Source organism: Pezoporus wallicus, unplaced genomic scaffold, assembly GCF_028554395.1.
Source record: "Pezoporus wallicus isolate ANWC-B61680 ecotype Strahan unplaced genomic scaffold, APGP_CSIRO_Pwel_v1 contig_6846, whole genome shotgun sequence".
Taxonomy (NCBI): Eukaryota; Metazoa; Chordata; class Aves; order Psittaciformes; family Psittacidae; genus Pezoporus; species Pezoporus wallicus.
In genome coordinates this window covers 1,807,059-1,951,237 of record NW_026636461.1, presented here as the reverse complement: position 1 = coordinate 1,951,237, position 144,179 = coordinate 1,807,059, and the positions used below count along the sequence as shown (strand labels likewise).

General features: G+C 39.3%; 2 protein-coding genes across 2 annotated transcripts; both read left to right on the top strand.

Annotated features, from left to right (window-relative positions):
• Positions 1–36,409: 36,409 nt before the first annotated feature.
• ARGLU1 (arginine and glutamate rich 1) lies at positions 36,410–45,365 on the top strand. The gene is made up of 4 exons (XM_057400344.1): positions 36,410–37,023; positions 41,245–41,470; positions 43,828–43,911; positions 45,165–45,365. Exons 1-4 carry the CDS (start codon positions 36,668–36,670, stop codon positions 45,327–45,329), a joined length of 831 nt encoding a protein of 276 aa, XP_057256327.1. The 5' UTR covers positions 36,410–36,667; the 3' UTR covers positions 45,330–45,365.
• An 8,482-nt stretch (positions 45,366–53,847) lies between these two features.
• Positions 53,848–96,451, top strand: EFNB2 (ephrin B2). Its single transcript, XM_057400343.1, has 5 exons — positions 53,848–54,254; positions 75,806–76,089; positions 92,675–92,767; positions 93,524–93,637; positions 95,242–96,451. The coding sequence occupies exons 1-5, from the start codon at positions 54,127–54,129 to the stop codon at positions 95,622–95,624; spliced, it is 1,002 nt and encodes a 333-aa protein (XP_057256326.1). The 5' UTR covers positions 53,848–54,126; the 3' UTR covers positions 95,625–96,451.
• The last annotated feature ends 47,728 nt before the right edge of the window (positions 96,452–144,179 follow it).

Below are 144,179 nucleotides of genomic sequence, written 5' to 3'. Positions count from 1 at the left end.
TGCAAACGCACACTGCCAACTCATGTTCATTTTCTCATCAACCAACACCCCCAAGTCCTTCTCCACAGGGCTGCTCTGAATCTCTTCTCTGCCCAGGCTGTAGCTGGGCCTGCAATTGCACCAACCCAGGTGTACGACCTTGCACTTATTATGGTTAAACTTCATAAGGTTGGCATCAGCCCACCTCACAAGTGTGTCAAGGTCCCTCTGGATGGCATTCCTTCCCTCCAGCATATCAACCGAACCACACAGCTTGGTGTCATCGGTAAACTTGCTGAGGGCGCACTCAGTCCCATTGTCCATGTCACCGATAAAGATGTTGAACAAGATCGGCCCCAACACTATAAACATTTCCACCTGAATATATGCAGAGGAAAACATTAAATGAAAAGGACTGGAATGAAGCTGAAGTAAACTTACAAAGCCAGCTGCATTAACAATGGAAAGCTTCTTTTTTCTTTTTCTTTTTTCTTTTAATTTCCTCTTCTCTGGCAATAAGGTTCCAGAGAAACCAGCTTCACAGAAAATGAGCAAGTGAAGAAGCGCCTAGTGACTAGACCTACGCTGGAAATAATAAGGACTGCCCAGATGGGATCTAATGCCATTTTGAGGCTGACTTCACAGAGGAAATGAACCCTTTGATTAATATTTGACTTAGTCTGTTTCCTTGTCTTCAGTGACATTTTTTAGTCTGAGAGAGTAAAATCCAGATTGTTGTGACAATTGTGAGAACAAATTAGTCAGTATTTATAAATCACTTAGAAGAAAAAGTGCTGCGGCTGATAATAATGAAATTGGATGAAATCAGCAAAACATGTTGTATGGGAAACCAGTTGTTTCTTCTTTCATCTCAAAAGTTGGAAACACAGAACTACAGTGATCTGCTGGTGATGCAGGCTCTAGTATTCCAGTCTAGTCTGTGGGAGTCCATCCTCCTACCTGAGTAGTGACATAATTTTATCTTCACAGTTCTGCAGGAACATGAAGACAACTGATTCGTTTGCACAAAATGTCAGCACTTTCGCTCACAGACATCGAAGCTGTCCAAGAAATAACTCTGTATGATTTGGTCTTCAAAAACTACATCAGATGACTCCTGGCTTCTTAAATATATAGCTTACACCTCAGCTAACCCCTATTTCTTTGAAAATACCGGCACTTGATTGTGTAGAACTGAGGGTAAAAAACTACTGGGGAAGAGAAGCCTCAGGGATCAGCTTCTCCTGGAGCCAGGCAGCCATTCCTGCACACATGCACATAAACACACAGAGCCCATACTTCTCACAGCAGAGTGGTATTCTGTTTGCATTTTATTTTGTTTTGTTTTATAAGTTAAACTGAGGTTTGCAGGCACAAAATCACAATACCTCTTTCTTAGCTGCATGATGAATAAGGGCCACTGTTTGTATGTTTGGTCTTGAATGACAAAACATTGGTAATAAAATATTTCAGAATAAATACTGGAAAGCAAGGATACGTTTTTGGTTTTAAACATCTGTTTTAAAGTGATATGAGGGAGTGAAATTAAATTTAATAATCTCTCTTCCTTCCTCTGCTTTTGAAATTGTAAGACAATGCTGTGGGACATGTGTTTCAGATCTAGTGTGGTATTTTCAGATGTAGACAATTCATTATTCGTGGTTCTCCTTTTCTGCATAAACCATGATTTTTCTAAGTACAAAATTGTCTGCTAAATTGTCCCCAGGTTACACAACACAAAACAGCATTTGTGCATAATAAAGCATTACGTCCACCTGTTATAGACAGTGTTTATTCTGCACATTTTGTTTTCTCTGTTGGATTGTGGCCAGTGAACCCAACAGTCTTTTTGAAAGCAAAGGATCTTACATGTCAAATGGTCCAATTTATTTTATACAAGTCTGATCAACTGTCAACCCTTTTTCAAGGGAGTAGAAGGGAGGTTCCTCCATGCTTTTTAATGGGTACTTTTCCAGTAAAAATTTCATTTTTTATATCTTTGCCATATCCTAACTCACACAGATGTGTGCTTCAGTCAGGCCACAGGGTGTGACGCAATTTAGACACTCAGCTACAAGACTTCTGCACCCACATTACACGCACTTGAAAATGCTCATCCGTTGTGCCAGCAACCTGCTTTACACATTTTCTGGACAACTCTGATTGTACCTCTGCCATCTTTATGCCTGTATCTGTATGCCTTAGGGCATCACCCTTTCTAGGACTAGTAGATCAACCTAATCATAAGGAGAACTTTACCGCACAGAAGCTGAATCTTTTGACTGACTGTTCATTTAAATCAGTCAGTTGAGTACAAAGCAGCAAGTGACATTAACTTTTTTTCTCTCCCATGCAGGACAGAACTGTGCTTAATTAGGCATTTAAGAGAGACTTAACTTCCACAGTTCTCACCACACATGTTATTTTCAAGCAGCTCAATGATCTGAAGCACCAATTAGTTTCAATTCACACCTACTATCCTCCTTTAGTTCACTGCTAATTCAAAGTCCAAATTCCTTTCCTTCTCAAAAAATGGTAATTTTCCCTTTTTGTAAGTGTTTCATCTGAAATTCTGAAAACTACAGTGCCAAAAGCCATTACTTAGAACTTCATACAGAGGCCTTACACCATTTGCCAAGTTTTCTATTTTCATGTTTTTATGCTCAGTATATACTCTTGCTTTCCCTCAATTAGTGAATGTATTGATTCAACTCCCTTAAAACAGCTCTCCAAAATTCTTCTTCCTAAACCAGTTACAGATTTTTACAAGACACCATCATGATACCATCAAAGGGAACTAAGATGACTCTAGTCTAATAAAATATTGCAAATAAACATGCAGTAGAAGTTAAAGCAGAAAGATTGAAACATCAGGTCTTCCCTTTTCTCACACATCATAATACATTCTGCAGTAAGATCAGAAAAACACTCCATGCTTAATATGAAAAAAACAGAAGCCTTCAAAACCTACATTAGTTAAGGATGTCTATTAAAAATAAATAAACAAAGTCCATTATTTGTCAGTTAATTTTCAGATCACTCATATTCACCAGTCAATAGCCTAAACGGTGAGGAATACTCTTAGCCAGGTTTTTACCATATATGCTTAACAGCCCATAAAATCAGTGGTATCTACAGCTCTGGGGGTATATCCTATGGTACTCCCTTATTTGTTCCAAATGTTACTGTTAATTAATAACTGGAAGAAATGGAGAGTATATCTTACTCCTTAAATATGGTTTATGCCTGAATGTCTGTTCTGCAACTTAAACCAGGTCACATTTAGAAGAATCAGAAAAAACAATCAAGTATCAACATAAACACTTAAAAAATGCATTTGTACTATATCCCAGTATTTTTTCCTTTTGAAAACTAATGCTTGTAAATTCTGATGACTGATTACCTTAATTGTCTTTTTCTAACAGTTTACTTGATATAATAGTAAAATTATTCAGCTGCTCCTTAGTTTGTGAATGCTTATTTTGAATTTTGTGAGAAAAGTAAGAGGTGGGATGACAATTCAAATCTCTGCTGCTGAGATGACAGTACAGAACTACCTATCACTAGCAAATAACTTTCTTTCTGTATACAGTACAAAGTTACTTACCTGCTGCTGTTCTTTCATACACATGGCCTATACAAATAAATATGTTGCATATACTGCTTCCTGCTACTGCAAAACAAAAAAAATCAGTTAATGTTTTCAGTTAAGCTGCCAATGTCATTCAAAACCTGTTGGAGTGCTTTCTCAGGAAAGCCCACCATGAAATCTCTACACATTTTCATGTCTACCTGACAAGTTTTACATGTGATTCTTTATTATGGCAACAGACTGTGTAAAAAAAATATTGTGTTTGCATTTATAAAAAATCCACAGGTTTTTGTCCAAAAAGTAGAGAGACAGTTCTACACTTGATGATGGGATTTTCAGAAAAATATGACATGAATCTGCTGGTTTGGCTGAAAATCTGGAACTACCTCTGATATGAACTCTAGGCATGTCTTATTCTGGCACAAATATAAACCTCAGTTTATATATACTCATGCTATATGCAACTGCCAAACAAAATATCTCCAAGCTCAGTCTTGTAAGTTCCCTGCACACTTGCAGTCAAATGTACATATGAAAATAACTCAAAGGAAAAATCAAATTTTCCCTCCTATCAGCAGCTGAGAGACACAGCATATGTACAAGGGTCAAAATTTGCAGTTAATTGTGTTAGGCACACAAATAACCTCAACACCAAATGAAATCTAAAGCCAGACCAGAATACATCTGAGATGGACTATCCACTAGAGACATTATTTATATTCATACTCATTTTCCAAAATGGAAAGGCTAGACAGTGCAGAGTAACAACAAAACATTCAAGTCCCAAAACACTGTTAAACAAAACAGCCCTTCTCTGTGTGTAAATTTGCGCAGACACTCCACAGCATCTGAAGACATCAAAACAAAGCAAAGTCTTACAAACAAATGAAATTAATAAACTTCATATTAGTAAAAGGGCAGTGAAAAAGGATTAACAAAAACCAAGCAAAGCACACCTGTAATTCATAATCATGTCTCCAAACCAACAAGGAATATAACTGCTCTTGTTTTGCCAAGGGTTAATTTTGGATATCTCAACAGCACATTCTCTAGAGGTTTTTTTTTTTCCAGATTGCAGTTAAATCTGGCCTATCACCAGGGATTCAGCCTCTCGAAGTTGAGGATGTTCAACCTCTAAACAGTCACAAATGCTTGGCTTTTCATTTACAGTTCCTATCAAATATAGAAACATCTTTCATATGTTTAGTTTTTACACAGATTTCAGTACTCCTCAAACTTATTTTAAACCATTTCATAGCCATCCTTCCTGCCTGTTAAACACATCAAGTGCTTCAGTGCCAGCTGGTGTCAGAAAAGAAAGTCTAAAAACAAAAAACATACTGCTGGCTGCCTTCTATCCTTGCTGGCACCCACTGCTTGAAGACAGATTAAAACACTACTTGTAGCTCTTCCAGCTTTCCTCAGACACCAGAACTTTATTGTGGGAGAGGCAATTAACAATGCCGCTCTTCAGCAAGGGGCATTTTCTGAGTGGCTTTCCTCAGTTCTTTTATGACCTTCTAACCTGACCCGCTTTTATTTCCAAAACAGCTTTCTATGGAGCTATATATACTTTTTTTTTAAAAGGCAACTGACAGGGAAATGCAAGGTGGCTCCAGTGGACTTTTTTTTTTTTTTTTTAAGTCTATTCTGGTATAACCAGAAAACAGAGGGGGGGGGGGGGGGGGGGGGGAAGAAAATTTCTGTTATAGTGTGTGCATTCAAAACTTCTAAGAGATTTATGCATTCAATTCAGTAATGTCTTCACCTTCCCTTCCAGCTCCCCCACACTCTATTACTTCACAAAGACCAGGCTACAACCAACTTACTTCCCTGTATGCTCACCACAAGCATTGGAAGAGATGCTAAACTGCACCACTGCACCACATGAGACAGTCATACAACTCAATGTGCACAAGAGTATTATGATATTCAGAGAAAAAAGAGAGATTATATAAATATTTTCAAACATGCCTGAATTAAGCCCACTGTAAGCAGTTAGCAAAAGAGATAATGAGGCAATATCTCATTTACTTCACACACTGGCCTTGCTTCTTTTATTTAAGCCATGATTTCTTACAGTGTGACAATTTCCCGATAGACAGGAGGTTTTATATATACAAACATTTAGAAAACACTCAGATTTGCAGTTTCACTAGGTTTAATCAGATCCATTTTGTGGAGCACCTTTATATGAAAACTATGCATTTTTAAATAAATTCCTACAGGACTGGACTGGTGTCCTGGGTTCAGCAGTAGCAGTCATTTTTCTCCTCCTTGGTAGCTGGTTCAGTGCAGTGTTTCGACTTTCAGCCTGGGAACAGAGCTGATAACAATGATGTTTTGGTTTGGCCAAGGACTTTGTGAGCCTCATGCTCTGCCAGGGAGGAGGGGAAGCCAGGAGGAAGCAGAGACAGGACACCTGACCCAAACTGACCAAAGAGGTATTCCATACCACAGCACGTCATGCCCAGGAGGTAACTGGGAGTTAGCCGGAAGGGCTGGGAGACTGCAGGGTTGGAGGAGGCATCGGTCAGAGCTTGGTTGGGCTGGGGGGGGGGAGGGGAGTTATCGGTCAGCTGGTGGTGAGGTGTTGTATTCTCTTCCCTTGTTATTTCCTTTATCATTGTTATTATTGGTGGTAGCAGTAGTGATTTGTGTTATACCTTAGTTACTAAACTGTTCTTATCTCAACCCGTGGGAGTTGAATTCTTTTCGAGGGGGAGGGCAAGAAGAGAGGGGGGAAGTGAGTGAGGGGCTCTGCCTGGTTTTAAACCACGACAACTGATAAGCAGTAGCTGTATGAGGATTTTAGTAAAGTAATTATTTTTCAGTCATTATTTTCATAATAGAATTTTACTATTTTTAAAAAATTATGTATAAGAGAATACCACTCTCCTGCCATTAAAAATTTGAAAAATGCCTGCAATGCTAATCTAATTAGAAGAAGAAGGTCTGATTCAGTTAAGTGTTAATAAAATCTGTGGAAAAATATAAACAGATTAGAAATTACTATATGTGAGAATCCTAATTTTACCTTCTAGTAGTAAAATTGAAATATCTGCATCTAATGTAGTAATTATTTTTAATACAAGTAATGTGTACTTTTCTTCCAGTAAAATCTGTACTATCAGAATTAAAACATTTTCATCTCTATTGCTGTTACTTTAAAGCAATACCTTATATTTTTCAACAAATACACTGCAAATAAGTGTATAAGTAAGTATATAAACAACATTGATAAAAATAGATGGAGCTGAATAAAAACACTGGTTCATGTAGCTCTGGTGTTCATGACTACTACTTTTATGAGACACAGAAATATTTTTTACCTATAAAGAAAAGTTTTAAACAAAAATTCAACCCAAAGCTTTATTAAAACTTTAAATCCAATGTGTTTGATTATTATTCATTGTTGGAACAAAAAGAAAAAATAGTAAAAACTTCCACTTGCTATGCCCATTCCAGCAGACAATTTACGAACCAAACTAATAACTACTTTGCAAGCAATAAATTTTGAACTTACATAATAATAGCTGTTTTGGCACTGGTAGGACTACAGTTGCTTCCGATCTCAGAATTTCTGGATGGAGCAGAATACTTCTACACTTTGTGGCTCCGTTCCATCTAAAGGCAGCTGACTCTAAATAAACTATCCAAATTAGCAGAGTTAATACAATTGTATTATGGAGATATCCAGCCAGGCTGACTTATCTTTCACAGAAATCAGTCCCAGTATTTCTATAGCCCAGTTTACTGCACTTTGTAGACAAAACCAAGAGTGAGGTCCAAGTGCGACGCATCTAAAGCAAAATATAGGCCAAAGCCAAGGCAAAGGAATTGGTGCAAAACAGCAATTTCATATTGAGCTGCCACCTAACTCAAGATAGCTAAACTTATCTGTGCAAGAAAGAGCATTCTCAAGTCCCTTCAGACTATTTTGCAGCAAAAATCCTGAATTTCAGAGTATCAGAAATAAAACCAAGAAGGATGGATCTATGACCTGGAAGTGAAAGCAGGTGGGCAGGACAAGGCATTTCTGCTGCTCAGCCACTGCTGCAGGGAATCTTCAAAGAATCCTATAGTACCAGCTACAGTATAAAAAGTCATTAGAAACCTACAAACTTAAGAAAATATGGTGCAAATTCTTTTCTGCTACTTCCAGTACTCATACATGGACAACATCTCTTAGCATTGGCTTCTGAACTCTGTCTGGATCGCAGGTTAATAAAGGGGCCTATCTACAGCCCAGAACCAGGCAGTAGAGGAGAAAGGTTTTTTAAATATACCACTGTACTGTTTTCTAAATAGTAGCTCTGTAAGCCCTTTGCAAAGCCATTGCAGGTGCAAACAACTGACCTGAGAAGAACTCCAAACTCCAAAGTCCACTTACATTCTCCAAGGTGGTCTTTTATGTAGATGATGATTCTTCCTCTTCCTTCCTGCTCCCACTTCCTAGTTGCCAGAGATGGAAACATTACTCCATAAGCACAGTTATCTCCCTAAGGCACTTGGATTTCCCTGCACATTGTATAAGAATACTAGGTGTTCAGTTCTGGCCCACCACATACCTGGCCACCCAAAATGGAAGAGTTTCAGTGCCTAATTTGTATGTGCCTCCATACTGAACCTAGACCTGCCAGTAGCTATATTGCATACATGGTTATATGTAGTTGCAGCCAACTTCACAATCTTGCTGCATCTAAAAGAAACACTATAAATGTGCCACACACTGTGAAAATCAACCCGAATGCCAATCTCAATCTGGTCATGTAAGCAAAGATTAGAGTGCCTATTTCCGAGCCAGTTTAAATCAAGCAAAAAAGTGCTCCATAGTTACAGAATAAGATAAGACCGGTCCTGCAAATACAGTTCAGGAGTTTAAACACACATTGTTCTAAGTTCCAAAACCCATTATTATCAAGTCTAAAAAATTAAAAAATAAGTATTTCAAACTGTTACTCAGATCAAGAATGCTCAAGTAAGTATACCTCAATGAAAGTGCCACTGTGAAATTTTTTGTTGGCATAGCATTTCATAAAACCTATCTCAAAGTACATAAAGCAAAGAAATTCCAAATTAGAAATGATGCATTGCTTCCCTGCCCCCCCCCCCTTTCAAGTAATCCTTTCAAAACTTAGAAAATGAAAGCATACCTTATTGCAATAGCTGCTCATAATTACTTGTATTTGCTGTTGCTAAAAATACCCAGGTTTGACAGAAGAACTTGGACAGAATCTCAGATGCTGCTGTATTTTGATCGAATCTTAAGGAAAATAAAGATATTTCATCCCAAAATATTCAAGCAATTTACTAATATGACGTATAAGTGATTAATTATGGCCCTGGTATCACTGGCTACACCAGTAAAAATGGCAATTCAACAAATCAAACCCTTGTGAGACTAGTCCAAAAACCCTTATGAATTTTTTTTTTTTGAGAGATGTTCAAAACCCAAAGTGTTAATCTACAACAGTAGATTTTATAATTTGATACAAAATCCATACGTGTACACAAATACAGGTTGACGCTTAGCAAAATCACTTTTTCAACAGTAAATATCTGTAACAGATGCAAAATACCTGGCTATTTTTTACAGCACTTGTGTAAAATTATTAACTCTTTTTTTTTGGCTTGGCAATTGCTATTATTTTGTGAGAATTAAGAAAATGTCTCTCTTCAATACAATTTAATATTTTGCCATCAGTTTTAAATGGCAGTGTTCCCCTTTTGCAGAAGATTTTAGGTAAGGTTCTAGAAAAATATATTTAATTTTACAACGAACTGCAAAGTTTCAGCTTCTTGGAGACTGTTCATGTATAGATTATATATAAAAATAACATAACCCATCCAGATTTCAAAACAAAACAAAGCCAGTCAACTTCTGTGAACCAGGCTAATGACATAGGTCTGGGAATTTTTTGTCCCTGTTTCTAGGCACTGCATGTTGCCAATGAGAATCAGTTTATGCCAATCTTAATCTGGCCATGGGAAAGAAATAGCCAAAGATATATAGCCAGAACTGTTTACAAGATAAACAAAAAGTTTACTGCTTCCCACATACTAGGGAAACAGTTGGATTACACATCAGCATCTGGTTGCTCCAGACAATACTACCAGGAAGTTAATGAAATTGGAACAAGGAAATTACTATGACTCAGCACTCCATAAAAAAAGTGTAATTTATCATCAGTAAAAAAACAATGGGAGCTTTGCTGATAAATTAACAAAAGAAAATATAAAGGCTGTACTGCTGTAAAACAAGCAATCTTTTTTTTTTTTTTTTTTTCCTGGATAAATTAGTTCTGTTCCAAAAGCTGACGTCACCTAAAATTAGAAAAATGGCAACCCCGCTAATGGTGAGAAATGATGATCTTTTTGGATTACAAGTAAGATGTAAGACAAGATGTTTATCTCAAGTTTTAAGGTACTCATGACATCATCTTCAAATGAAAACTCAATTAATTTTTCTAAACCCCTTTATTCTAAAGGGGTTTTATTCCACTAATACTAGGAAAACAGAATACTACTTGTGGCATTTAGGAGTCTCTTCCTCTCACAAAAGTCAAAGTAAGTGCTTCTGTTTAAAGACTTCCCAGGAATCAAACTTGGCCTGTTAATTTGGTAACCAGTCAGGTGGAATATTCTGAAACCCTCAAATCTGGCTGCCTGAAATGTCTCCACTGGGCAGCCTCCACTCAGTCCACATAGTCTGTGGAGTGCTACAAGATGTCTCGTATGACAATTTCTAAGAAACTCTTTTCTTCAAAGCCAAAAAAATTCTGTTTCAGGAATGTAGTTTTTGTTCTTTTTGGTCATTTCCATGGTAGATTTATTCATGAAAAAGGTCTCAGTTATGGCACTAAAATTGAGTAAACTATTTCCACTTCAGGCTCTTGGAGTATCTTGTGACCACCATGGTCAGTACACCCTGAGGGTCAGTACTTACCCACTAGTCCTCACGCAGCAACGTTTTCCTAGGCTGGTCTCATCCCCATGCCACCATCCATGTGCCAGCAACCTAGCATACCCATGACCTACACAAAATTTCCTGTTCGACTCATAACAGTAACTGCCAGCACTTCTCAACAAAAGGAGGAAACTTCAGCCATGGTCTCGGCTCCTTATTCATAAAGCACATTTGTTCATGTACCAACACAGAAGAGCAAGCAGGCAGCAAGAAACCAACCTATAGGCTCAGCCTTCTCTCACTTGCAAATTCAGCTTGCCTAAAACCCACCTAAAGAGGATTGTTGTACGCAGTGTGCTTTCTCTATTTATTTCTTATGAACCTAAGGACACAGATGCCCCATACCTAGCAGGACCCTCCACTGGATCAGTATAAACAGATTACAGCTGCATGCAGAAACATAGCTTTTTACTCTGGAGGGAATAAGGGAGCAAAAAATCCTACTATGTTTGGTTTTCTTCCTGGAGCAAATACAGTGCTATCTTTATTCTTCTCACTGCTGAAGAGCAGGCATTCATTACCAGCCCCCTATCTATGACCTGTAATGTCCTTAGTCATCTTGAAATCATTCAGCAGCAGTAGAGAGTCTCTTCCTCCAAGCAACCTCTACTCTAAACCTAGGCACACCTGAAGTCAGGCCTAAGTTGCTTTACACCAGATTCCAGGAAAGACAAGCAACACTGCCTTCTGTAGAGAACCTCCAAAGATATTTCCTAAATTAATGGTGGTGTAGCACCTACAGTCCCTGGCTCTAAACAGCACAGAATTGCGCTTAAGAAAGACACAAAAGGTGTTTCTCAGGGCTGACCTTCAAATCAAGATGAATGAGACTTCTTTTCCTGATTATCCAGCTATCTAAAGTAAGCAATTTCATGCCACAGGGGAAATTCCGGGGGGAAAATAGCACTCTCAAAACAAAGATCTTGCATACCAGTGTTTGACCTTTACTTACATCCAGCATAGGAAGCAGTTGGGCTGTGGAGAAGACTGCCACAGAGACAGTGTATGGTTTGTCAGAGCTCTTTTCTCAGACAGTTGACAGTATGGAAAGTAAGCTGTTATCAGATCCTTTGGCAAGCCAATGCATTTTACTAATCTGGCAGCAAAATACAGCAGAAGAAAACCTGACTAGCTTCCTGCCAGACTAGTGAAATGAATTGTGTTACTGCAAAAGCTGACACAGGGGAACGGGTGGAACCATATGGCTAGAAACTGGAACAGGGCTACAAAAGAGTAAGGAAAAAGGATTGGGACTTCCAGTTTTCTTGGCAACAATTATATTTGCCACTTACCCACATCCTGGGTAAGTGGCCAGCTCATAGCACAAGGCGGTAAGTACTTTGGAGAATGTGCAGTTGACAGATGGAAAAGAGCAGGGGTATGCAGCAGCATTTCATTGAGCCACTAAAGTTCAGGGGCGAAGCGCTGGACCTCTTGAAGTCAGTGGCACAACTACAACCTTCTCCATCTAGTTAGGCTTGTTACCTGCTTATCTTCTCAGAAACCCATTGCAGTTCTTCAAAAACAACAGCAACTCAGAGGAATACTCATATATTGGTTTAAAAATATATAACTGCAGATAAAGGAAAAAAAAACACCAAAACACAGTAGGATAGAGTGTCTCTATTATTTGAAAGTACAGCTCTCCAGATATATAGTTTCATTATCAAAAATGTTGTTTATTGGTAAACTTTTACCAACATTTTGTCACTCTATAAAATTAGCACCCTGTGACTGTTCCCACTGAAACTGCAAGGATTTCCACTGTATAAAAGGCATGTATAAGTCATTACATTATTTAAGCCACAGATACAAAACTCTCCAGCCTGGAAAATGCAAACAGTAGCATTGTAACAGCCCAGGAACTGTACTAAAAGTTAAACAATGCCTTTGAACATTAAAGATAAGGCACAGAATAGGCTAACAAATTACAGAGCTGATGAAAACAGTAGTGAATTGAAGACTTGAACAAAAAGCATAAAAAGGAAGAACATCTGCAATACTGAACTGCTGGAGGAAACAGAGGACAAATATCCCTGTTTCTCTAGCTGCAGTCCATACCCCCACAATACTTAAAACTGAATGCATCTAGAAGGTACTACAGCCCAGCAGGAAAGTGTACAGGAACCAAGGATAATCATATATGCAATTTTACAACCTCATAGACAAAACATGAATGCTACAGCTATATGGAGGAGAGCAGAACAGTTGGGGTTCTTTTATTCCAAGTAGTCAAAAATACCTGTGAAATATAGGAATCATAATCTTTCAGAGAGAAATATAAAGTATCTTTATTATTGAGAATGCTTTGCTGACAACTCAGCCATTACACATACACTTAACACACTAAAGCTAGGAAGGACAAGAGCACTTATTTAGACTGATTTCATGCATAGATTATTATAAAGCTTTTAAACAGCAACCTTTTCAGCAAATTCGTAACTTCAACTGTAAGACATATTCTAAAAAGACATCCATCATACTGCAAACTCTTCAAGGGATGGAGATATAGTGCTAAATAAAGGAAAACTAGAGAGGGAGCCCCAGCATCAGACCTCATCATCTATGCTACTTTTATTTCAGTCCCTGGCTCTGTTTTTGGCTGCCCCAATTAATTACCTCCAGTACCATACGCCAAAACCATATGTAGTACTACTCAGAGAATAGTTTGCTCCAGTAACCACTCACAAAAGCAAAATAGAGGTGAAAAAGATGAGAAAAGTATGTCAGAAGTAAATTCTTTTTGCCATCAAAAAGAAAGAAAAATTAATACGGCAAACTATTTCAAAATGGCAATTTTAATACAGTAGTTTTTTGTCTTAGATGAATTTGGAGAACTGATTCAAAATTACATGAGCAGGAAAAACTTTTGATTTGAAGGCAATTTGCCAATGGGCAATTACGTGCTGAAGATAGGTAGGAAGTTAGTAAGTACTGAAGAGTCACAAAAGAAAGTGCCGCCAAATGTTCTGTACTACATAAAGCCATCTTAAATCCTGATTAAAGCCAAAAGGATATGTTCTCCTTATTAAAGGAAAAGAAAATAGACTAAAATGAAAGGAACAAAGAAGCCTCATAATGATACTATTAAGATCTATTTGTGAGACACTTAAAAAGGACATAATAAAAAGAAATGTCGTGTTGTAACTAAAATGTTAATGGATGGGTAGAGCCCAAAACACAAGAGTGAAACAAATGTTAGGCCCATTAAAATAAAGAAGACCTTCTCCTGTACTGCTAGATAAGGAAGTCCCCAGTTTATATTTATTCAGATGATGTTAAAGTAAAATGAAATCTAGTGAAGGATGCTGCAAGTCCTACATCTCAACCCTGCATACTGTACACTCTGAAGCCTAAAACACTGATTGGAAAGTCTAAGACTCTGACTTCCAAGTTAGTTCATTTGGTTAATGCAGGATTTGTTCATTGTAGGAGAGGATCAGGTGTGAGATCATCTTAGGAACCTGAATGCGTACAAGTCCATGGGACCTGATTAAACCCTTCCATGGTTCCTGAAGGAGCTGGCAGATGAAGTTGCTAAGCCACTGTCCATGATATTTGAAAAATCATGCAGTCAGGTGAAGCTCCCAACGACTGGAAAAAGGAATATATAACCCCCATTTTCAAGAAGGGGAAAATGGATGACTCAGAGAACTACAGACCAGTCAGTCTCACCTCTGTGCCTGGCAAAATCTTGGAGCAGATTCTCCTGGAAGGCACGCTAAGGCACATGAAAATCAACAAGGTGCTTGGTGACAGCCAGCATGGCTTCACTGAGGGGAAATCCCGCCTGACCAATTTGGTGGCCTTCTATGTTGGGTTACGGAACTCATGGATAAGGGTAGAGAAGCTGACGTCATCTACCAAGACTTGTGCAAGGCTTTTGACACTGTTCCATATGATACCCATGTCTCTAAACTGGAGACATAAATTTGATGAATGGACCACTCACTGGACAAAGAATTAGCTGGATGTCACATGTACAGAGTTGCAGTCAACAGCTCAAGGTCCAGCTGGAGACCAGTAATGACTGGTGTCCCTCAGGGGTCAGTGCTGGGACCAATCCTGTTCAACATCTTTGCCAGCAACAGTGACAGTGGGATTGAGTGCGCCCTCACAAGTTTGCCGATGACACCAAGCTGTGTGGTTCGGTTGATAGGCTGGAGGGAAGGAATGCCATCCAGAGGGACTTTGACACACTTGTGAGGTGGGCTGATGCCAACCTCATGAGGTTTAACCATAATAAGTTCAAGGCCCTACACCTGGGTCGGAGCAATCCCCGGCACAGCTACAGGTTGGGCAGAGAAGAGATTCAGAGCAGCCCTGCAGAGAACAACCTGGGGGCGTTGGTTGATGAGAAAAATGAACGTGAGTGTGTGCTTGCAGCCCAGAAAGCCAACCGTATCCTGGGCTGCATCAAAAGGAACTTGACCAGCAGGTCAAAGGAGATGATCCTGCCCCTCTACTCTGCTCTTGTGAGACCTCACCTGGAGTATTGTGTGCAGTTCTGGTGTCCTCAACATATAAACTGTTGAAACAAGTCCAGAGGAGGCCCATGAGGATGATCAGGGGACTTGAGCACCTCCTGTATGAAGACAGGCTGAGAAAGGTGGGGCTGTTCAGCCTGGAAAAGAGAAGGCTGCGTGGAGACCTCATAGCAGCCTTCCAGTATCTGCAGGAGACTTATAAGGATGCTGGGGAGGGACTGTAGTGATAGGACAAAGGGTAATGGGTTCAAACTTAAAGGGGGGAAGTTTAGATTGGATATAAGGAAGAAATTCTTTACTGTTTGGGTGGTGAGGCACTGGAATGGGTTGCCCAGGGAGGTTGTGAATGCTCTATCCCTGGCAGTGTTCAAGACCAGGTTGGACAGAGCCTTGGGTGACACGATCTAGTGCGAGACATCCCTGCTCATGGCAGAGGGGTTAGAACTAAATGATCTTAAGGCACTGGAATGGGCTGCCCAGGGAGGCTGTGAATGCTCCATCCCTGGCAGTGTTCGACGCCACGTTGGAAGAAGCCTTGGGTGGCATGGTTTAGTGTGAGGTGTTCCTGCCCATGGCAGGGGGGTTGGAACTAGATGATCTTAAGGTCCTTTCCAACCCTAACTGTTCTATGACCTTAAGGTCCTTTCCAGACCAAACCATTCAATGATGCCATGTTTAATACAGGGCACATGGTTAATGCTGATTACCATAATGAAATTACTCCATGCAGGATGCTCACATAGATTACTTCAGCAACTCTAGAACATGAATGCCAGTGAGACATTTGACTCATGAGCTTTTTTTAATTTTTTTATTTTTCTTGCAAAGGTTTTAGAGGAATGCAGATTTAAATGAATCTACATACAGTTTAGAAGAAAAGTGCATCAATGTGGATAATTAATCTGTAATTAGATCAATAAGGTAAACAGATGGATAAACCAGGAATGCTGTTATGTGTCCTGTATTACCTGACCAAGCTATTGCTCTTTTATCCTTATTAAGAGATTAGTGATGTAGAAGGCATATAGATACCACAACAGGAAAAAAAGATCACTTTCTCTGATGATGATGATGTGAGACTCTCTGTTATGAATTTATAAAAGGTCTGGCTATGCTTATAAAAGTTTAAGGAACAGTTTGGGATTGTGGTAGGACAATGTGAAGTCTGCCAAATATGAAGTAACAGAAAAGGGCCTCAAGCAGCAGTCTAATTTGCCCAGTGCCATTTGGAGGGGAATTAAATAAAGCAGGGTTGGGGTGGGGGAGGGATCAAACAAAAACACTATTTAAGGATTTGTCATTATCATTCTATCACTCTATTAATGCTAAACCTCTCACCAACAAAATATACTGTGATCTGAGACACTCAGCCTCATAATAATTCAATCTGGTTTAGGTGAACACGTGTATGGGAGAGTGAAAAAAATCTTTGAACATGTATTTACCAAATTCTATTCAGACTCTTAAGAGAGCATATATGTACATGCATAAGCTTTACAAGTGTTTCAAAGATACATAGCTATAAAATATGTTAGGAAGAGGAAAAGGGTGCAAAAAATTGCAGCATCACCTAATTTAATCCAAATGGAGAAAAAACCCCAAACCAGAATGGCTTTGGAGTCCTCATCAGTATGTTACAGCTGACTAACTCTCCTATTCTGTGTACAGCATGCAGAAGTTCCTGTGAAACCTCTGGTAACGTTCTCATGTATCTATCCTGGAGACTAAGTCTCTTCCACAATCAACTACCATTGCCTAAACTCTTCAATTAACTGGGAAGCATTTTCCCTTAACAGGAAAAGGCAATAAATTGAGAAGAATTTTCCCTCCAAATTTAGGATCTCAGAGGCACAGTAGTTTCCACTATTTACTTGCAAAGAATGGAAAATGGCCTGGCAACACTACTCCCTGAGAAAACAAGACTGTAACTGAATTCTGCAAGAACAAAATGTCTCAACCATATAATTCTTCTGTGTTGTCACTGCACTAAAAGATTTTATTCCTAATGCTGCCTACAAGAACAGTGTGAAGAGTGGTATCTCTGAATTCCAGCATATAATCCACTGATGAAAACTGCATCTCCTGGGTGTATGTAACAACCACCTGCTTTTGTATAAAAGGCACAGAAGACTGTAAGGACTCACAAATTATATGTGATTGCATATCTAAATGTAAATGAATTACATAATTACTTTTAGGTCTTTAGAAAGACAGATTTCATCTTCAGAACTTAATGTGTTTGTTAATGTAACAAACCTCAAAGTCCTCTGCAATAAATGGTTTTATGTACAGCAAGAAAGAAATATGAGATACTTCAAATGACAGCCTGAACGCTGCTTTAATACCACAGATAATTTAGTGGTTTCTCTCAGCTTCAGTTACTATTAAGGTCAGCTAAACTTGTGAATCCTTAAAAAGAGACCTATGATCAAATGAAATACAATTCTCTAATAAAACATAAGTTATTGCAAAGCTATATTTTATACAGTAATTCAGCCCAGCAGTTAAAACTCAACTCCCTGAACAATAAAAACAGTTCTGCTGAGCACAGTCCTTCCCGCTTCTAAGCTGATCCTTCCCCCACTGTCTCCTATGTAACTAGGCTAATACAAAAGAGACCAATCAAACAAGATTTTTGTTTACCTTTCACTGAGAAACAGAAAGTGGTGAGCCTGCATATGCTCCTTTGTCCACAGAGAACATACACTAGATTTTGTTTGATACACATTTTGAAAGTTCCTTTTAAGTTTTCACTTCTTAGAGAATGGTTGTGTTGCTAAAGCTTTTGGCCCCTTGCTAACAGCGCGCTTTTTCCTCCTCACCAGAATATGAAGCTTTTGATCTCTTTTATCTTCCGCTTGCTCACAGGCTAAGAACTGCATCTGTGGCAAAGCTTGTCCTCTTAAGAGTCCATTGACTTATTGCTAGAAAACAAGGAAATAGCTTTCTTTTCACTCCAAGTCCCTGTTGAGATAATACAGTCTGAAGGGACACAGCCTGCATGGAGTAATCAGAGCTATTGTTCATCACTGTTTGAAATGCACAGTGAAAATATACCATTGGGGGGAAAAGGAAAATCAAAGAGAGCTTCTACCTAAGAGAAATATACAGACAGCAAACCAAAGTAGGCTTTTCTTAAATATCATCCATCAGATATCACCAGGCTATGCTACAACTTGGACAACAGCACTTACTGAACATAAGCAAACAGAGCATAAAAGCAAATAAATGCATTTAATTTCTGTGCTGCGGGAAAGGCAAGGCATCAGTAGCACTCATCTTTCCGATTTAGAATCACACAGCACAGCCCATCAGACTGTCCTACAGGAAGAGATTAAACCATGTTTTCAGACTAATTTCCTGAGCACTGTTGACTCTCTCATAGCATCCTTACAAGCATACTAAGTCCTGAATTTCATGTTCCAAACATAGTGCCATAAGGGAATAAAGATTTAAAGGTTAGCACAGCAAGAAAGACAACCATAGCAGTATTAAAGAAATGAGCAATCTTGCCTCCATCTCCAGAAATAAATGAAAATCAGTGCAACACAACCACTACCAAATGATTCCTTCACACCTTCCATGAAGAACTGTAAAAAAGGATAACAAAAGACTCTTCTGGTCTTTTATTCCAATTACTAAATATTTCTTGGCAAAAAACCACTTTTCTTTCTGCATAAGGACAGAATCATGACATTGGTTGACTTCATTTTGCTTGCCCAATCTCTTTTCACAGTTCAAGTTAATTAATCAATCACATGGGTATTTGTGATGGGAAAAAAAATAATAAAAAATTACACAGATATTCCATATTTGAACTCGGATTGCCCTTTCACCTCATAAAATTTACAGGGCAATATTTATTATATGTCCTGTGTGAAAATTTTCTTACACAGCCTTGCCTCTAGAGATACGTAATTTTGAGCAAAATCCCTCAGAGCAGTCCCACATTCAGTTTAACTTTGGTGGCTTCCCCCAGGTACAACTCAAGTGAAATTGTCCATCATGCCATTCCTGCTTTGGACAGTTGTGGATCCATTCACCATGGCAAGAAAACAATAACAAATTCAATTATCACCTGAAGTTTCAAAGATACAGAACAAGGACACTAGACGTTTCCTCTACCAGTTCTGATCATAAATTAAATCAGAGTCAAAACTGATCTAGCCAGGTAGCTAGTGTCATAGATTTCTGCAAGAATATAAGAAATAGTAAAAACCTGTATTGGTAAGAACATTGAAATAAAGCTCTATTCCCTGCAGACTGTTTCCCATGAATAGAATTTAATCCATACTACACCTTCTGCTCTGGCAACAACACTGGATGCGAACTTTTATGGCATTTCTTTGGTTTTGTTAGCTTTTCCAAGATGTGCACTTAAAAATTAGTCAAAAAGTATAAATTAATTGTGTAATGTATAGTTCCGCAAAAGCAAGATCATTTCTTAGCAGTAGTACTGAATACCTCCTTACAATATTTTTGAAGTCAAAAAATACCTTCAGAGTTCAATAATCTTTTCAGCCAGGCTTTCAAGATGTGTATCATTTGGTTTAACAGTTTTGCAGAGTATACTGCAAATGTCTTTAATGTACTTATTTATTGCCTAATTCCCTTCAGATTCTGTTATGTAATGGACAAAAGGCAACATTTTCTATACAGCAAGCCTTACAAAATAACTTAAATACACTTAACTTGTAACATTACAACTCAGAACTTAAATGTTGCAAACCACATACTGTCTGGGCTTGACACAAGGTTCAACCAAGAAAAAAAATTCCCCAATCAAGTAAGAAACAAACAAAAACTTTATCACATAAAGGTTGGGGGGGCTTTTTTCCAAAAGATTTTTTTTTTTCTTGCAGAATCAGTCACAAAAGAGAGACTGCCCTTGAACTTAATAAGGTCTGCAGTGATGCGTTACTACTAGCAAGGAGAACACCACTAATACCAGTGAGAACGACAGCAATGAGAACAAAATTAATGTCACAGTTATATGGTCAATCAAAGAGATGTCCCTGCCTACCAGTTCAGTCTTCACAATTTCATCATGATTCAAAGGACATTTAATATGCTTCTCTTAGAATCTTAGCCCTCCATGTTTGTGAAACTTTTCAAAAGTTTCTGTCTCATGAAACTTCTAAGAAACATTTGAAAAATAAACTCTAATGTGCTCAGGAAAAAAAACAAAACCAACCAACCAAATTTTATATCTGCACTTTTTAAAGTGTTCCCATGATTTCTGTACATTTGAAGAGGGATAGATGTTGTTCAAGGCAGCCATGTGGACACCAAGTCCCCCTTCTCCTTCCCAGGCAAAAGAGAGCTGCCGGGCATAATGGTTCTCATTTACACTGTCATACATTTCCTAGGATAGGACCTAGTGAGGTCTCCATGTCTTCTCATCAGCTATTTGGGGGACTTAGCTGACCACTAAAGTTAGATGAAAATTCCTCCACTTAAATTCTAAATTAAAAATAAAGTCACAGTTAAATCTCCTAAGCTACGCATCAATTATTTAATATTAAAACCAAAAACAAAATGCTCAGAAATATTTGAATTTTAAGAGACATTTTTAGTTGCATTTTAATGCATTACTCATATAGGATATATGCACTAGGATATATCCCAATTAAAAAAATAGTAAAAAAAAAATCTTTGATTCTGAAGCAGGACTATGAAGTCACCATAATTTTGTATTATTACAAAACCAAATTTATTTCAGGAAAAATGCTTCATCATCTTTTTTTGTAACTAGCAGTACAATAGTAGTTACAACATCCAAGACACAGAAGGACTGCCAAGAACCAAGTTCTATATCTTGAGCTTGCCTACTCTGCAATGCTTTATATGCTCCTATTCTTATACAACTTCATAAAAAATCTGTCTGACTCTAATACAGGTTTTTTTTTAAGTTACATGCTTTACAATTGTTATTAAAGGAAATAATTACACAAAATATCCAGTCTCTCCAGTCACGCTGTATTAACATTGTTTTTGCGGGGGCAGAAAGGAGGAGAAGGTGGGGGGGGGAGGACAATGGGACAGGGGTTGAGGAGAGAGGTTTACAAATGAGGGAATTGTCGCACTGGAATAATTCCACCAGGGTTTACCAGTTTAGAGATATTACTGTAAGTTACCCAAGAAAATCTGAACCTCCATGTGGCTTGACGCAAGCAACACACTGCCAGAGCCTCTCCTTCACAGAGCTCTCAGACATATTTGCAGTTCAGCAGGGAAAGATAACAGTGAGTCACCCACAGTCACTGCCCCAAGGAGATGATCCCTTCTTGATGTCAATCACAGTGAAGATTCTCTTAGTCTTTCACTTGCAGTAAAGCTACAATAGCCAAGGGAGGGTTCAGGAATGCTGTTATCACAGAGCTGGAAGAGGTCCTGCTTAAATGATGCTAAATTAGGGCTTAATAGTGATGCTATGAGACAACTGTACTACAAACCCCAAGATTTCACTTAAAGGAAAACTTCATTAAACTTCATAAAAAATTAAGGAGAAAATTCTAGGATTCTAGGATGAGTGGTGTACCCCTCTGCTACTATGAAAAACATATTTTCTGTGCCTGAGTTAGCGAAAACAGCCTCTGTCTTTCCTAAACCCAAGATAGTTGGCTTCATTTTCTACTATGGAAGCCTAATCTAATATACAAGGAAATAACCTAATATACAAGGAAAAAGAAGGCAGCTGGAGGACCAGAAGAGGAAACATGGATGCCCACTGCCACAGAATGGTAAGACAGAAATTCACCTGCAACATCCTACCTGGAGCCGTGCAGGATTACTTGGTCTGGGGGCTGCTTTTGAACTCTCTGTAACAGTGATGAGGATAATAGCAGTAATGCATTTGAAATAGTCAAACCCAGCATCTTAAGTAGTAACACTGGAGCCACCATTAAACTTACAAGTGACTCCCTGATACTAGATCAGAGCAGAACCACCCTGGATTAATGGTAAACTTAGGTCTCTGCAAGAATCTCCTCAGCACGGGCATCCAAAATGCTGTTCTCATAGGCCTTTGTACCTACTGAGCCTATTAACATCAGCTATAAAGAGAGGCACCCAGTCAATCGTGATACCTGCCTTTCTGAGAAAAAGCCTATGGTGAAGTTCCCCAGATTCACAAGGATTCAGGTGGATTTAAAATCCATGTACTCTAAAACAGAGTATCAGACTGCATTTGTTCACTAAATACATGTGCTTTCAAGCATTTTTGTGAAGCGAGATGCTGTATTTCCAAGAACCATTATTATTTCCATCGTAATTTCTGCTACTACTATCACTCATTATTAAAATCCAGCACAGAAATTAGATGGTCAAAGCTCAGGAAAAAGTCTACAGACTTTAAATATGTCATTACAAATACACTTTGTTTCTATAAATAATAATTACTTTAACCCAATGATGAAGTTACTTCTTCATCAATAAAGTTAACATGCTTTTCAGAGAATCATGGATTCAAACATAGGGACAATAAAGGGAAAAGTGCTCATTTCTGTGAATTGTTAACTTCCTGGCAGTTCTGCTCCAACGTTAATGCTGCAGGTGTTGCTTAAGAGTGATTTCATCATACAAAGAACTGTGGCAAGCAATTGGGATACTCCATATTGCTTGTCAAATTTCTTAGGTTTTATATGGAATACAAGTTTTTATATGTTCTACCTTGATATAATACCTTAAAATAATTTTTATCCCATTACAAGTATAAAGCTGTCATACTCAAATACACAGAATTATGGTAATTTTTATTTATGAGGATCTAATCTTGCACCAGTGTTCAGTGACAGAAATCATCCTTTAAAAATACTCCATTTCTCTTGAAATAGAATTTTAAAGAAATTTAGAGAATTAAATCAATTTCTATTACTCTCTTTATAGATCACTGACAGGAGAGTCCCAGGTAGTCCATAACAAGCCTATCTGTTCCTGTGAAATAATATTATGGGCTAAGTAAAACAAGGTGCACAGTAGCTACTTTCAAATGTCAAAAATAAAAAAAAACAAATAAAAACAAATAAAAACCACAGGTTAACAGTGTGTACTGAAAACATTCTTTTTAATGAGCAACTTTTCAATGAAAAACTCTTTTTAATGAATTCCGGCACTGTTACACGAATGTAATAAAGCATTTGAAGCCATATAAAAATTCATTCTCTCACATGAAACTTGAAAAAAAAAAACCCTGACTTGTATCAAAATCTGTAAATCAAATAAAAAATAACTGGACTGAGAATTTACATGCTAAGGTTCCACCTGGAAGGAATTTTTAGGGACCATTACTTTACAAAATACTGAAAATGACAGTTTATAATCAAAATGCTGACTCTGTACTTCACCAGTTCTAGCTAGACACATTAATACTCACACTGTGCAAGAATCTGAGGCTTTCTTTGATAAACTTCGCTTCTGTAACAAAAAATGAATGACCACCTTTCCCAGCTTTTTCAGCTCTGTATAGATATCAGCACAAAAATCCATCTTGCAAGTTTCCCAAGTTCTCAGAATAGCTTTGAAGCAGGAATTATTGTAAGTCATAAGTAAAGATGTAGTATATAAGAAGTGCTAATGAGGCATGAATTACACTTTTTACCTTTTTTTTTTTTTATTGAGACCTTTGAAGAGGTCACCATGGCCAAAATATCATGGTAAAGCTAAGTTTCTCTTTTCAGGGCAAATTGAAGGCATTTGTTTCAGATTATCTATCTGACACAAGATGGAGAAATAGCAATCTAATCAAATCACCCATGGTTGTCATTACAGTTTAGCAAAAAGTATTATCTGACACTCCCAGAAATGAATCAGATTATTTGGGTAATTTCTGTACAGCAGTAGGCCAAGGCCAAATAAGAAATAAAACTTGTGGTTAACAAAAAGTACCTTTACCCTATGCTATTCTTCAGACTTTTTCACTAGGTCCTTTCCACAGGGAATCAAATAACTTATTTGCGATTCATGTATTTCCCTTTTCTGGGAGTGATTCCCAGTATAATAATCTTTGCCAATAGGACCAAATTGTGGTCTTTTTAGAAGCACATTCCAGATTTAGTCCCACGATTCAAGCCACCATCTGGTTTTAAAGGAAAACCCTTCTCTGCGGAAATAGTAACCTGACATGTCTCCAGTCTAGACTAATAATTATGTTAAGGACAGAGTCCATTATCCACATGGAATAGGTGAAGGCTTTGATAAACCAGTAATAACCAATGTGAAACTAGTCACTAAGGATTGTTCTTACTTACTTGCTTTCTTATAAAAGGGAACTTTAGGCTCACTCAAGAATTCTGCTTCCACTGGAACTGACAAGCAGTGCACTTATTTCCATCAAAGGCAAGGGACTGCATTTAGTGTAGTGGCCATAAAACAGGAAATGGAATGTTGTTCAACAAAGGTTGACCTGCTCCTGTAGATTTTTGTCGATGCTGCTTTTGTTCAGAATGGGAAGTAGGGTTCCTCTAATTGTACCATTCCAATTCTTCTCATTGCAGCCTTTTATATATTCAAATGGAGGTATTTATTTAAAATCATTTATGCTTAAAAAAAAATTGCACAAGCAAAACAAGTGTTGAGAACTGGTGACCTCCAGTAAAAAAAAAATGAAATATACAGTCTGCATTCATAGGATAGCAGTTTTCAAATGCAAGTTCCATAGGCCCCGTTTTAGCAGTGGGCTTAAAATAGGCTAACTTTCATTAAGAACATCATGTAAAGAAGATCAAACAGAAAGCAGTCACAGCAACCACACGCCGGACCTGTAGAACTGGGGGATGTGCTCTCCAATGCCATCTACTGGCACCTAAACCCTCAAACGACTTCAAGCATCTTGCATACGAAGTACTCCCTGCAGAGCTTTGAGCACAAATGCAAATAAACACTTATTTAGGCTATTCCTATTTTAGTCGTACTTGCTTATGAATACTGGAGTAGGGCAATCCAAGGGTTTCTTGCAGACTGCTTTAAGAAGGGCATGCTAATGTAATATTTATACAATCATGTTAGCATTCATCTTCAATGTACACAGTTAAACCACCATCCAATCCAACATCCACAAGCATGAGTGCAAATCCTTTTACCAACCTCTGTGAGACTACCTGGAGCTCTTAAAATGGTATTTTCAATTCAAAAGTGTTGATCAAAGTAGCCAGTTAAAGGGAAAACTTTTTATCCCATCTTGAAGCAGGCAAGAAGAAAACAGATTTTCAAGCATACTTTATGGACAAATGAAAATAAACTGCATATAGCACCATTATAAAATATTTGAATTATTTCCTTGCATTTTTCCTTCCACATATCTCAAAGAATCTTAAAGAGACTGAGAAGCCATTTTCCACAAAAAGAAACCAAAAAGAGGAAATTAAAATGTGGTTGGTTTGTTTGTTTTTTTTTTTTTTCCTCCTTACAAGCAAGGCAGTCACTGAAAAGCAAAAGAAAATATTTCAGGAACTCTCACTTCTACATGCTGTTTTTCAGATCACTTTAAAACAGCAGATTTGAACTGATTGCTTTCATACTAATTTAGGAGGTTAACATTTTTAAACAGCTACATGCAAACATCTAAAGAAACATAAATTTACAAAATACTGACGATACCGAACTTTGCAGAGCTGTCAGAAATAAGAACAGTTACTTTCATTTGTAGTATAAATTTCTATCATAAATTAACATTACAAAATGAAGCACAGTTAGTTTTACACACAGTCATACGAAACAGTCCCTGTACAGTGACCACTATCAGTCTTCAGCTGTCAACTTTGTTTCAGGTTTGGCTTTCTTACAGTAAGAAAAATATCTTTAATATTAAAATACCTAAAAAGCTACAGGCATAATAAAAAGTAGTATTATTAGAAAAACCAATTTGCATGGTCTGTATTTTTCACTCCTATGCTGCAACTAAGTTCTAATAGATGATTCTGCTTGTAAGCACCATTCAGTCTTATAATGTTTTTGTAACAAAAAAAAAAAAAAAATAAAGAATTCAAATTGACATTTTTCATCTCTTCTGTTCTCCAAGGTAACTTACTTTAACAGGAAATAAGAATCCTAAAAGACTGATCTCATTTACAGGGCAGCAATGCCTAATGTAGATGCAAAGGAGATAAAATAAAAATTCAAAGATGCAGTAAGAAAGGCAAAGATGATACCAACGCTCTTGAAGATCTGTCCTAATGTTAATAGCTAACATAAGAAACAGACATTGCTTTAACAAAGAAAATAATAATCAGTAAAGATCTAGCTAAACAGCTTTGACTTCCTGCAGACAAAAAGAAGTGTGCTACAGCCCTTATAAAAGGGCAGTAATTGGTGTACTGGGAACATCCAACACCCACCCATTCTCTAGCCAAAACGGACTGAGCTTATGTTACACAACCTAACCCTTACCAACAGCATTAGACTGGACTCTTAGTGGAGTACTGCCTCTCAATCACATTCAGCATGCACTCAGGCTCGAGAAAGTGATACCTGCGATAGCACAGTGTTTCCTATATGACCCCCAGTGAACTGGGAACAAACCATCCCACAACTCAGATATACACTGCTAGCAAAGATAAGATCACTGGGAATTCAGAACAACTGTTTGCACTGTGACAAAGCTGAAGTAAATGGTGCCATTCAGTGAGGTTTACCTCTGAGGAAGTGCAGGTAGGGCTGCAACTGCATCATCAGGCATGGTAACCAACCAGGGCATAGCTTCCTTCTCCCTAACCCTCTCCATTAAGAAACCGTAATGCCTGTTACAACTCGGCCTCAACTGGCTTTGCTAATTTGAACTTAAAACTGCACTGGTTTTTAATAGAGTTTTGCTGCTGCACAAACAATATTTCATTATTCATGTTTTTTTCATAATTATATGGATCACTTGTTGAAATTGCTGAAGTCATGATCTGCAATATCCTTTTTGCAATAGCAAGTTTTGCTCATTTATTTTCTTATATAGTAGGTAAACTTCAAGAAAAAAAAACTGTTATACATGCCCTTGCACTACTAATAGTCCATTACTCTTTCCACCATCACAGAAAGACAGCAAAGAAATTTACTGTCCTGTGATTTGCAAACTCCCTTACTTACCATAAGCTCTGTGGCTGTAAGCACAGCTCTCCTGCAGGCACTGCTCCTCATTTCTAAAGCAGAGAGATAATAGCAACTCCTTGCTTGCTTCACATTAGTTTTGTGAAGTAAAACACAATAAACCCTCAGGAACACTGTGGTCATATGAAGAGTAAAGCAGCAAAGGCGAAAACTCAGGGCGTATTTATTTTGCTGGCAAAGCACTGCTCTCAGGGCACCAAGGCAAACATATCCTTGGTGTAATGACAGGTAGGGCTGCAACTGAGATGCATCTGGCCTGCTGTTTTTAACTGGTACTGTTTCTGTTGCTAGCTTTTCAGGACACTGCAATCAAATAATTATTGTTTCCTTGGTTGCCAACTATTTATCTTTTATTAGTAATACCAACCTTTGTTTATTCTTCTTCCTCCCATGGGAAGTTTCAACACCCCTCCAGAAGGGATGTTGCATGACTCACTTATAATGGGATCACTCCCTTTCTTCCCATGGGAGGCCTTGCTCTTTCCATTTTTATTCCTCCCCTCTGTATTTGTAGACTGGGACACCAAATCAAATCTCTGCTGTGTTCACATTCATGTGATCTGAACAAGATGAACAGATCAGCAGTTCTCACACATTTTCCTAGGAGACGTACAGCTGAAGAGAATTCATCTCAGACACCATTCCATTTAAAGTGTTTTAACATTCATTCTGGCAACATTAGCAACAGACCATATAGAAAAGTAATATTGAAAATGGTTTGTGGTTTTTTTTTTCTTTCCTCAGTGCAGTGAGTGTTTTCTGGGGTTTTGCATCCTTCACTTCCTTGTTTTGCTCTTCAGTTCCTACTTGTTTTCTCGCCATGCTCATTTCGTTCTCACCAATGCATGCATTTTACTACCTATCTCCAGTCTTATTCACAGCTTACTTCTTGGTGTGGTATTGTCCTCTTTAGTTCCCCTTCACATCCCCCACACTTGATCACCCTCTTTCAGGTACATAGTTTATTTTGCCTTCTTGTCACAACCCTTTGTCCTAGAAAATCCTTTTCTTTCACTAGGTCATCATGTACTTCTGTCACTCTCATTTGTAGCCCCCAGCTCTACCACTGGCAGCTCCTGCTGATGACAGATGTCTCACAATGAGCTGCAAGCCTGCACTTGGCTCCAAGCCTGCATTGCAAAACTCCGAGACTTTTTCTGCATTTACTCTTTACAGCAGCACTTTTATACAGATGCAGCAAAATCACTTATTCCTGAAGCACAGCTTCTTAGGCAATTCCAGGTCCCTCTGCATTACCAAGACCAGATTACTGTGGAAACAGCTTGAGGAAAACTGCAGACAATGCTATCCAGCAGGGTGAGTAAGCATGGATGGCATTTTGCCCTGGGAGACCTGCTTTGAACAGTCACAGCATGTCAGTGCACTATTTCATTGCCTAATATACACAGCAGGAGCTCTGGATTTGAGCGTGCAGACAAACTTTCATCATACCAACCCTAAGCTACATATATCCTCTCTCACCACACACTGCAATACTTTCATCTCTTCCCATGCCTCCTGTGCCACTCAACCTCAGTATTACCTTCCCCTACTCATTTCTTCTACTTAACTTTGGCAAGCCAGAAAGAATATATAATTGACCAATGAGGAGCTAAATGGAAAGAGTCTAGGGTGTGCTAACTCATCAACCAGCTATCAGGAAAGTCTATAAATTTAGATTGGCTAGATATTCCAATGCTATATACATTCAGATTGGCCTGGTGCCTATCTTTCAGATGCTGATAACCAAATTCCACAGTCTTCCAGCCTGCAAAAAAATGGCTTAAAGGCCTATGTCTATATAGATCCAATATACAAAGTAATTGTGTCAACTTTTGGCTTGCGCTTTCTGCAACACCTACCTGCTCCTGAGCAAAGAAGCCAACACCAAATGACTTGCTAACTCAGCTCCATGTGATGTTAGTAGCTATGTCTGCATTAGCAAGTAGCAATTTGCAACAGAAAGTATGCGAACGAAGACAATGACTACTGAGAACTGGATGCCCATGCTACATGCTTTGGGAAGTGTTTTACTTCCCACTAGCTCTAGACCAGTCTTGCAGACTGAAACTCCAATAGCAGATGGAGTCTCAAAATACACCATCTGATTTCACAGGAGCGCAGAATGGTTCAGGCTAGAAGAGACCTCTGGAAGTCATCTCGTCCAACTGTCCTGCTCAAGCAGGGCCACCCAAAGCTTGTCGCCCAGAGCCATGTCCACAATAACTCCAAGGACAGAGAATCCACAGCCTCTCCAGACAACCTGTACCAGTGCTTGTTCACCCTGACAGTAAATAAAGTGTTTCAAACAGAACCTACCGTATTTCATTTTTGATTTTAGACTTAGTCTTATACAAAAAGAATACAGTTTACCCAGTCTGAGACTATTCCAATGCAATCAAATCAATGTTCAAGAGATTCACTTCAAGACCACCACACTTACTCCTAGACAAAATGCTACCATAGATTCATTCATTGGTTCTTCTACTACAACTATGTTCTGCCACCTGTATTTATAATCAGCAGTGCCTGACTTTAAAAAGTGGTGTTTTATATTGTATTCGTTTAAATGTTTTAATGTGGTACAGACAGATTTTTTCTTCTTCCCTAACTGCTTCCCTGTCTCCAAACACAAGACAAAACACAAATATACCACCATAGTATGTGTTACAAAATGTTTAAACCATACAAGGGTACACTTCATGCATTCAAAACTTGATAATAATGCAAATAAGAGATAAGGGAGAAGGACCAGGTGCATTCCCTTCTACACGTACTTAGTTTCCCACATTATTAAGATTGTAACCCTAAGAATTCATAAAGCTGCAATTAGCATCTGTGATAGAAACCTGAAACAACTTCATCAAACTTGTATGGCAATACACAAGACTATCAATGACCAGCAACCACATACACATTGATGTCAGCTGCATCTCTAGAGAAGTACACACAGGCACTAGATATTCCATGCATTTAGAAGCCTATCCTGCTCTAATTATCATCTTAGACATGGACCCAAATGAACTAGGCCCCAACCCCATTCTGAATACCAAGCTTGGCAGGGCTGATGGCAGATTAAATACACTGTGCACAGATTCTACAGAGTGTATAGCTGTGGGCAGCATGACACTACACTATGTAAACAGCAAGTTACATGCCCTGCATTCCCAGGGTGCCCAGTGTTCAGAGCTTTGCAACTGATAAGACAGCCCTATTCTAGTACTGTTGAAGTCACAGTTACAGTGATAGTTTTACGGCATATCATCAGCTGCATCAACAAAATCAGCCAAGTCACTCATGAAGATACAACTGAGTTTGACCTGCACAACTGCTATCATTGCAGTTCAAAAAATATCAATCTGCAGACAAATACTACTGATCTGATTCAGGAATAAAAGACATGAGGAACAATAACAGAGGCAAACAACACATGCCACAACATTTCTGATGTCTTCTAAAAAGAAGAAAGAGATAATAAAAACTCTCAGAAGGACAAGCTTCTCTGTATTTTGTTTCTGTTCAGATTATTAGGAAAGACCTCTACAAGTATAGTCTCTCAGTTATCATTTTAATGAGATTTTCACAAAAACTTAAAAAAGTTTAAAAGCTTCTGTTAAACTGTGTAATAAAACTGCATCATGACCAAATGCTTTATTCCTCCAACCTTTAACCTAGCTAGTCGGCGAAATGAATTAATGAATCAACTTTCAAAATGAAGCACTACTTTTGTGAATGCAGAAGGCAGAAATCTGGCACTCGGGAGACTTCCTGCTAAACTGGCTTGCTCATATAGACAACATATTTGTCTTCTACTTTTTAACAAAAAAAAAATTTAGGAAAGTAGTAACTTTTTTCTCCTATTAATACGTGCAAATTTTAAAGCTCATCAATTTGCACAGTTGTAAATAAAAAAGAACAAGTTTTCATGCAACTTTTTTTGATAAATTTTAACAGAACAACTATTAACATTCAAAAACGCTTCAGGGTCAACTCCCATTAACTGTGGTAGCACTGATTTAACTTTTAAGTTTAGATAGAATGCTTTTCCCATACCTGCAACCCTGTTTTTACCACACACAAGTCGCTTCTTGACTACTTAAAAAAATTAAAAAGTAATCACTCCCAGTCATTTTCATATTCATACAGAAAAAGTGGTACTGCTAGACATATTAGTGTGTTTAAATAAGAAAAGAAAAAAACAACCCAGGAAGATCTCTGGTTACAAATAAAATATGTAAAATATTTAGGATATAAAATTTCCACAGACAGTACTTCATCCAAATAGTTTTTCAAAATTAAGCAAGAATTGGGAACTCTTAAAATACACATGCTAACTAGGAGTCACCAAGCCAAGCAGAAAAGCTGTATGGGGAGGCATGGCTGTCGCCCCGTTAAAGGCAAAGGTGTCCGAGTCAGCACCGCAAGGGTGGCATCTTCACCTGTTTAGAAGCCATAAACTGGAGTCTTCTCCCAAGGGCAGTGCCTACAGTAGTCTTTGAAGAACTGAGCATGGCTCACCCCTTTTGAAACACAGCTGCTGTGGGACGGGGCATGTTGTGCAACACCTGGGCAGTTACAGCACCTGCCAGATTTTGTGCTCTAGCTCTCAAGATTAGCCCTGTTTCTTTTCTCATGATTATTTAACAAAATTCAAAAAACAGTCTTTTGAACTGACTTAAATCCAAGACAACTTGCTCCCTCCTTTCAGGGTATCACAGTCATTAAATTACAAGCACGTTGCGCCCTGCATCTGAACACATCTATTTTGCATTTTGTTAAATCCAATTGGTTTCAACCGAGGAAGCATAAGGGGACCTTGCCCGTACCTCCCTTCTCACTTTCCTCCAGCCTTGACACTGGCCTAGTGATTAGCATACTGTCATGGGAAGGAAGAGACATTGATATGAACGAGGACACACCTGAATCCAATTTCCTTGCTTGTCCAACTGGTCTAACAACTATGCTAACATGAGCAACCTGGTTTTGAATAACAGTGTCTGCTGCTACTCTGGCTTGTTTTTTTTTTTAAAGGAATTATTCAAGCTTTCACATTGGCTCAGTCCCTCATGAGTCTTAGCTGACACCTCAACTCATTTCTGACTGGCATAAATCCCCAGTTACACACACCAAACACTACAAATGCTATGAAGTCTTTCAGATAAATCAGAATATGCCTATAGAGTCCAAGCACCTCCATGACTGTGCTTATGCTGAAGAAGGTTGGTTGGATTTTTATTAGACAGTCTCCAATGAACCAAATCTTAGGACCATTTAAATACTTACATGTGATACTAAACCTGTATACTCCATATAGTATCAATTATTTTAACAAACATCCACTATGAATAGGCATATCACTATGGATACACAGCTTGCAGATCAGTGTCTCAAGTTCTGTTAAAAACTTACATTCACCACTTCTAATAATATTCAAGAGCTTTCGTTTAGGACCTGCATGGACTGAGCAAACTGAACAAAGGAAGTGAATGAATGTTCATTTTACTTTCTTCCTTAGAAAAAGTAGAATGTAGTAAGTAGTCTAAGCATTAAAAAAGTGGTAAGTAGATTTACACAAAATAAAAATTGTAAAATGTCCTCTGACATTGATAATTAACGTAATTTTAAGATTTCCACACTGATCGTGATTCAGCAATTTTATTTTCTAAAACTAAATCCACATGGGAATGAAAATAGTTTTAAATTAACTTGATTATCACACACTAGTCCCTATTACTCAAGCTGTGCCTTTTTTTCATATCCAAATTACAAAACACTTTCAATAGCATTCTGTATAGTATTGTTCATTTCCCAAGGATATGATTATCTGAACATGTGGAAAAGAGAAGCATTTTAGCTAATAACTATACTTATGTGTACAATCTATCCAGGCTTTCTGGAAAGGTACAATGTGAAAACCCTTTCCATTTATTTCTTATTGTACAGGGTTTCCTCTCCATCCTCTCAATTAAACTTTTTTTTTTTTTTCAATTGAACCCTTTGCAGCAGCAGTTTTAATGACTTATTCTCTGAAGTTCTAGAAAAGCTACTTCCCTTTCTGAGGACTATTCCATGCTCATCATGCATTCCTCACAGCTGTTCTGCCAGTCTCCCAGACATTTCACCTCCCTACCTCTGCAGCTCAGCAGCCCAGATCTCCCTAGCAGTGCTAAAAGAGAAACAAAGTAGCTGGCAGAAAATGAGTAAGCAAAACGAGCAGCTTTGCCATCAGGTGTAAAAAAAGTGATTAACTAATCCAACTTCTACACCTGCACAGCTTCTGAGATTTATGTTACATGAATCCCAGCACTGACTCATAATTTCAGGGGAAAAAAAACAACAACCAACAAACCCTGCATACATAGTTTCTGACCTTGTAATAAACTCAGGCTGAAATGTCTACTTTGAAAGAACCAACACACATTTTTAACCACATTGGTTTTGGGTCTTTTTTTTGTTTTTTTTTTTCATTCCAAGAACTTGGCTCTTTTGTGCTACTCATGCCCCTCCTATTGTGAGACAGACTACACCAGATGACAGTAAATAATATACTGAACACCTTACCTTGTTATGCTCTTGCCTGCTTTCTCTGCTTACCTTTCAGAGTTCATTTTAGACCTATCACAAAGATCTCACATCCAGCTGTGCCACACTAACACAATCACCTTTAATCTCCCAAGATTCCTCTTGACCCAGCTAATGATAAAAGCTATGGTGTAAGTGAGAGCAGGTATGACCTGGAGATTATCAGAACACAGTATCATCACAGGGCTACCCCTAGCTGCCTGTGGGTTGAGAGATTTCATGTGATGATAGTAGTCAAGGTAAAGAAGGGTGAGGTGCTTTAATTATACCACCATTTGGCTGTCAAATAAGGCGTTTTCCAACTATAAGGCAACTATTTTAAGACTTAAATTATGCATTTTAATGTAATGAGATATATTAAAATGGAGAAAAATAATGCAAAAAAAACCAACAGCGTATAGAACTGCAGTATGGCTACCAAACCACGAGAAACACATTTCTTTACATGTGATTAAAAACTCAGAAATTCTAGAATTATTTAGACAAAATCACATGTGCTTAATCAGCTATCTGAAATTTTGAAATGGAACAGGCATAGTAAATTACCATCTTTTTCTACTAACTGCAAAGAAGAAATTAAATTATTTAATGAAACAGGGTTCTTAAGTATTAAAACTTCCTTTTGGGACTGCAATTCCATATCAACTGTAATTACACCTGGAGAGGGGAAACCTAAACACTATTACTTCATCCGTATTGAAGTAGAAAAAATAAGGTGATAGGATAAAAAAAATCCCAAACTATCAAAATTCAAAGCAAAGAAGAAATCACAGGCATGTTGTTCTAATTTGTCAGCTCTCAGGAATGTATTTTTGAAAGGAAAAGGACCTTTTTTTTTCCAGAAGTACCAGAATTTAGTCCTCATAAATAATAAAGTGGACTAACGACTTCAACCTAGTATAGGTATTAAAAATCTCATGCTCTTAATAATTCAGTAGTTAAAAAAAAAAACCAAAAAACTGAGATGGAGCAATACAGTAATGGACTGGGGAAAATTATTTCATTATACCATATTTTATAATTTCAATTCCACACAATCCAACATCATGAATTATTGTCAGATAATAATGTATTTTATACCTCTGATGAATCAGTACTACTAAATAAGAACAAATTTCTGCAGGTCAAAATTATATTTCTTCAGACAACCAAGGTGCTAAATATGGGTTCTGTTAACAGTGATTTACCAAGGAGAAAACTCAGATAACTATATTTTAAAAACTCATTTATAGCTGACAATGAAATAATTAGTAATGTCCTCTTCCCTCCCCCACCATTCCAGGTCAGATACATTCAACCTGAATGCAGAACTAATAAAACTATGATGTAACTTTTCACCAAACCTGTTGCATCATACAAATTTAAAAGCTTCGGTGCTCAATTACAGTCAAGTTGCTGTGGAAATCATGCCAGCTGGAAACTCACCCACCTAGTCCCGAGCTAAAAGGTCTGACTGTTAACTTCCTTAGTCACCTGTGGCATGAAGTTCCCCGGGGCGAGAGACAAACAAGCACACCCGGGGGTCTGTACCACTGGAATTCCTGCCGTGCAGGTTTCACAACGTCCATTACTCTGCTGTCACCTGAAAAGTGGTCTGTCAGAAAGATGCTTCAATTTTATTTATTTTTAGCACTAATTAAAATCTGAATTACAGAATAAGGAAGTCTTCCTTCAAGAAAAGACAAGTCACTCAGACAAAAGAATTAGGTGAAAATACCTTTAGATGAGATAGGATTTTGTCCAGTGATTAATGTTTTGCCAAATGTAACTTACTTAGAATGTAGACATATAAAGAGGAAAAAAAAAAAAAGGCACAAACTCTGAAAGGTATCAATGAGCCAATTTTCTCTGAAAGAGCAAGCTTCACTATCCATAACTTGCATATTCTTGAAACCAAGAACAGTATCACTCGCAGAATTTGTTATGGCAGAGCTGGGATAAAAACCTCATAGAGATACCTAATGAATCACACACTACACTTGACCTGAAGCTGCTTCCTTTGCCTACATACTTGCCAACAAAGAACAACGTGTAGAAGTAACGTCAAAATGCAGGCAAAGTAAGTACTGTGCCACTTTAGAGATATCTACAATGAAGCAGAACCTAGCTCATAGTTCTGTTGAACTATGTGGTTCCACAGAAGGCTCAGAAAAAATAAAACCCCTACTTTTTGGGAAGGTTAATGAGTTTTGTAACTTTTTTAACCTAGAGCAACAGATTCCCTCTGTCCCCTATGTCAAACAAAATCAAGCAACAGAAGTCCCCAAAAAAAAAAAGAAAAAATCAATTAAAGAAACACACGGCATCTCCTCCTCGGCGGAGCATGGCGACACTGAACGCGGAGCTGGTTACACAGGCTGAGGCTCCCTACTTCTTGGCCGATCCAGAGGCGGCCTCGAGAGCTAGATGCCTCAAAACGCCTGAAACCCCCATTATACCTTTTCCTCCTCAACCAGCCAGCCAGTCAGCCAGCCAGCCAGCCCGCCCCCCCGGTACGCTCTTCGGGAGACTGCCCCCCAAAAACCTAGTCTCAGCGCTCTTCAACACCCAGATACCCACGCACAAAGCGTGAGCATGCGCAGAGAGCGCCAAAAGATGCTTTCGCGGCGAGCGACGCTTGCCATTGGCTGTCGGAGATTACCGAGTGCTTTCGTGCTCCTCCGACTAGACGCCGAGGGGGAACGAGAAGCTAAACGGCTCGAATACGGCGCAGTGTATTGTGGGGCGGAAGAGGAGAGTCACCGCTCTGCTGGGGCCGCCATCTTGCCTGCGTCCGGACTTGCTCCCGCGTTCGGGGCCTGCTCTTTCTCCTCACAGCGCAAAGCGGTGGCAAGTGGGAGAACGACAGGCCCGCCTGGGCGGTGCTAATGCGTGCGGAGCTTCCTCGCACTTCTCTCCGGCGCCGCTAGCGAAGGGGGCGGGGGTGGTCTGAGCGGTCATCGGCGCGGCCTCTCCTTTGCCGGGATGGGTCGGTCTCGCAGCCGGAGCTCGTCCCGCTCCAAGCACACTAAAAGCTCCAAGCACAACAAGAAGAACCGGAGCCGATCGCGATCCCGCTCCCGGGAGAAGGAGCGGGCGCGGAAGCGATCTAAGTCCCGGGAGAGCAAGCGGAACCGGCGCCGAGAGTCCCGCTCCCGGTCCCGCTCCAACACGGCCCCCTCCTCCCGCCGAGACCGGGAGCGGGAGCGCGACCGCGCCTCCTCCCCGCCCGACCGCATCGACATCTTCGGGCGCACGGTGAGCAAGCGCAGCAGCCTGGACGAGAAGCAGAAGCGGGAGGAGGAAGAGAAAAAAGCGGAGTTCGAGCGGCAGCGGAAAATGTGAGCCCCGGGTCTGGGCTGGGCACTTCGCGGGGGCGATGGTGAGGGTGCGAGGGGAAGGAGGAGGACAGGAGGTACTTCGTGCCCTGGTGGCTTTCCCTCCGTTCTTTCCTCCTCCGGATTAGGGCCGCCTGCCACTGGGGTGAAGACGTTTAGGCCCTTGCTGAGGCCTAGTCTCTGCCTTGTTTCCCGCCATCCTTCCCTTCCCTGAAGTCTTGGCTCCCTCAGGGGCGTTGAATGCGCCCGCCCCGCTCCCTCCCCGCGCCGGCTGTGCTCGATTCCCATCTGCCGCTGGTCTGCTCGGAAACTTCCTCTGCGGTGGGGGCCTCCGCACCGCGGAGGCTTTGTGCTGCACTGCCACACTGCACGCCCCTCCCTTCACTGCGTGGCGAGCTGCTTGTGCGTAGAGTGGAGGCCCCTGGTGTTGCTCTGCTAGGGATTTAAGAAATACCATGCATCGATTACTGAGGATTGGGGCATAGAAGGATGCAAGAGAGGGACTCTTTGTCAGGGACAGTAGTGGTAGGACAAGGGGCAATGGGTTTAAGCTTAAACAGGGGAGATTTAGGTTAGCTATAAAGAAGAAATTCTTTATTGTGTGAGTGATGAAGCACTGGAACCGGCTGCCAAAGGAAGTTGTGAATGCTCCATCCCTGGCAGTGTTCAAGGCCAGGTTGGATGGGGCTTTGAGCACTGTGGTCTAGTGGAAGGTGTCCCTGCCTGTGGCAGGCGGGTTGGAACTAGACGATCTTAAGGTCTTTTCCAACCATGACCATTCTGTTATTCTTGCCAAATAGGACAGTAGGATCTGGTGACTTGTTTCGTTTGAGACCTTTTCCTTTTTCAGTTTTTGTTGTGAGGAATGTGGTTATTTTTAAGGTCTAAAGAGACATAAATTCTATTTTAATGAACGTTGGATGTGAATTAAGATGTTTAGCGATATCAAATTATGAAAGAGACTTTTATGCAGCAGAGATAACGGTTTTAACAGTTGTGATAAGGTGGTACTTGTTCTTTGAGTGTTACAGTTGCTCCTTGGAGCACTGAGTGTAGAAGCAGCACGTGTTTTTATGTGTGAAGCCAAATAGTAATGTTAATTCTAAGGTGGAGCTTTGAGTTTTATTGAACGACATTGTTCTACTGAAATATTGTGGTTCAGAAGGCTTGATCACCCTGAGCTGTCACTTTCATTTCTGTTTGTCAATAATCTCCTATCCTAACTTCAGAATTTGGCAGTGATGTCATCAAAAACTTGCATAGTAACACAAACATGTGAAAATGCTGAAGGCTTGTTGAGTCATTGATACTAATTTTGTGGTTTATAATTTTATTCAGTACCTAAATTAATAAAAATATTCCATGCATATCTGCGGTGAAGAATTGGAATGCGCTTAAGAGTTTGAGAATGCAGTGTAATGCAGGTAATAGTTTTAGTATTCTGGAGCTGGTTTAGTTCATGTGTAAGCTTTCTATATGAATCAGCTTTGAAATTTAAAAAAAAAACCTGTGAAGTCTATATAGGAGGAATATGACATTTGAGTGATATTGGGAACCGGATAGTAGGTTTTTGAAGGAGAAACAATATTGGAAAAGATTGGGTATAGAATTTTGATGCTTATGGAATACAATTTATATTCCAAAAGAAAAAGTAATAACATTTAATAGAGTAGATAATTTTGTATTTGAGTAAGTCATATGTAGGAAGTACTTCCTAACTAAATTAACTAGGGGACAGTTCATATATTGAAAGTCACTTTATTAGTCTCGTGTCTATTCAAACCTTGGTACGTAGCCTTCTGCTTTTTCTTATAATGCTAGTTTTCCATAAAGGCCTTGCAAATGTGACATTTTTCCCCATCTGAAATCTGTTTAAATGTAAGCAGTGTGTTTTCTGTAGATTTCATGAAATTAGTCTTAAGAAGTAAATGGTTCATACTGAAAATGCTTTTACATTAACGGCTTATCTGTTGCTCTGGTGTCATGGCTCAGTAGGTCAGGATGATAAACTTACACCTCTATATAAAATACTGTAAGTTCATGCAATTAAAATAAGTTGGTAGAGTCTACAGAACAGATCATTGAAATGTATATCTGGTTACAGTTTTATTTTTGTTATAAAGTCAAAGCTACTATATATATTATTACATATTTATAATGTTGCAGCCTTTGAATGTGAAAAGATACATTTTGTTTAATTAAATTTGAATGGAATTACTTGAGCTGAGAAGAAAGAAACGTGTGCAGGCACAGCACTTAGTAGTACATCCATCATCAATTGCTGAGGATATTTGAAAACTTAATTCTGACATGAGTGTCAGGGGTATTTTTGTAATTATGTGGTATCATTATTCAGTTAGCTGACTTATTCTGGATTTCCCCAGTGTTAAAAATGAAGCTAAAATAAAAAAAATTAAAAACCAAACCAAACCAAAACTTCTGTGAAACAGCCTCTTGTGCTGTATCAGTACAGGATGGTGAGAGTACTTGCTGCTGAATAAATACTCATGGAGGGTTAAAGAAACCCCTTTAAAATAAAAGGATGCTTAGTATATAAAAGATGTTTAAAAATTTGTCCAAAAGGATTGTAGGCAGTGGCTCCTCAGAGGCATGCTAACAGAATGGGGTTAATGTTTGTTTGTTTTTTTTTTCCTGGATAGTGGTGGTAAAGACCATGAGATCCTGTGTTGCTTAAGTTAAAGTAAATGCTGGCCTAATGTGCTACCAAATAATTTTGTTATCTCATGAGGAATATAAGAATTGAATTTGTCTTCTGGGGCTGAGTGTCTTAAGTTGAGGGTTCCAAAACTTTTTAATGAAGGAGATAACTAGCCATTTGGTTCAGTACACTTTTTGGAAAAAAAAAAGAAAAGCCAAGCAAACCAACCACGCAAACAAAAAAACCCTAAACCAACCAACAAATCATGAACAGGGGAACTTAAGAGCCTTTTGCCTCTGTATTTCACATGTTTATCTAGATCAGTATTCCATACTTCATTATCTCCTTTTGCATATTTGCAAATTGTACACTAGGAGATGTAAAAGTTAACAAATCCTGTAACTTTTTTTTTTTTAATGAGTTGCTTTTGTGTGTCTCAAATAAGAAAATGCAAACTCAATAATGACAAGGATATTGACAGGATATTAGGATATTACAGCAGCAGTTGCTATTCTAAATCATGGATTTTCTGGTGCTGACAGGCCAGAAGATAAGTTTATAAGATTGTTCCATAGTTAACATAATTTTCAAGGTCAAAGAGAATAACCTTCTCCCCAAAGCCCATAATAATTCCAAATAAGTAGTATGCTACGACACATAGCTATACAGTACTCACTTTTGTTCGTCTATGGATATCTAATTGCCATATGGTACTAGTGATTACTGCCTGGAAGTTTTTTGTTTGCTTTTTTTTTTCCTGCCTTTGGAAATAAACCTGGCAAATGGACATAATCTTTTTGTATTCTTTTTTAATGAAAACTAGTGACAGTGATCAGGCTAAGTGATAATACTGCTGCAAATAAAAGATAAAAACAAGAAGACATTTGAACATACTACCAAAATTCAGGACATGGAAAGCTATAAGGATTGCAAGGATTTATTTAGCACTTGCTATATTTTTTTTTATAATTATGTTAGAAGCCATTATTATGCTTTATTGTGATGCTGCGATAAAGATGTTAAGGAGAGCAGAGGTATTTGAAATTTGATAAGGTAGATAATAACTAGATTACAGACACAACTTCTGATTCAAATTGTGAATTCTATTGCTTCTGTCTTAGATACTAGGGATTAGTTTGATGCTTCTGAAGTGGTTGCTTTAAGATAAGTTTTACAAGATGCTTTCTTAAAATTGAGACCATTTGAATTCCTGAAGGGTGAAGGATGGCCACAGTTGGATGAGGTCTTTTATTTTTATTTTCAACTAAAAGTTACCAGGAAGTCAAGATAAGCTGTCTCCTCAAGCTTAGTCTCCTAAAGAAATTAAGGGGTACTAAATACATTACGGTCTGAATGGGTTCCCTGGGACAGAAATACTGATTGTCTGAATATTAATTATCCTTAAATGTATGGCAAAATATTCTTTCTGCATAATCTGTGTATATAAGGTATAAAACTGTTTTAAAGCGGTTCAGGAGCGTGGTTGATGATGTGTATTTGAAAGAGTTTGTTTCAGTGCAACCATTCTTTATTCAATAAAAAGGTAATACGTTTGCATTTTGTAGTCGACAACAAGAAATTGAAGAGAAACTCATAGAAGAAGAAACTGCTCGAAGAGTGGAAGAGCTTGTGGCTAAACGTGTAGAAGAAGAGTTGGAGAAAAGGAAGGATGAGATTGAGCGAGAGGTTCTCCGCAGGGTGGAGGAGGCTAAGCGCATCATGGAAAAACAGTTGCTCGAAGAACTCGAGCGACAGCGACAAGCTGAACTTGCAGCACAAAAAGCCAGAGAGGTAACGCTCGGTCGTTTGGAAAGTAGAAACAGTCCATGGCAAAACTTTCAGTGTTGGTTTGTGCCTCCTGTTCGGTTCAGAAAGAGATGGAATACAGCAAATCTAATTCACTTCTCGTATAAACTTGCATTGCTGCGAAACTTAATTTCTAGCCTATTCAGGGGAGCTCACTGATATTAAACAGTTATTCTCCTAAAACCTGAACAAGGATACTGATTTTTAATGGAACTGACCTACATATTTCAGAATTGTTTGAAACTTTTGCCATGGCTGCAGGATTAATCAGCGGTCCTTTCATTTTTGGGGAAGGGTATTGAAAATCTGTAATTTTGTATCCTTAATTTGTTTCATTTTGTTTACCTAGACTGTAAGAGGCTTTTGCCTTCAGTCAGGCAAAAATCAGGGTCCAACAGTGAGCTGCAGTACCCGTCTTTAACAAATAGGTTTCTTATTCTTCATTTAAAATGAATGTTTTCCTTGAGCAAACACTGGACTAATTCTGGGACTTCGAGCATAAGCCATCCACGTCTTCACGAAGGATCTATGTCCAAATCATAATATCTAGTTTTAATAACTACTAACAACTCCTCTTTTTTTTTTTTTTTTTTTTTTCCTCCTCCCAGAAGTTATAAAAGAGCAGGTTGCCCTTGTCTGAAGTCAAGCTGAACATGTGACTTGGGTTTTTTTGGTTTTTAATCAGCAGCTGGAGCAGAAGCTGAAAAAGTCTTTCTGTGAGACAGTAATTTGCTACTAAAGGCTTTGATGCCTGCCTGCACCAATCATTCCAGGATCCAGAAATTTCAAGGCAAATTTTAAAATTGTAAAGGAAATTTGTGCTAAACAGAAGTCTCAAATGCCTTTTTCATTCTACCTCCTACACAGTTTATCTTAAATTAATCTTTTGATTGGCTTACAAAAGGAAAGACAGTAGCAATGAAGCTTTCCCCTTCATATGATGTGTGACTTGTCTGTCACATAATATGTTTAATTTGAAAAAAAAAAAACAACAAAAAAACAACAAACCAAACCACTGAGATACAACAAATATCAGGAACATTAAATCACACTTGTTCTGCAAATTCAAACCTTACTATCAAAGAATTTAAATTAAATTTAGATGTCTGTAGTGAGCAGTTGCTTCATGTATGTAGATTTTCGTTTGATCAGATGGATGACTACTTTTTTTTTTCCCCCCCAAGTATTTTTGCTATTGTCAATGTGATGTGATGAAGTCCCATCGGTTCTTTGTAATGCAGAATAACCCTCCATGCCTGGAGTGAAGTGTGCTAGCTAGTAGCTGGTTACTAGTCATAGTAAGAAGTTTTCATATGCTTGCTTTGTTCGTATTAACTTTTTTTTCTTACACAGACACAAACCTCTGGCTAACTTTAAATCTTCCAAATATTAAAATAATTTGGATATATATTACGTGAACTGAAACGCCTCCAAAACTTTCATGCAGTCTTCATATTTGAGTTGTATAACAGAGTTCCATAAAATTCACCAAGAAAACAATTACAAGGCTTTATTTCCTGATCTTGCCTTCCCTGGACTCCTGAATTCCAAGTTCAGACTGCAAATGACAGTTTCAGCTGTCTTAAAATTGTCAAAATATTGAATGTTAAGTCCATTCTCCCCATGAAAGAAGCCCATAGCTCCATGAAGTATGGATTACCATTTGTATTTTTCACTAACAGTAAATGTATTTTTCTTATTAATTGTTTGCCTTAGGAATGATTTACATATTTTTGTTCCTTCTTATCATAAACATCTGCATTCCTCAGCTCAGCCTTCCCTGTATGTTGTTTCTTTATAAATGGTTGAGCTGCTGATGCAGGTATTGCCAAGCTAACAGTACAAATCATTTTAAAGAGGAAGCTGGCGTGTATGGCAGCCGAGGAGCACACTCTGCAGGACACTGGACAAGACAGTAAATATTCAACTTTTAATGCTGATTAAAGGAGTATAGGTAAAGAATACGTAGGTATACTTAATTGGTGAGACAAACTATTCACTTTATTTATATTTTCTATATTACTTTTTAATTTGGTAAATACTATCCAGTTTTTGTAGTTGTCCTTGTTGATTTGTGTGATATTAAAATTCTAGTAATAAATTGTCAGGATTCTGTGATTAGGGAGGGTTTAGTTGGTTGCTGTTTGGACTGGGCGGGGTTATATAAATTGAGTGCTAGAGACCAGTATTAGTGGCTGCACAGTTTACCGTTGTGAGACAAAGTAGGTGGCTATAAAGCTGCCACTTTAAGTCAGTTCACAAAAGAATTCTGAGAAAGATTAGTGAATGTGCAGAAGTGAGTATTTTACTTTACTAACATCTTGCCCTGTCCTCCCGTTTAGGAAGAAGAGCGTGCAAAGCGTGAGGAACTAGAGCGAATACTAGAAGAGAATAATCGAAAAATTGCAGAAGCACAAGCTAAACTGGTATGTAGTTAACTGTTCTGTAGGGGAATACAGGTCCCTCTGCCTGATTTGCAACACAATTAAATAAACAAATTGACCCTTTCTGGAGTTTGTCTGTTGCTGGTTATGTCAGTAGTGTTGCTCTTCTCTTGAGCATATGAGACCAGATCCTTAGCAGTAACACTGGTTTGAAAAAATAGTTCAGGTGCTGTTAATTCAGAGGAAGATAGATGCCTTCAGAATTTAAAAAGTACTTTTTTTTTCTTACTGTATCTTACAGGGAAGGTTGAACTGAGTTTGCAAATTATGTTCTGCTTCTAAAACAGAAGTGACTACTTACGTTTTGTTGAGCAGGACAAGTACAGACTGGATTTTTGACTAGTATAGCATTGATGTACAAGTGCTGAAAGGGACTTTCAGCATAAGCTTAAGATGTCTTACATTACGAAAGTCTAGTTTATACTGGTTTCCAAGACTATTTAAGCAGGTGTCTGCCTCTTGAGAACATTCAGTATGATGTAGCTGATTCTAATCTATTAACGATAACCCCAAACTAAGGTGCTTGTAAATCCTGATGGAATTCACACCGGTTTCAATTACCCAAGTAATTACACCATTTTCAGATAAAGATGATTCTTCTAAAAATTGCTGGAGCTATGTCTGCTTTACACCTCTTTCTGTTTTACCCTTTTCCCAACCTCATATGGTGTAAATGGGACAATTAGAAAATTGAAAGTATAAACTGACAAAATGAACAAAATAAGCACCTTTAGAAGACCACTGGAAGAGCTGTAAGAACCGTAAGTCAGTGTAAGGATTGGCTTGTTAGAAATCAGGTAAAGATGGTTTTGAATTTGGAAGGGGGGGGGGGGGGTGTTACAAGTATTTTTGAGTGGGGAGACTTCTGAAGGTCTGTTACATCATTATATTGTGCTTTCATCTGACATGACGAGTGTCAGGGGAGTTTCTCCATGCATACACGGACTTCCTTAATTAAAATGTAATGTATTGTTTGCAAAGCAGTGTTGAAAAGCATTGCCTGTAAACACTCAAGATTTCAATACATTAGCTGTAGAAAGTGTTCAGTGTTTCTTCTGCATTCAAATAAGAGTTTACAAATAGTTTCATTGAAACCAACTAGGGCCATCTAGCTCAGGTAGAACTGCTTACATACCTGTGCAGGATTGGACCTGTTTGGAAGTTAATACAGACTTGTAAATTGCTTTTATGACTACAAAATATGCTGGCCTAAATTCTACAATTTTCATATATAGGCTGAAGAACAATTGAAAATTGTTGAAGAACAAAGAAAGATTCATGAGGAGAGGATGAAACTAGAACAAGAGAGACAACGTCAGCAAAAGGAAGAGCAAAAAATTATCCTGGGCAAAGGAAAGTCTAGGCCAAAACTGTCCTTCTCACTAAAAAGCCAGGATTAAATTGCAACTCTGAACTCCTAAACAAAAAAACCCAAACCAACCACCACCAACAAAAAAGGAAAAATGGAAAAAAAAAACAACCCAACAACTTTGTATGGTAGCTTCATGTTGAAGTGTGGGGTTTTTTTTTTTTTTTTTTCCCTCTCTCCATTTTTTCCTTTTTTTTTTTTTTTTTTCCTTTTGTCTTTTTTTTTTGGAGTCTGGAAAGTTAGCTTGTTCTGATAGGGGCCGTGCTCTGCAATTCTTAATTTTTTTTTAAAACTTCCATTAAGTTAAACCCTTATCAGATCATTGTTGCATTTTAGAGTGCAGTCTGTTCTATCAGTTTTGTAACTGTATTAGTGGTCTGAAGCAGATCAGGTCACTTTGAATTGTGGATGATCTGGTAAGGTTTTACTGACCTACTCAGAGTTTGACTCTGATAATTGACAGGACTTTATACTGGGTATTGCTGACTTTTAATTTTATTTTTTTTTAAGTCAGTAAATACATGAATAAATTGCCATAGTATTACTGGACATCTGTGGTTTATTGTTAAATCAGTGTCCTATGATACTGTCCCATTGTTGCGTTTGATGTTCCTGATACAGGTAAGGAAATAGTTTGTCATTTCTGCAATGAATACATAGAGGAAGTTCAGTATCGTCTCTGTTAGATTTGTTTTTATTACATTGACAGCATTCAACCAGCTTTCCCCATTGTGTAAATAAACTGATTTGCTGAATAAAGTGAAAGTCTTAAATTCATATGTTTAAGTAAATTTTTTTAGTACACATTTATAAATGGTTATAAAAGTGACAATTCACATTATTACATTCAAGACTATAGTAGTATTTTTTTTTATTTTCCTTTAAACTACTGTGGCTTCTACTTATAATGCAAAATTACACACAGTAACAAATCCCTGCAGTTGTGAATGTTTTTGATGGCTGCTGCTGTTTTCATGAATGTTGGTTTTTACTCTGACAGAGACTTATTTCAGCCATAGTATCATGTTTAAACAGCTGTTTGGCTTACTGCACTCAGACCAATACTTTGGTATCTAATCCCTTTCGGTTCACCTCATAATATAGTATATTGTATAAGTTAAGGTCATGACCATATAATGAATCTGATGGATCCTAACGGATTTAAAAATTGAAGTTTTTTCCCAAAGGACTGGACTGGCTAGAATACTTGAAGTGAAAAACGAAATGAGATTCTGTCTAAATACATTGTTTTAGCCAGAAAGCAACTGTTATTTGTATACAGATCTTGAATGTTGTCCATTTATATATACAGGTTTTATTTTGAAAAATTAAATTACAGATTGAAAACTATATATAAAATTCCCCTTTTTGTATATAATTATTCTACCAAAACCTGGATTACTATAGCTTGTCCAGTTCTAAAACTTTCTCCTGTTGGTGTACGACTTGGGTATTAACCATAAAATGAAAGTTACCAGTAGTTGCCTGAGCATTTGAATGTCACTGGACAAAGTTGGAAATAATTCCTGATATTCCCAAAGGATCTGTTTCTGTAGGTTTGGCAGATTAAATGTGTGGGAGCAAGTTGACATGCATTGCTTTGTCCAGTATGTTAAGAAAAATGTGAAGACAGTAAAATACCTACACTATTACTGTGTAATTTGTCTATATATTGTTGCAGAAGAAGGTTGAAGGTTGCTTAATACATAGAAACAAAAGCTGAAGCCAAATAAATCATGTACACGACCTGTTGGCAGGAGCAGGCTGTATTTAAAACTTAACTGATACCTGTATTTCTAAACCAGAAAACATCCCCTGTTCCCTTATGAGAAACAAGCTATTAAAAGTCAATACTCAAAACAGACCTATGCATTTTTGTTTCCTCTCATCTTCTGAAAGCAAGAAGTTCTCATACGTGCAGTTGTGGTATCAAGTATTTTCTTCTAATAGTGAATTTGCAGCTAAATAATAACATCTGTTTTTTACACTTAACATTGTGTAGGCTTAGACTTCGTTGTTCCAGTAGTGTTCCTTTAGGACTACTGTATGAACAAAATGTCTGATCAGTTTGATCACCCCTTCTGCCATTCCACACACCTTCCTACCTGCCTTTCCTTCTCTCTGCCCTCAACAAAGGAAGAGCAGCTAAAGCGGCTATGTATTTCTTTTCCCTTCCCCCCCCAAAAAAAAAAAAAAAAAAAAAGTGTTCAGTTGGTAGAAATCACTGTCTCTTGGCTTGTCCTAAAGTATACAGTATTTCTTGGGATAGGTTTTGGTAGACCTAGTGTGGGAGGATGCCACATTTTTTATTCTGGGGCTTGTCTTCTTTTCAAAACTATCATAGGGCTTCAGGGATGCTGTCTTTTTCTAGGAAAAATAGAGGTGCACACATTTTAGGAGGGGGGTAAAATGACATTTGATGATAAGGATTTGATGTTCTTGCATTCCTTTAAAACATGATACCTGGCTAATGCAAAGTAGGTTAGAACATAGGCTGACATATACATAGTGAGTATGAGCTCTGTGGGGGGGTCTACAGAAGGGTATTGGCCTACATAGACAAACCTCTCCTAGAAGTTGCATTGGGTGTTTAAGTTTGATTTCATTACAGTTTGAAGTTTCAACTTAAATTTTGGTTAGACGATTCTTGGTTTATTCTGGAGCTTTGTGTGTTGGTTTTTTTTAACTCCCTTCCCCCAGGGAGGCAGGTAGGCATTTCCTGTTATCACTTACCTTCAGCAGTATTCATTTACCTTCTATGATAAGAGATCTTAGTTTTCCCAATGCCTGTTCATAAATGCCCTGGAGCATTATTTTAATACTGAACAATGCATCTCTCCAGCAGAGGTGGGAGAGAGCAGGAGGCCTTTACAGCAGTGTCCTAACAGTGTGCTGTTTGGAGATTTGTTAAACTGCCCCTTAAACTTCCCATGTTCATTATCATCATTTTTCCGAGCACAAGTAGAAAGCTGACTGCAGTGAGATACGTTGGAGAGCTGGTGTCCTTGAAGCTTAGCAAAGCAGACAATTAGGTTGGCAAGATGTCTAAGCTGCCAAGCAACTGTGTGCCTGTGTATAGACAGATATGTCAGTATTATCTTACTGAAGTATCAATACTTCATCTACTTCATATCTTGTCTTGAAAAAGAAGGATCTGTCTTCATTGTCGCTCCTTTTCTTTGAAGCTTTCTGTCACCTCATACACTTCACGTTGCTGACTTGAAGATTGTAAACCCCTCTTTCTGATGCTATAGTCATTTGGACTTTTTTTGTGCCATTTTTTGCACGTACACCTAATATGAAGGTGCTGGCTGTGATTCACTTTGAACTGCATGAAGCATCTCTTTAAACATTTTCAGAGTATTTGGGGGATGTGTGGTCCTTCTGGCAAGCAGGAGGAAAATTATTAGCTCAGTTATTGCAGGGTCTCAGTGCAAGTTCAGGTGGAATTCATGCTGATAAAAAACACTTCAGTTTGCATTACAGAGGTGATTTTTTTCTGAAGAGAACAGTAGAGCTGCCTGTGTGCCTAAGGCTCATTCCAAGGCAGGAGGATATGGTCGAAGTGCCTGGGCTGGTACAGTTTTGGGCCAACAGGCTGGTCCAGTTGGAGCTGAACCATGACTTTCATGCACCTCTGTTCCATTTCTGTGCTAGTACTACTGAACACATGCACGTTGGGGTTATCCCCATTTTCCCATCCTGCTGTTTTGTTTGCCAGCTGGGGAGTGCTAAAGCTCTGTTGACATTTCTATGCTGAGCAACCTAATGCTTCCCATTGTCTTTACTGGACAGATGAACTAAGGGTTAGGCTGGCCCAGTGGTCAGCTCTGCTCAAGTGTATGTAAACCTCTACAAAAAGACAGTCATGCAGCTTAAGTTTGATCCCTGGTCTGGTTTTTCACCCATGTTATCACAGACCACAAAATAATGCAGGGATTTTTGTTTTCACAGAGAGATACTTAAAATCAGTATAAAAATAAGTCAAATGGAGAATTAAAATGCATACTTAGGATGTACTTAACTTCTTGCCTCATTTTATTACAAGGCTGCTTGAATTCTTTAGCTGTGTTCTCATTTTCTAAGAAGCTATGGTTAACCAAAATTTCGGTTATAAAACAGACATGGAGGAGACAAATTAACATCTAGACATACACTCTACCATAAAGTGCAGAAAATGCAGTTAGGGTGTGAATGATATTTTAGGAGCTGTTTCAAGTACCCAGCACACTTGGCCTTTTGCACAAACAATAAACAACCCATTTAAATCAGTAAGTGTCAATCACTTGTCTTTATTAAAAGTAGTAGGAATTACACCTACTGAGTTATTCTTGACTTTCAAAACTGCTAAATTTTCGAGTAATAATGAAACTTTTCTACTTAATGAAAGATTTCATGTCCCATGTATTCTAATCGCCGATGTTCAGACTGATGTTTAAGAGAGTCAGGTTGCGGGCCCAATCCTGATCCCATTCAGATTAGCTGCCCTTTTTGTTACAGATTTTATAGGCTTGGAGCCAATATTTATGCAATTATTGCCCATGTCACTGTCGAAAAGAAGCTGAAAGGGGTTGATTATTGAGCTATAAACCGGATTTTTGCTGTCAGGCTGGCTGAGGTACAGGAAATCAAGGTTTGAGCAGTGCAAATACCAGAGTGCTGGTTTTCCCTGCAGGCAGAGGGAAAAGCAGGTCTCACCTGCTCGCTGGCCCGCTCACCCATCCATCTGTCCGTCCGTCCGTCCGTCCGTCCGTCCGTCCGTCCGTCTGTTGGAAGCCGAGCACAGGGGGCCGCGGCGCCGGTCCCACGGCGGCAGCAGGATTTCCTCCCCCCGAAGCCTGTCCCCTGCGCGTTTGTCTGCCAGGAAATCGTGTTCCCCGCGAAACCCGAAATACCTGCCGGGACCTCCTCCTGAGATAGCCCCCGAGAAGCCGCGGCTGAAGGCCACTGCTAACTTCCTAACATGTGTGAGCTTGTTCTGCTTCTAACCCTCCGGCCTCAACACGTATTCTCACGTTTCCTCCGTGTCCGAGGCGATTCTTGCTGCTCCTCGGAGGCGAGACGGTAAAGTCGGAGGTCAATGCAGCGGGCGGTGTGCGGAGGGGGATGGACACAGGGAGGGAGCGCGGCCACACCGCGGCTGCTGCAGCAGCCCCTCTGCTGCTCCCGTCCGCGGGTCCGAAGGGACCCGCAAGTCACCCTGCGGCGCCGAAAGCGCTCCTCGCCCTGACCCTCAGCCGCGGGGATCGGCCTCTCCTGCGAAAGGAGTGACCTGTGGGGAGCAGCCACCGAGCCCGTATTTCTTTGGATGTCTTTAACTTTTGTTGCTTGGGTTATCTCAGAGATAAGTTCAAGTTTTTATCTAGGTTCTTAGTTAAAAGGATTTTATTAACGCTTACCTTTATGCGCCTACAGCGCGCACAAAAGGGATGCTGAGTAGAGTAAACCAGCTGTATTTATGTAAAATAATTAGCCGCTGGACAATAGAAGTCGAGCGATATATTTAGCTACATGAGGATATTTTCAGACAATACCAGGGCTCTTTATTTCCTCTGGTTTACTTAAAACAAGGATACGGAGAGTTAGAGGTCACAGTTTACTCACAGCTTTTGCAAAACACAGCTTGTAACCTTTTGCTTCAAAACAAACAGAAGCAGGGCTTCACAAAACTGAGGTAAAGCTATTTTACACGTCTCTGTTCATAGAAGAGTTTATCAGGCTCTGTGTTTACAGTGGCTCACGACTGGATACAGACCACACATTTGTTCAAAAGTTTAGTAATTAAGTACTTTCCTCCCCTCGCCGGCGAAGCTCTCCTTTGATGCCCCTCGATGTGCATAGATACCCAGTCTCTGTTTCCCACTTGAGCGCTAAGTTTCCGTCCTGGGAATCGGATCCTTTTCCACCAAATTGCGCCCCCGGATCTGCAATTCCTTGCTCACTGCAAATTAAATTTAATTAAGCAGTTTGCTTAAAACGCATTCGATATTTTGTGTGAAAAGCAAACTGATTTCCTTGTTTCTTTGAGTGGTAGATTTCATTAAGAAATCTACCCAACACAATTCGAGCAAAATCTATGGGGCATCGAGCGCGCCTCTGCTCCCCTTCCCCGTCTCTTGCGAGGGAAAGGAGTGGTCTCTGCCAGGCAGGACAGCGAAGGCTGGAGCGCCAGTTGAGTTTAAACTGGGGGAGGGGGGCGAAGATTTCCTTCCAAATTGACCAGGGAAATAAATGACAATGCCAGTCGTTTACCTTCTAAGGGCTTCTTCACCTTGGTCTAAAAGCCGGAGGAGCTCCACCGCTAACCCGATTTAAAAAAAAAAAATAAATAAAAGCCCGTATTTCTCCGGGAATAAAATTGTGAGAAATTGGTTCCTTATTACGGTCCTTTGTAGCGTGTTCTTACCTAAAAGGTAGGGAAATGACAGAAAAAGAGCGCTGTGATTTCCTGCGCTTTAACTTTCAATCCTTTTCTGCAGATACTATTTTGGCACGAAATCCCTGCTAGAAGAAATTCGGCAACCCCCTGCATTTCACGGGACTGACTTTGACACGGTACAACCGGTGCTCAGCCACCGCGCAGCTCCTGGCGCGAACCACCACCAGGGCAGCGGCATCGGCGCCTCGTTTGTCCTTCGCCGCCGTCTCCTCTCTCTTTTTCGGGGATGGGGGTTATACACGACCGCAAAGGCTGCGGGCAAAGCAGGAGGCGAAGGAGCAGCGGAGGGGCAGACACGGACGAGTGTGGTCCGGTCCCTCCGCTGACGGAGGCCTGGCCGCTAGTGGGTGCTGTGTCCCCGTGGAAGCGCGGTGGAACGGCGGGCGCGCACCCGTGCCGGGGCGGGGGGGGTGGGCCGCGGCTTCGTCGGTGCCCTCCGCACTGCGAAGTGGCCGAAGGGCGTCTCCGGAGCCGCATTGCCGGCCCTGTCCGCAGATAGATCCCTCTTGGCCAGGAATTAATAGCAAAGTGAAATAAAAGGCCGAGCTGCCAGCGAGGTACGTGGAGTCTGAAAACAACCGGATCCGAAAAAAAAAGTCAACCCCCGTATTATGGACGGGAAAATGCGCTGAATGATCGCCGGAGGAAGGCGAGGGAGCCCGCAGCCGCCCTCAGCGCCCTTGATTATCCCGCATCCCTTTGACGGGCTCCGCGTGTCCCGCTCCCCTCATTTCTTGGCTGATTGTCCCGCAACCAGATAAAACTTCGCTCACTCAGAGGCCCCGTGGTAAGGGCCTGTCGGCACCGAGCGTGGGAAAGCCCCCCGCTCCTCCGGCAACCGCAGAAAGTTGCGCGGGGAGTTCCGCACCAGCGGAGACCCGGCCCTTCCCCGCGGAGGTGTCTTCCTCCACGGAGCGCAGTCAGCAGTGCTATCCCGGGGGTGCGGGAGCGCCGCGGCCCCCGCTGTTTAAACAGCAGTGTACTTGAAAAACGTCAATTTTTTACGTTTGAAAAAAAAAACAAAAAAACAGAAAAAAAAGACTTTTGGGGGATTTATGTCTTTTCATTTTTATTTTTTCTCCCAGCGTGGGCCAGTCGCGCCTCCTGCACAGCCCCGGCGTGACTAAGACTGAGTGGGCTCTCCCCTCGCTTCGGCTGCGGCCCGCAGCACGACAGAGCCGGCAGCCGATGGGTGTTACCTGCCAGCCCCGCTCGACTCGGCTCGGCCCAGCTCGGCTCGACGGGGTTGGGCTCGGCCCTCTGTGGCCCCGCCCGCCGCGGCGGCGGTAAATGACACACGCGGCGCCCAACCAGCGTGGCGGCCCGGCGGCGGCCCTATGAGCGGCGGCGGCGGGGCGGCGGGGCCGCGCTTATATGGGTACGGCGGCGCGCTGCTGCCGGCTGCGCTCCTCCGCCGGGGACTCGCTGGGGCGGCAGTAGTAGAGGAGCAGCGGTATCACGGTTGGCGGCGCCGCGGCGGGAACGGCTGTGGTTGGCGCCGGTCCTCCTCCCTTCCCCGCGCTACGCAAGTCCCACGCCCGGCTTTCCTTGTCCTGCCGCCGGGGCGCGCACTGCGGATCGCGCAGCGGGAGAGAGGGACGTTCTGACGCTGCGGACCCCCCTTTTCATTTCTTTTTACTTCTAAAAATACTCGTATTTTCGCCACACTCCTTCTGTCCCCGCTCCTCTCCGGGGGCTTTGCCAACGACAAGGACAGCAGTGCCCCCCTAGGAAAGCCGGAGCCCTGCGGATGCGTCTCCCTAGGACCGGTGGAGCTGACTCGGAGTGGATTTATTGACTCGCGGTTGCTTCCGAGCTCCCTGAAACAGCCCGGGCTGGTGCCTGCGCGGATTGCAAACTGCAGGGAGCACTGAGAGGCGCACAGGGGGAGCCTCCTGCCGAGGCCGGGTCCCTCTCCACCAAACCTTTTATTTTACGTTTATTTTAGCTGTTTGGTTTTCTTTTTTTTCCTCCTTTTCACGCCAGCATTAGACGCTGAATGTGTATGGCGCACTGGATCCAAATGGGAGTTGGCAGTTTGAGTGGCATTTTCCAAGGCAGCCGGGAGACCCCCATTAAGAGGAAGGACTGAGCGTTTGCATTATTTTTGTTGTTACTTATGTTGTTACTTCGGAAGTAGCTTGGATCTTACCTCGTAGAATTCCCTACATGCGAGTGGCATACATGACTCAGTAGATCTGCCTGCAGCTCTCACCAAGTGCATCGACGACCCTTCGCGTGTGGTTTTTATTTTTCTCACTAGTAGTAGTAGTATTTCTTCGCGCTCCACACCCCCGGCCGCTGGGATACCGGTGTGTCCCCCCTGCTATTGCCGTCAGGTGCGGGGGAGTTGGCGAGGCTGCGGGAGGGACTCGTCGCCGCCGCGATCATGGCAGCGCGGAGACGAGACGCCTCCGCCTGGAAGTGCTGTTGGGGAGTCGCGATGGTTTTATGCAGAACTGCGCTGGCGAGGTCCATCGTTTTAGACCCCATTTATTGGAATTCCTCCAACCCCAAGTAAGTTTCCAGCCCGTACCCGCCTCCCCTCTGGGGTCGGCGATGCCCTCCGCGGCGGTGGGACGGGAAAGGAGGGGGGACGGGGACGGAGCCGCGGGGACGGGGCGGGGAAAGCCGCGAGAGGCGGCTGCCGGGGTCTCCAGGCTGGGCTAGCAGCAGCATCTGGGCCTCTCCGGTGCGCGGGGCCCGTGTCGCGGCGGAGCTGCCCCGCAGCCCCTCGCCCCGACGGGAAGGAGGGCCCCAGGAGGAGGAGGCAGGATGGGGCGGCGGAGGGGGATCGGGAGCCGGACGGCAGCGGGAGGCTGAAACCTGCGTGCGGTGTGTGGGTTGCGCGCTCCGCCCCCGCGGAACCGCTGCCTCGGGGTCGGAGCTGCGGTGGGGGCCGGCGGAGCCGTGCCTCGCTGGGCTGCCAGGGAAGGGTGATACTCTTAACTTCTCCGTCTGCAGATGCAAATTCATCCCATTGACTCCAGCGAAGTTACATCTGCTTATAACAGGGCTAAATTTGGTTGTGGAGTTGATGGTATCAAGGCACATGTCAGTGAGTAATGAACTAAGCATTATCCATCACACAACCATTTAGTGTCATTCTTCATTAACAAACCTAGGCAAAAAAGTTTGTGTATTCCCAGGGCTTCGCTATCAAAGCACACCCTTAAAACAGAAGCATATCCTTTAAAAAAAAAGTTCTTAAACATACAAAATTATTGCTACTGGGAAGAGGAACTTTTTGGGAAGTGGGCTCTTTCTAACTGAAGTAGTGATGAAAAACTAATTTCACTTTTTTCTCCTCTTTTATTTTTGAAAAGTGCATAATAAAAGTTGGCTTTGTTAGTTGTGAAATCGTTTGAACTTTAGTCACAAAACTCGAGTTTAGAAAACAAAAATCACTATAGGAAAAAATATTTCACAATGAGTCTGGGGAATTTTACACCAGAAATACGTTAAGATAATTTCTTGTAATTCGTGTCTTCAGTTACATTTATTTAAAAGAAAACCATAGGCATTGTGTTAATTGAATGTAGAATGTCCCATTAAATCCAGTAAGTACACGTTTTGTTTTCCCGGGAGAGTTTTTGGAGGAAATACCAGGTGGTGATGAGACAAGAACGAATTGAGTATTCCCTGAATCGGGGATTATTAATTCTGTGTAGGTGGCAGGATCTGCAGGAGTTTAGTGAAGATTTCAAAGTTTGAATTAGAAGTAACATCTCAAGTTTGTAGTCTTGTTTTACAGCCATCATTACCTACCATTGTTCCCATGGAAGGAAAAACTTGCTGCAGATTTCTGCTGGCATTTTTCGATAATGGATGTATTTGCTGTGTCTCTATACGGTTTCTTTACTGAAAAGTTTTTCTGTTCCTAGAAAAAAAAAAATAAAAATGCTGTGGACTTTTCAGTTAACTTTTCATTCCTAATTCTGTGCGACATGATCATTTTATATATGCACGAGGTGGGAAGCCGAAGTTTAGCTCCAGACTCTGGCTCTGCACTTATATGATGCTACACAGCTAAGCCTTTCTTTGGCTTAAGAAAGGTACGACATATCTAAGAATAAAGGGATCTGGCCGGTGATAAAGCGGGCTGTATAATGCTGTTTGAGTTCTCCAAAGTCAAAGGCTGCAACCCGGGATTGCATTGCATTAGAGGGCCTACTGTGCCTAGTGGAAAACAGGCTGAGCTCAGCCTGGGAGGAACGGGGAAGGCTTTTGTATTCCGGCCCTTGATGGGTTTATGCCTACAGAGGTCACTCTTCCAATGCAGAAGAGCCCGAGCCCGCTGCTGCTTTCTCGCCTCAGCCAACTCCAACCTGCTTTCCTTTTTTTATTTTATTTTTTTTTTTAAGCTTACCTTGGTGGTTTTTTATTAGCCATCAGAGAAATGAAAGTATCCCAGCAGCTGAATTCAGCCCATCTTATGGAGCCCGGGGATATGCTTCCTTTATCAAATACAAATTGTGCTCCATTTGGCTAATTCTAAACTATTTGATTTAAAAAAAAAAAAGTTTGAATGTTGCTAATGGTAGATCTAATGATAATATCTAATTACTTTTTCAACTTAAATACATGCACGCTTAAAAATAGGTTGTGTTGCTGATGTAATTGGGTTTTCTTGAGTGATTCATTGAGGCTTAATCACCACAGTGAAGAAGTACACTATTAAAATTAGTCTTTTCAATTGCTGGGGGTAGTGATTTATAGGCCACTTGGAGGCCCGTCGTTTGGGGAAGCTTAGAAATACATTGCTGATACTGCTGCCGGTGAGACAGCTCCACTTCTCAGAGCAGGATTTCTTACTAATTCTTGTCACAATTGTTTGCCTGAAGGATAGGGAATAATTTCTCCTTAGATGAGGTTGTCCTCACTCTGGATTCAGGCTGAATGTTAGCCTGAGAAGCAAGCTGCTGAAGGGATTTTGGCATAGCATAATAATAAAGCTCCTTTCTAGGTTTGAAATAATAACTATCTTTGGTGCTGGTTAATTTATTCAGGGAAGCTGTGCATTTAACTCTATTGAAAGCCTCAGCACATAAATCTGCTGAACAGGTAGGCAATTAAATGCTGGGAGAAGTTGTTAGGTTAATATAAAGTATGAAATAATAAATTTCAGGTTAAGGTGAATGTATAAACTGAATTGGTTTTGCACTGAAGTCTAGAGGTTATAATTTCTGGCAGGTGGCTAGATGGAGAGCACACAGTCACTATTCAAACACAAAGCTCCTTTTCTTGTTGCCCCCTCTCTCCCTTTTTAGGGATCTGCTTTTATTGTCTTGATACTGCAAGATGTGACACATGAAATAATTACACCTGTGAACTTTATTGCTTGGGAGATTAAGCATCGTTGCAGATGGTTCTGGTAGACTTTATGGACTTACCATTTGAAGAACCTTAGATCTCACGATCTTGAAAACAACACAGAGAAAAATTACTCTGTGGACCTAACTCCTGTTGACACTTTTTAATGGGGGACTTTCTGCCTGTGCTGTTTCTGCCAAGACAAACAATGTATATAGATAGCATGGATTACCTCAGTTTCACCTCACAAGGGCTCAGGCACGGGCTCAGGCACAGCCTCTGACACACAGGACAGCACATGATGTTACAAGCCTCCTTTTATGCAAAAGGTAGAGACATCTCATTCAAAATAACATTCCTGAAGTGTGGCGGTTTCCCTGGGTGCTACAGGCCCGTGAGCAAAGCAGTTCATTGTCCTTAGTGGCATGTGGAAGGTAATCCTCACAAGTGGTGCCTTTGACACTGATGAAGTTAGATGATATAGCTGTTTTTCTCTCTCTCTGATAACCAGTTATAGATGGGATATTTCACAGCCTGCTCTGAATGAATGCTAACATATCAGAAACTGATAAACTACAACTGATGACCCTGTTAGATGTTCTATTCAGTAGCATATAGACTAGTCTGCTTCTCATTGTATCTGAAATTATTAGTATTGTAGGTAAACAAATGCATATTCGCTACTGATTGAATAGCCCCTTGAACTATGCTCTGCAGTTTGCATTTGGGTTAATCTTGTCGGTTTTAATACACAGGGGGGAAAAAAAGGAGAAAGCACCAGGGGTGGAATTGTTAGTGCTTTCACATCCACATTCCTCACATTTTGTCAGGATGATAAACTGTAGGTAATGGACAGCCGTTGTTTCACAGGACAGGCGAGCCAACCGGAGCACAAAGAACTTGCTAAAGCGATAGCTCACAACATGTTTGGGAGCCTCTCACTGAGACAAGAATTTATTTGGAAGTCCTGTGTTATGGGACCACACTTTCTAACCTCAGCAATTACAGCTTCAAGCTGAAGAATCAGGAGTGGAAGGGTAAAATGATTTAAACACATGCTCCTAAATTGTACCCAAAACGTAGCTGTTGACACTTGGCATGCTAACACAAGGAGCAAGTGGTGGCTTCCAGTCCATTTGATATCTCTGGCATTCATAGCCAGGTCTCCGAAGCACAAGTGAATTAGCAACATGAATTCAGAAGAAACTGAAGGCCAAATTCTTCAGCTGGTTATTTGCCCCAGCCTTTTAATATGTGGAGTATAAGTGCTATATTATTTATAGTAATTATCTTAAAGTGTGTTATCTGTAAGCTGTGCTACGTTATTTCACTTTGTTTAATGAAGTAATTGCCTTTAGAAAGGCAGTGACTAAAAGTCAAGCTAAAATCACTGAAGTTCTCCCTCTTCCCACACACAGGAATGCCTCCCTCCTTTTCTTTTTAATCTTCTCTTCCCTGTTTTATTGTAAGGAGATCACATTGCTTTAGATGTGACACTCAGCATCGTCTCAAATTCAGCCAAGGACCTGAGGTGACTGCTGTGACATGCCAGCACGGACAGACCTGTCTACCCTGTGCAGCAGCCAGGACCTGGGTTGTGTTCTGGGAGCTTTTTCTTCTCTTTTTTTGGAGGACTTGGTCTTTATGTGTCGTGCAAACCTGCAGTACTTGAAACTGCTTGTTGCAAATGAGAAGAAAGTGTTCTTCTGAGGAAAAGATAGTGATTAAAATGTTATTCATGTGTGCCTAATGTCTGCCTGCCTTGGCTGCTGACATAAAGAAACCTGTTTTTCTGGTCCATTTATCATACATCTACATGGATTTGGTTATGAGCTCATTCTTTGTGAGGAGTTGTGGAAACTTAAATAGGAATGTTAAACTGCTTCAAATATTTTGATTAAAATATGCAGTGCCATAGAACATAGACTTTTAACCAGACCACCGCTGTCTTGAGCAAGGAGAGGTTTTTCGGGGGGTGGAGAGGGAGCAGGAAGGGAGAAGAGTTTGGGGGGGGGGGGGGAGTTTCATGAAAAGCAGAGGCAGGGAGGATCGCAAATGGACAGTGTTAGAAGAGCTTGGAAAAACTCCTGTGGCTTCATTGTCTCCTTAAAGCCAGAGAACACAAAGACAAACGCAGTTCAGTCTTTCTCCCATGATGGAAAATGTAAACCGTTGACACAGCTCCCATGTTTAACTTGTTTAATTCTCATTTTAAATTCAGTACTATACCGGCCGTGTGAACTCTGAAGATTTCTTTAGTAATCCATTTTGTAGTTCCGAATCAAAAACAAAGTGAAAAGGTCTGACACAATTTGCTTTTATTTTTAGGCAAATCAACCCTGGTCATAGTTAATAAGGGGATTACAACCCAGACTAGGTCTTTACAGATGTAATGTAAATCAAGGGCAGAGTATAAAGAAACTGATCCCTTTTGATTGAAGTATGGTAAAAAGGCATAGAGAAACTAGCAGCAGTAATCTGATTGTATGGCAATAAAACCACCATTTTCTGTCTTTCAGATAAAAATAATGTGGTAAATCCATGCAGTTCATAAGATGTAAAGGCAGATAAAGGGTGATGCCATGGCAACATATAGATTAGCTTGATGTTAGAAATGACACGTCTCTGAAAGGGGTGTTATAAACTAAGGACCTTGCTCCGGGCTGTAAGGTATTATGTGAGAACCGCGCAAAACTTGGGGGCCGGGATTAAGAAGTATGAAAGGCCTACTTGTGGCTTGGGATGGTTAAAGCAGCAAAGAAAAGCTGCTCAGTTCTTGCTCATTGGTGGTGTATAATATGGTAAAGATAGATTTCATTTACTGCTTTCTGCCGAGGTGGGGGCCGATTAAAACTTGAGATGGCTGCAGTTGTTGGGTGGGGAAGATTTTCCTTTTTAACTCCTGCCCTAGCAGCAGCCCTTCGGAAGAATTAGCTGCGCTTGGGGTTTGTTGCCTTAATCTATTTGGGCTTGGGGCAGGAGCATGCTGGCAAGGAACAGAAAGCTGAGGGGATAGGTAGGACTGGGGTTATCTGGAAGGAAAACACAGAGCTTTTGATTTCAGCTGTGTTTCAGGCTGTGGTCTGCGTCTCACACTCCATGGGAGCAGCCAAAGATAAACACACTGCATTGTCTGTGCCTTGGACAGGTGATACTTCAGCATCTCTTGTGTTTCCCATCCTGAAAAAAATATAAAGGGAAAAGAACCCCCACAAGCAAACCAGCATCCATTCCTGTTTACCAATAAAGCTGCAGATAACAAAATTGATTTGGCTTAGTCTCGAGGTGGTTATTTATTTCCGAAAGGCAGGCTGAAATCTAGAAATGAAGGAGATAAGCATCTGCCTACTCCCCCATCCCCAGCTGAAAATCATTGGGATGAGTTTGCTGTTTGCCCCTCGAATTCAGCCAGCAGACAATTTAGCCTTTGTTTCGTCATTTATTTTAAGCGATCTGCAGCTGTAAAGGTAGTAAAACACCACTCTTAGTGCATCGACTTGGGTTATTTTCCTTACCTTTTCTCTTACAGAGCTTTCTAACAGTTAAGACTTGCTTTTTTACCCAACTGACAACCGTAACCACCCACAACTTAAAGTCAGCATTACATTGCAAATCAGGGGCACGATTCAAATGAGGAATATTTACTTTATTGCCTGCTCATTTGTCTGCTGGGGGGGGGGGGGGGGGGGAAGCACTCTGCATTTGTTAGGCAGAGTCTAGACATAAGTGGAAAAAACACTGAAGCCTACAATAACAGTTGTGTCTTCCTTTACTGGGAATGAGCTTGGGATGAGCTCGGCAAAATGGAATTCATGCTGTTCGTTTGGCAGTGATTGGGACACTGTTAAAATTTCTGGTCGGTTGATTCTTTTTTTTTTTTTTTTTTTTTTTTTTGGTGTGGATTTTTTAATATATATAAATATATATGTATATATATATAAAGATGTTAATTACATGCTTGAATTTTATCATTCTTATTCTACCCCATAGTAAGCTGAAAGCTTCACAATTCTGAGAAGGAAACTCCAAGACCAAAACTGTCAAGCTGCTGATGCTGATGGGATTTAACAGATGAAAAATAAACAAGTGCATATAGGGAACTGAGCAGATTGTCAGAGTATACGTGGCCTGAAGTGCTCAGATAGGTTTCCTCTCCTGCAGCTTAACCTTCACAAATGTATATCAAAAGATCCAATTCATTTGCTGAAATTCTCCAAAGCGCGGGGGCACCCTCATCTAATTTACAGGCCGGTCACATCCAAGCACCTTGCATTCTGCATTTGACAATGATTGTTAATGGGCCATTCAACTAAAGTATTTGCTTGTTAACAGGGAACAGAGCATGATAAATGTCCAGCAAGCTTGCGGCCTCCTTCAGCTTTTCAAATGCAGACTGGTGCATATTTATGGCAGGCAAATGACAAAGGGAGAAGCTGAATTGCTCTGGCCTTGTGCTTTCTGCTCGAACAAGGGTTAAAGTAATTAAAGAAATAATGCAAAAACCCATGTCCTTTGTTTGCCCACCATTATCCAACATTTAGCTTTCGAACCTGCCTGTCATGTCACATTTCGGGAACGTTCGCGAGGAGGCTCGGTAGGTTTGGTGAGGCAAGGGAAAGAGCCGGTGGTTCTTTTTTGACTACCCCTCCCAGCAGGCGCCCCTCTGTCTCTCCGAAGTACTGCTCCCCGACCTACATCAGCCCAAAGTTGTGCTTAGAACACAGGGAGTTTGCACTTCTGTTCCCTAACTGGGGGAACACTCCCCCCAAAACCACCCAACCACAAACACCAAACAGTGGAGAGGCTTTGGGAAAACAAGCACATCGCACTCCAGCCAGCTTCTGGAAGCCAAGTATGGAAACAACATGGCAGAACAAAAAGCAGTTTTGCAGGTGCTCCTCCTCCCTCCCCAAGGTCAGGGAGATCTAAAAACCTGAAACTATGAGGATACACACAGGAATTCCCTGAACTCGAAGTGTCTTCAGTGTCAGTTTCAATTATTTTTTTGTGCTTAGAAATTCAATTGTTTGGTCTTAGCCAGATTTTCAGAAGTCTTCTAACAGCCTTCAGTGCAGAATTACAACAGGTAATTCTAAATTCCGTGTTTGAAAATGGCACTTACTATTTTGTATTTCTAGTTGTGAGTAGATAAATGTGTTCAGGGCTTCTGTCTAGCTGCTGTTCAACTCCCATGAAAATACCTCCAGTGATTTCGTTATTACATTAGCCCTCAAGGGGTTTACATTATAAATGTTTTTTTCATTGTAGGCAAAATTTACATTTTCTTATAATAAGCAAAATTTATCATCATTCAAGAAAGAGAACATCCAAATTATTTTTCTTTTCTTTTTTTTTTTTTTTTTTCCCCCCCCCGTTGTTAACTGTGCAGAGAACTTTCCTTTGATGTGATTATATACATTGTCAAAAGACAGCAAATAAGGGCAGGACCTCTATCTTTTTTGGCAGTCCTGGCCAGCCAGCACCCAGTGTTTATTGCAGTATCAGCATGGTAATTATAATGCAGCTGATTTAAACTTTGATGTAATAGTCTATGCTTTTTTTCTGGTTTTAAATGTAGATTCCAAGCCAGAAAATATAAAGGCTGGTAGAGGATTATGTTGCTAGGTGAAACATTCCCGATGTATGGCATATGTATAAGATGGTGTTCTTTTTAAATGTCTCATGGTTGATGGCTGAAATAGGATTTACAAAACTTTACATAGTAGGATTCAGATCTGTGTACGCTTTAAAACATAATCAGGTTTTACACATGTCAACAGAAAATGAGAAATTCTATGCTTTGTCTTCCACAGATAGGTTTGATGGTGGAATGATACCTTAGCCTGAAAAATCTGTGATGCTGCAAACTACTTCTCACCATTTTGTTAGTTTTTGTTTGAAAAGTGCATTCGCCTAGGTACCCAAAGCAAAGAACAGCAGTGGGAAAGGTGAACAATGCACTATAAAGGACAGTGCATGTTAAACCCAATAAGAGAAGTCTAAAATTTATTATTACTGTTGTTATTATTAGTTAGAGCCCAGTCACAGTTGAATGCTGTTTTATTTTGGATTGGGAGTTCTGCCAGACTCCAGCCTGTCAAAGCTAAGAAGGCTCAAATCAAATCCAGGCCTATTTCTGCAGCATACAGGAATCCTGGCTCCTTGCCTGTGGATTCATTCAGGAAGACCCATCTGGCTTTTGATGTTCTGCAAGTTTGAAGCAGTTTGTTTAAGGAACCTATGCAGTGAGTGCTGGTGAAAGCACACATAACTGCACTTCTGACTCTTCAACTGGTGCATGGTTTCACATTTTCGTTTTTGTGCTGGTGCTTGCCATCTGCTTACCTACTGCCTGAGCAGCAGTTGGTTTCTATACCTGCCTGGGTAAAAGTGTAAATTTGGAGTTGGAACATCTTGGCTCCTTTCGAGGAGTTGCAGTCCCATAGCATTCACTGCCCATACTTCATTTGCTTTCTTCATGTTTAATTAATTTCAGTTTAGTTCAGAAGCAGTCTAGCTTAATCACTGCGTGACATTTGACCTTTAGGTTTTTGGCGGGTTTCTTTTTCCAAGGTATTTCCAAGCAATATATATTAATTGAACAGGAAGGTTATGTTGGCAGACGGGATTACTAGTCTGTGTGATAAATATTTTAGAAGATACATTTTTTAGTGGTAATTGTTCCTTCTATCAAACAGTTTTTAGGCACTTTCTGAAGAAAAAGCTGAATAATCTTAATCCATTTATTGCTTATTGTGGCCTTTTCCATTCCGTGGATCTATGTGTGACAACACGGCAAACAAGACTGCACTATGCTCCTAAGGCCTGACTCAGGAAACTGTCCTTATTCAGAAAAATTCATGTTGAGCATGTGCTGAATGCTGAATATTTTTGCTGAAGTGGAACGAATTTAAGCATGAGCTGTCTTGAACCAAGGCCAGAGTGAAAAGGCTTTTGGGGGTTGGACAAATACAGATCTCTCTGAAGCTTCATTATGTATTTTTTTATATATTTATATATAAAAGAGAATTCTGTCAGAAGCTACAGCCGTGTCTGCATTTTTAAAGTCTTAATTTTCACGTAACTCGCCAGTAGCTTATTTTCACGTAACTTGCCAGTAGCCAGTGTATCCATTCCAGTGGTGATCCCTTGCATTGGCTGGGACAGCTCAAGCATGTCCTGAAGGTCTGACTGCACCAGTAGCTCTGCTGGAACTGAGTTTTCTGTGCTTTTGCTTGTAGTTCAGTGTGATGTCAACAGCACATTTCCACTGGTGACCAACAGCTGAGAGTGACCCGGCTGTTCCCAAGAGACCAGGTTACCCTTCTGAGAGACAACTCAGTTTGCAGCAGGTGCACAGGCTGAACCTCCTTACAGTAGCCCGAACAAAATGCCAGTATCTCACAGGCACTGGGCAGCAGGTTAAAATGGAGTGTCTGGATCTCCAGTGTGGTAAAATTGTGTGGCTGGAGCTCCAGCTGTTCGCAGCCATCTGCTGTACCTGTCTGATTGACTCTTCCACGCGGGGTAGGGATGTCTGATCTAGTGTTGAATGCACTTCTGGACCTTTACAGGAGGATTTTAAACTACTCGAGTGTCAGTTTAGTTTAATTTGAGAGGTTCGGACCTGCAGTGGGCCAAAAGCTGGTTCTTGATAGGACAGATACTGCTGCTACTTTGGCGGTGGCAGCAGCCACCAAGTTTTATTCTGGTTCTGGGGGTTGGTCAAACTTTGGAAAAGTTGGTATTTAATGTGAAAAAGTAGGATCTCCACTCTTGCAGGTGGCTGAATCTTGGCGTTTAATGTGAGATGCAGGTGCAGACTGGTTGTAGATCTCCCATTTGGATTTTTGCTCAAGGTTATTTTCTCTCACCCCAAACCCATCATTTAAATACAAAGAGGAAAAGGATGCAGTATAGGAATGATAGAGGGTTCCAACTGGATCCTGAAGCCTTCGTGTAACAATGATTTGCCAAAATAGGTTTGGTTTGCCTTACAGTGCTGTTACTGCTTTGACATAACTTTTCCTAAAAGTTGTGAGTTAACAACTTGTTCTACTTCCAGTGTTTGCCTATGCAATAAGTAAATGGTATGCAATACTATGTTTTCTAGCAACTGCAAAGCAGCTGATTTTTTTTTTTTGATTGAATTTGAGATACAATCACCAATTATTAGTGCCTCATCAAGTAACAAGACAGCCCCCACCCTCTTTTGTAGACTTTGCTTGGAGCATGTCTTGGAATAAGACTATGGGTACAAATAAATTGAACTTAAGAGGAGGAAGACTGCAGACTTTGGTTGGTATCCCTGTACTGTGGTGGACATAAGATATTTGCTTTTGCAATAGGAATGGCAGGTAAGAGCACAGAATAGCACAGCAATAATACAGGCTGGTTTTACTGTTTCTTTCTTGCGATTTACTGTGCCCCTTTTAAGAAGTAGTTCTTTGGCAAATGCCAGCTGCTCTCTGTTAGCTTTCTAAAAGGGAAGACATTAGTGACTTGTGTAAGAAGCACACATGATTTGGTTTGACTTTCTGTTCTGTGCTAACTACTGCTCTGCATCTTTTCAATAAAGCAAAATCTTTCTTGGGTTTGGCACACCCCGCCTCTGTGAGCACAAGTTAAGTAGAGCACTGGTTTTGTGTTACGCTGAATTCATGGCAGATCTATCTTTGTTTTTCATTTGTCTGGTTTTTTTTTCCCCAAATCCAAACCATATAAATACCTGATTATCTTTGCTGCGAGAGCAAAGAGCTACTTTAATATTCCCAGTAGCATATTTTGAACAACAATTCTTTAATTAAAACAGCATTGGTCTCTTCCTGTATTTCATGGCTGGCAAATGAGAGAAAACACCAGTGTTGATATCAAAGGGAGTCAGTTTTCATTACAGTAATGGTTCAATTGTGCAATGCTGTAGGCAGTGAAATTTAATATTATTGTGACTTGTATTGTAATTGTAGGATGACAGAGGAAAATGGATTAAGTTTAAATATAAGTGTACACAGCAGCACATGGACTTTGTCGAATGGAAGCTGAGGATTGGGGCAGGACAGGTCCCCCTCTGGTTCTGTCATAATGAATTAGTATTTTGTAAATAACTGGCCACTAGATTATAGATTTATTACCTTTTGTAGATATATGTGGACACACACAGACATACATGGATTCTGTACTCACTGTAATTGCAGCATGGAGTTGCAGAACGGGTTTACGCCTGTAGGCTTGCAGGGTATTTGAATGTCTGGGCTTCTTGTCTTCACTTTTCATGAAAATACTCTTGCCTGCCAGTTGGTGAAGTGTTCTTCTGAAGGATACACCCATCCTTTCGGTTGAGGGATTGCTAACACATGGGTGACCTCAGACTGGAAAGTCCTTTGTCATTCTTTCTTCCTGATGAATAAAGCCAAATTCAAATTGCAGATGATCTTTGCTTTAGGAAATTGTGCTGGAGAGACAGCTAGTGTTAATGAGCAATATCCCCTTCTTTACCAGTTGCCCATATACATGCAGATGAAAATGGAAGACAGTAATTTAAACCATCCATTACTGATCTCTTCCCTGGAAGATTAGGGACAATGAAAGCTGGATGCTTCATTTGTTTACTGTGTAGGCAAGTGGAAGATGTCCCCAAAGCAATGCTGGTAGTCTACTAGTATGTAAACATGCTGCACTGTCGTTTTACTCCAGATCTTCAGTGTTTCTCAGAGGTATATTCATGTTGAAACCTGTTCTAATGTTAAAGTGCAAAAGGGGGCAGTAAAGTGCTGTCCAAACAATGTTTATTTTTGGAAGGTATCTTTTGTGGCAAAAGTTGCATTTCTCAATAAGTTTATAATCTCCTGCATTTAAAATAATCACATGAATATCCTGCATTTGTGAAAGACTTATAAATGTGGCCGAAGCTTATTGTCAGGCATTGTGGGAACAGTGTTTGCTGTGTGCATTTCCATGTCCTGTCCTTTTAACTCAGTCCTGAAACGTGCTACATATTTGGAAGGAATCAAAGGCTTTCCTCAGATATATTTAGGACATAGCTGTACGAAGCACTTCTGAAAGAATTCCGAATTTGCTAATCATGTCTGGTTCTCATGTTGTGCATTAACAGCACCACTTTTCTGGAAGAAGAAAAAGCAACAAAACCAATATGAAAAGAATGCTGAGGCACTAGGGGTTTCAGTTTTAAGTACTAAAGTGTGTTGTGGTGGCATGGGTCAAGAGTTGGGCTCTCATCCAGACCCACAAGCATCATTTGTCAAGAGGTAACTAGAAAGAGCAGCTAATGACAATGCACTTACTGAGTGTTTTCTCTTTCAGAAATTCCTCAGAATAATCCATTTATACAGATTGGCTGCTGCTCTTCACTGCAGCCACTTGCAGTTTTTAAACTCTATGTAGAAAGCATATTTCTGACAAAATGCAGTAAAAAGGAGAATGTGCCTCTGTGTGTTTCTGTGGTTGTGCATGAGAGAGTGCAGTGATTTGAGGAGTGATTCCCTGTTTGCGGAAGCTCAGTAAGTCCAGTGCTGTTGGAGGGTTCATATTTCTGTAAATGCTGATGAAATGTTAATATAATACACTTAAAAATAGAACACTGCTCATATCCATGCCCTTTTTTGTTTGTTTTTTTCCTCCTCTTAGTTAGAGAACTGTCCTGAAGCACATTAGCAGTTCTTTTGTGGTAACCAGAATTGATTTAGTAAATGGATCAGAATTCTCTAGTGCTTTAAGTACTTTTAGCTGAGCGGTAATTGCTTTCTCCACAGTAACACAAAAAGTTAATTGCTATTAATAGTGCTTTGTGTGGAGGTCATATATGAAAACTGAATATAAAATGTGTATTTTTTTTTATAAAATATTCCTTTGTCAACTTTAGTAAAAAAATCAAATCATGCCTCTTTCCAGTGTTTCAAGCCTTGCCCATGTGGTAAATGTTCTAAGCCAGGCTGGATGTTCTGCAAAAAGCCCAGATCTTGTTTCCCATTGTGGAGAAGAAGCCCAAAAAGATAGGTGTTTGCTCTCAAGTTTTTTAAGGCAGAGGAAAGCATGCTTCCTTTTTACATGAGGAAAAACCATGCATTCATTTTCGCACCTTGGATTCATGTTAGGGAGAGGGGTAAAGCCCAAGTTGGTCTGAAGGTTTTAGTTGTGTAAGTGGGGGTTTTGCCTTGTACTGCAAGTGCGAGCCAAGCAGTGAGGGAAAGGGCAACTTTCCAGAAAAAGCTAAATCATCTCTTGCAGGCAGAGATGGTGTCCAGTTGAAACAGATCTGCTGTCTTACAGCAAAACTATTCTGGCAGCTGCACGCAGGGGGGTTGAAGCCAGGATGCTGCCTCTGCTTCATGGGGGGACATGGGGAAAGGGGGTCTGTGGTCACCCCGAGATGTCGTGAATCTCCTGGACAGGAATTGCAGTCAGCTACCTCTGGTAGAGCCCAGATTGAGGTAGTCCTGAAGTAAAGGCTGCGGCACCTCCTTTGGCTTATTTTTCCACAGAATGAGATCACATCTACAACCTCGTACATCACAGCTCTTAAGGTACCAGATTTTCTTTTAGAGAGAGTGCCTCCGATAAGATAGATGTATTTGGTGCCGGGTTGCAGGTGACCTTCCATATGCATGAAAGGTGAAAGGGGTATGGTTTTTGCCAGATACCATGTCTTAGCTGCAGGTTTTGTGCTCTCTCAAGTGCAAGGCATCTTTAGGCTTGCAGCAGGCCATAAGCTGAATGGAGAAAAAAAGTGACTGCCTGTATCTTTGCAACAGCAGCGCACGAGTTATTTGTTGAAGGAAACTCATGACACATCTTTCTAGGAGACCGGTTAGAGCATATTCTACCATGTTTGAAGAGGGACGGTTTCTGTGAGTGTCCCTCTATACAGTGGAAGCTCTGTGCCTTTAGGACAGTGACGTGATGGTACAATTTGATTGTAAAATCTCACAGGGCCATGAAAAAAAAGTGGTTTGTTCAAATAAAATGTAGAAGTGTATGCACTTTCAGCTCATCCTTATTTTATGCCTACTAGAAATCCTTTGTTGTATTTTAAATGCTTTCCTCTAGTATTTTGTAAAAGGTAGTGCAATGAATTAATATATGAAACAGATAAAATTTCATACATGCCCCTTGTTCCCTGTCCACTTAAAATTTTTAGAAGACATAATAATGCTGCAGAATCATTCCTGTGTAAGTTAAGATTTCCATTGTAAACATAGTGCATTGTCTTACCCTACTGAAATCAATGAAAGTTTTGCAGCTGATTTCAGTAAGAATAGGTCCAGGAAGAGGTACCAAGAACGACCATCCATTCACATGGCGGCTTGAGATTCACTGAATGGTGGCACCACTACCACCTTCTGTCCAGGGTGGTGATTAAAACGAAATAAACACTTGACCATTCCCCTTTTCAGTGCTCTGCAAGCTTTCCCCCCCAGGTAGTCTGAAAGAAGATGGGCTCCTTTGGAGGTGAGGAAGGGGGAGGACAATGAGGTATCACAAACTCCCACCATGGAGTTTAGCTACAGTTTGAAGGGATTATTTCAAAGCATTTATGGGCTTGCAGCAAGTTTTATCACAGAGGAGCCCAAGCCCCAAATAGAGGTTCTTCCATGCCAATGGAAGTGAGAAATACAAGAGCTGCAGCTTTAGCAACTTGTGTTATAGTACTTTATAATCTGGCTTTGTATAATGTGGTATTTACCACTAAAGATCTGAAGAGATGAATGTGAATATATTTGTTTATTTATTTCTGTTAATTCCATTTAGTTTCTAGCCTGCAAGTCTTATTAATGCCAGTAACCATTGCTTATATGAATAGTTTCATTAACTGCATGGAAAAATGATATGTAGAAATAAAGGTCAGCAGATTAAACTTCTTAAATTTTATTTAAATTAAAATATATCCCTATTTAGAATGTTCTATAAAACTTTGTTATAGTATTAAAATGATTTAATAATACTGCACTGGCAAAGAAAAGCAGCTTCCAAAACTCACTTGAAAGGATTTTAGCAATATAAAATGCTGTGCTTTTGTTTTCAAAGTTTCATTTTCTAGTCTGTGTATAAAGCCAGTCTCTCATCTTGCTGTGTCACACGATGGTAATTTTTTGCAGAGACTTCTCTTAGGAGCAGACTTTTAACCAAACTCCATACCCATTTTCAGACAGACTCCACATTAATTCCACATTAATCTTTTGGGGGGGGGGGTGTTCTTCTTTTTGTGAAACTTGCTTTGCTTTTTGTTCCACAGCAGTTACTGGTCCTCTTCACGCTTAATCCATTCAGTCCTGTAAAATAAGTGCTTCTGCAAAAACACATTTCAGGTTTACAGCTGGGTGCATACCTTGTTATCTACATGACGTGTCTGCATATAAAGTTGAATGTGACAGAAACAAATATGAAAGCTCTGTATGGAGCAGTGGACTCTCACAGAGAGCTCTGGTCCGTGTTTTTTGATTTTTACTCAGTTCAGAGTTTTGGAAAGCAATAAACTGGTTTTCATCTTGTTCAGCAGCCTGTGATTAGTCCACTGCTACTTCAGTGAACTCACTAGGAACTTTTCCTCGAACTTCCGCTTGCCTTGCGTCAAGCTGGTAGGACTTATGCCTTCCTTAAATATTTCACCTGTGGACAAAACGATACTCAAAATATGAACGTTGTTACTTTCTCAAAATCCAGATGATGAATGCGTATATGGTTTTATAACCATTCCTTGTAAACAGTAAGGACGTGTATGTGGAATGCTATTCTGTATTCTGTTTCAGTTTGCCCTCGTACAAGTAACGGACTAACATACTGTGTTATCAGTATTCATGACATTTCCTTAATAAAACTTTTCAATGAATAATTTTATAGTCAGGCTAGTAGTTAAACTTCATAAAGTTAAGTGGGTAGGATTCCCCAACAGAAGGTTTCAGGCTGCATTGTAAGAAGCATCTTGATTTTTCGCATTTTTAGGGTTATTTTTGTTACATTAATTTAAAGCTAACTGCCTACACCAATTAGTTCAGGTACAATATTAAAACACAGAAATTTGGCACTGTTTTCCCAGACTTACAACAAGTACTAACATGCTTTCTAAAATTGCATTCATTTTATAATTACCAGGATATAGTTAAAGCTAAGTCTGCATATATATATATATTTATAGTATGTGTGTGTATATATCTAGTTTTGCAAGTTGGAAGAAGCATGACAACATATTTGTTACATCAGTCAATACTGATTAACAAAATCTCTAAGAATTTGTTTCTCTAAGAATTTTATCTGTTGATAATTTTACAGTTTCAGAAATGTCTGTGTAATAAGGAATGGTAGAGTATTTTCAGAATAAAAGAGTGCTGACAGATAAAAGTTTCGGGTTTTTTTTTAGAAATTACTATTATGAAATTAGGCATTTTTGAGTGGTTATTATTAAGGAAAACTCCTTTATCGTTTAATAAGATCGAATGTACTAATTTCCTCTAAACAAAAACTAGAATCTTAGGAATTTAGTTGGGAACTGTGCATAATATAACTTCTGGTTTTTGTAAAATTTCAGAGTGAAATTTAACTTCTCTAGGACTTTGACCAGTAAGGCTACATTAGCGCCAGGAACTGCTGGGCCTTAAATTAGGCGTGGTACAGAGAATTATTGTAACATTGGTGGTAGTGCAGGATGGACTACTCAGTTCCTATTTTCTGTTCATGTGTCATGTGACTTTTTGTCTAATATAATACTTTTAAGAAGGTTTTGGAGCCCTGCATATTGCTGTTATTTGATGAGCAGCATGACATGATAAGCAGCGTGGGAGGGATTCACTTCCATGGGCTTTGCACAGATGTCAAATGTCGCCCACAATACACCAATTTTGGGCTGACAGTAAAAATGCCATCTGTATCCAAAAGTGCCAGACATAAAGTGCATTAATTTCATCGTACAGCTTTTACTGTATGTACATTTCTGTCCTTTCTCACACTAAGCACTAGGATTATTAATTATGAGCAAGATTCTTTGAATGCTCTAATCTTGCTATATATGACTGCTGAGAGAAATGAGTTGGGAACTCTCTAAGCTTTTCTCCTAAGTTTCTGTTATGGCACAGGGGCCTATATTGGTATGTAGGTTTCCCAGTAAAGAACATTTAAAGCAGAAAAGCAGAAAGTTTGCTTTTTATAGAAAGTAATGTTTCCAGTGCTGTTGCTACCCTGACTACTTAAAGAGTGTGTTACTGTCCCAGGCAGCACCGCCTTCTCAAGACCAGTCTCAGGATTCTGAAAACTCTTCCTCCATCTGTATTATATTTCTGTTTGTGTAAAAAAAAAAGTTTTTAATTAGTTGAAGGGGCATTCCGATTTTTTATCAGGCTTTTAAAGGCAGTTCATTAACTTTATTTTTATAGATGCCATCCTGCAAACATGTTGTAAGTGTTGATGCTACCCCAGAATACTTACGTACATATATTTCAGTACTTGTAGAAATAAAGATTCAGGATTAATCCTGAAATCTTTGTTAACCTCTGCCAAGACTGGTTGTTTGTTGTTTGTTTGTTTGTTTGTTTGTTTTTTCCAGATACAAGATTTTCAAAATTAAGATCATGAAACTGTAGTCTTAATCCCCCTGGCATTTAATAAATAACTTCAGAAAATGCTTAGTACCCAGCAAATGGTTTATTTAAAGTCTCCATGAAAATATAGTAGCAAAAGTACTACACAGATGCAGGAGTAATAATCATGCCTACTATTAATCGGCCACTGTAAATTTTGTGGTTGAACTGGAAGGTATGAGGTGAAAATTTTATGTTCTCTCCATCCCTATTTGTGCTTTATTGTCGTAAGGAAATAAGGCAAGTAAATTGGAAAACTATCTTTCTTGTAGAGATCACAATCAAAAGTGCAAACTGTGGAAAGAATTTGAATACAATCAAGTTCTAAGATTAATCCTTTCATTTTCAGCCTTTTTTCTTTCCTAATCCCATCAACATTAGATCCTGCAAGTTCAGAAACTCAAGTGGAAGGAGATATACCAAATTTAGTTCTAAAACTGCACAGACTTGTAGCCATAGCAAGACTATTCCCCTTCCATAAAGTCTAATGAGTATATCAGTTTAAAGCTCTTATAAAATGTAGTTTTAGCTGTCTGTTGGGGGTGATTCTGTCCTCTACCTTTTATGGGGCAATTCCTGGCTACTTAACCAAGGCACACAAGTGTATTTCTTCTCTGGTAGCTGTTTCTGAGGGTTGCCTGGCACGCTGTCTCTGTGAACGCATCCTGTTTGTGCTCAGAGTTTGCATGCAGAATGTATGCCGCTGGGGAATGTGTGCCACTGGTGCTTCATTACACGTGTACATATATACACAAAACCTAAAATTAGAATCAGTGTTTTTTGTTTTTCAGGGCAGCTTTTAGGTCATTTGGATTTTGTATTTGTTATGCATGGGAATCTAAATTGATTTGGTCTCTGAAATCTTGTGTGTTTCATATTACATATTCCCATTATGTGAAGAAGAATTACTGGCAAGAAGAAGTATTTAGAGCAGTGGGATCATACAGCAACCAGCCTTTATCCTGTCGTGTACATGAGGGAATACAAGTAATTTTCATTTTTCTCATACAACACTGCTGTGCAGGAGCAAAGTAGAATGTGTCTGTGGTCAAGATAAGGTGGTAAAGTCAGTAACAGGTGATAGAGGTTAGCTCAGAAACTGTCCCTTTTCTTTTTCCTGGTCAGCCAGTCCCCGAGGAGAGCCCGAATCAGGATCTGGGCTGCTCCCTTGGGAACATTTGCTGGCTGGGGTCTTCCTCCCACCACTTCCTTGGCATCATTGCAGAGCTAGCCTCTCCGTCTGTCATCCCTTACCAGGCTGGTGATTTGGAGGAGGATGCCTTCCTGCCTTTCCACCTTTCCCTTTGTTTCACCATTTCAGATTCTGGTAGGTGGTAGTCGCTGCATTCTTTTGGCATGTCCAAAAACTGGAGGAGGAGGTGGGGCTTCTCCTTGCCTCCAGTGCTTCTCAGTTTGAACAGCAATGGCCAAGCCTAGCTTCTGTAGTCTGGAAATCACGTTGCATGGCACAAAAGAGTGCAGTGATTTATACATCAACAGCCCCTTTTCTTGCCATAACATTTCATTGTTCTTTTTCCCTAAATCTGTAATTACATGTCTTTGTCCTGCTGTGTGCTGCTTCACAACAAATATAATTCTTGCACAGGCTTTGTGAGTGAAAATAATCCTGCTCAATTAGCACAGATCATAAACTTGCATTGTGTGGGAGCAAGCAGTTTTAAATGATGAACTCGAAATTTGGGGTGTTGCATCGTCATTTTCTTTAACTTGGTAAGTTCTGCCCTAGCACTACTACATGCTGGTGGGCTCCTTTAGTCAAGCCAGAGACTGAAGGTCATCAGCGCTTAGAGCTTTGTTCTGGTTGGGCCTTAATACTCTTAATTTAAAGTTTCCAGGAAGGCTGCCTGTGAATAAGCTAGATTTACTACTTGTGCTGTTTAAATGCTAGCAGTTGGAGAAGGATGTTCATTAGGCAGCCGTTGTTTCAGTTGTTTTTTTCAGGCCGATTCTCCATTAAGGAAGATCTTTGAAAAGGCTGGCAGGCGGAAGAAAGAGGAAAGAAAGTCAGTCTTTTAGGTCTGTGCATTCGAGGACGTTGGCTGTAGTTCTAAAACATGCACTTCTTGGGCTTAATTGGAACAAATATATCTTACAGAGAAACAAACAGACCTGCTGTGGCTTTTGTCCTTGTGAGAACAAGGTTTCTCGTTTTGTGGATAAATCAATATTATAAGTAATTATTTATATTTTTCTTTTGTGAAGAAGTGGTGAGGTTTGCCTACTAATTAATACAAGTAGGATAGATACAATATTGAGTCTTAACGCCAAACATTAAAGCTCACTGCCAGTTTGTATAAGAAGTCTTCATCAGCAGTAAGGCAAAAGCACACGCATGTTCCACTTACACCACAAGAAATAACGATGGTGATGGTAGAGCTGGAGAGAAGAAATTGAAGTATAGCAGTCATGCTGTCTTGCGAAAGTGTTTTATCGGAAGCATGTGGGATCCTTGGGTCAGGTAGATCTCTGTCTACCCAAGGTCTGTAAGCATGATCCTGGTGAGTGACTGACGTTCCTTTGTTTTCCACTGGCAATATCAATCAGTATCTTAATATGTTGTTAAATTTTAATGTCTAAGTTGTTTCCCTTCCCACGTGGCTGCTTAGGGGGTTTGAAAAAATTATTCTTGTCATCCTCCCATGTCCAAAATAGCAAAGTTATGTGCAAGAATAGTAGAAATGTTACGAAAGCTGAAAAACAGGATTGTAGCTAGTACAACACCAGATGTTGGCTGTAAATGGCCAAATGTGGAAGAAACAGCAATGCCTGCCAGAGACATAAAACCTAATAAGAGTTCCCAAAACTGGGATAAGGATTAGAAGACTTAATCCATCTGTAATTTCCAAGATCTGTATAAACATCTTGTTGACATTGAGTCAGGCCCAGATTATTAAGATCTGGTTTGCCTCAGTCATTTTGGTTTTGGAAACTGTGTATTTGTTCTTTTCTGTCCACTGCAATTGCTACTATTCTGGATGCGATCTTATCAAGTGCCTCACATTTTCCCTTTTTCTCTTCCTCCCTCCCTCCCTCCCTCCCTCCCTTTTTTCTTTTTTTTTTTGTCCCTGTGTTTCCACCTCCTCCCCTCCCTCCCATATCTTTCCCGCCTCCCTCCCATATCCTTCCCCTCCTTTTTTTTTCCTGTTTCAGATTCCTTCCTGGACAAGGATTGGTACTATATCCACAGATAGGAGACAAACTGGATATTATATGCCCAAAGGTGGACTCTAAAACAGTTGGCCAGTATGAATATTATAAGGTCTACATGGTTGATAAAGACCAAGCAGATAGCTGTGCTATTAAGAAGGACAATACACCTCTACTCAACTGTGCCAAGCCAGATCAAGATGTTAAGTTTACCATCAAGTTTCAAGAGTTCAGTCCTAATCTCTGGGGCCTGGAATTTCAGAAGAACAAAGATTATTACGTCATATGTAAGTTCAAAATTTGTTGATTCCTTTAAATATAATTGTTCTTGTGTGTGTTGTCTTGTACATTACAAGCATACTAAAAAGAATGTGAATGGGTTTGGGGTTTTTTTTCTTTGAAAATATTTTCTTGTCAGCATATTTTTGACATTATTCCTGACTTCCATGGGGCCTCTGTCTCTTTTTAGCTTGGTTTGTGTAAACCAGATTAGATTGTACTTCTGCGCCTGTAAAGGGCTTCTCCTGTGCATGTATTACGTCCTGTATTGACATTGAAAGTTGTGTGCAGCCAAGCTGTGATGTGTTTCCTGCTCACAGCAGCTAAGCTGTGACATGTTTCCTGCTCACAGTGCTATTGGCTTTACACTTGAATGCTCTTATACCAGGAGCAGGATTAAGGTGGTGTGGACATTCTGAGCTGAGGCATTTTATGTGAGATGGCTGGCCGTTACTCTTAAGTGATCCAGGGATTCTAACAGGAAACACCTTTAGTCAGTTTGGTGCCAACTTTGACCATGTAACTTCCCCACAAGGGTTACTGGTGGGTTCTAGTTGAGCATGACTAACTACAGTCCATACATGCCATGTCTGTATAATAGCTAGGAGGGTTCTTGGACAAAACCTAGACTAGCATGATCTTGAATTTCCTCTCTTTTCATGGGCCTGGCCTTATAAAAAGAATGTGTGTGACACAGGCCTGTGTCCAGCAAGATAAACTTTGTGTGAGTTTTAATCTGATCAGGGATTTATAGCTGAAAACAAGTCTGGAGGTAGCCACTGTGTTTAGTGATTCAAATTACTTATGATGTGTAAAGTTAATGATGTGAATCAGGAGTTAGCATAAGCTGAGACCTCAGCAGTACCACAATGATTTACACTAGTTTAGGTTTTGTCGTTAAAATACTAAATGAGCTTGCGGGTCTCATTTAGCTCCATGGGGACTTCTGAAGTCTTGAGCAAGGATCACCGGCCAGCAGGAGATGGACAGATTCGCTGCTCTGCCTTTTCTGCAGTTACAAAGAAGTACGATCCTGGTGTATCTTACTTCATGGAGTCACAGAATAGTTTTGAGTTGGAAGGGACCTTTAAAGGTCATCTAGTTCCACCCCCCCTGAAATAAGCAGAGACATCTTCAACTAGATCAAGTTGCTCAGAGCAAGGTCCAACCTGACCTTGAGCACTGCCAGGGATGGTGCATCTGCCACCTTTCTGGGCAACGTGTTGTAGTGGTTTACCACCCTCATTGTAAATAGCTTCTTCCTTATATCTAGTCTAAATCTACCCTCTTTTAGTTTAAAAACGTTACTCCTTGTCCTGTCGCAACAGACCCTGCTAAAAAGTTTGTCCCTGAACACATTTCTATCACCTCCTTGAAAATTGGAGGGCTGATAATTGTTTTATGTAATGTCTCTAAATATTTCTTAACTTCGTAGTTAAAAATAATGGTAATTTTACAAGTGCTCTGAGCAAGTACTTTTAAAATGGAAATGGAAATGCATTTAATATAAATTAATGCTCACTTCACAGTTACATGCATAATGGTACACAGACACACTGTGTATAAAACAAGTTGTATGTCACAGAAACTAAGAATTCACTGCATTAAATATTAAATACTGAAATTACTAAGTAACAGTTGTGAGAGAAAAAAACCACCATTTTTTTGTTTTTAAAGTTTGACAAATAGATCGCTTAATATAGGCACTTTCCGTTCAGTCAAGGGGTGTATTGAAACCTGATCCCACTTACACAGCATTTAGCTTTGACAAAATTCCCACTAAAATCCAATGAGATTTACCAGGGTAAAAACTGCAAGATTAGATGTTGAGAAATAGTGTGTAATTCCAGTGAAAATGTATAGCATAAAAATGACCATGCTCAAATAGTTGCCTTTAATAATTAAATGTGTTCAGTATTGAGTGCTGCTTTTAAAAACATTCACAGCAGACCAGCTTTAGAGGAACAAATGGCACTGTTACAATTATTACCTGAAAATTATAGGCACAAATTGAGCTTTCTGATACCCTGACAGTTCTGTCATATCTATGTCATGGATTTACCCAGAGAATTATTAAATATTTCTCATTTTCATTAGTTTTGTATAATTATTTCATTATAGCAGTAAGGTATAATAGACGTTGCATTTCCTGGAAGATTACAGTATAGTGTGGTTGAAAGAACTTTCTCAGCCTTCAGCCTAATGCCTGGGAAATCACACTGGCCTTGCAGTAATACTGGAGTGCCTTAGGATATTACGTTCCCTGCTCATTCTGGCATAATCAAATGGCTAATCTATCACTGTATTGCTAGTATACTGACCAAGATGCATCAAGGCTACCCATGCATTTTAATATGCTGGACAAAGAAAACCCAATCCTTAAAACCCAGCCATCCTAAAGCTAAAATGCTTTTCTATCATTCAGGGAGAAAACAATGAACTCAGTGATGTTGGTCTCAGAAACACTAAGAGGGAAAACTAGGCCGGGGCTCAGCTAGGACACCATTTTACAGAGATACTGGAGCTGGTAGGATTTTAGCAGCTTGTGTTCAAAAGCTCATGACCCTGGTGCAGCCTTGTCAGATGCAAGTTCTGGTAGTTTACTATGATTTCTACTAGTAATATAATACATCTTAATCATGTATGCAAATCAGGCCATAAATCATTTGCATACATCTCTGTTCCCAGACTGTAATTTAACAGGGGTACTGGGTCTCCCACCAACTCTGATTCTGTCCCTTCCCCTTCCTGTTTCCCTTCCCTTTTTCCTCTTTTTGTTGTCCCCTTCCGCTGCCTCTTTTTCCTTTCCCTTACCTCTTCCCCTTTACTTTCCTTTCCCTTCCCTTTGGTAGTTTTGAGTTTTGTCTTGATTTGCTGGTTTTTGAGGGGTCTGAGGGTGTTATGAAGTGAAGGCAATGATGCATTTTATGTGCCAGCTTTTGATTTTGAAGTGTTTTAGGATCTTGTGATCCCCTGACTAAGGGGCATCAAACAAACCTGACACAAGAGTTCACTGAGCCCAGCATCTTTGTAGTGCTTACTATGTCTGTGTCTGTAGCCTAATCTCATGCTGTTTATGCTGGCAGGCTGTTGTCAGACCTTCAATAGTTTGTGCATCATCATGTACCTTTATCATCTTGCCATTATTTGAAAACACGGTCTGTTTTTCTAAGGTAATAGTATGTGCTTTGTGGAGCTGTATTAAACAGTGAAGTCTCTGTTCATAGAATCATAGAATGGTTAGGGTTGGAAAGGACCTTCAGATCATCTAGTTCCAACCCCCCTGCCATGGGCAGGGGCACCTCATGCTAAATCATATCACCCAAGGCCTCGTCCAGCCTGGTCTTGAAAACACTGCCAGGGATGGAGCATTCACAGCCTCCCTGGGCAACCTGTTCCAGTGCCTCACCACCCTAACAGATTAGGGTTAGTCATTTTGGGATGAGGAATTATAACACAGGATGAAGCAGCTTCCTGAACCCTGTGTACCTTTAGGGAAATGTGGTTGTGCAGGAATTCTTCAAGCCATAATTTTTATATCATCCAAATGTATTCATGATAGATATAGCAGGAGATGTTTTCTGGTCAGTACTTCCCAAGGTCTAAGTGTATAAAGATGCTACTTTTCTCATTCCACAATTCACATTTTTTTAAAAAAGTAAAAGTGTAGATGAGTTTCTGAGATACCTGTTTTTAGATTTAGTGGTACTTTAATTCAAAAATAATCAAATCCATTTCTTGACAAAATATTCCTTAATATGAGTATCAGAATCAAAACAGTTAATTCTGTGAACAGCAGTACTTGGAAAGATGGTACTGAATGGTATTGTGGAAGTGATTAAATGATGTAATAGAGTGTCCTGGCTTTTCTATTCTTTGCCATCATCAATTTTTTGTTCCTGGGAAATTAATAGATTCGTTTTCCTACAGTTACCTGATTTCTTTTCAGCAGAACTGGAGAAGGTCAAATGTACTTGAGATCTCAGAAGTATTAATGTTAGATTATCCTAAAATATGCGACCATTTAGCTAACATATCATAAGTCTCTAAGGAAATCTTTAATCAGATGTGTGAAGGAAAATACATCATGCCCAACAATATAAATATCTGTGTGAAGGGCAAAGTTAAGCACAAGAAGAGTGTGCAGATTTGCAACTCTGATGTTTGCATTAAAAAGTCTTTTTATGTCTTTGCATGGTTAGGGAATGAAGTATAGTTTTCTGCTGTTGTGGATTACTTGGAATGAGCAATGAGTATCTTCTCAGTATTTGGGGATTGATCTGCAAGTACTTGGCTCATGGTGTAAGTGCTTCAGTGCCTCTCTCAGATGCAGGGAGAGAAGGAGGGAAATGTGTTAGCATAGTATAAGCATATATAATATGCCAGAGATGTTTACTTTGAGTGAACAGGAGTTGTCCTGAATCCTTCCCAGTCAAACCTGGCCTTTAGTCAGAGGGCACAGAGAGCGCACTGTGGTACCCTGGGTTTGCAGTGAGGAAGCGCCCTGGGGAAGAGAAGCTTGCAGGAAGCTACAACAGAGGGAAGGGAGCAGTGCTGCTTGCCTTGGAGCACCATCACGCTTCTGACATAGCTTGGCCAAGCAAGCACATACTCTCCTCACTTCATCCCTTCTTTTGAATAAGTAAAATGAAGATTATGGGCTAGCATCATCAGCATTAAAAAAATAAACCACCTGCAATGAAGCCTGCACCTGTTCAAAATTTGTAAAAGAATGGCCTGAGCCTTGGGATGGGTTTATACATGGTCCTAGAAGAGGTTCCTCTCAACTGCTTGTTCTGCCTGGACCCCATTAGCCAAGCTTGCTGAGCTAATGATGCCTTTTGGCTTTGACATTGGCAAAATTGAATAAGCAGCTTTCCTTAAATGTTTTTTGTCAACTTTTCTCAAGTGACCCACTTATGTAATTGGCCTCTGCCTTAAATTAAAAAAAAAAAAAAAAAAAAAATATATATATATATATTTGATCCCTGACTAGTTTATACTAGCTAGTAGCAATGCATTGTGGATAACTGCTTTAAGAGTACTGTGGCTTTTAAAATTGAAACAGTCATTCTGAAACTTTTGCATTAGCTGGGTTTGAAAAAAATCACAAGGCTTTTTATATTTTCACTTTGTCATTCTGTTACAATTAAAGGGCAATAACTGTCTGAGGAAGAACACATTAAAGGACAATATAGATTGTGCCCTGAAATACGGCTCAGCCGGGAGGAAGAAATCTCTTTGTGTGGCCAAATAGGTTTGCATTAAAATGTTATTTCTGTATTCTGACCAAACAGTTTAAGTGCTGGCTAATCTGTCTGTATGGGCATTCTGACACCTCTCTGAGGCAGGTTTCTGTCCACAGCCCCCTGTGACCTCCCAAACACCTAGTAAGAGCTACCCAAAAGGAAACAGTAGGGTTTCCTTTGTTTGGAGATGAATTCCAAACTAGCCAAAACAGGAGACAAAAGCTATCAGAATTTCAATTAAATTTGTTTTGCAGCAAACAACATTTTTCATGCTTTTTGTGAAAGACTCTGTGGTCCCACAATTAACTGTTATTTTTTTGGTGGTGGTCATGGTAATGAAATCTGATATGATAATAGCCATACCGATTCCAGTTGTACAAAGATCACATTTTTTCTTTCCCTTCTCCTCCTCCTTCCTTGGAAAAGTAGATAAATGATTTCTTTTTAGTGTAAAATGATATCCAAAGGTCAGTCTTTGACTTTGCTGAGAGTCTTTTAAGGGATATATCAGCAATACCACTTAGCTCTTGTTGAATGAAATATAAATACAGCTCAAACAAATAATATTATTGGAGAAAAAAAGTCACTGTGCAGCTTCAGATTTCTAACAGAGTCTTAAGACCTACAGGATTAATGGAGTCATGGTCCTTCGGGGTTTTGTCCCAGACCACATAGGTCTTGTAAGAGAATAAGGCTATTTTAGATTGATGGACTTTGTTCATATTTGGTGTCATTACCTAGGCAATACCAACCGTTTATCTCCTTTAAAGTAGACAGAGATAGTTCAGCAGAAAATCTGTTATTATTTCTTTATTCCTAAGGGAAGGAAATGAAAGAGGAATGCTCAGTTTTTTAATTGATGGCATCTAGTGAAAAAATACATTTATTCTCCCCCACGTTCCCAAGTATTCCATATAGATACAGAACCAGATTAAAATAAAGAGTAATTACTCAGAGAATTATTCAGGAAATACTCAGGAATTAAACTGGTTTTAAAATTTCATAAGAAGCTTTTCGATATTTTTAGTCACTGTTTATTTTTCTCTTTTTTTAATAGTTCCTCATAATTTAAAAATATTGTAAATATTGGAAAAGCACACTAGCATCCTAAAATGCATTTAACTCTCACTTTGTCCCTAAGTTTGGTAATGAGTATTTATCTCATCAAGTGGGATCATCAGTCTTTATTTTATGTAGTTGCTCATATAGTATCTGTTACATATTACAGTATTTTAAGTCTTAAAAGGCCAGAAACTGTGTAAGTATTTATAAAGGATTTAATGAAATTGATTTTAAATACTTGAAAATATTTGTCTCATTAAAGTCTTTACATAGCTGGATTGGAGGGAAATGTACTTTAGTCTGAGGACTGTGTTAACTAAAACACAGGGTTGAAATGGTTGAAAAACAGGGTTAAATGTCAGCTTGGACCTTCTTTCCTGACTTTAGTCAATCCTGGAAGCTTTGGAGTAAGAATATTCCAGGATTTATTTCTGATAAATCAGACTATAAAACTAAGCCTGAATGGGCAGTCTTCCAGTTGCTCTTTTTCAGTTCCAAGGAAATCATGCAAATATTTCTGTGAGTAAAAGCAGGATTAGGCTTAAGGAGGTCTTAGAAGTTCTTGGAGAAGAGTCAGTACTAAGCTGATAAGGCTGTTTTTAAAAAGCATGTTCGGATCTTTGTTAGCATGATTTATCTGTTTTCTGTTCAGTAGATGAAGACAGCAAAAATAACCACAGCAGCAGACTAGTCCTTATATGCTCACTGAGCTGCTGTAAGAGAAACAGAAGTCTGAATCCAAATCCTGCCAGGGAAACTAGGAAGGATTTGTTTTTCAAGTATTTCATGTTAGCACATAAATGCATTAGACCACAGCGGTGCAGTTGATTGCAGAATTGCAGAATGGTTGACTTTGGACAGCACCTCTGGAGAAGATTTAGTCCCTTGCTCAAGCCCTTGCTCAAGAAGGCTGAACTGCAGCCTGTTGTCCCGGACCACTGTGTCCAGCTGAATTTTGAAGAGCTGCAAGGATAGAGACTCCATTCTGCCTGGACAGCCTGGTCCAGTGCTCTGTCACCTTCACATTTAAAAAGGTTTTCTCAGGTTTAAACAGCCTTCCCTGTATTTCAGTTTGTGCCCATTGGCTCTTGTCCTGTCAGTGAGCACCACTGAGAAGGGTCTGGCTCTTCCTTCTTTACTCTCCTCACCAGGTATTTATACACATAGGTAAAATCCCCCTTAGCTGCCTTTCCCCAGACTGAACAGTCCCAAGTCCTGTACAGACGCTCCAGTTCCTTCATCATGCCTTGTTTTCTCCAGACTGAACAGTCCCAAGTCCTGTACAGATGCTCCAGTTCCTTCATCATCTCCATAAGCATTTACTGGACTTGCTTCCTTAAGTCCATGTCTGTGTTGTACTGGGAGCCCATGACTGCACCCTGCACTCCAGTGGTGGCCTCTCCAGTGCTGTGTAGAGGGGAAGGATCACCTCCATTTGCCTGCTGGCAGTGCCCTGCCAAATGCAGCCCAGGAGGCTGTTGGCTGCCTTTGCTGCCAGTGCACATTGCTGGCTTATGGTCAACTTGGTGTCCACCAGGACTCCAGTGCCTTTTCTGCAAATCTGCTTTCCAGGTGTTTGGCCCCAGCCTGTGTTGAAACTCAGTTCCACCTGCCATCCAGAGGCTGCCACAGCAGATTTGGTAGCAGAATAAAGACATTCTTGAAATAATTTGTGTAGCAGAAGGGAAAAAAAAAAATTAAAAAGAAAACTTAATAATGTTATACTACTAAAACACTAGTGAAATATTAAAATACGTATGAACATAATTATTACAAGTATCGGTTCTCCTGTTTAATTACAGTTTTTCAAAATTTCACACACTGCTGGATTAACATTCTCATCCCATCAGAGTTTCTTAAAATGTACTGAGATGTGCCTATGTGATAATTTCTAAAAAAGCTAAACCCCTTAATTTCTTACAGTGAGTATTTGAACTAGAGGTCCTGTAGCACCTTGGAAAGTCACATTGCTTTATTTCAGCAATGTTCCCTCATAAAGTTTTGCTCCGTGGGTATTCCAAAGCTCTAAACACAAACATAAGCATACTGCAATCAAAACAGTGCTTTACTTCTGATCATCTTTGCCAAACACACAGTCATCCCATGGTATCATAATTGATCTCAGTACTAAGGTGCCAAACTCTGTGTTGCTGAAGGATAGTTAGATGATGTAAATAGCTTTTTGTGTTTTGCAATAAAGCACACTTTTGTTGTGCTTGATGTAAAAGCAGGAGATGAAGGTATTCTTTTATTGAAGCAAACATGTGGAAAATTGCTCTAGATTGTTGTAGTGCTGAGCATCTCCCCTGAAAAAAATGAGGTTCATCTATAGGGCAGACTCTGAATGTGGCACTTTATTAGGGTTACTTCTGGACTCTGTGTGGTCAAAGCAGATAACATCATGTCCGTCTAAATTGTTCTGACCATGAGACTGGCACATTTTTTCATCTATAGTGTTATATTCTAAACTGTCACTAGGCATTAATTCAGTCACTGGTGAAGTCCTACCACCTAGAGATGAACTCTGCCTCAAAGTGATGTTTTCACTTCAGTGCTACTCGTATAGCAATTACTGGGTCATTAATATCATTGCATGCAATTAGTGACAGTAGAATGAGCAAGAGGTTTGTTATTTATTTAATATGAACTTTCACTATAACCCTTCTTTATCCAAGTGCTACAGACAGAAATCAGAAAGATTTTCAAGGCAGATGAACATTCTTCAAGAGTGGGGTAGGGTTTGTACAATACAGAAAATAGGTGCTCACTTAATGTTAAAGCTTCTGCTTTTGTTCCAGCAAGCTGGCTTGTCATTAACAATAATCAGTGTAACTTGAATGCTAACTAATTCTATTAGTTCTGTTCAGCTGAACTGTTAAGCAAAGCTTGTTGTGGTGGTGGGGAGATACTTCTCCCCATCCATGACAGACTTCTGCCAGTAGTGTGCTGGGAGAAAGGATAAACTTATGCAAAATACCTGTTTGTGGTTGGTGAAGTTAACTAGCTAGTAATCTGCTTTAGATGCATACTTTCTGATATACACTGAATACATCATAATTAGTGGGCTTGCATCTGCCACAGTTACTTCAGCGCTCTCAAATATATAATTTGTTTATGTAAACTAGAAGCAACCATGTGTGCAGTAGATCATTATCTGACATTTCTCAGAGTATGTGAAATACGGAGCTGAAATACTTTTAGAAATGTTTAACTGTAATGAAAGACTTAAATTGTCAGTCATAAGGATACAGTATTGAGACGCTTTTTAATTTTTGTATAATCTCTAAATTACTCCAAGACAACTTGCACTGAAGCAAGTAGGATTTTGTTGTGGGTGGATGCTGTGACCTTCTGTAATAGATAATTATTCAGCCAATAGTTTGCTGTTTAGTGCACTTCAACTGTGGTATTCCTTAACCAAGAGATAAAATGGTGTTGTTTTTAAAATGATAAGCAACAGAAACTCGTCAGAGCTCAACAGCTTTTTTGATGCTTTCCAACTGTATCTTGCGCGCTCCTTTTCCCTTTATGACTTTGTTAACATAAAGGACTTTATTTATTTATTTACCACCTGTACTCTTGGATGATGCTGTGTCTCCCTGTAATTAATAAAATCATTCTGAATGTAGGATACTTTACAAGAACTCTGTCCCTATTCTGTGCTTAATACTTGGGTGGTCCTTCTCAGTTGGATGGTATGAGATACTGGAAGGGAGAGTCTGTGGATTTCCGGAAGTGTGCCTGGAATTAACCAGCTGGTATATAGTAAGGTATATTGCAGCACAGAACTGATTGCCCTGTCTTGCTTCTGTCCTCCACAAATTGAGACTTTTGTGGGGAATTATATAAAGACCCTTGTATGAAGAGTCTCATCTAAGTACACAAGTCACACAATTTGCCTTTGGACAAGATATGTTTTAGAGCAGTAGTTAGCAATGTTAATCACAAGGTTTCCCTGTAAAGCCTTTGTCTTCTTCCAGGTAAGAAGAGGCCTGTTTTTTATTTACTTCATTTTGTTCTAGTTTTAGCTTAACTGGGGAGGGCATTGCTTATTTGTGCAGAATACTATTTGTGGATACTGTTTAGATACAAATCCTGAGACATACAACATAGGACTTAATTTTAAAAAACAACAAGAATGAGAAGTGGAAAAGAAGGGATAATTCTTGTCCTTTTCTTTACATGAAACTGTCGCCTCGTATGTGGATAGAGGGAAAAAAGGCTTACTTCAACAGTATTTATAAATACTCTATAAGCTTTAGTTTAAGAGAAAAACTTGATTTGAAGAAATGTGTGGAATAAGACTGAGAGAATGAGAGTTTCTGAAAGGCCTTTAGGTTGAGAAACTCAAAATCCTGCTGCCACCTTGATTTTGCAAGTAGGACAAATGAAAACCAGACATGGTTAGAAAACTGCAAAATTATTGGTAGACCATTTTTACACATTTTTCATGACTGTCTTGGTGTCCTAAATTGTATTAATTGAGCCAGTTCAGAAGGTTTTAATCTTTTGTATTAAAGACTCTCTGTAAGATCGGTGGAAAAGTTAGGATGTGATTTTATTGTCTGTAGATAGCAACACAGACAACACAGTGACAGTACTCCATGCAACTATTCATTATGCATTTAAGTTTTAGCTCTTACAGTCCAGGTTTCACACTGCTGATAGTTAAATTCTGGAAGACAGTTTCTTCTTTTTTTTTTGTTCAAGTGAAGGGTTCAGTGTCAGTCTCACTAAAAGTAAGGGTAAACCGTTAGTAGCTGGTAGTAGAAATTGGTGTGTATATCTTTTCTCTAAACTCTCTGCAGCTCACTCAAGCTTTTACCAAGTGTTTGCCAAGCTATACCTGTTCTTTGGTGAGTGTCCTGAACAATTTTTTCCATTTGTTTCAGATCTCCATGTAGGTCTGGCATTGCTAATAAGTGGAGTAAGGAAAAAAAACCCATTTCATTTAATTAAAACACTCTTTCTGTTACCTCAGCTGCCTTGTTCTTCATCCCTGGCTGGTCTAGAAACACCTCTGTGTTGTGATCTGTGATTCGTGGTTTCGCAGTGTGTGATTTCTGGTGTTCTTAAATCTGTCCCATAAATTTAGATAATTTATGGGAAAGAAGAAGTATTTATTTGGTGCTTTGCTAAGACAGTCATTAAAAGGACCAAAAGCAGATGAAAGCAGTCAGAGGACAAATGCACAATGCTTGACCAAAATAGTGTTCTATTACTTAGTAAAATAAAAAAACCCTCAAAAACTTTACATGCGCTTAGTAATCCTGTGAGTGCATATGAGATCAAGTGCAGATTTACTTTAAGAATAACTTCTTACTGCTGTTAGATCTAAAGCTTTCATGGATTTTTGCTGCTGTTCAGGCTCTTCCATTTCATTTCTAAACACAGCTGGGGAAAATTGGAGGCGGGTAGGGTTATTGGATTTTATTTAGCTCTGATTTCGAAAAACCTGTTTTCTGATGCTGAATTCAAGCAGTATTTAAGGAAAAAAAAAAAGGTGAAAATCACTACCATCAGACAGTACTGATCTACCCCAAAGAAACTTGTAATTCTATTTTTCTATTAACAGGCCCATACCAGCAGCAGTTAATTCTTGATGACCTCGTCAATGATACGCCTTTAATACATGGCCAAATGGCTTGTACTGTGAGCACAATAAGGGGGGGGGGGGGGGGCTAAACCAGTTTTGCCCTCACCCATCAGTTGGCATCACTCATTCATTCTTACAGTCTGTGGAAACAGAAGAGGTCACAGGAAAACTAAGTATGATGTTCATAATTTCTTTCTTTAGCTATGTAGTGTTGGTTCAAAGGACGTAACATTTAATTTGCAAGTAGGTAATGTTTCTCATAATTCTAAGACATAAAAGTATGGGTAATAATTGTGGCAGAATTACGAGGCTGAGATTTTTGTCTGCTGTTTTTCTTTTAAGTAATTGTGATGGCATTTTTTCATTTTGTAATGTGGGTTTTTAGGAGTGAAGGAAGTTGAATTTTTGTGACTGTGCCTTCATTTGTAATCTCTTTGTGAATGAAAGCTATATACAGGCACAAATCCAGCAGCTTAATTCTCCATCTGATTAGAGCAATGTTACCAACCTGATAGGTTGGAAACAGCCAAGATCCATGCAGTGGCTTAGCCTCCTGGGAGGCAGAGTAATAACAATCAAATGAAGACATATTAAAATGTAATATTACTTCCTCTCCATGGGGACTGTGTAAGAGTCATAGCCAGGAACTATTCTTGTCAGCTGACTGTTTCGCTTACTGATTCCCTGCCTCTGCATTTATGACTAATGTATTTCAAACAGTAAATAACACTTGTGAAGTTTTAAAAACAAATAAATGTAAAGCATTTTACATTGATTTACATGACTTGCAGGTTTTGGGGGTGGGTTTTTTTTGGCTTTTTGTTGTTGTGTTTTGGGGTTTTTTTTTGTCTTTTTTAATAACATATTTTGAAGAAGAGACAGAGCTGGAATGAAATCCTTTGGTCTGAATAATTTCATTTCTTGTGTAAAGGAGAGGGTATGTTAAGGCACTGTTTTATGAAACTGAAAATCTATACTAGCTTCTCGAATAAGTGTGTATCAGCAGACTCTTAACCATAATTTCATAACTAGTCAATTTTTTCTGAAAGTTGAAAACCCATCGCTTAAATTCCTTATAAAATGGCAGCTGCTGATGTATTCAAGGAATGCAGACACACAGTGTCTGTGTACGCAGAGCTCAAACATCATTTTTGATTGGCTGCTGTGAGTATTGCCTATAAATTATGATTTTGTCAGAAAGTCTTAAAATTATTAGAGATTTTAGGGCAATTATATGTGTTTATTTGTAGGTGTGGTTAAACTGTCAACTGAATAATTCACTGTGCTTTTGACTGTAATTATTAGTTTTGTAATTGACACCAGTGGAACAAGACAGGTCTCAGAAAATCAGAGGTACCTATCCATCAAAAGATTTAAAAATATTTTGCTACCTGTTTAGCAACATCGTACTTGAATTTAGTTTCCTATGTGTTGCTGTATTAATACAAAGTGGTGTGGGATCCTGAGAACATTTAATACTCATGAGAAACTGTGTCAGTCATTAATGATGTTTATTAATGTCAATATTTAAGGAATATCTGATCTTCTTAGCACAGGGCTGTATGTAAAATATATCACTTTTTAAACCTATTTAAAAAAAATGTGCAAACTGTTCTTTTTTATATATGTATATAAAAATAAACTGGAGGGAAGGTCTAGGTTTTGATCGTACAAACACACCGGGGAGTAGCTGTTCCGTTTTAGACACAAGAAGATTGTGTTATGTTTCTGTGTTTATACCCAAAACGCCTATCACAGACACTGGTGGTTTTTTTTGAAATATCCTTTCATTGTGAGTAGAGCTCCAGGTACAGGGTCACTTTGATGCAGAAATGAGAGTGCAGTGGAGGAGTCTACATGATAGTGGGTGTAATTTTCATTTGGAGATCAGTATAGAAAGGCAGTGGCGAGTGTTTGAGGAATATTTTGTGCTCACTCCCTTGTTTGACTTCTGTACACTGAACTGTCAAGGGGCATTAGCAGTATGAAACTATATTTTCTCTGATGTCCCAGATTGCTGCTTTTTCTCAGTGCAGCTTTTCAAAGCTTGAAATGATGTGCTTAAAACTGCCCACTTTGTTCCTGGTACACTAGGGATATGTGAGGTTGTATTTCGATAGTCTTAATAAATTCTGAAACATAATTTCTTCCAGTGGCCTTGGGTAATTGTCGGTTTAATTACAGGGAGCAGCTGAGATGGAAACTTTGCTTTGTCACTGAAATGCACCTCTTTGAAAATCCCCCGTTCCTTGGGACGTGGCAGTCTGTACTCTGAGCTATAACATAGGCTTTTGTGAAAACCCCTTGAAGAACAGTGGAAAAAGTGAATACTTCTGCAAATTCATTCATCTGACATCAAAGCTAAAGCATTCTTTTAGCAAGCGAGGCAGATTGAGCTCTCGTAGGCACACAACCAGACTCATTGTACATCTGGGCCTTCCCGTTTGGAGACTGTATTTGAAGTAATTTTGCATTCTTTTTGCCATCTTACTTTCTTATTCTGTACTGAGGTCAGACTGCATCCTCTGCATCTTACTGAGGTCTCCTGCTCTGTGGGTTAAATGGATAGGCCTTTAAAGACTAAAAAGGCATTGATGTTAAGAAGAAGCAGTACTCTGTTCAATTAAAATCAAGTAGAAGTGTTTAAGGTAATGTGAGCCCCCAGCACCTTGATTAAAAAACGAACGAAGGGTAGCAGAAAATGTGAGGCAATGTCAGTGTTTATTAGTTGTACTTTCAGTTGATGCTCAGCTTTGGTATTTCTATTTACTGCTTTTTTTCCCATGTCCTTTGCTGGTACATTGGCAAATAGGTCATAAAAAACACTTTCAGCAAAGATGCATTTGATTTATGTCCAGAACAGGTTCTTAGTATTGATTTTTTTCCCCTCTGGAAAAAAAAAAAAACAAAAGAAAACAAAACTGTATGTCTCCATTATTTTCTGAGCATGGCAATGCAGTGGCACATTTCAGATGACCTTTTATCTTAAATAACTCAATATGTTCTTCTGTGTTTTAAAAAGCCTTTTTGCAAGTTACAAAAAAAAAAAACCAAAACGTAATTGCATATGTGGCCATTGTAATGTTTTTACAGGGGGGAGGGAACAAGGGGAGGAACTGGGACGGACCACATATTAGGAGAAGGGAATGTTAGGAAAAGAAAGCGCAATTTGGGAAGTTCGTATGGTGGCCGTAATTCGAGTTTGTCACAAAGGAGGCAAAGTGGAACAAAACCAAGAAGTAGATCAAAGGCTAGGAAGCAGGGTTCAGCGGTATGGGGTTTATATCTTTATGGCTAGAGAGAAGATTAGAGCAAGAAAAATACTGCCGTGGGGCTAGGAAGACATTGCGAAAGAGAAAGGAAATATACATAGGCTGCATTTGAAAGAAAATCCCCAAGGAAGGCAGAAAAAGAAGGAGAGAGAATTAAAAACAAAGATATGAACAGTGTGAAGCCCTGGTTGAATTAGATCCCGAGCTGAAAGGAGAAGGCAAGAAAGTGATAAACATTTTGCCACAGCCACGACAAGTACTGAGCTCTGCTATATCCCATTTTCTATTTGTTTTCTCCAGTTGGTGGCCCGGTAATGGTGCATGTGCATATTGTACCTGTTTGTATGTGTTTTGGGCCTGGAATAAACAGCTTCAAGAAACGACAGTGAAATTCCCACCTCTAGGGCAACCAGAGTGGGAAAACCCGTTTCACTCCCTAACTAGAGAAGCCAGAGTCCACTGCTGGTGGACATGTCTGCATTACCACCATGACTGGGGCACCAGCACACGTGCCAGCGGTGGATGGTGCCTGGCGTGGTGTGGGGTGGCCACAGCACCTACACCCGCGGAGCTGCCAAATGGTTTCCCAGCAGCTGTTGGGGTTTTGCAACCAAGAGTTGGCTCGGGCGGCAGCAGCGGCGCACCCCTACACTGTGACTCAACGTTTTGGATTCTCTGAGGGAGTTGTGCTTGGTGCTGGAATTGCGTTGCAGTGTCAGCTTGTGGCAGGGTTGTGTGTTTCCAGCCAGCACCTAGATAAGAGTGAACAATATAAACAGAGGGGAAAGCACCCATTTGTTTGTACGAGATGAAAGGTTTCCATGAGAATAGTGTGTTCCCCCCTGCCACCCGCCCCCACGGAGGCTCCCCAGTGCTGAGAAAAGTGAGATTGTACTTTAAAATATTAAATGGTTTCCCAATCAGTGTAGAATCTCGGCTTTCACCTGGGTCTTTTGTAAGGAGATTTGTAATAGAGGAAGCAGGTGTAATGTGGTGATTATAAAGATATTGTTGAAGGGGGGGAAAAAAAAGAGGTGAGTTTTCAGTGCTTTGCTCCTCTGAGCCTTCCAGGGCTTCCTTTTCAGCTGACTCCCATCACCCTTATAGCAAGGTGCTGTGTTTTCCGGCCAAGCCAGTCAGTCAGTTGTGCATAGAAAAAAAAGGTTACTGGGTAAATCTGAAACCTTGATAACACATTCCTCCATTTGTATATATTGCATGGCTTACCAGTGTATTCATTCCTTTGGCTTCCAGCATTTCACAACCTGCCATAGGTCAGCCTGAGCAACAAGAACAGGTCCTGGTAGATTGAAAGATTTCTGCTTTCAGACACTCATGTTCACATCACTTTGCCTGTTGATTTCCTGTTTTTTATTTATTTTTATATTTTTATTTTTCTTTTATTTTTGATCAGCAACATCAAATGGGTCTTTGGAGGGCCTGGATAACCAGGAGGGAGGGGTGTGCCAGACAAAAACCATGAAGATCCTCATGAAAGTTGGACAAGGTAAAGACCATCTGCTGTTTCATGAAATCACTTTGATCAGTCTCAGTGTTCTTTTAGTTTTCAGGCTTCTTTTAGCGGTGTAAAACAGGGAGTCAGCGGAGTCTAGTGCAGTCATTCCTCCCTTTAGTCTGAAAGCAAAGCCTATTTTCTCTTCCTAGGCTACTGACAGATTTCTACAGAAGGAGGGTTAGCGTAATAAGATCTCTTCATTGGAGAGGTCCCTAGAAGTAAAGGTCACCTGGGAATAGTGTGTTTCAGTCATTTTTATTTTTATTTTAAAAACAAAAGCCACAATTCTAATGCTCAAAATTATTTAAAATACATGAAAGGAGGGAAGCTAATATTTCTATAGTTTGCTTGTTACAAATTCTGATTACAGAGAGGTTTTTGTTCATTGTCTCTTTCCACATATAGATAACCTATTGTGCTGGAAGAAAGAATTATTCTTCTAAGTAGAGGTTGGTTTAGTAGTCAGTCAGCTTCCTTAGTTAAACTGAATGTCATCTGCAAAGGTTTTCTTGCCAATTACAGGAGTCCCTATAGTTTCTGCAGATGGCCTCACAATTTAAACCTCTGAAATAACTAATCTGATCATTTTGCTTTAAAAGGAAAATTACATTCTTGTATCTCCCAGTCCTCTGCATAAAGATTCTTCTGTTCAAAACCATTTGTGTCTCACAAGGTACTGAGAGCCAGCTTATAAGGCTCCTTACCATCAAGCACTGAAGCTGCATGAGCCATCTTTCTCTCCCCCAGATCCCAACTCGGCAGGGCTGCCCCGGCACACGGATCCCACCAAGCGCCCTGAGCAGGAAGCTGGCACCAATGGGAAGAGTTCCACCACCAGCCCTTTTGTGAAGGATCACTCAGGTGGGTATGGTGGCAATTGTACCTGGGGTGAGGCTCCAGCCTTTGTCCCCAGATGTGTTTTATTTTACCATTAAAGTGCCAAAAAGACAATTTTTTTTCATACTGAAATGAAACAAAAGCCAGTTCTAATGCTCTGGTGGATAATGTCTGGGAGCTGCAAGTTCTGGCAACAGCTGCTCTCTCCTCCTTTCTACTCTGCAGTAGAAGTTAATTACATCTTGTGAGAATATCACTCATTTACAGGAAAGTTTTTGGACAGGACATTCACTGAGCAGCTTTACAGTGGTGAATGCTGCCTTACATTTTGTATTCTGGCAGATGAATGAGTCTTTCTGTCTTTCTCTTCCCATATAATACATTATCAAGTGGTTCTTGACAGCAATTTATAAAGTTTATTTTAAGGCATCTATAATTAATGTCCTGATCTTTTAACTGACCATATAAAGTCTGCACTTGAATGGCTGGACTTTCACTAAATTAAAAGGTTTGCTTTTCTAAAATAATTATCTAAGCAAGATAAATAGATGGTTCCAAACAAATATCTTCAGGATGCATTGACAACATTAGATGACAAGAAAAAACCTAACTCTTAAGACCCATGGTCTCTGGAAGAAAGTTTGGTGAATTGGAAATGCTAGAAAGCAAAACTTTCTGGCAGTTGATTCTGGGATTTCCCCAAATGGCTGCAAGTTTTCCTTGCCAATTCTGTCATTAGTTACTGGGCTAATGAATCTTTGATACAGTGGTCACTAGCCAGGGTTCAGCTAATTCCTACAGAGGTTCCAGGAAAAAAAGTTCACAGTTACGTGCACGTGGTAGCTGCAGCACTCTTCCACCTGTGAGTTAGGATCAAGATGGGGAAGTCCAACTTTTCAAGTGACAAAGGGTCAAGTGATCTTTCATTTAATTTTTGTGACAAATACTATGATGGGGTGACAGCACAAAATATTCAACAGAAACAATATTTCAGCACATGAGCTTTTCCTATCTACCAAATGTGTGGTGGTGTTTTCTTGTAAATAAAATGTAAGTTAATACAAGCCGATACATGCCAGAGCCATTTTGCCTGTCTCCCACACTGCCTCAAGCTCCTTTGTTTTGTGTGCAAGCAAGAGGAGTCCGTGTAAAGAGGCACTAAGAATGGTTTAGCTTAAATCGATACTTGAAGGATAAAATAGCAGAAGAACAGTGTGACACTGAATAGAACCAGTTGGCCTGAGAATTGCAATTTCTGTGTTATTTTCCCCTGCAGTTGTATACCACCTCTCTCTGCTGCCTGGGGCTGGCCAGCATCTGTTAAAAGATGCGGTGTGCATTAAAGGCTGCCTTGTCAGTGCCAGTCCTTGCTGCTGATGGATGATGATGTATGAAACAGGGTGGTTTGGGAGCAGCACAAAAGTGAGACCAACAGACACAAAGTCTTGTTTAATATTGATTGCTGACTTCGGCTGTTTGCATTTAGCTATCTAACAGGGTAATTGGTTTGTCAAAGTTTAGCTGTCAGTTAATTCTTCCCAGTGTTGCTTACTCTATACATTTTAAGCAGTGTAAGTGTGTCGCAGCATGGCAATAACATTTGTTTATTGTATTTCTGTTCTTTTCAGGATCTAGCACAGATGGCAGTAAGGCTGGGCACTCCAGTATACTGGGTTCAGAGGTGGCCTTATTTGCAGGGATTGCATCAGGGTGCATCATTTTCATCGTCATCATCATCACTTTGGTGGTTCTTTTGTTGAAGTACCGGAGAAGACACAGGAAGCATTCCCCGCAACACACAACAACTCTCTCACTTAGTACATTAGCCACCCCAAAACGCAGTGGCAACAACAATGGTTCTGAGCCCAGTGACATTATCATTCCTTTAAGGACTGCAGACAGTGTTTTTTGCCCCCACTATGAAAAGGTCAGCGGCGACTATGGACATCCGGTGTACATAGTTCAAGAGATGCCTCCTCAGAGTCCAGCAAACATTTATTACAAGGTCTGAGAAACACACAACCAACTCTGTGGTACAGTTGAGTCGTAGAGGAAACTTGCTGGTCAAATGCTTTCTGTTGGAGTTTGTGGTGACGCCTTGTGCACTAGCATTGACTCAAGCACAGGGGGGAGAAGGTGACAGCTCTTTCTCCAGGAGCCGACATGAGCTGGACAGCTTACCTAGTCTGTAGAATTCCTGTCAGTGAAAAAGTATTCACTAAAAGCTGGAAGACTTTTATGTAGAAGATGCCCATTCTGATTGCTGTACTGTTTTTACATTCATCATCCTCAAAGCCATGTGCTGCAGGCGTTCAGGCATGTACAAAAGCCAAGGGAAGATGGAGTGATCTGTGGATGTTAATAGCTCTAGGCATCCTGCGAAGGTGCTCTAGGATATATCAAGCTTGAAATGCAATCTTCTGACTTTTGTGTGTCTCTCTCAGCATGTACTGGATTTGTCACACAGACCTTGGTGTCTAAGTAAGACTTGTTAAAGTTCTCTTGCTTTTAGTCTGTCACTGTTCCATTTGTTTCTGTTACCGGGGCTCTGCCATCCTTCACATGAGATTTCCTTTCACTCCACCTCCTGAATCACTAATCGAACATTAATGTTTGGAGATCCACGCTCCATCCATCTGCTACAGCAGCCTCACTCGAATGGGTAATGCATTTATAGAAATCGTGTTTGATAGTAAGGAGCCTTCCAGCCAAAAAGTTAGGCTGTCAACAAAGTCAAGAGCAGAACTGGGTGATGGATGGAAGGGCTGACTGCAGTTGCAGTTAATACTGCTGTCTCAGAAATAGAAGCTGGGAAGAAAAAAAGAAAACAAAACAAAAACACATTTAGGTAGCACAGCACTTTGGTATGCTAAGTTTTAAGAGGCAAGTAGGAGACACAGTAACGCACGCAGTGGATTAGGGCTGCATTTGAAGGAATTCATGGTTATCTAATACCAGTGTGCAGAAAAAAAAATAGTACCTTCAGTACAATAGAACAAAGGGGTATTGTTAGTAAGTGAACAAGCTTGGAGAGGACAAGACAATAGCAGGCCGCTGAGGATAGATTAGGGGAGGGCTGTTGTGGTACTGGCAATAAAGTATACAGCTTTGAAGCTGTAGCAAAAACGTCTGCTTTGGATGACTTTTAAGCAGACTCAGCTGCTATACTGTCACATTCTGTTAAACACAGGGAAAGCGTTTAAGAAAATAGCAGAGAGCAAACTGAGCAAGATGACTGTAAGCCAACAGGTCAAATGAGCTGTAATTCTGTCACTGGTAAAGTTGTGGAAAGAAAAAAACCCAAACCAACCAAAAACCAAACCCAAAATAAAACCCCAACACTTTCTCATCTCTAAAGTAAGAGAATTTCTTTCTGACTGAGCCTTTTGACACTTTGGTTTACTATAGTGCTGTCCCTGCACAGTGAGTTTAGGTACTGTGACTGACACAGCCGTTCATTGGTGCTCTGTTGAAAGTTAAAGCACATATGGCAAACCTCTTGCAGTCCGTAAGAATAAAATAAATTATGACACTGAGATGGAGAAGGAAAATAGGTCTTTATTTATAATAGGTGTATAGAACACAAGGGATATAAAGTGTTTTTCTTTCATTTGTTCTTTCTTACTGTTTTGTTTTGGTTTGCTTTTTTTACTAATATATATTTTGAGATTGCACAGAATCTACACCAGAAGATGTGAAATTCTTTTGCGGCAATTAAATAGTCTTAACTTGTCATCATTTTGCATATATATATGTGTGTGTGTGTATACATAAATACACACATATATATGTCTTTATATGCATATATATGCATATATACGTATACACACATTTTTTCTCTAAAAAGAAACTGCTTCTGGGAAAAACATTAGCCATCCAAAAATAACAATGGAAGCATATTAAAAAAAAAAAAAAAAAGAAAAAAATTAATCCAAAGCATCTCATACAAGAAAACTACGAAATATAAGGCTCGAAATATCGAAATATCAGGAAGTCAGTGTTACTGCATCACATATTTAACAGTAACAAGGCGTGCCGGCATTATTTTGTGTGTTGTGTTTTCCCTTGCCTTACAGGCTGATGTGTTCTGTAGATTTCGTTGAGGTTCGTAGATGGGGGTTTCAGGTTAAAGTTTTCTCTTTAGCATGGCTGTTCCCTACAGCTCCCACCCTGGGGAGGAAATAAAAAAACTCTTACTTTTATATGTGCTATGCAAATAGACATTTCTAACATAGTCATGTTACTATGGTAACACTTTGCTTTTTGACTTGGAAAGAAAATGTAGCAACAGCATTTGGGGATCTCAGACCTCCAGTGAGCACCTGCAAGGAAAAAAAAAAAGAAAAAAAAGAAAAAATATCTGTCATAAAAATGATCACTCTCTTTGTTTCCTGAACCTGAAAATGATGTTGGGATGTTGGTCCAAAAGAGAAACAAAACAAAACAAAAAATCCCAACCCATGGTTCTGTGGAAGGTTACCATGGTGACTAACTACAGTACATATGTAATTCTTTTCAACAACCCTTCCTTTCTGTGAATCCATCCATACAAGGTTCTCTTGTAAGTCATTAAGATTTTATTTTGGGGAGGGGGTGTACGGGGGAAGGGAAAAGATGGGTTTACTGATACCAATTTTTATTAAATCAATGCTTCATCAGTTAGCTACATTCTAGTTATGTACTAAACTGTGAAAAAAAAAAATCAGATGAATTGCTCAAGAGCAACCTGCAACCATTTGAAAAGAAAAAAAAAAATGTACTGTGCATCTGTTTTGTGTCTGGTGCAGAATTATGACAATCTACCAACTGTTCCTTTCTTTGACGTTGGTCCAGCTTTGAAAAGTTACTGTAAATGCCTTGCTTGTATGATCATCCCTAGTCAACCGACTTGGAATTTGCACCATCATGTCTAAGTGAAGATGCTGTAAATAGGTTCAGATTTACTGTATATGGATTTGGGGTGTTACAGTAGCCTTATTCACCTTTTTAAATAATAATAAAAAATCCCACATGAAAACAAGAAAAATGGCTTTTCTTAACCAGATTGTGTATATAGAGCAATGTTGGTTTTTTATAAAGTCTGAGCAAGATGTTTTGTATAAAATTTGAATTTTGCAATGTATTTAGCTACAGCTTGTTTAAAGGCAGTGTCATTCCCCTTTGCACTGTATTGAGGAAAAAAATGGTATAAAAGGTTGCCAAATTGCCGCATATTTGTGCTGAAATTGTGTACCAGGTATATTTATTTAAGAATTTCTTTGTCCAGTTTGTAAGTAACACAGTATTATGCTTGAGTTACAATTTTTTTGTTTTGTTTTGTTTGGTTGGTTTTTGTTTGTTTGTTTCATTCTGTTTTAAGACTAGCCGGTCATAAGTTTGAAATCTGCTTTAGTTCCACATTGCAATTAGTTCCCAGAAAATGAAAATTATGAAAATCACATTCCACATCTGTTTCAAACTGAATTTGTTCTTAAAAAAATAAAATATTTTTTTCCTATGGAAACCTTGCTTTTAAGTATTTTCTTCTCTGTTTTGTAATTTTTTTTCTTCTTTAAAAGATGAAAATTAGAAAGCCACCACGCCTGCCTCCCTTTGCGTGTCATTTCCTCCCTCCCTTTCTTCCTCCCCCCTTCTCTCCCAGCTCTGCACCCTGATTGCCAATGGTTTATGGGAAAGAAATCTTATAATATACTGGCTTCTGTTAACCTACTTCTTTCCTGGGCTTTCTCTTACATATATCAGCAGATTTAACAAAACACATGGATCTTCTGTTCTTGGAAGTCAGAGAGCTTTAGCACACAAGTAATTGCCAGACATGGAGTGGGTTTATACTGTGGGTAGAGTCAGAGATAAAAATACGTGTGAAGCCTTCTGGGTGCTCTTGCTGTCACTGCTGCTCCTGAGGAGGGGGAACAACAAGCTTGAGGGTGGCAGGGCTGAGTGAGAAGGGACAGGAGATGGAAGATGTTTGGAGAATGGCTAAGGACTGGAAATGCTGCAAAGTCAAAACATCTCTGCATGGTTCTTTCAATAGGGCCATGCATCATCCTGTCCATGCTTTATCGCACCTTAAGGGAGGTGGGGGCCAACGAGCAGGTGGCACAAGCCTTAATACAAACTCTGATTGCATTGCTGTGATTTTCACTAGGACAACCAATTCTCTCATTTAATAATACCGTCATTCTTTTACAAAGCCCAGCCCTTTTCCTTACTGAAAGTAGAGCATCTTCCAGTTTGTTAGCAGGGCTTAAATGGTGTGAGCATCCGTGGAGTAACTTTGTCCTCTACAGAGGACAAAGATACTCTTGGGAGAGTTATGTGGCCCAGTGGAAGGCATTAAGTCCCTGTGGTAGAGCATGTGAGCATCCTCTGACTTCTCAGTAAATCACCTGGGCCTAATACTGCATATAAATCACTGTAAATCACTTCAGAGGAAGTAGACTTGCATACTTGGAGGCAAACACATACTTGGCTGAATTGGGACTTCACTCCCTGATTTGTGCTTGCACATAGGCGATTTCACTTGCTCATTTCAGTGGGTTGTTGTGAGGGTCACCACATTGTTAATATCTGTGTGGTGTTCGGGTCTGGTCTATGCTAAAAGCTTGCCTGATACAGCGATCTGTTAGAGCTGTGACTAGCTTAGTAAAGACTAAGGCTATTGTTTTTATTTTAGGCCTTGGTAAATACTGGAAGTTGGTGATAAGAAAAATAATTCAATAGTGTGAAGTTTACATGGCATTTTCATTAGTTTCCCTTTTTTCCATCTATGATAAACATATTATATAATTATAGCTAGCTTGTATACTGATACCCACACCCCCCTATTTTTGTCACTGTTATAGCAATAAGGGAAAAAACGTTGCTTTAAACAGTGTCTCAATGGGGGGGGGGGGGGGGGTAAAAAATGGTTGCTGGTGTAGCTATATCTGTATAGTTATACTTTGGGACAAGGATGCTGGGTTGATGAGAGGTCCTTGTATACATATCTCAGCAAACATAACAGAACCTCCACTGAGTCTGCTACACTCATCATAGAAAACGGTATGTGCCTTAGACACTCAGCATAAAGTTACTGACTTACAACCAATCTTTTGTAATTTGTACAGGAAAAAAATTCATACTTGCATTTTGCTGATGCTGCACTATTAATTATCAGATAAGCACAAAATCAGGATTTACTGCCTTTGTTATGAGACTGGGTCCTGACAAGAACCAGCCCAAGTCAATAGGCTCTGCTAAGTGAAAAATATAATTTACAGTTGTTATCAATCTAGAGCAGAATAAGTATCTCTTACGCAAAATAATGTCTCACAATGTAAGCCTAGTGATGTTGCTGCCTAGGTTTAAAATGTTACACCTCTTTCTTTATCCTTTCTCTATAGCTTTGCTGTGATGCATTGATCAAATGCTCAGTCAGCAGCATGCTCGTTTTGATTCTGTGGGCACCGTAAATTTTCTTTTTTGCAGAAAAGCTTAAAATTGTGTAGTGGTTAGCAAAATAAAGGAAAATGAAAACTCTGTCTTTCTAAGAGACACTCTCCATCTTCATAGCCACAATAGACATTTTGGTGGAGAAAAATCCCAGGGTTTAAAAGCACCTAACATACTCATTCAACAGTTCACATGTCATTACATGAAACATCAGATCAGAAATCAGGTAATATTTGTTCTGGAAAAAGGTGAGTGTTGAAGGATATACCACAGTGTATTCATGATTGTGCCATTCATAATCTGAATGGTGCTGGATTCAGCTGGCTGAGCTATCATCTATGAAATAAAAGAGTATCTTTCACATGACTCACAGAAATACTTTGATGCTTAATTAAGACATAATGCAACCCATAGGAGTCACCCTACAGATAAAATCATGGGGCTGATGGTGGAACTGGAGTTCCTGTTGGAAAAAGCACGCAGATGATATCCTTGCCCATGCCTGGGTCTCCTGATGATGAGTGAGGTGCTGGCAAATGGGGGCTGGTGTCTCTTGTGAAACTGGGCCAAGAGTCTGTCCACACGTGGTGAGGATGAGGAAGGGATGCTGCAGGAGGCTGTTCCCTGAGGAAAACCTTGGAGCAGACGGAGGAGGTGAGAGGGAAAATGTACAAGAAGGCAGTGACTTCCTGAGGAGGAGAATCCGAGACATCTGTAATGACAAAAACCTGGGGAGAAATCAGAACCAGGATGACAGGCCCAGCTGTGGAGATAGTTAGAGAGACAGTCTTTACAGCTCTTGTAAAGGCTTCGGTGGAAAACAGATAGCGGCAAGCAGAAGAAAAATGTTGACAGATGAAAGGCAAGTAAACATAGCATGTGGTAAGTGTTGGCTTTGTTTTGAGCAGGTGAGGAGGCCAGATTGTTCTGCTAGACCCTGAGAGGAGAAAGAGCCTGCATGGGATGGAGAACTGAGACAAGAACTTAGTGTTTTCTGCAAGCTGGGATCCTGTGAAAAAGAGATCAAGGATCTGCAAGAACTGAATAACTGTATGACTGTTAAAAGTCTAAGCAGCAGAGAACCTTGTACATAGCTGTCATAACCTCGGGAGTAGGACTTGTGTTTTCATAAGTGTATTGACAGAGCCTCATGTGCTTAGGCTGCTAAAAAAGTACGATTAATTTAATAATATGGGGAATCCATTGAGGGTGGGAGAATGTTTGCTTCTACATCAGGCCTTCAGTGGATGTAAATTAGCATAGTTCACTTTGATATCTGATCCTGCTTATCACAGTTCAGAATTGCACATACCTAAGCAATACTCATACAGATTTTATTATACCTCTTAGCTGTGAGAAAGTGCTTTATAACAGTGTTGTCCTGAATATTACCAAGACTGGACTCAAAAACATACCAATAACTGCTTTCATAAGAGACTACTTGTTAAATGCCATAAGAATTCTAATTTGTATTTTATTGCACATCGTCAGCAATTTGCTGTATCTGTTCAGTAAAAGTGGGCTGGTTTGCTAGCAGATGTCTAATAAAGATTGATCACCTTCGTGTCTTTTTGTCCTCTTTTCTAATATTTAAACTCATTCCTTCCTGCTCCTGCATTCAGTTCTATTCCATATGCATACTGCTGGGCCTGGAGGTCTTCTCTCAAATTTCCACTATTGAGAAAACGGTGACTGCTTTCCTTCAGCCTGTTTATCACATACCCTGACGCCATGCCCTGATCACCTGCTCAGTGCACCGGCCCTGTCAGTCCCAACACCCTTTCTGGGGCTTCATATCTTCCCAGATAAGGTTTCACTTTTGGACAAAGCTTAAGTTGCTCACCGTGAAAGTTTCTTTTCAAATGTTGCCCTAGGCTTTCCTCCTTTTATATGACTGGCTCTGGATTTTAGCTTGTGATAACTTTTTCATGAAGAAAAAATGAATAAATTCTGATGAAACACAGGAACATTCCTTGTACCAAGAGTGTGTTTTCTTCTAAGCCCCTTATTTTCCAATCAGCTTTAGTTTGAATTTTTATGTGGCTTTATCTATTCCTCTTGTATTTATTCAATTGCATCTGAAGGAAAATAGCATGAGTAAGATTCCTAAATACAATTTAAATATAGCTCATTTCAGTCTGTTTGGTTTTACATCTCCAGTGATCAATGCATTAAGCTAAAAATACCTCAGAATATTTTGTCTTGTTTCTCATAAATTAAAAAAAAAAAAAAAATCTATTAAAATATCTGTCAGAAAAGTGTAAGCACTTCACTTTGGAAGGCACCATTCAAGCACAATTAAGAAACAGTGATTGGTGTGCAGCTCAAAATTAAGTGAGTATATTTGAAAGACAGAATGACTTTTGACAAAACCCAATATTTGGTTTTGTTTTGTTTCCTTAAGTCAGCTCAATATTATGAAGCAGGAAGTGCTGCTAGTTTTACTGTCGGTGCACCAGCCTGGTGGCAGCCAGCTTGGGGTTTATTTATGTAGCTTTGTCCTTTCAGTGTCTTATGACGAGCAGTGGTAAAACTAAAGTCTGGATGCTTTGGCCACTGGTAGGTGTAACCTATGTGATTGCACACAATACAAGGGATTTATCTGAAGACATTGTTCCTGCAGGAGAAACATAAATCCCTTTTGCCAGCTCCCCTCCACCCCCTTCTAGTGCTGCATTTTGAAACAGCAGACTTTTTTCCTTTGGATTTTTCACCCAGTGTAAATATTTCAAAGACAGCATCAGAACTGTATTTATCAAGTTTTAAAACAGTTTTCTTTTCCTGTGTAGCTGGTTGCTTGCAACATTTCCACAGCATCCCCTCACTCAAGGCACCATTAATAGACCAGTGCCTCCAGATGAAATTTGCATCAGTTTTTTGAAAGATATCTTGCAGCTGCATTTTAATTATGTCACGTTACTGACAGATCAAAACACCAATACACCTTGGTCCAGAAAAAGGCATCATCCTTGCTCATAAAAGTTGTAAGGACTGATTTTATTTTCTCTCTTTCAGTCACCAGCAGTGAGGGATTACCCTGGGCTGTTCAGGCTTTTGCAGGGAGGTGGAGAGGAGGGGGTGAGGCCGCAGTCCCCAGGGTTTTGATCATTCCTTCTCAAAGGGAAGATCTGCTCCATGTTGCACAAAATGGGAGTTTCACATGGCCCTCGCTGCAGCACCAAACAGAATAAATGCAGGACCAAAGCTCTGAGCAGTGGTGCTAAGTCATTCAGCTTTCTGCTCATGGCTGTGACAGCAACCATTTGGGAATCAAAATGTTTCTTGGAAGTGGGCTGCTCATGCAAGTAACATATACAGGGGCTGATCTAGGGCTTTTGGCGTGCCTTACCACTGCTGAGCGTTCTGCCAGCTGTGCTTTGCAAGAAACAATGAGGAAGATTCAGCTTAATTAAACCTTTGGAAACTGCATGGGTGGTGAGAATCACAGAGGCAGTGAGAATTAGCTGCAACCATCACAGCAGCATCTTCTGCAGACCCAGAGGCGGGCACCAGCTTCTCAGGAGAGGCTTTTTCTGGATTGCAGAAGAAGGTCTGGGAAGGCTTACACTCCCTATTTGTTATTTGACAGTTCCACTTAACATTACTGCCAGCTCCTAGAACAACATTTGACCCAAACGTGATTTCCCAAGCCTGAAGCGGAGTTTTTCACGAATGCAGTTGACTGATTTCCGTGCCCTGAAGAATTTGGCCCCTGATCACTCACCAATCGACAGCCATGAATCAGGTGGCAATTAAATCACTGTAAAATATAAAACTTATTTAGTAACGTTTCCAAGTCTCTTAGAAGTAATAGCTCTTGCAAAAATGCTATTTATTGCCAGCTGCTTTAAGATACACATAATCTTTGAGTGTACTAAATCCTTTTTCTTTAAAACCAGTGAAAATCAGAACTCCGAGCACTTTTATTCAATATTCAAATTCTGATTTTTTTAAGCTACCTAAATTCTAGGCCTGAGTGGCTTTCTGTGGAGGTAAGTTTTATAGTTCAGTCACACATCGTATAAAAGAGTGTTTTCTTTGATCAATTTTTAGCTTCCCACCTTTGAAACTCTATTCATTTCTTCTGAGACAGAGAAATAAACTCTTAAATTCTACCACTTTTTAGCATATTCTATCTTAAAAAAAAAAAAATTCATCTCATTCTTACTCTTATAGTACCCATGCTCATCAGACTATTTCCATTTGGTGACTTTTCCATGCCCCAAACAATTATTTTTTAATTATTTTTTCTGTACTTTGAACTCTCCCTTAGCTCCACTTTATCCTTTAAAAATAAAGAGAGAGGGAATATATATAGTTTGCTATATATATAGATTGCATGGCTTTTTTCCTATAGTGTAATCTTAGAATAGCTGAGGAGGAACTGCATATGAAACAGTCTGGATGCTATCATGGCCAGTTTCTATGTCCACAGTATTGTGGGAAACTGCTCCTGTAAAACATCTTGCATGGTGATAAGCACTTTAAGCTTACATTAATAGTAGAAGGATTTAAAATTGCTCAGCACCTCTTAGGCATCCTACTGAGAAAGAAAGGATTATATTTTCAGCTGTAGTCACAAAGCTTCAGAGGTTTCTACCTATGTTTCTCTACAGCAAAATCAGGATGTTTCCTTTGTAATACATTAATGGGGAATATTTCTCTGAATACTCCGTTGTTGTATCTTCCAACTTGGTGCATAAAACTCCTTTTTCAAATATGCCTTTTAATTCAACTTTTTTTTTCTCTCTCACAAACCATGTGGGTCACCTTTGTACTAAAAATTTGCCTTATTTCTCAATCCGTATTTCATAGACAAGACCATACTTGGAGAAAAGGCTGGGTCCTTTCCCGGGTACCAAGGGTTCCTGCTAGCAGTTAGTCTGTCACCGTGTCTGCCACCTCTGGAAACATGCATTTGCCTTCCAGCTTAGGTCATTCACAAGGGGCGAGGAGTTCTGACTTTAAATACATATCCAACATGACTCTGAACAGAGATACAGATACATGATTTCAAGTTAGTGCCCTGCCAGGTATTTTGAGTCTGTCGTTCTTTTCTGTTGGAGTTTTATCTTTCTTGGTAGCTGAACCTCCACTGCTCAGAAGAACCTCTAACATACTAAAATTCATGAACTAGCAGTCTAAGGGGTCAGGGTCTAACCCTTCTTCTCCAGCCTCACCAGTTATATGCAGTTGCATTATCCTGTCACTGTTCCGTAAGAGAGGCGGATCAAAGATATTGCAAAACTTGACATTTAGGGAATTACCCTTTAATATGGAGGGCACGTCCCATAGTACAGAAGATACTGCAAGCCCGTCTACACAACCTAATCTTGTCCGAGGGTTCTGCCCCTTACATTGTCCCCCATTCGACTGTTGTCCTAAGTGGGAGATCAGGTCTTACTGGCAACATGTCTGTTCTTAAGTTCTCCTCTGAATTTTGGCTTGGGCTGAGATCCCAAACATTTCCTTGATGGCAGACAGTGAACTCCATCAGGAGGTGAATTTTGCTTGTTTGTTTTCCAGAAATCGAGGTACCCACTGTGTCTGATGTCAAGGGGAGGTGTCAGCAGCGCCCATCTGAAGGATTTGGATGAGGAAAGGCACAGCAAGAAGCCTGGCTCATTCTGAAGATCCGAAAAAGATGAATCTGTCATTTTTTGCTCTAAATGGGAAGCTGAACTTTAAGTAGTGGCTTAACCAAAGGCCAGCATATGGCAGCACTACAGCTGTTTGAAATCCACTTGCACTTCACACTGGCACTTTGACAAATGCTATTGTGTTACAAATGCTGGATGACAGTAAATCTAGGGCCATATTCAGCTTTGGCATACATAGGAATAATTCCCACTGACTTTGTACACGTCTACACCAAGAAACGTACAGAAGTGTGTAGGACTGAAACAAATACTTGGTGCCTCTAAACAATCCTCCTGTCAGACTGAGAAACTTTTGGTGCGGTTAGACCCCTGTAGCTGGAAGTGTGAGTGCTATAATGTGGTAATGGAGGTAAAATTAGGGAGTCCATGAGGTCTAGGAAATGCCTGGTGATTCTAAAGACAAAACTTGTATTTCTGCTTTGGAGCAATAGGCATGCTGGCTGGTCATTATAAGGAGAGAGGGGCTCCCCCCACTGAGATCTATTTGCCATCTTTCATACTTTATTTCTCATCTCTCTGCCGGTTTCTACAAGGAAAGAAAGAACTCAGAAGGATCGTTTTCTGGAGAGGGAGCCTATAGGAGGCCTAGAAAGAGCATTAGACAAATGTATCAGAGAATATATCATATTGCAGGGGAGCTGTGGCTGCCAATGATGAGATCTTCAGTTTCTTAGTCACTTTAGGTCAGAAACCAGGTGCTACGTTGTTGATCCCATGGCTGCTTGCCATCCCCTGCCTCTTCCCATAATGAACAGTCTCAGTCATACAGCTTTTGCAGCTCCAGATGTTTTAAAATACACTTTCAGAGTACTTCAACAATAAAGTGCTCTTTTGAAAGCACTGCTTTCTATGTTCAGCCACTGAGCCAGTGCGGACTCCTATATACTGATTTTTAGATGGTATTTTGAAAGCTTCAACAAGTCTGGACACATTTTCTGTGCTTAAAAACCTGTTTAACCCTTTCTCAGCACTGTGGTTTTAGTTCCCCTAAGGTTCATATAACCACAAAAGGCTTAATATTAGAACAGTAGAAAATAAATAATAGGAAATCAATAGCCTTCTTTTTCTCAACAAGAGAAAAGGCAGAAAGGAAGACTGCTGAAAACGTATCTTATGATTTCAATTTACATGTGCATTTTCTATCACTAAGAGCCAGAGTGAGCTGACTTACATCTAATGGTCAGGCAGCTGGGACAATTTTGCAAAGTGTATGATAGCTGAAGAAAATCCCATCCCATTGGAGCATTTGGGGGACTTTATTTTATAACAGTCACAACCCTGAATTTATTGAAACTAATGACATTACAGACAGTTGAAAAAACAGAGCAAGAGAAGAAAATTGTTTAAGGATGAATAAATAAAATCTAACCTCATGTAAAAGACACACACTTTATCCTAAAAGAGGCAGAGCTGGTGCTGGCATCAAAGACAAGGATGTCAGCAGGAAGTGCCAAGGAAACAGCTGAGGCCTTGCACTTCAAAAAGCTTAGCTCTGGGTGAGAGATGTTCCCACCAACAGTCAAGATTCACAGATGACATTTTCAGATGTCTTCAGTATTTTATATCCAGGCAATCACAGGATGCATCCTATGCCATATGTCTTTTCCATGGGCTTCATTTGCTTAGGTGTCTACAACTGCTTTCAATTCTCTAGTACAAGGTGGAAAAGAAGTGTATGAATGCCTGCCTGGTTTGTCTTGCTATTTTAGAATTAGTTCCATGAGATTTGGACAGATTCTGATTTCTTTTCTGTTAGAAGAAATAACAATTTTTAGCTGCTTAATGCAGTGTCAACCATTTTCTATGACAAGGTTAACATTTTTTAAGTTAACCATTTTCTATGACAACACTACATTTTCAATGCAGTGTTAACCATTTTCTATAACCATTTCTATGATGGCCAAACCATCAGATCCTTGACAAATGATTGATTTAACCTAGAAATGTCTATTTACAAGCTAATGCAAGAAAGAAAATATTAAGGATGAGTAAGCTAATTAATGAGCAGTCTATTCCCTATGGCAACACAAATAAAATTACTGCTAGGCCAACAGAGAATTCAGCATTGCTCCATATGCTTCTTTTAGTGGTGTTCAATAGTACAGGTGTAAACTCTGTGTCACCTTATTGTTTCATGCTTAAGTACGTCATTAAAGGAAGCTGTCACCTATTGAATTAATTGGGGGTTTTAATTCCTTCTTGCTGCTGTGAAGAGGAATAATTAACTTTTTGCTACTATTACTAGACTTCTTACCAAACTCCTGCTTTTAGAAAAACTCTGCATCCCTAGAAATAAGGCACATTTTCCCCTAACATCAGAGGCACCATCGTATTTGTTTATAATCTGAAAGAGGGAGACACTCTGTGTCTTTAATGACCTTTATCCATTTATTGGCTGAGGTGGGGCAGAAAACCTCAGTCTGAAGGGGTGTGGGAGAAAAGCAGCCTTAAGCACAGCTGATGTAGGTCTCAGTGCACAAGATGCAAAAAGAATTGTAGGCAATGCTCAAACCTAAATTTTAGGTGTCTGACTTCTGTAGTGGAATCCAGAGACCCAAATGTGGTGCATGAATTCCCATCTAGTGCCAGGGGAGAAGAACTAGGCAAATCATAATCTACTCAACTAAATTCAGCTATTATGTACAGGCTCTGAAGTCTGTGGGGTTAAATTGAGAATTAAATGGAGAACATTTAGCCTGTGGTTTACTTGAAAGGAATGGAAAAAAAAAAGAAAAAAGTGTGTATTTCTTTAAATTTTCTGCTGACAGACCAGAGATAATTAGCCCACAGCTGCAGACTGGGGTGAACTGCTCTTTTTTCTGCCATGAAGCAGCAGGTGAAAGCCTAGAGAGAGAAGCTGGGTGCTACTGACTTAATTTAGTTGCTTGAATTGGAGGCAGAGTGTAACACCACAGAGAAACAGGAAAGTGACAAATCTTCAAGACCACAATTTCTGAAGAGTGGCAGTTCATAAAAAGAGATGAGAATATGACTAGAGAGAAGAAAGAATTAAAAATATGTACTTACGACATCCTTGTATTATCTTAGATACCTTAGAGAAGGATCAGCTAGACACAAATCCTATTGCGGATGTATTGCAGTCTGATGAGAAACTTGATATGGTAATGAAGAACTGTAAACAGCAGAAGATTGCTATTCGGAGGAGAGTTACTAAAAAATCATGCTATTGTATACTGATACGCACATACCTTATGCAAAAAAAAACTTTCCCCAGCTGTCCGGCGTGCTCCCACACATCACTCTGCACTCTACCAAGACCTGCTGTTTTGCAGGTACTCCTTGTGACAACCAGATACTCATTAATGTTGTGAGCCAAAACACAGAGTCATGTATTGTTTGCAATGCTTCTTTTATTGTGAGAACCTCTATTTTAGAAAGCTAGTAACATGAAGATTATTTGACATTGGTTAAGGGGAAATTGTCTGTCTTAATAAGTGACTTTAGGAATATGAAAAGGCAATAATAATAAATTAAAATCATTATCTGCCACATAATTTCTTATGATACCTGCTCTATTGGGCATTTGTTTGAAGAAGCTTTTTATCTGTATGAGATGATAAAATTTATAGAGATAAAATTGCTCTTTTTTCAGGAAGAATCTTTAAAGTAGCCTGATCACTGTAAGCTGACATTTTAACATCAATGGGAGGACTTGTGGAGTAAGTTCAAATAAGTGTGACAAAGTAAGGCACAAGATTAAAATGTATTAAAATGAATGGGTAGAAGTGGTCTTTCCAACACTTTCATTTGAAGATGAGAGACAGCAGTGTCAAAAGACTACTATGCTGCTTTGTGAATCAGAACATAAGGTTTCTATTAACAATACTGACTGCTGGCAATCACTAGTCTCTCCTTCTCTCAATGTGCCATGCGTGCACAACATCAGCTCTGGTGAGGTGAAAGGAATCCTTGGTTTGAGACCTCAGTAGGTACAGTCAAACATGAGTAAAGCTGTGATGTAAAGCCAGATATGACTTCAGAGAAGAAACATAGATCCTGCCGTGTCTATTAGATCAGGTATTATGCATCATAAATACCTGGAATCGTTGTCCAGAAACAATAAAGCCACACTTGAACAGCCTTTACCCATGGTTAATATTCTAGTATCCTAATATTTTTAGTTGTAAGAGGGCTCACTAGGTAGGACACAGATTCATGTGAAAAAAACAAAACAACACAGTACCCTGCAGCCTGAGCTGGCTAACTGTGCTCACACACTATTGCACCTGAGCAAATAACCCCTCCCAGAGCAGCAGGTGCCCAGGAGTAGAAGGAGAAACAGTAACTAGGTCAGATCAGGAAACAAGCAGCTATTATTCACATTTGTTTGATTTGCTGGTTTTGATTTTGTTTCTATTTGGTCCTGTCCCCATCCCGTTTCCCCCCCCCCCCCCCTTTTATTCTCTCATGCTGGCACGCACACCCTCTAGTGCAGTATATGTTTGAGGTATTATAGAATGTTGTGGCTTTTCTTTAAAGCATGCTCTACAAGCCATTGTGTTTGGTATACCATCACATCAGCAAATTTATATGCTCTTGATTAAACTTTTTGGTTTAGAATGGCACCTTTTATTGACACTCAAGAGCAGAGCCAAGTAGAATAGCAAAGAGGAGGAGGAAGAATGCTGGAGGAAAAAAACCTGCAGATCTTGGATAACTGCTTAGAGATTTTGTGTGAGGAAAACCTGTGAAGACTTCTTACATCACTGAGCAAAAAAAGATTGTTTGGGAGGTTTGTAAGAACTGTTAACAACCGTTTACTAGGCATTATTTTCTCCTTGTTAGGCAGGGTAAATCATTACTGTACCAAGGCTTTTTGAAGACTACACTAAGTGGCAGGTGCCATATTTTTATGTGCTTACTTTTATAAATTAGTTATATATTGGATGAAAAATCATTTGAAGGATTGCATATTTATCCAGTAAGCATAAGTCTCAAGGCCTGTGTTAGGTTTCTGGCAGCACAGTGAAACTCAGCCGTGCCCACACACCTGCATGAAGTGGGTGTTTTTCTTCCTTGGATCATGTGGATTATCTCCACTGTAAACTATGCATTAATAAAAAGCAGAGCAGGCATTTACCATATTCTCTTTTGGAATTCAGAAATAAAAGGGAACTCACATGCTTGGCTGCCTTTGAGGAAACTTCCCGAAAACAAAGTTTAGCAGGGGAACACCAGGAGTATAATGGCTGATAAAATATGGAAATATACTGCCATTTTCAGTGTAAATGTGTCTTGGAAATGCCAATGCAAAATGTCATTGAGTAGCTAAGGAAGATATCCATGTCCTAAGTGCCCTTTTGCTGGCCATTTGAAAAAAAAAACCAACAAACAAAACAACAAAATCACAAAACCAAAAAAATCTTCTTTTGTGATGAAATCACACATAAACTATAACTTCTGATTAATTTTAGATATGAAAATTTGTATTTATAGGTAATAAAAAGTATCATGACAGTCACTTTGATTTTTTCCACCAGTGCTGGCCTCAGGAACGGAAACAGAATCCAGAAAAACAGTCACACCTGACAACTATTTAATCATCAGTTATCATAGTGCAGTACTGCAGCAAGGAACAGTTTCATCAGGAGATTAGGAATCTGAAGAGCTGGGAGTGCAGATGCGGGGGGTATTCCTGAGAGAAGGGTGAGCAGGAAGACAGGTTTGTGGGATGGGGTAGATTCAGTAAGTAAGGACACCACTGTACAGATCCAACAGGACAAATGCAGAGGGGAACACTGGTAAGCAGGGAGAGCTACAGTGCAGATATCCACAAAGTGACCTCTTCTGCATTAATTGTACAAAGTCACTTTTGTGATTTAAAATACCAAATAATGAAATTCCTTATTCATTATACTGGCAGCTTGAAATCAGCCTGATTCCTTACAGGGCATGTTATGAAGATACTAAAATATGGTCTCAGATAATCAGAAATATCCTGAAGCTTTTGACCACTAGGATCCAGGACACTAGGAAGGTGCAAAGTTGTCCTATGCTATTGGCTATATTTCATTCCTTCCTAATTTTTTAGTAGCATATACGCCTCGTATAGAACAGATCAATTGTTTTTTTTGTTATTCCATTTTATTTTGGGTATTATACTTTCCAAAAATATTTTCTTTCTTTTGGTACCAAAAAATACCACATTAGTATGTATTAGTGCCACCTTGTTTCAAATAAACACATACACATTACCACAACCTAATCATGTGATTCAGAAGCCCTGCAGTGCTTTGTGGCTGTAGGCTTACATTACGTTGCTCTTACAGGAGTATTGTGGGTGGCTGCTGTTTTTTTGTTAATTTGTTTTGTGCAATATCTTTTCTTTTTCTTAAGGCAATATGCAACTATTGCGGATAGGCAGGGAACTGCTGTCTTCCCCTTGTCTCTTCATTTTTCAGGTGTGCTCACACTGTAAAATAGTGTGTAATTTCTGAAGGATAGAAATGAAAGAACACATTTAAAAATAAGTAACTTCTTGTATGTCTCATACTTTAAGCTTGCATCTTTCATGCACAGCCAAAAATTAGATGATGGTATATAATTTTTTACTCTTTGTGTTTGTATTTGCAGATTTATTTAAAAAAGCAAGTACAAACTGATGAAGTCTGTACCTTTGTGCATATACACATTCCCTGAGGCAGAATTATTAGGCAGATTATTATATTATTGTTAAAAAAGCCCCCCAAAACAACAACAACAACAACAAAAAAACAGGTGGGTTTTTTTTTTTTTTTTGCCAGCTTATTTTTGCAGGTTGGTCAGCATAAATACCATCTCTTCTCAGGTGTTTGGCTGTTCAGCCTCATCTGATTTAGCTCAATTGCTGTTCATGCCAATTTATGCATGGGCCAACTTTGCAAGGCAAAGCCCTAATTGAAAGAAGACATCATTGCCCTGGGCTATTCGGTTTTGTGGCTAGGGCAGCTGATTTTACTGACAACATTATCTGCTGATGTTTCCAACCCAGATAATGAAAATAGGAAAATTTGAACTGGGTCATCATTTTGATACAATTAAAATGAAAATGTTTGCTGAGTTGCCAAGGTTTAATAATCTGCCAGTGGCCACTGCAACTTTCAGCATGAAGCATATCTGTGTCAGACTCAATTCAGGTAATCACAGGTCAGCTTAAACACTACAATTATAACGTTTATCTTTTTTTGTAATGGAGCTCATTTAGGCACAGTTTCATTGACACTAGGCTCTTATGCAAGAATTTAGAAAGGCAGAAAAGTTTCCTGGATTACTTCATAATTGTGGAGGCCTTGTTCAGCTTTTAAAAGAATGGTTTACAAAAGCTCCTCAAAGTGAAAGCCTGGAGGTATCCTAACCCCACACAGTGAAGGTGCCAGTCAGTCACTGGGGTGGGTCACAGAGGTTACCAGAGATAAAGGAATTTTGCAAACCCAGCATAGATGCTGCATGACTCAACACACCAAGAGGGGAATGCACTCACTCTGCTGCACAATTTAATGCCCTGAAGTAATGAAATGATAAGTCTGTTTCACACACTGAACCTGTCAAAAAAAAAACAGTAATGATAATGGGATTCCCTTAGGAGAAATCTGGAAAGTTTTACTTGGAAGATTTAAAATCTTTATTTATTCTGATGCAAAGTCATAATTAAACCCACAAATTCCTGTGGCATACGGTGAAATCAAACTAACGTTTGCATTCAGAAATATTGATTCAGGTATTTTATACATTGTACATGGCTGAAATAGTTAACTACTGTTATCCTTGTGGAGCATTATGGTTTGCAGGGTGAGAAAAGATAGCTTGGTCCAGGAAGTGTGCACTTATTTTTACCTCAGTTTATGTTTCATTTGTTTATTGGTTTAGCTTCAATAATTAGAACCCTCAAATTCATTTACTTATAGATGTACTGGGCCTCTCCTAAAAATAATGTAGACACATGTATGTGCCACAGTATATACTTTCATGTGCATGGTCCTGTAATCTTCATATGCTTGTATTTAATTCAAACTTATGAAATTAATACTTGGGGGAAAAATGAGGACAATGTGTCACAACTGCTCCTTTTCATAACAATAGCTATTTATAAAAAGCATGCAGAATATTTAAAAGCTTTGCTAGGTAGTGCAGAATGAAGGATGACTCTGGTTCTATCTAATGTACTCTGCTACAATTACGCCTTCAAAATACTGCTTTAAATTTAAGCTATAAGATGGAGACTCTGTCTGAATTAAGGAATTTATTATCACTGCTGATAGCATATAAGCTTTAGATAATTAATTAGGCCAGTTTTTTCTTGCATCACACACTGAGTTTTGCTTCAGTTAACCAATATTTATTGTAAGCTTGTCACTAACACAGCAAATACATGAATGACAGCCATTTCATATTCAGCAGTAACTGGGCTTTATTATGCTTAGTAATATCCAACACACAATGACTTGGAATGAAGCTACTTCTAGCATACAGCTTTGAAACTAGTTTCAGAAATCATGCATAATAGGGGTATGAAATACAGTTGCCATACAGGAGTAATGTTTGGACAGTTATATTGTAATTGTATACTGTATTTCCTGAAGTGAAATTCATGTTTGAGTACTTGTGAATGTGAACCTAAGTTCCAAAATCTGCTGCTTTTCTACCAGGAGTTCCTGTCTGTTTTCTATTCTACTTGGTTCTAGTCTTATGTCAGAATATCTGATGTCACTGTAAAGCAAAATCAAGGTCAATCAAAAGTATGTATATTACCTTGTTAAGTTAAATTGCATTTCCCACCAAAAGATGAAGATTTAAAGGAAACCCTCAACTTTCCCTAGTTTCATACAGAGTTTTACAAACCATGTTACCTCTATTCTGACTTTGAAGAATAAAGTGTCTTTATTACTTGACTTAGCAAATGAACTGGTTGATTATTTGATTATTTTTTTCCTGTATAAACTCCTTAACCTTTTACTTTGAAATGCACACTGCTAAGCACAGTGCTAGCCTGTGGAAAGCCTGGTAACAGCTGAGAGTCCCCGGTAAATATGATAATTCATTTAACCTTTACTTCAAATCCATTTATTTGTTACAGGCACCAATCACATATAAAAGCTTGAATATACAGCCTGTATTTGGATGTGTAGTTTGTGTGATTGCATAAAGACATGAGGTACTCGTGTTGTGTAAGCAGAGAAATCTCTGCAGAAGTTGCAGAGGCAAAATGTGAAGTAGCAGTCTTCCAGCCTGAATACTAGATCAGTGAAGCTTTTTAAAGTTGGTTTTAGATATCTGATTTATTTGATAGTTAGCAATCTATTTGGTTGGCTCATACAACTCAACATATTTAGTTTTCTTCAGCTATAGCCCTTGGTTTTTTTTGTGTTCTATATCACAAAGATATCATGTCAAACTATATTTTTCTAATCCTATTAGAGCTGTATCTGTTATTATATTAATTGGTGGAAAATAGTACTTAATAGTTATCCTATTATGCATTCTTTTCCTTTGTCATTGGTTTGTTTTGTATTTCTACAGCTCAGATTTTCCTCTGGCTTTAATTCAGTATGTTTGAAAATTCAGGGCCTCAGCAAAGGCATGAATGGAAGAACGATATCCTCACTCCTTCTTCTTGCTAACACAAAGAAGTGTAGTATATCTCTCCTTTGTTTCTAGGTAAGGATTTAGAATGGCTTTTAAAATATCTCAGATTACTTTTCTCACATTGTTTATCCAATATGACCAATCATAGCAGGCTCTCTGCCAATCCCCTTGTTTAACTTACCAGATTGCTTAGTTCTGTGGAATCTTTCTCATACATTTTTTTCCTTTCACACAACACTCACTACAGGTGAAATTCATTCCTGGGTCTAGAGCCAGATCAAGGCTTCTGTGATAAGTTACTGCTTAAATTTATAGCAATATTATGAGGGCTTAAATTCATTTTAAGAATCTGGCATGGTCCTCTGAGCAGGTGTGACTTTTAAGTTCTTTTCAGCTAAAAAACTAGCAGCTTTGACTGTACTTTCAAACAATTTAGACCTTCAGACTCCTTTGCTATAAATGCAACTTGCAGTGAGTGAAGCCCATGGTAATATGATGTTTAAGCTTCATTTGCATGGAAGAAACACTGTGTCTGTTACAAAGTTTCAGAATGGTATAGGGCCCAAATTATCCAGTAGTTTCAGTATGAGCAATTCAATGAAAACAGTTAGAAATTTCTGAATAATCAACTGACACTGTAGATACAGCTAAATTAGGTGTGAGAAGCAGCTACCAAGAAACTGACTATAACAATATGAAAAAGAATGAGCTGATTTCACTACTTGCCTTCTTATTTTTGTAGAGTAATAACTCCATACTAGATCTAGTTTAAATTAGATCAAGGAAACACTTTCAGGTTTTGGTTTTTGTTTTGTTTTGTTTTGTTTTGATTTTTTAACTTTCAAATGGGAGAAGAAAAGGAGAAAAAAACCTTACTTTCTAGAATTTTAACCAACAATCAACTTCCCTGTTGGAAAACCAGTCGTTCCCGTAGCACATGCTGACTTTTTCTGTATTATATCTGAGTCAAAAATTTAGGAAGATTGGTTCATGGATGCTATGATACTTTTAATTCTATATGGAAGGCCCTGGTTTCTGATGTGTTTAATAACAGTTCTTTGCATAATGATAAAGTCACAATCTGTGCTGGAGACAAAGTCGCTTAAGCTGGAAGTAAAACTTTTCTTGTGGGCCACCCTCCCTCCCCTGCAATGCAAGGCCCACCATATCCATAAAGACTATACTGCTTTTTATTCTCAGAATTTCAATGAGAGGGATAATGAGAAATAAGTCTTGGGTCACCTTCCACATCTCATGTTTTGAGGACAGTCTGCAATTTGTAGCTGGTGCAATGATACCACAGCAGTTGTATTGTCATACTTAAGGAGCTGAGGGTTAGTGAAGTTGGGTGCAAATACAAATCGAGTGTGTCTTCTCATCAGGCTCCAAGTGGAAAGAACTCCCACTTGAAGACATATTCTCTGGCTGCGGACTAGCAGAGCAGGCCAGAAGACGTTACCTATTTATTTCTGTTGAGTACCTCTCCTTTCACTATCAGTGACACAAATTTGACAGGAAAGTGTGTCCTATGTCCTGGTCTCCTGATGGAAATTATGTAACACGCAGTGGAGTGCTTACCTGATCGGACTTGCCCTTCACTGAGGTTGCACAGCCCTACCAACTTTGGGAGACCAGCACCCAAGGGGTAAATTTGGTACTGAGGGTACCTGCTAACAAAGATAGTCTTTATGAAATGCTTCCTAGCAACAATGAGCCTGCAAAACAAAAGCAGCTATTAACTGAACAAAGCTTTGTAATAATAATAGTAATGATAAAAAACCCCAATGCAGTAAAGAAAATAAAAATCAGTAATAAGCAGCAACTGTTGCCGACTGAGCCAAAAGAATAGAGATGAACTTTAATTAAAGGAAAAAATTCACAAGGTTTTTGCTTCCATGTTTTTTCTTCTTTGAAATGTATCTCTCTTTCTCAGTGTTCCCTTCTATACTTTCATTCTGCCACTATTTTAGCCTTGACTACATTGTTTTGACATTTCTTGTCTTTATTTTTTTAAGTGTTATATTAAAAATTCTGATTCACTATCTATGATATCCAATACTTGATATACGAGACAGTGTTACTGCATCACTGTTTTTGCCATGCTTCCTTCTTCTCTTAATATCTGTCTTCACAATTACTCAATCATTATCTTTTATATTATCCTGTTTCTCTTGTGCCTTATCTCTGTTTCACTCATCTTTTCCATCCCTGCAGCTGGCCTCCCTCTCCTGTCACCTCTTCAGAGTCTGAAACTAGGCATGTGTCATCAAAGAAATATCTCATATGCATTGATTTTTTTCTAAGCGCATCTGCTTGTCTCTTTAGTTCTACTACTTGATCTTTCAGTACCATGAATGAGAACATTTGTAAATGTACAGTTTTGCTCCACAATTTCATTCCTGAAATATTAAAAGTTTTATTGCATACCTTAAAATCTGTCACCACTTGAAAAATCCCCAGTATATTACACAAATGTTAATGATGATTTACTCTGCCCATGTTAAAAGCTAACTTTAAGAAGAGGTTGTACACTGTATCTACAGAAACTCGCAATTTCTTATTCTAAAACTGTCTCTGCTGAAGTTTGAGCAATTTGCTCTGTTGAGGAGGAGAAATTATCTTTGGCTGCTGACACTGGAGTGGTAATGATGTCTGAACTAACTAGGTTATGTTAGTCCAGATAGCTCTGTGCTTCAGGGAACTCATTTCTGAGCAGCCATATCCTAGAAACAGTGAGATAATTAGGAAGCAGTCTGAAATAACTGGTGGCAGCACTTCACTTCTTTAAGGTATTGCTGAATATGCTAGAAAATTGAGATTTTTGAATAAGTGGTTTCACATGTTTCAGTTCCATCCTCTAAACATCAAGTCTTTTAAAACTTGGGATGGTTACATGGAGTCAGGATAACCAAAATCATGCATCACTGTTAAACACAGTGGTAGTATAAGTATTCTAAAGGGTGTGTTTGGAATTATATTACCTCCTGATTAACAGCAGCTTTTCTGGCTTCTTTCATTTTGAGAATGAGAAAAACATTTCTATCTTCTTGGATGTTTTGCAAATGTGTTTGGTAGCCAAGCCTCAATACTAGCTTCATTTTCAATGTCTGGTGATGAGATCTTTTTCTAGTCATTATGTTGGGGAGAGTTGGAAAAAAATATTTTTCCTTCCTTCACATCTCAGAAAGCCTAATGGGGTGTCCAAGGAATCCTTAGTGATATAAATCTGGATCCTCAACACCTCTTCATTATATCTCTTCCAGACTTCTATTGAATATCTGAAATAATGCTTAAAACAAATAGAGATTGTTGTATCAATGTACCATATTAATCAATGATGTTTTTTAACCTGTTTCAGAGCTATTAAACATTGAGTTTCTGGTGAGTGAGACAGGATTTTCATAAACAGCATGTGGAGCTGACTATGAACCAGATTTACTTTTTACTTAAAAAAAAATAAAATACCCTGTCTCTGCCAATGTTCAGTGAAGTTGGTCATCTCTATGAGACCCTTCTGGAACAAATAGGGTACCCTTCTGTTGTTTTAGTTTGGTTTTGTTTTTTTTCTCCTTTTTCCTCACAGCAGGATTTTTTCCCTTTAAACATCCTATGGCTGTATTTTTACTTTCGTTGAAAATAAAAAGTTAAACAAAAGCTTTGGGGTAGATCTACCTGGACTATTTTGAAAGCACATATTTGAGGGGTTTCATGTGTATCCTGCTGTTAAAGGAACAGTAGAGATGAAAAGATGAGGAGCCTCAGGAAGGAATGGTAAGCCCTGGCCCTCTGCAGTGGGGTGGAGAAGTTTCTTTCTGGTGAAGGTAAGACTTCAATAATATCAGAAACCCTCTTCTCGCTGTATCTGTTGATTGTCACATCTCCACTGTGAGGTGTGGCAAAGATGGTGAAGATGAGAAAGGTCACCAGCACCGGCTTCTGTTAAAGTACTTCCTCAGGCCACAGACAGAGAGGGGTTTCCTAAACAGTGAGGTGCTTCAGCTGTGTGAGACACAAAGCAGCCCTTGCCACGAGAGCCGTGTGTGACAGGAAGATGTGGAGAACACTTGATTTTTTGAAGTGAGGCATGTGACAAACTGTTGCAGAAGTCACGCAGGTCTGTGTTAATTGAAGCACATCTTTTTTCAGTGAAAACTCCAACAGGAACAACTAAAACCTGTCAAGGTTTTTCCACCTAAAACCAGCACAGAAGAACTGCAGTAAGCTAAGAAGTAAAGGGGCTTGTATACATTCATGTGCTTCCTTATTCCTGTGTCAGGGTGCTATACTTAAAGTGAAACTGTATAAATGCAGAAAAAAGAAACCTGGAAGAACTAAAATCCAGTTGTCTCAAGTAGTGTCAGTGACCATTCTCTTCTGCTACAAACTGCCTACAAAAAATAGCAGCCTCTTGAAGAGGGGGAGAGCTTTTATGGATATAAAGGGGCAATCAAGAGCAAACAAAGGTATAACAATTTGTTGCTTGCTCCCCATCTTTTTATTATTCTCTTCCCCTCCTTTTCCTTTTAGAGGGAGGTGCTATACAGTCTATCAGGTTTTAATGCGAAACAATTGTGCACATATTAAAAAATCTTGTGATTGCTACTTGCCCAGCACCATTGGGTAATGATCTGGATGATGGCTATCTGCATATTCTAAGATTACAATAAAAACTGTGAATGTTGCATCTTGCTGTCATTTTCCCCTCTCTGAGTAAATATATATTGAAATGAGGTAGAGTTCAAAACCATTATATTGAACTGTGATGGAACCAAGATGTAAGGACATCTGTCAAAAAAATCCTCATGGTTAATATTTTCACAGTAAAGTTTCTCTTTATTTGTATATAGAGTGAGAAAATTGTTCTCATATATGATTTCCCCTTGTCTCAACTACAGGCTTTTCCTGAGGAAAGGCAGTTGGCTCAGATATTAACCCTTTGTCCCCTTTCTTTGTTTTCTTTGGCTACTTGAACAGCAAAAGTTGTTATTTTTTAAATTAGAGCCAATTATGTTGCTGGCTGCACATGTCTGACAGACCATCAAAATTTAATTGCCAGAAAAAATGCTTGCAAAAAGTCAAAGTTATCTACATAGCCTGCAAGATGAAAACTCACTCTGATTCTGCAAGCCTATTTGATAACAACAGGTTACAAAACAGGAAAATGCAAATAAACAGGAGATGGCAATTATTTGTTATTAGTGCACCAGCACCAGCATTCTTGTAAATCCTCCCTCCTAGGTTAAAACAAGAATGTCAGCTCTAAAGATCTTACAGTTTAATAGGAATATGATTTATTTATGATTTGTTCTTCCCAGAACCAATGCTTACATAGAAAACTAAGCTATATATAAACCTGTGAAAATATAGAATGCATAAAAAAAGATTAGGATCTATGCAAGAGAACTATTGCAGTATGAAGTATATTCATTATACCAGTTTATTGGCAAGTGGTTTATATATTTGACAATGTCTTTGAATGAGTAGACTTGTTAGATAACAATGTAAATGCTTCCAGCTCCTTCTATCAATTTTATCAGAATTAAAATGGTATCATGAGGGCTGGCTAAAAAAATAAAATGAATGATAAACATGAAGTTATTTATTCATAAGAATGTTTTCCAGCTTTTCAGCTGATAAAATAATTAAGCCTGGAAAGTTGATAAAAGAATCAAATCATATAAATATTCCTTCCCTACCTCACATATGTGAAGAATTAAAAGTTCACAATTAAAAGTACATTCAAAAATACCCACAGAAGTCTCTTAACACAAAACTGACAAGAGTCAGTTCATTTTACAGAAAAATTGCTTTTGCTGTTATTTCACTCTTGGAAAACAAATATTGGTGGTTGATTGCAGTGGAATTCTGGCACCTGTGTAGTCCATTTTGTTTATTAGATAAAGTAGGTAGTAGCTTCAGCTTTTAGCTTTGCTGGTGGGGATTATGTTCTTTTTAGCTATTACCTACCTTGATTCAATCAGCCTTTGATGTGTTAGATGGACATTAATAGAAAGAACAAGGCATGCCATTGAAAACAAGAGGAAATGGTGTTACTGCAGCACATGAGCCTGTTTAGGGCTGGATCCAATATCCTCTGAGTTTAACAGCAAAGTTCCTCCTGATGCCAATGGAGCAGGAAACATAAGGTGAATAGACATAACAACTAGTTTTGCTTGCTTTTCACACGGAATATACTCATAACAGGGAAGAGGACCCCTGTGAAAATAGAAAAACTTGTATAGACAAAAAATAATCCATAAAATAAACTATATCCACTGAAAATATATCCATTGAAAATATATCCACTGAAAATAGTTTAACCCTCATGGGACATTTTGTGACTAATCTTATTTCGTGTAAAGATAATAAAGCATATGAGTTACTGATTGCAGATTATATGAGTCAGTAGCAAGAAATAATAGATATTTAGGCTCTGACCTGCATTTGGAAGGAGCAAAGTTGGGATGTATTTCTTAATTCAGGTATTCCTGCTGCCTCTGAATCCCCAGTATGAGAGCCTGTGCTTGACCTCCTGCAGGAGTTCATGTGTACATGTACTTCTGTGTGTATCCAGGGTTATGAGAAAGCAAAATAGATGAGTAATTCATCTGACTGTCAACAAGATCTAAAGTACAGGAATATAATTGAAATAAATGGCAGATGGCTGAGCTTGGAAGACTTAAATCTCGATCTCATATGTTATATAGGGAAACGAAGGCTGTTGGGACTGTCTCAGATCATCTCAGTTGAGGGAACAAGAAAACTAAATGCTTTCTAGAACTGGAAGTCCATACAATAAATTATCTAGGGAAGTGTTTAAATTACACTTCTTCTATCTATATTTTAGTTGGAAGCGTTCTTCCCTTTGAAGAAAAACCAGGCACATGAGCAGGGAAGGTGCTGACATACATGCCAATAGATCCCCCCATTTTGGGTGGCTAGGGGGCCCTCTCTATAGGTTGTACCATGGAGAATGACAGTCCTGTAGTCACAGCTTGGTAGCCACCTGGTATTACAGATCACACTTCAGAAGACACCTGGGCCACAGGCCAGAATAGCAGTTATTGACTAACAGGCATATCAACACCTTCTTCAGTGATGTTCTTCAGAAATGAACTGCAGGACTTATCCTTTCTACAGCAGAAGGGGATGCTAAAAAATGAAGCACTTCGAAACACCTTCCTCCTGTCTAAACTTTAAAGAAATTTCCTGCTTCTCCAACAATGCCATAATTTCAGTTTAATACATTTTTTTACCTGGCTAAAATGGCTCTATACCCTGTAGAAACGTAGTCAAAGTGAAGGAAAGAGGTTGAGGGAGTTTCTATTTTAATTCTGAAACTGTATTGTTGTAATTACAGCTAATGGACATGGAAAGTTTTTTCTGTAAACAGATCTCCCAAAAGATTTTCTTATATTACTGGTTTGTGGATATAATTGTATAATTCAGTAGGGAGAGCAGAGCTATGAATATCTTACCTGTTTGTTGGTTTTTTTTTAAAAAAAAGAGAATATATATATATTCAATTCTATGCCCCTGAGTTTGCAGTCAGATTTCCCAAGCACTTGAAATCTGCTGTCAGCATTAGAATTTCAGCCATAAAATCAAGTTCTTTTGCTGAATTGTTGCAATTAGTTTACAAAGATAATCAGTGTTTGCCATGAAAGTTCTGTGGCAGATAACAATAAGGAGGTTAGAGCCAGCTGGGTAGTAATGACTTTTTTTTTTTCTTTTTAATACAGTACTGGGGCTTTTTAAGCTTTTCATTGGAAAAGAAAATACTATATTGTTTTGTTTTCAGGAGTCATAAATATGAACATTAGTTGATCAAAACTAAAAGCATTTCTAATAGTGCACGATCAATGCTTGTATGTTTAATGAAAGTGAGTAATTTTAGAGAAGATAAATATTTTGTCATGTAACAGCCTTAAAATGTCTGAAAAAGGAACTGAAAAATAATATTCTTGGTTTGCATCTACATGGGCATTTAAAGAGCTCGTACCTTTTTATCTAAGAACAGGACCACTTTTGCTTGAATTTGTGATTTATATGAGTGTCCCTTTGAACTTTCTATATCAAAAAGTCATCTTTAAATACACAGACATTAGTAAGGTTAATATTTTGGACCAACATGCTTTTAAAATCTCCTGTGGAGGCAGAATGTCTACAGTATAATATATGCAGCGGAGCATAACATTACATGCTATCAATATACAGGCAAAACTTTCAGAGAAAGGCACTCCTCGTTGACTAGCTGTACTAACAAAAGTGAATCAAATTACAGGAGCCATCAAACCTTGTGCTTGAGGAAATAGGTAGATCACCATCTGTGCTTTGGCAGAAATTTAGCTTTATGGTATAGAAATCTACAGTTGCATACAATGTTAGAGTTTTACAGCTTCTTCTGAAATACCCAGCTTTGACTATTGTTAAATACAGGGGAAAAACTGTATGAAATTGATTAGTGCAATTCCTTCTGATCCTTCAAAAGGAAAAAAAAAATTCCTTCATTGTGCTATATAGCTACTGAGCCTATTATAATATGTATAGCACAATCCGTCAATTCAGTGAGACATACTTAAGCTTACTGCAAAGTTATATTAATTAACAAATGTGAGGATTGACCAGCAAGAACTTTTTTGTAATGAATAGGACTTCTGTTCTTGGACTGTTTGTTGTGCTCTTGATAAAACATAACCTTTTAAAAATTACTGATAGTTCAGACTATGTGGTGATGTATTAGAGGAATTAGAGATGTGTGCTCGTCTACGGGGGTATGCTATAATAGGCACCACAGAAACATGGTGGGATGGTTGCTATGACTGGAATGTTGGAATGGAAGGTTACAGGCTCTTTAGGAAGGACAGGCCTGGCAGGCGGGGAGGGGGAGTTTCCCTTTATGTTAGGGATAGGCTGGAGAGTATGGAAATCTGTCTGGGGACAGGTGAGCAGTCAATAGTTTGTGGGTCAGGGTTAAAGGGAATATAGTTATGGGAGACATTACTGTGGGGATCTGTTACAGACCGCCTGATCAAGGAGAACCTGCGGATGAAGCACTCCATAGACAGATAGGAAAAGCCTCACGCTCACAGGCCCTTGTTCTCATGGGTGACTTCAGCCACCCTGACATCTGTTGGAAAAACGGTACGGCCCGGCACAAGCAATCCAGGAGGTTCCTCGACTGTGTGGAAGACAATTTCCTTCTGCAAGTAATAGAGGAGCCAACAAGGAGAGGTGCCATGCTTGACCTCGTGCTCACCAACAGGGACGGGCTGGTTGAAAATGTGACGCTCCAGGGCAGCCTTGGATGCAGCGATCATGAGATGTTAAAATTTGAGATCCTCAGGACAGTGAGAAGAGCGTGCAGCAAGCTCACTGCCCTGGACTTCAAAAGAGCAGACTTTGGCCTCTTCAGGAACCTGCTTCGGAAGGTTCCATGGGATACAGCCCTAGAGGGCAGAGGGGCCCAAGACTGTTGGTTGATATTCAAGGATCACCTGCTGCAAGCTCAGGAGTGTTGCATCCCAACCAGAAGGAAGTGCAGCAGGAGGGCCAGGAGACCTCCTTGAATGGATAAGGAGCTCCTGAGGAAAATTCAATTGAAAAAAGAGGCTTACAATATGTGGAAGCAAGGACAGGTGGCATGGTAAGAGTACAGGGATGTTGTCTGGGAAGCTAGGGACCAAGTTAGGAAAGCTAAGGCTCAGTTAGAATTAAACTTAGCTAGAGGTATTAAAGATAACAGGAAGGGATTCTACAGGTACATAGCAAATAAAAAACAGACTAGGGAGAATGTAGGCCCCCTTAGGAAGCTCTCAGGAGAACTTGTTACACAGGATTTGGAGAAGGCTGAGGTTCTGAATGACTTCTTTGCCTCAGTCTTCACTGGCAAAGGCTCTGACCAAACCACCCAAGTCTTGGAAGGCAGATGTGGGGACTGTGAGAATGAAGACCTTGCGCTCACTGTAGGAGAGGAACTGGTTCAAGACCATCTTAAAAATCTGAATGTGCACAAGTCCATGGGTCCTGATGAGATCCATCCGCGGGTCCTGAAGGAGCTGGCGAATGAAGTTGTGAAGCCACTGGCCATCATATTTGAGAAATCATGGCAGTCAGGTGAAGTTCCCGATGACTGGAAAAAGGGAAATATAACCCCCATTTTCAAGAAAGGGAAAATGGATGACCCAGGGAATTACAGACCAGTCAGTCTCACCTCTGTGCCTGGCAAAATCTTGGAGCAGATTCTCCTGGATGGCATGCTAAGGCACATGAAAATCAACAAGGTGCTTGGTGACAGCCAGCATGGCTTCACTAAGGGGAAATCCTGCCTGACCAATTTGGTAGCCTTCTATGATGGGGCTACAGAACTGACGGACAGGGGTAGAGCAGTTGATGTCATCTACCTGGACTTGTGCAAAGCATTCGACACTGTCCCACACGATATCCTTGTCTCTAAACTGGAGTGACATCAATTTGATGGATGGACCATTCGGTGGATAAAGAACTATCTGGATGGCCACACGCAAAGAGCTGTGGTCAATGGCTCAATGTCTGGCTGGAGACCAGTAACGAGTGGTGTCCCTCAGGGATCGGTGTTGGGACCAGTCTTGTTTAACATCTTTGTCGGTGACATGGACAGTGGGATTGAGTGCGCCCTCAGCAAGTTTGTCGATGACGCCAAGCTGTGTGGTTCAGTTGATAGGCTGGAGGGAAGGAATGCCATCCAGAGGGACCTTGACACGCTTGTGAGGTGGGCTGATGCCAGCCTCATGAAGTTTAACCATGCCAAGTGCAAGGTTCTACACCTGGGTCGGAGCAATCCCAGGCACAGCTACAGGTTGGGCAGAGAAGAGATTCAGAGCAGCCCTGCGGAGAAGGACTTGGGGGTGTTGGTCAATGAGAAAATGAACATGAGCAGGCAGTGTGCGCTTGCAGCCCAGAAAGCCAACCATATCCTGGGCTGCATCAAAAGGAACTTGACCAGCAGGTCGAAGGAGGTGATCCTGCCCCTCTACTCTGCTCTTGTGAGACCTCACCTGGAGTATTGTGCGCAGTTCTGGTGTCCTCAACATAAAAAGGGCATGGAACTGTTGGAACAAGTCCAGAGGAGGGCCACGAGGATGATCAGGGGACTGGATCACCTCCCATATGAAGACAGGCTGAGGAAGTTGGGTCTGTTCAGCCTGGAGAAGAGAAGGCTGAGTGGACACCTCATAGCAGCCTTCCAGTATCTGAAGGGGGCCTATAGGGATGCTGGAGAGGGACTCTTCATTAGAGACTGTAGTAACAGGACAAGGGGTAATGGGTTAAAACTTAAACAGGGGAAGTTTAGGTTGGATATAAGAAGGAAATTCTTTCCTGTTAGGGTGGTGAGGCACTGGAATGGGTTGCCCAGGGAGGTTGTGAATGCTCCATCCCTGGCAGTGTTCAAGGCCAGGTTGGACGAGGCCTTGGGTGATATGGTTTAGCGTAGGGTGTCCCTGCCCATGGCAGGGGGTTGGAACTAGATGATCTTAAGGTCCTTTCCAACCCTAACGATTCTATGATTCTATGATTCTATGATTTTACGGCTTACTTTTTTATATTTATGGTTAAAAGCTGTAACATGCCATTAATGCTTTTGATGTGCAGCATATTGTGGTGGAAAAAGAATTTTTCTTTTTCAGAAAGTAGAATTTAATATTGCCAGCTTGTCTGTTGTATTTGTGAACATCCATGTAAATTATATGCTGCTTGGATGAGTGCACACTAACCCAAGGAAAAATCAGCTTGTAAACATGGAAGAATAAAACTCTGGATACAATATCCTGAATAATTCCCTCTTATTCACACAGCATTGTTTACAGTTGTATCTTCTTCTCCATTTAATTTAGAATAATTGCACAGATTTAAATCAAGTGTACCTTGATTGAGAGGAAAAAGCTCAGGAGAACAAAAACATTACAGAAAGATGCACATGATCTGAGGATAATTGTCTTAAGCACTGAACATCTGACCAGAGCACCAATATGTCCAGTAAGATTGGCTTGCTTTCCAGTTATTTTGATGATGCTACAGTACAATGAGCAATGTTCATTTCAGATTGATCCCATATAATTTTTATACAATATACCAATCATTTAAAAAATCTGCCTTAGGAAGCCGTTTTTGATTTTGCATCTTGTGGAAGTATGACATCAGATTTCATGGTCTTACCCTATTTTACGATGTGTTCCCTGGTTGCTGTAGCAACGCTGTTTCTATGGATTGCACAACGGGAGTCGGAAGGGTCAGCAAAGATCAGAGCCCTGCCATTCTTCATTCAAAGGCAATTGTCCCTGAAAAATGTGACTTACTTCAATATTTAAGGCCTGGGTACTGATATTAAACCAGAATGATACTTCTGTTAAAAACCCATAATTAACCTTGTCTTCAACTCTAGGTCACACATTAATAGCAATTTCATAAAGTGGACATTCCTCTGTCTTTCATTCTTGAAAGCCTAGACAGGTTTTAAATAATATGTCTCTTGGAAAAATACATGGGTAATCGTTGCAATTTATTTTATGTCATTATCTAAGCCCTTGAGACCTCACATTCCCAGCTCCACTCCCTGAGGTAATTGCATGCATCTTGGGAATGTGTGAAATGGTGTTAATATTCAGCGCACCATGGCTTTTCAGAGGATCTGCAGCCTACAATAGTGCACTGCTGTCGTGGTTTAAACCCAGTCAGGCAACTCGTTCACCCACTTCCCCTCCTTCTTGCCCTTCCCCTGCTCCCGGAGGGATGGAGAGGAGAATTGAAAAGAATGCAACTCCCATGGGTTGAGATAAGAACAGTTTAGTAACTAAGGTATAGCACAAATCACTACTGCTACCACCAATGATAATAATGATAAAGGAAGTAACAAGTGAAGAGAATACAACACCTCACCACCAGCCAACCGATAACTCGCCCCACCCCCCCAACCCGACCAAGCACTGACCCATACCTCCTCCAACCCTGCAGACTCCCAGCCCTTCCAGCTAACTCTCCGTTACCTCCTGGGCATGACATGCTGTGGTATGGAATACCTCTTTGGTCAGTTTGGGTCAGGTGTCCTGTCTCTGCTTCCTCCCAGCTTCCCCTCCTCCCTGGCAGAGCATGAGGCTCACAAAGTCCTTGGCCAAACCAAAACATCATTGTTATCAGCTCTGTTTCCAGGCCGAAAGTCAAAACACTGCACTGCACCAGCTACCAAGGAGGAGAAAAATGACTGCTGCTGCTGAACCCAGGACAACTGCCTAGATGTTTCTCTGTAGAAACTGTTTTTAGGCAAGTGTAATATGAAGCAGTTCTTTACAGAACCAGGATCCCACCACACTTAATGATTCCCTGGATCCCAACAAAGTTTTAAGTGGTTTCAGTTATAAAGATATACTCTGCAGTTTGATAATACAACTAACATCAACTGATACATTCCATCAGTATTTTTTTTGCTTTCCTCAAGCAATAATCAGCAGTACCATTTCTATCTGTAAGTCACTCTTCTGTTTAATGCCCTTTTAATAGTCTTTGTGCCCTCTCTGAATTTTCTGGGAAAGAAATTTGATATAGAAAGACTGTTTCTGATTTAAAGCTTCAGGATGAAATGAAATTTACACTCTCATATCTTGCATTGTTATTATCTTATATAAACTGCATTAAAAAAAAAAAGCATCATCACTGAAGGGCAAGGCAACCAGCAATCAAGGTCCAGGTGCTTAAAAGCACTAGAACTGAATTTATTTAATGTAGAATTTAACTTGAAAAATAGTACGAGTGACCTAATTTCCTGCTTACTTCACAAGATCAATTGTAACTACATAAGATACAACTTCAAAAAGGTAGAACAAATATTGTCTTCACAGTATTTTTCTTTGTTGCTCCTTGATTACCGTCCCTGATGAAGAATACATTCTTATCTCTTAAAGACACAGCAGTTAATAACATTCTAAAGAACCTAATTACTTTACAAACTTACTTTGCAAATTAGCCTCGAACAACCCTGTGAAACCTTCCATTTAGCAGGAGAGATAGCTGACGCATGCCACAGATATATACAATTTTTTTTAAACTGTAATCTACTTTTCTAGTAATCAAACACATATTCTGCACAAGAAAAGTAGTGTTTTCACACCTTTTTTTTGAACAAGTTGAAGCTCTGTTTTCCAACACCCCCAATTAATGCAGTCTTTAAAAACAAACCTATTCTTCTATCCTCCAGGATCCTGAGCAGTTACCTGAACTTTAGTGACTTGCTGCAACCCCCCTGCCCAAAAAAAAAAACCAAAAACCAGAGAACACTCAGGATTCATCTCACCCATTAGCACTGTGGAAGTGAGGAGTCCAGTTTAAATTTACTATCTAAAATCTCTCTATGGCAATGGAAAGTGATATGCCATTCATTCTGTCCCCACAAGTTGGGGATGGATAAGTTATGGAGGGGAACTCCCAGACCTACTGCCCACCCATACTCCAAAGCACTATGCAATTTGCTGAGGAAGAAAATTTTATTCAGCACCTGTTCATGGTATACCAATCCAATGGTATTCAATCTCCATAGGCTGAAAGCTTGCTGCAGTTTCCAGTGGAGATTTCCTTCTTTTGATCAGTCCTGTATATCTTCCTTTCTCCCTTGTATTTACCTTACCTGATTATTTTCAGTATCTTAAATGTCAAGCTCTGAATGTTCTTATTACAGAAATTCTTCTTGTTACGTCTGAAAAGATATGTCTTTGCTTTCCTCTAGAAAGGTAACAGTAATACCTGATAGTTAATTCTGTAGATCTTAATCAGAGCTGTGGCTTCTATGAGGTCTGTAGGGCCATTCAAACAATATTTGCCCATGACAAGTTAGAGAAAGCATAATATTTGTTACTCTAATGTCATTAACTATGCAGACGAAACATGCAAAAGTATTACTTTTTCCGGCTACCATTTGTACTCTATTTTAAAACAAGTATCAGTAAGGTAACATGCTCAGTTCAGAAATATGAAGAATATGACTGACCCTGGAAAATGTAAGGATTCAGCATTTGTTTGACTATTAGAAAGGTAGTTTTCTAAATACCCAATTGCTTCTTTGAGTAATCCATACTCAGAAACCCAAATGTAATTTCAAAAAATGTAAATTATTTCAACATCATGTAGTGAAGTGAAAGTTGATATAACTGGGGGACTTGTTAATGTCATAACATCACACAAACTAATGCACATGGGAAAACAAATTGTTACACATTTTCTTTGACTCTGAACTTGGATCCAAACTTCAGTCTTATGTCAACTCATCTTTTCCAATTAACTACTTTTAATGATTACATAAAATCATTATGTAATAATGATTAAATGCACCTCATTATCTTTCATGAAGAACTGAGACAGTCAAATTGATTATTTAAAACAGTTAAAACTGTTTTACATTCATTTAGCTCTGATGGGGTAAAAAAAAGGTAAAGTGAAGGAAAATAGAAATATTTACTTTGTTAAATTCTTAAAGACCTTTAATAGTTATGTTTAAGTCAGATTTTCTTTTGGACAATAAGCAGGTAATAATTTTTATCTTCAGTTTTTAACTTTCAAAAGATAATTTTTAAAGGTGATGCACTTAAATATAATAAATGGGATTGGGGCAATTTTTCAGTCTGTTTTCTTGTGATATCGAAACAGAAAGCTATTTAGAAATGCATACAGGAAGTCAGAAGCCAAAGTCAAAGTATATCACTATTTGATATAATAATGTTATAATGTTTAATTCTTCTACTATGATTCTTTTTCAGCTAACATTTTGTTTGGTTTGGCTTTCTTGGCGTTGTGGCACGCAACTAAGGTAATTAGTGATCTTTATATTTGGTGAATGTTACTTGTAACTCCAAATTAACATATACAATCATAATTAGATTTTAAGTATGTTTCTTCTGATATGGTGAAATGACGAGTTCTCATTAGGTAAATCATCACAGTGCTGCTATAATCAGTTTAACCTCTTCTTCACCTTTGTGTTTTTTTAAAGGAATATTTTGCAAGTAGACCAATCCACTGAAATCAATGGGGCTGCCCTAGGTGGAAGAGTAATCCAGAATAAGTAGGAATAGCAGAATTTAGGCCTATGAAAGGTGTGTTATAAATAGGATCTAATGTCTTCTCTTTTTTTTTTTTTCCACTCCCAATTTTCCCCATCTCTTTTGCAGTTATTTCTGTTTAATTAGAAATAATATAAAATTGAGTCATAGCTTTACTTTCACTACACGGGTCATTTCATACCATCCTCCCTCTTTCTGTGTCATGGGAAGCTGAATGGTATTTCCTGAATGACATTTCAATAGAAACCTACTAATACAATTTAACAAAGAGATCAAGGGGTACTGTAAGGATGAGGCAGATTCTTTTTTCTTTTTTGAAGGCATGAATAGCCCCACTAATTACACACCTACATACTCATGCACACAGTTTTTTCCTTGCCATCTCTGCCTAGCTCATCCATCCTTCCATCATTTGTGTGCCATGGGGGTTTGGAATCCATGCAGGCATGAAGCAGGTATGCTGTTTATTCCCCCTGTAAACAAAGCATGGGTCCCTATCCTCTGCCAGCTCACTGTTGGGTGAGATAAGCAGACCTCCTATTGCTGAATTATGATCTTTCTTTCAGGTTTATGCCCTGAAGATCTGTAGCAATCCCTCTAAGAGCTTGAAAAATGGAAGCATTTTCAAAGACAAGCTTGCTGGTACTGTGACTGACAGACTACAAAACCTTGTTATTCACACTCTGAGAAAAGACCATTCGTTCGATTTCAGCTCTTCTTTTCATTGAATTGTTTCCCAAGCAGTTATTTAAGTGATGATAACAATTTTTTAATTGCAGGTTTAACTACAGGGAAAAGTCAATTATCTCATAGGTAGAGCATTTTACAGAACGAAGGAGACAATTTAAAAACAACAAGAACAACAGCAACTAAATTATGGCTCTCTCAAATATTTAAGTTCTTGAAATTTCATAGTGTGATATTTTTCAAGTAATCTTCATCTAGTATAGGTATCAGAAATTGTTTGTTGTATTCAAGATATTCTGAAGGTGATAATAAAAGTAGCAGCAACTTCTCAGGAAAGTGTTTTGGATGCCTTTAAATGATTTCTTAATACATTTACTGACCTCTGCTCATGGATCGAATCTTCTACTGGTGTAAAACAAGCTAGCTGTGTTGAGTGCTGTGGAGGCTGACTTATATCAGAGGGGTATTTGGCCATTTTTTGTCCGGCATGTGTTTTGGGTTGGGTAAAATTTGTGAAGAATAGGTGGGAGTCCTGAAATGTTTGTTCAAACAAAAGTTACACTGGTGCCTTGCATTCAAAATACAGTGTTTCACTGGAAGTTTTGAAACACAGGTTGAGCCTAAATTTTGTGCAATATTGGACCATATGTGTATTCAGTTACAACTTTTGATGGTCTCACAGGGAAAATCCTAGTAGTTTTTCATTTTTTTTTTCCAGATCACTACTACAATAGCTGCCTGTTTTTCAATACATTCAATAAAAATATTTATAAGGAAAACTGCCTGTCCGAAATAATAAAACAGCTGTCTGCTCCAACACCCCCCTAGTGATTCCCTCTATTACTGTACTGCTGTTCCAGTCAGTCACTCCAGTTTCTTGAATCAGCAGTCTCCAAAGTCTCTTGTTCACGCAGCCGGATTTGGGGAAACCTGTTGAGTTCACAGCAGAACAATCCTAAGAGAAAAGGAAAATGGTCTGAAAGGTGTTTAATGCTAATAGAAGAGAAATATGCCTTTAAAAGCAGTATCAGCACAAGAGCTATATTAGGCAATATGGCACTGTTGATAGGAGCACAGGGATAGATTGAGCAAATGTGTATAATCTGTGTCTAGCCAAACAGGAGTATAAGGGAGTCATGTTCTCTCATGTAAACCACAAATCCAAGTACAGTCTTGCTATGGTTTTGATGGCAGTAATTGCTGATATTATATCATATGAGGGGTCTGATGCTCAGCTGTGGCTTTCCTGTTGTATGGCCAGTCATACAACAGGGAGGCTGCTACCACTCCCCAAGGCTGATGCAGTGAGCATTCTTCTCTTTTCTGCCATGGTCTGTCATAAGCCATGTGAAATGCTGCTACACTGATAACATAAAAAAATATCTGTGCAGGGACCTCACTATTAGACTCAGTTACTGTGCCTTTTGCAAGTTCAGCCTCTGGAGCAGCTAAAAGCACTGCAGAGAAGACAGGAAGATGGGCATGCTCAGCCATTGCTGGGCATTCTCATGCAGCCCTTTCCAGTCTGAGTGTAAAGCAGACCTACAGTTGGATATAGAGTGTTTTGTGAGAACACTGGTGCAAGTTAGCAGTGTGCCTTTGCATCCCCTCACAGGGGAAGATCTCAGTGCCCTTTCTTCATGCAGGCCCATCAAGGAGGGCTGTACACTGGTGCTTTCTAAAAGCGGGCAATGTGGAATGTTAGGTTTTTGCAGTTCAGAGTTTCACGCTCAACATCAGTCTTTGAGTGTAATGTGTTTTTCTTTCAAGAAGAGATATATATACTGAGTTTAACCTGAAGTGCTAGAGAAAGGAGCCCAGATGTGGAGTATCTCCACTGCTCCTGATTTCTGAATACAGCTGTTTAGAAGAGGACTGGGTGCATTTCAAAGCTTATCGTCTGTAATGAAGTACTTCACCACCTATTTATGCACCTGCTTCATGTTAGGCTTCCTAGGCAACCCTAAAAATGGAAGCAAGATGGAGTCTGTAAAGTGTGAGCATGTTCCTTAATGAAGACTGTAAGCAAATATTCTTCAGTTTTCACGCTTTTCTTTTTACAGCGCAAATGTGCACCTTCCAGTCATACATTAAGCAACATGCACAACAACTGTTGCATGAGGTTTCTCTCTCTTCCTTTCTCTCTCTCTGGAATTTGTGTAGCCAATGCCATGGGCCAAGAATGGTACATACACTAGAGTGCTTTCGTTTTCAGTGAAAGCTACAAGGTTGGTCACTCTTGACGTTCGGTAAAAGAAATGTTCAGAGGTGTAAATAAGGTATAAGTATGACCATTGATATATTGTATGAATCTTAGGTTGATTTTGAGATTTGAACAGAGACTGCAGTAGTCACAGACATTAGAGCAGACACAGAAATGAAATTTTGGAAGGTTACCTCTGCCATTGTTGTTTGATTACCTTTTTTTGATGGGGTTGCCATAGTTTGAGTGTCCAGGCAAGAAGGATGACATTTTGTCCACTAGAGATTTCAGAACATAATGGATATCCTCTTCTTATTTTTTTTTTTATAGAGCTTTTTTTTTTATATAGCTTTAGAGCTTCCAATAGCCTCTAAATTATTTCAGTGAAGAAATGAACCTCAAGAAGGGCTAAAGGACTAATGGTCCTATTTATACAATTGGACAAAATGGCAAAAATGTCTTAAAGTATAACAATCTTCCCTTCAGAGCATGTCTGAAATTCTTTGCAGCACCTTTTGATTGTCTTGATAGTTCAGCCATAACTGATGGCAAAACATGGGAAATATAAACTGTAACAGCTAAATTTATCTGAATGTAGTCTCTGAAAACAATTATTATTATTATGTAGATAATTGTATGCGTTCGTAGTGCTCTGCTATGCCCATTTTTGCCTGTGGAATTCATGAAAAATTTGTCTCAAATTAATATTCTAATAAATTATTGACTAAGAAGTATGTGTTGTATGCAGTATTGTCTTTTCTTGGGTTTAAGAAGTGTAAAAAATTTTACAAGTCTTTCAAAAGCTTCACCTGATCCATTGAACTCTAAAATAGATTAGTTTCAAGGGAAAGTCAACTTTCCAGACACTGCAATCACAGTGAATGATAGCAAGCCAGAGTCATCCATTTAATGGAAACCTACAGACCAATACAGCTAACTGCATAATTCTCTTTTTCTTCCTCCCTGCACCAGGGATTCTGTCACATGCTGCTGATCTACTCAATACCAACATCCCTGCCCAGTCCAAAAGTCAAAAAAATTAGAGATATTTAGCACATGGGGAAAATGTAAAATTATGGATGATTGAAATTAGGCTTTTGCCCTTGTGAAACAGAAAACAGAACACTAGGAAGGCACTTTTTACTCTGTTTCTGGCTATACTCATCTAGATATAATAAAACTACTATGCAGAACATTGAGGACTCAACATCATAACTTTCACAGAGCTAATTGCTGAAGAGAATAATTATATGCAAAGCATGTATTCCTCTATACAGCCTTTCAAGCAGTGGGATTAGTACTTCTAAGCACAAGAAAGCTCCAAATATAAGCAATTTCAGGGGATAAACATAATGTTAAGAACTCTAACTGCCATCTATGCAATGACTGCAGCCACACTGTTCTGTGCTATACTCCTTTCAGTTATCAGAAAAGAAGCACGCTTTGGGTCCTAGATCTAAAGACTCATGACTGCTACTTGGAAGAGATGTTAGAATATGTCAGAAACCACTCACAGTGAAGGAAGCAACAATATTGGTTCAGTGATCCATAGCCTGTCTTTTCAAGTCAGTGTTTGTGTATGGGAACTCATTAGCATTATGAGCTTCAACATAGTGCTAATGCAAAATGACAGGAGGGAGTGAAGGTAGTGTTTTCTGGGAGAATTCCCCAAACAGGAGGGAGATTCTGAGAGGAAAAACTTACTGTTTCACTGCAGAAACCTGCTGTTGGAGAAGATTTTTAGGCTGTTGTGGGTGTATGAAATGTGGAGGGGTCCTGAGAGTGCTAAAATTATCCAGGTGTCAGAACTAGACTTTCATTCTTTAGATGACCATGAACGGACACGGAGGAATCTTTGTCATCTGTTTCCCATTTCTGATGTCTGGTATAGCTGTGTCAAGTTTAGAACATCTAATTCAGATTGCCAAAGCGTGTTGAGAAAGATGTCACAGCCGTATTTAGCTTAACACAGAGTTTTAAAATGGGCATAGAAAATGGCTTCCCTGAACAGTTTCAGACTGTTCAGAAGGCTCATTTTTGGTGCCCCTGTGTAGTATTATTCTTATTTTACATAGTAATAGTTTTCACTTGCTTCATCTTCCCATAGGGAAGGTGCAGAATTCAGAACCATATGGAGATTCTTCAGTAGCAGCTAATGGGTAGCTCTCAAAAAAAAGCACTGTTGAGGTTCACTTCATTTGTTAGAGGAGTGTATCCTGAAAAGACCTGAAGCAACTGAAAATTTGTTAAATAAATAATAGAAGAAAGATGATTCCTGGTAATTTTCTCTTCCTATATATCACAAGAAAAATTGTATAAACAAGAAATTGTCCATTGGATAACTCTTGAACAAGCTTATGATGTGAAGCTACTGTTTCTGAAATACAAATGCTCGCTTGTAGCAGCTGCTAGTACATAAATTTTATGTTAGTGGCTGCTCATAAGCCCTCGTCATGGTTTAACCTACTCTCTCCCTTATGAAGAAATCGTTTCCCTCTGAATCCTTAAAATACCCTTTCAAAAAAATAAAGATGTGTGATCTGATGTCTCCATATTTAAGTACAGTCCAGCGAACTTATATATATATATATAAAAATCAATGAAAAGCCTATTTGCTAGCATATTAGTCTCATGTTGCCTATCTAGAAGCCCGTGCCATTTAATGGCCATTTAATGTGTAGCAGAAACTATGATCATCAGCCAAATCTTCACTACTTGACATGCCCACCTTTCCCCAGTCTATTTCTGGACTACCTCTTCTCAAAACAAGGCACTAATGTGAAGAGCAAGCAGCAAAGAAAGGCACTCAGAAATAGTGTTCCTGTGCTTGGCTGTTGAGTTTTAGGACTTGTGATGCTAAGTTCCTGAGTTTTATATGATTGGATGGCTTAATGTATTGCCTTGCTTTTTAGGATTTTGAGTGAGACCTTTGGAGTCAAGAAGAAATCTAACTACCATGTGTCCTCTGCAGCCCTCAGAATCAAGTTGGAGTGATTTGGCTGCCCAGAGTGAATCCTGGGTTTGTGGTGCTAATAACGGCATGTGTTGCAGACCGTGCAATACCTCCTTAAATCCACCAATGATTTTAGGTATTTCAAAGCTTAGCTATTTTACCAGTGTTTAAATTTAGATATTTAAGTTGGAAGTATGATAGGCTAATGTTTGAATGGCAATTGAACTGTCTATTTTCTCTTCCTTAAAATAGCATTTAAAGAAAATCTTTAAATTATCCAGTATCACTTTGTGCTCCTTGAAGTATGCATTTAAAGACAAATTTGTAATTCTACATAACAATCTAAGGATAGCTTATATCTAACACATTTTCTTTTCCCTCAGAGCCACTAAATATCTTTCCTAAATCTTCCCAACCTATTTTCTTCCCCAGCTGATATCTTATCAATCTTTGATCCGTAGCAGTTTCTCACACCTCTCTTGCTTAATCAGAATCTGTCTGGATGAGGCAGTAGCATTACTTCAAAGCTCTTTAATCATTGTATTGAATTAATGCAATTACATGCCTCATGCATTAGAATTCTCACCTCTCTGGTCTCCATATTTGCAGCTCCTTTTGAGTCCTTTGTAGTCGTTTTTTTTCACCATCCTGGAGGCAGGATTTCCATCCTCCAGGGACTTATCTGTTAATGTTACTAAACAAAGTAGTACATAGAGACATGTTTGCAGTAGAAAGAAGGAAGAATAAATAGCACACTAGCAAATAAAATAAGTGTTGATTTATTTTCTTAACTAAATGGAGTCTCTACAGGTATAATTGAAATGGGTTATGTATTTGAGAAGGAATCTTTAGTGTTCCAGTAAGGTGCTTTCAAGGTTTGAAATCCAAGTGCTTAGTTATACATGTAAATTGCATAAAGTTATTTTTCCTTGCAATACTGAAACACTGAGCCCCTTGCATTTCAAAAGGAAAAGGCTTTAGAGAGAGTTGAAGGTAACTCAGAGGCAAATATTCACAATAATAAAATTTAATATAAAGCTACAAAGAAATAGCTTTCTTTTGTAAGCAAAGTGGATTCTGATAAGGGACTGATATATTTTTTTCAGCATTCCTTCTGCCTGCAGGATGTGATACTGCTTTTCAGCATATTCTCATTAGGGTTGGATCAATACAACCTTAATGACATCAGTAGAATAGCAATAACAGTTATGTTATCTGAGGATCTGTCCCTTCAAATTTAATACTTAAGTTATTCAATTTTGTCCTCAATTTGTAATGGTTACTATTCCCAAAGAGATTTTCACTATTCTGCTATGATACATGCTTGCTTTAAACTATTTTAAACCAAAATACATGAAACACTGGCAGATATCTCAATAGCAAAAAAATATTTCAACCCTGTCACTTGTAGACCAGTATTGAAAAATGGATTGGCAAGTTCTAATTGGAAATGCAACACTGATGTAAACCAGATGCAGAATGATATGGGCACTCTATCAATGTGGGTTTAGCTGACATCCTGTTGTAAAGCCGATTGCCTGCTGATTCCCAAACTTCATCAGAACTACATTTTTTTCTTTTTTTCCCCAGAAATTCTTTATTCTAAATTTAATTCTGAATAGCTAGGTAAAATGCAGATTAAAATTATTATTGCTATGATATATGTTTATGGTTTAGTTTTAATGAAAAATGCCTTTTCAGTTCATGACCTCAGGAATAAACATAATAACTTTGCTTTGGCTTTGTTCTGTGGACTTTGGTAAGGAAGATCTTTCAGTATTTTAAAAGGATTTAATTGGGGATATTTCTGAGAGATTCAATGATTAGTTGTTAAATGTGTGATATTTGCAATTAGAGGTTTTAAATTAGAAACATTTTCCTTTCTGGTTCCAGCTGTTTGGCCTACAATGCAAGAAGGAGGATTTAGAAAATTACGGGAATGTGCGTGAGGCTGAGAAAACGTATGTCTTCAGGACAGTGAAGAGCAGTGGGATCGGGACACTGAGAGGATGTAAACTGAGCAGCAGAAAACTGGTATCAGTGGGGGATGCAGGAGTAGTAGAGGTCGCAGGCAAAAGGGAGACATCAGGAAGGTCAGAGAGAAAGGTGGTGGGTGCGTGCAGCAGTCAGGGAGATGAGGATCTGAAGTAACAGGAAGAAAAAAGAAATGGAAAAATGTTAATTTCCCCCATGTATTCTAACCATATCCTGTACAGACTTAACTCCCACACTCTAAGAAGTCCTTTTGCATGGCTACCATATGCAGCACATGAGCACTGGTTGGGTCAGGCTTGTATAAATTATGCTGGGGTTTAACCTTTCTCCAGCAGACATTATGATTAGCCCAGTTTAAACTGGTGTTCATTAAAACAAATCATAAGCAGAAACTGCTGCCAACAGGGAGTTAATGTTGAAAGTATGCTTTGGTGGAGGCCAGCCAACAAAATACCCTTTTCCACACAAAAATTCATCACCTTTTGAAAACCCAAATGTTAGGGAATCTAGTAATGAATGGTTCAAGAGATGCAGCCAGTTCACGACTGAAATTTAATCCTTCCTTATTCTTTGCTAGTCTACTCAGCATATGCCCACCCAACCCAGCTTAAACAGTCCCAAAGTAAAGCTTGCAAAAAATGTACGCAAAGGTCAGAATTGCAAATTGCTATAAAAGGTCCACTGTGGGAATAAAGTACGACAGGTGATCAGTGTTAAGGAAACAAAGAATGTACTGTAAAGGCATTGCTCTCTCTCCCTGCCCCAAATGGCCTTGAAATGCTCTAGCTCAATAGGAAAATCTAATAATGTTCTGCTTTATTAATAAACACACCGTTTTTATGTTGTAATAGATTTCATTCGGACACTAGATTTGGCTTTCTCAATGTTAGTACAGGCTGCATATCAAATTGCTCCACATTTTTTGCCCATCTTGCAATAAAAAAACAATTTTCAGCCTATTATAATAAGGGCAGGAGGAAGGCAGAAGATGACAAAATTATCTTGTTTCACATGTAGGTAAAGGGCCCTTTTCCGCTTATGTTCTCTCCCTAGGGAGGATCTTCCGGATCTCCTAAAACTGGACAACTTTTATGCTGTTCTTCTCTGGATGGAAACCAGACAAATACGAACAAACTATCTTTTTTAAATTTTTTTTTTTTTCTTTCAAGTGAAAAGCAAATGCCTCTGGCCAGTGGTAATTGCATTTGCAGCCTCAAAGTTGCCTCTGGCTCTGTCATGCATCTAACTAAATATCCTTTTTCACAGTGAATCACAGGGTTTCTTTGTTTTCAGCTAGTTACAAATGTCTTGTGCAATGCCTGTCCTGAAAGCTATGAAAAATACTTCATGCATTGTGAATAAGGATGGCAAATTTAAAGCTCAAACAGCCAGGTGCAGACTGCCCACTTCATTCACCTCATTTAGGAAATGCAATCCATTTTTCTATTAATTGTTGCCAGGTTTCTGTTTAGTCTGTACAGTCAATGGAGAGAAGGAGACACCTCATTTACACATCTAGACTTGCTCTTAATAGTGGACTCTACCAAAACCAGCTGGTTTTGGATGTCATGCATAGATTTTGGATTCATTTCTTGGGGTCATGAATCACAAAATAACAGAAAGCCCTTCCTATTTGCATCCCATTTCTAACTTTTAGTACTCAAGGAAACAGGATCCTGTGGTGATTCTGGCTGAAGCCTCCTGAGAGTTTTGTCCTGTCCTGCTGTGGAAGAGACTGTTGCTCTTTCCAGAATGGGGAGGGGACCGCACAACAGCCAGTTTTCCTCAAGGAAAATCAAGTGATTTCCTTGTGCTTGAACTGTCATTGGGGCACTACAAAAATGAGTGATAGCTGCCCCACATTTTTGTTTCATGGGCTTCTAAGTCCCAAAAAAGAAGAGGCAGAACTGATTCCACACCTGTGGAGGAAGAGTGTTTCCTGGAAAGCATTGCTTGTCTCTGTGGCTGTGGCTGTCCCTTCCCTTCTGAATAAAGCAAAGGAACAAAACAATTTCTTAACACTGAACACCAGCAGAAAGTGGAGCTTGCTTTATTTATTTAATAAATTAATTGTGTATTTATGAATATATGGAAAACACCAATGGTCTGGCATTCCTCAAAACTTTCAGTCTTTCAGGTAGACAAAACCATTTATGAAAAAGTATATATGCAGTGTCACCCAGTAGCACGTCATTGTCTCTTATGTGAAGAGTGAAGAGTGATTTACAGTACTTACATACAGTTGTCAGGAGAAAGAAAATTTAAGACTGTTGATACAAATTTAACCCATTTTTCTCATTTGATAAAGAAGTCTCACCTCTGTTGAATAAGACTCTATTTTCAACACAAACACTTTTTATTTTGTATAAAAAGATATTTAACTATCTAGCATGCCAGTTCTTAGAATTCATGATAGAGCATTTGTCAACTACTTGATATAAATGACAGATGTTTATATGTAATAGAGCAGTGGAACAAATTTTGTTAAGAAGGGTATGAACCAGATGTTCACAATATTGGCTTTTTCAGAGGAAAACATCTTTTTACATTGTATATGATTCATGATCCAAAAGAAAATGTGTTTATCACAGGAACTCACACTTGAGACTTTATCCTTTCAGCAACAACATAAAAATGATAAAGTATTGTGCATAAGAAAGTATCTAAACAGCACTTACATTTTACGAATACTTGTGAGACCATGGTATGAAATCTTTCACACTTCCTTTGAGTCATTTCAGATTTAAATCTAAGCACAAAGTGTTTAAAAGCATTACTGTCTGTAACATCTGATCAATTATTTTTAATCAATCATAATGAAATCTGAAGAATTTTTGAGGAGTAAAAAAATGACATAGTACTTTTAATTCAACTCCATTATTTTTTGTAGAGTGATCAAAACATTTTAAATTGCCTGTGTTCCTCTAAGTGATACCTGCTTACTGTGCTGAGAAAGAATTAAAAGACTTCATTTTACTTAGGGCTTGTGGACTTCTGGCAAAGTTTTCCTCCTCTGTTAATGGAAATGTGAATGGTAATCCAGAAGCTGCAGATTTTACCCCAATTAACACTCAGAATAGCTTGAAAAACAACAACCAAAACCACTTTAATTTCAGCTTGTAGAATGTTGGATTTAATCCCCTGTTTTAGAGATTGAATTGGGGCCATAGAACAGGGAGAGGGTCCCTTGTTAAAATAGATTAATTCTTTGAAAGTATGCAAGAGGTGGATGGAATGGAAGAGAGTCCCCTTTGATAAACATTCGGCATTCAGTTCCTCATTAGTCTGCTAGGGTATGCATTTTTAGAGTCAAATGAATGTTGTTGGGCTAGGGAGACTTATTAACAGATGTCCATGACAACCTTGAGACTAAGTATATTAGTCCAAGGCCAGCAGTGTACCTAAAAATGTTCAGAGAATTGGCTGCATCTTGTGATCTTTTCACAATATTCTGTATGTCTTCTGTACCTCTATTATATACTGTGTTGCTTACGGTCACATTCCACAGGAGAAATAGGATTCTAAAACCTCTGAAAACACTTTTTTTGGCAAAGCCAATGATATGAAGGCTGAATTTGTCTTCCAACACACTTGACATAAATGGAAAACATTAGTGTGTGCTCTTAAGACAGCTTCCACAGGTGCTTAAAGGTATCATAATCCCCAAATAGTGGCAAGACAAATTCATACTTTAAGATTCTTGTCTCCAAGGTTTAATAAGATAGATTAATAATAAAAAAAAAATCTTGTTAATGGCAACATTATCTTTTTTATGCAACTAAATATGTCCTTCCTAGGATATATGATTATTTTAGTAATTTGATGCTACCCTGTAATGCTTAGAGAAAATCAGGGATGTAAGATGCAAGAAAGAGCACAGCAGGCCCTTTACAATGTCCATTCCAATCTACAAGAAATAAAAATGAATTATCAGTGATGGTGATAGTCCATGTGATGAAAAACAGTAAAA

Excerpts from the sequence above, each read along its gene's own strand:
- ARGLU1 (XM_057400344.1), top strand. The coding sequence starts at position 36,668 with ATGGGTCGGTCTCGCAGCCGGAGCTCGTCCCGCTCCAAGCACACTAAA. Across the intron at positions 37,024-41,244 it reads TTCGAGCGGCAGCGGAAAAT|TCGACAACAAGAAATTGAAG; the intron begins GTGAGCCCCGGG and ends TGCATTTTGTAG. Across the intron at positions 43,912-45,164 it reads CAGAAGCACAAGCTAAACTG|GCTGAAGAACAATTGAAAAT; the intron begins GTATGTAGTTAA and ends TTTCATATATAG.
- EFNB2 (XM_057400343.1), top strand. The coding sequence starts at position 54,127 with ATGGCAGCGCGGAGACGAGACGCCTCCGCCTGGAAGTGCTGTTGGGGA. Across the intron at positions 54,255-75,805 it reads TGGAATTCCTCCAACCCCAA|ATTCCTTCCTGGACAAGGAT; the intron begins GTAAGTTTCCAG and ends TTCCTGTTTCAG. Across the intron at positions 93,638-95,241 it reads TTTTGTGAAGGATCACTCAG|GATCTAGCACAGATGGCAGT; the intron begins GTGGGTATGGTG and ends TGTTCTTTTCAG.